The following is a 106055-nucleotide window of genomic DNA, read 5'->3' as shown; positions in this document are numbered from 1 at the left end:
CTCACGCTCAGGAATCAGGGCAGGGCTCAGGCCCCCAGCACCCCTAGGACATCGGGGAGACCAGGTCCCCAGGGAGGTCCCGGCCCTGGGGGCAGGCGGGCCATGCTGGGCCCTGGGGGGCAGGCCCTTTGTTGACCTTGGCACCCCTAGGGAGTGGACCGTGGGGGGCAGAAGTCTGCTGGCCTGGTCCCTGTGTGTCCCCACGCCAGGCACCCCAGGTCAGGAGTGAAAGCCCCATGCCTCCCTCTGGATGGCCTGTTTTCCTTGGAAGGCGGGGAACATTCTCCCGTGCAGTGTGGCTGAGACACCAGAGGGCAACAGTGCCCACCCGGTGAACCCGGACCCCCACCCCAGCTGCGTCCCCAGCTTCAGAGAAGGCTCTTTCTGATGCCAGAAACACGTGGAGACTCTTCCAAGGACCAGATTCGAGCTCTTTGCGGGTGGGAGTCGGGCAGCCCAGAGTAGGAAGGGGGGTGCAGGCAGCTTGGAGCCCGGGCCCTGCCCCTGCCGCCTGCACTGCCCACGCGAGACATCTCAGCTCCTGGGGGAGGCGGCCGGGGCTGGACACGGTTCAGGAAGGTGCTGACCCGTCTCACGGATGGGACAGCGGCCCCGCTCATTAGTCCTGAGGGGAGCTGATGTTTCTTCCTTTCAAACCTAGGTTCTGTCAAATGTCTCCTCTGAAGGTGGGGATCCCTCGGAGGGTTCTAGAAGCGCTGGTGACCCCAGTTCCTCCCCAAGGGTGGGGGCCACCAGCAGGGCCTTGTGGTGACCCTGGCCCTGGGGTTGTGTGCCCAGAGACTTCCGTGCTTTTCCTCATGGGGGACACACCCCTTGTTGCTTTATGCCCAGGAAGCGCACACGGCAGGAAGAAAACAAGTCTCAGCGGCTAAGAACCCCCCTCCCCCTGCCTCCGCGCCCTGTCTGTGCTCCCAACCGCCCGCCCCTCCTCCCCACCACCTCCGCGCTCCGACCGTGCTCCCAAACCACCCGCCCCGGGTCCTGGCTCTGAAAAGTCCTGAGACAAATCGTTTTTCTGCCAAATTTCAGTGTGAGATGTAGAAAGGCAGAAACCAGAAGCAGTAAAAGTGAAAACAGAAAGAAAGGAGGCTTTCCTCAGAGGAGAAAGGTCTGGAAGGGGCGCGGGAGCTGGCCGCCTGCCTGGGGGACACAAAGTGGGGTCAAGAGGGCCTTGCCTGGCACATCCTGCTCACGCCCACCAGGGCCGAGGCCCCACATTAGGGCCAGTCACCCAGGGCCGGGGACACAGCCAGCAGCCCACGAAGGCCATGGCCCTCCGGGCCCGGCCCCAGGGCGGTGTCCCGTGTCCAGGAGCGGGAAGGGGTTTGCCGAGAGGGTCCTGAGGGTGCCAGCCGTACGTGTGGTGTGGCCGGCCCGTGTCCTGGAGGCCCGTGCCACGTCCGCACACGACGGCAATGGACAGCCTCACCCGGGAGGGCAGGCCAGGCAGGGAGCAGGGGCTCCGCCCTCACTGAACACGTGGTGAGGCTCGGAGCGGCTTTGTGCCTCAGTTTCCCCAGTTCTGCAGCCACGAGATTGCACTCACAATCCCCGCACTCTGCGGACTCCGATGCCCTTGGTCGTGTCTGGACCCTTCAAGGACACTGGCGTCCACGACGTCATATCACTCCTCACCCCTGGGTCAGCCCCTAGCCCCCAGCAGGGGCTCCGGTCACCCCCACGACGCAATACCTGTTTGGGCCACGCCCTGCCCGGTGCCTGCCGGGGAGAGCAGGGGGGGCGCTGGACGGGGGCCCTGTGTCCACTCCCTCCCAGCCTGGCTCTGCCCTGTCCCCCGGCTCCCGCCCTGTGTTCTGAGCCCCCCCCCCCCGCCACCGCCCCTACACGTGGCCCCAGCCCGAAGGGCAGGGGGCTTGCTGTCTGCGGGGTCCAGGCTGCATCTCAGTGTCTCTACAACGGTGAACTAACATTTCCTGAAGATGAATTTATGAGGTTCCTGAAGGTCTGTAACTCTAGTTACCGAATTCTTTCCTCCCTCCCGCGCTTCTGCAGCTGGCGATTTCCCTTCCTCGGGGAAAACGCTCCTCCTCCCCGCCCCCCCCGCCCCCCAGCTGTGCACGTGAGGCCCCACACCTGCCGCCAGAGGACACAGTCCGGCCGCAGTGGCCACAGTGACAAGTGAGGGGTCCGGGGTCAGGTGCAGAGCTCCCCCCGCAGTCCCAGGAGGCAGGAGGCCCTGCTTTCCAGCCGCACGTGAGGCCATGAAGCCTGAGGAGGGGCATCTGAGACCCCCAGCTGATGGGTCCCAGGTCCTCCGCTCAGGATGTGGCCACCGTCCTGCGCTGTGAGCCCTGGTGTGGCCGCCGGGCACACCCACCGCACAGACCACAGTGTCACTGAGTGTGTTCGGTGTCCCTGGGGTCAGGCTGGCTCTTCTAGAAGCAATTTTCCAAGTAACGTGGGTGCTGACTGTGACACACAATTACTTGCTGGAAAGATGTGGAAGCCCCCACCCCAGCGTCCTCCCGCTCTTGCAGGAATCTCCTACCGCACCTGGGATCTGCCAGTCCTGTCCAGAAGCTTCCGCCCACTCTGTGCACACCCTGAGCACGCCGGACCTGCAGCCACCCTCCCGCCAGGCTCCAGGAGGTGGCTGTGCCCGTCTCAGCCCGTCAACATCGGCTTCCTGGGCTGCGCCCAGCAGGCAGCGCGGTGAGTGCGAGACACAGGCCCTGCAGCCCCCTCCCCAGATCGCCTCCAAGGACACAGGCAGCTTCGCCCAGACTTCTAATCGCTCCGTGACAGGTTGGAAGTTTGAGAGTGAAAGTCCTCTGCCACAGCGATCCCAGGGCGTCCTTGGCCGGGGCTCACGGCGGCCCCGGTGTCTCCGCAGCCGGCAGGACAACAGGCCCTTGGGCGCCTCAGCCGCACGGGCTCCCTCCACCCTTCGCCGGGCCCGGATGCGAGTTGGTCACTCGGACTTTCTGAAGCAAGTATCTACACGGCAGTGCCCGGACGGCCACCCGAGTGTAGGTTTTCATCTGGAGCGCCTGCTTTGGCCACGAGGAAACGTCGGCTGAAGCCGGATGAGAATCCTTCCGCTTGCGGGATTGGCCCGTGTGCTTAGAACATGCCCGTGGTCGTGGCTCAGGGAGGCTCGTGTCGGTGTGAGCATGCCACGTGTGCGAGTGCCAGCCTGCGTGGCACCAGCAAGGAAGGGCGGCTGTGTGACTTTTCTGTGTGTATGGAAGTTGAGGTGCAGGGCTCAGCTCGGCCAGGGGAGCCCGAGGAGGCCCCCCGGGGGGGCGGTGGCCTGACATCGGAGCACCAAGCACCTGCCCCGGGGTGTGGTACCAGCCTTCTCACCAGGCAGCGGGGTGCCTCCCGTGACACAGAGTTCAAGGCTGTGTGGACATCTGCCGGTGTGGCCGTCCCTCCCGGGGCCTCTCCCTGCCCTGATAGCGGGAGGATCGAGGGTCCAAGATGGGGCGCAAACAGGGCGTCAGGGACGCCCGCCCCTCCTCCTGCCGTGTGAGTCCCGGCTCCACGGGTCCCTTAAGCACGACGCAAAATCGGTGCAGACTTGGATTTACCACCGAAGAATTTTAGGAATTTCCTCCCGTCTGAGAAGAAAACTCCCTCCATGTCACTGCTGCGGGGGCGTGGAAGGCCTCTGTGCCCCTGGGGGTGCGCTTTGAGCCTCTGGCTGCGCAGTTTAAGGTCCAGAGCACCAGGGCGTCCGGGCTGGGCCGGGGGCCTGGTGGCGGCAGAGCCCACACCCGCTCCCTCCACGCTCGCCCTCCCCGGGCTCAGGTCCTCCTGCCTTCCTGGCAGTCCCAGTTCTGCATCACTGTCCCCAGAAAACTCACTGCTGGCCACGGGCGGGGGTCCACGGCGGCCCGGTCTCCGCTGTCCCGGTGGCTGTAGCTGGGAAATAGTGCCGGTCGGACACCCTTTCTTTCACTTTGTAAACTAATATCCAATTTGACGCTTCATCCATGGACATTTTACAGCTAAAACCAAAGTTTCTGACAGACGGCGTCAGCTCGGTCTTAGAGGCCGGCGCCTGGAAGAGGACGGGGGCGCAACCTTCTGCAGGCTGCTGGCCTCCGAGGGGGGCGGGGGGCGGGGGAGGACGGTGAGCGCTTAGTGACCTGTCCTCCGCAAGGCAAGGTCGCGCCGGGTGCACGGGGCCACCGTGTCTGTGAGCTTGTGAGCACTGGTCCCAGATGCAGGACGTGAGAACGCAAGCCGGGGAAACCTTCTTATCTAGGGAAAAGGGACCAGAATATGTCCTTGCTTACATGAAAAAAGGAACCACGGGACTAGGGCTGTCCAGGGGAGCGGGGAGCCGGGGGCCAGGCGGTCCTCTTTAAAGGCCCTCCTTTTGGGTATGTTGGACTTCAGAACCAGGTAAACGTGTGCTGCAATGATAGAGAATTCGATGGAAAACAATCCCTAAAAATGAGGGGTCTGGAGAAACTGCACCAGCTGCAGGCGGGGATCCCCGGATGGTCCCTGTCACCTGAGTCCCCACGCAGCCCAGGGGCTCCAGAGCTGGCCTCAAGGCGCAGGTGAGGGAGCTTCTGCAACACCCAGCCAGGGATTCCCACCCCTGCCACCTGCCCTCCCCTCCCCTCCCCTCCAAGCTCCAACAGGCACCCTAGCCCTTCACCAGGCTTTCCCGGGCCAGGGGCTCTGGGGGCTTTGGGGTGCCCGTGACTCACAACCTGCTGTCCCTCCCCACCGGGCCTCCCTCCTGTCCTTTCCCAGCACCCAAGAGGAGCAAGGCTTCCAGGCCTACGTGGGAGGGGGAGGGCGAGCAGGGTGGGGTGAGTGCACTCCCCTCAACGTGCCTGTTACAGAAGCTGCTCCGGGGCCCAGTTTGGCTAAAACCAAAACAAATGGTCCCACAAGTCCGGCGTCCTCTGAAAGATGACAGTCTGGAAGGTCCTTTCTGGCCAAATGGCAGACTGAGCCCTTGGGGAGGGGGCAGGCAAGGAGGGAGGGGGATTGGGGGCCGGGGGGTGTGGGGAGGAGGGTGCAGGAGGGGGGCAGGGATTGGGGGTGGAACTGGGGGACGGAGAGGGAAGGGGATTGGGGCCAGGGTGGACGGGGGACTCTGCCCCAAAGCTAGGCTATTTCCAGGCATAAGTGTCATCTTGTAATTAAGACAAGATGAGGAGCAAACTGAACACATGGCAGATAAGCTGTCAAATATCTACTCCGCACGTATTGGGCGCACCGGGTCAAGGGGGTTGGGTACAACACGCAACCCTACTGGGCGCACCGGGTCGAGGGGGTTGGGTACAACACACAACCCTACTGGGCGCGCCGGGTCGAGGGGGTTGGGTACAACACGCAACCCTACTGGGCGCGCCGTGTCGAGGGGGTTGGGTACAACACGCAACCCTACTGGGCGCGCCGTGTCGAGGGGGTTGGGTACAACACGCAACCCTACTGGGCGCGCCGGGTCGAGGGGGTTGGGTACAACACGCGACCCTACTGGGCGCGCCGGGTCGAGGGGGTTGGGAACAACACGCAACCCTAACTGGGCACACCGGGTCGAGGGGGTTGGGAACAACACGCAACCCTACTGGGCGCGCCGGGTCGAGGGGGTTGGGAACAACACGCAACCCTACTGGGCGCGCCGGGTCGAGGGGGTTGGGAACAACACGCAACCCTACTGGGCGCGCCGGGTCGAGGGGGTTGGGTACAACACGCAACCCTACTGGGCGCACCGTGTCGAGGGGGTTGGGAATAACATGCAAATAGCCTTCACAGGCACATTTGAACAGAATACATTATAAAAGCGGGGCCGGTGCTGCCACCTGAGAGGCCTGCTCTCACGGTTTCACACCCACCCCTGCACGGAAGCCCTGAAGTGCATTGAAGAGGTTTGTCCCACCTGTAGAGGTAAGAGCTCAGTCCAGAGATGGGCCCGAGGCCCGGTCTGCACTTGCAAATACGCGGGTCTCTGGGCACCTTACTACCACTGGTGCTCAAGGACCTTCCCTGGGGGCCGAGTGCCAGCCCCCCCTCGCCCCCTCCCCACAGCACATCCTGGGTGGTGTCCCCTCAGACAGGTGACCAGGCCTCCGGTGGCCGTGAGGGGGCCGCTTCGCACTGCCGTCCCGCGTGACAGAGCCCCGTGGGGCAGATGGCCTCACGCTGGAGGCGCCCGGCGCTGCCCCCCAGGCCGCGTGTGCGGGGCACAGCTGCCGTCTTTGTTCGCGGCAGGGATGGCACTATTATTCAGATATCTCATTTAGTTTTGCCTTTCCAGTGAAAATTATTAAACAATTTTTTTTTATTATTAAGGTTTATTTATTTTTGAGAGAGAGACAGAGCGTGAGCGGGGGAGGGGCAGAGAGAGAGGGAGACACAGAATGCGAAGCAGGCTCCAGGCTCCGAGCGGTCAGCACAGAACCCGACGCGGGGCCCAAACCCGGACGGTGAGATCACGACCCGAGCCGAGGCCGGACGCTCAACCGACCGAGCCACCGATGTGCCCCGGAAGTTCTAAACACATCACACGACGCCATCCCAGGTCATCAGAAAAATGCTTTATTCAACGGCGTTATTTCATTCCACGCAGACGCACGCACGAGCACGTTTACTGCCTAACGCACACACGCCAGCGCCGAGGGGGCCCGGAGGGCCAGGCCGGGGACAGGAGCTCGTTCACCTTCCGTGCGGGACTCCCTCGAGGCCAGCAGACCCTGCGGGAGCATGGACAGCCGTGACCCAAGGTGGACACGCCCGGGACCGCCACTCACGTCTCAGCCACTCACCAAAGCGCCGCGGCACGACCGTCAGGAACGCGCAACGCGTCACGTCTGCTTCTGCCACACGCGCGCGCGTGCGGGAGAAGCAGCTGCCCTCAGAGCAGGGCACACTTGCCTGCGTGCTGTCTCTGCAGCAGTGCGGAGATGCTGATGGGCTGCCTGGGGGCCACTGCCTGGGAGCCCCCCAGGCTGGGCGAGCCCCCTCTTCCTGCTCGGCCTGGGGCCTGGGGCGCGGGCACCTGGGACAGCCCCTTGCCGGGGACAGGCAGCGGTGGGACCCTAGGAGTAAACCCGACAGACACAGAATCCTCAGCGACAGGGCCTCCCCGGCACCCCCGCCCCCCTCCCCCCCACCCCACCGCATCGACCACGCCCCCTCGGAGCTTCCCAGTTCTTTGGTTTTAAAAAGCAAAGCATGAAGGGGTCTACACGACATAACCCTGCTCGGAACACACGCAGAGGGGTTTAAGAAGCAGTACACAAAGGTCAGCGGCATGAACTGCAGTGAGTCAGGTGGTGGACACCTGAGGCGGGGACACTACCTGAGGGCCTGGGGCAGCTCCCTGTGACTTGGCGTCGGGCCGAGGGGCTGAGGGCCGCGGCGGGCAACACTGCCTGCGGTGGACAGGAGCAAAAGGTGAAGACAAACACAGAGGCCCGTCCCTCTGCCCTCGGCCGCCCCCTGCCACGTCCCCGACATCCCGCACCCACACCCTTCCCGACCGGGTGGACGCACCCACAGGACTGGAACGGAACTCCTGGGATCCAGTGCTGTGCCCCCCGTGCCTGGCAGCTGCCCAGGGCACACCCGGACCGGACCGCCAGCCCCACAGAGCCTCCACCCGACACCGAGCTCTGGGCCCAGGCTGGGCTGGGGAGGGAGGGCACCCGGGATGCAGACGGCTCAAGACATGTGCGGAGACCTGCTCTCGGTCCTACTCTGTCCCTGCTCCTGTCACTCAGAACCACTAGCAGGGAAAGGCACTTTCACCAGCTTCTGGCTCTGAGTCCCTTAGCCCCAGGACCGGCTCTGGTCTCCGCCCACACCGCCAGGCTCCCGAATTTCTGCTGACATCCTCCGTGCTAATAAGAAGCTTCTTTGAAAGACGCAAACACGTTGAAAAAAAAAAAAAAAAAAGAAAGACGCAAACAGCCCCTGGCACGCATTAGTCACAGCAGAGAGCAAATCTGAAGACTACTGGTGTTTAACACCCGAATTCCTTTGCATCCAAATCTTGGAGAATTTGAACAGAAGAATGGCAGGGAGAGCAGGGAAGACAGCATTTAGGCTCCCCGTGTTTCCTTTCACATTGAAGAACCCGGATCAGAGAGGGGCAGCGCCTTTCCCAGGGCCGCACGGCACCCGGTGGCCAACAGGGACCTCGTGTCTCTGCCCACCGGCCGTGCCGCAGCACAATGGCTGAGACCAGAGACGCAAAATGACTCGTTACTTATCTCCTGTGTTTTAGGATGGTTTGACACCACGGGGCCTTGCTTATTCTGGGAAGACCACCCCTCCCGGGGCTAGCTGACTCCCAAAGAGTAACGATTCGTCTGTGAGCTGGCCTGTGACATGAAATCTGAGTGCCCAGAGGTGCTCCCCATCACCTCCCCGCTCTGCCCTACCCCCACCCCCAAAACTGCTGAAATGATCCCAGGTAGCCAATCCCAAGGCGTCCTCACCGCCCACCACTCCTTCCCGTGAAGACCAGCCTCCCTGCTCCCTCTGCCCGAGGGCCCCTGTGGGGCGTGCTCGCCTCTGGCTGCCGGGGCTGTGAGGAAAACCTTGTCTCCTGGTGGGCTGGCCACACATCTCATCAGACAAGTCCCGGGACATTTTAACCCCGGCGCAACACAAACGGTAATGGCAGGTTACGTGCTCAACGCGCTACAGCCCACGGAGACGGAGTCTTAGTTACTCTTTGCGGGACTCGTGGCGATGACGGTTATCAACAGAGATGAGGGAACCGAGGCCCCCGGAGGTGAACTCACGGGGGTTTGGGGTTGACGCCCCGCACGCGGCAGGTGGGAACCTTGTGACACACGGGGTCTGAGCGGGAACCCCGGCCACGCGGGAACTCCAGAGCAGGGCACGACCGAGCACTCGGGCGCTGGGGGGTATCCCCTGCTTCAGCCCCGCTGGGACCGGGCGCTCAGACCGAGGATCCCCGACCGACAAGACGGGCAGCAAGTCAAGGCCCGTAGCTCCTGTTCCAGAAAGCCATGCCGTTCAATGAGGTTAGAAAGATTTCCGTTGGCAAACGAGAAATTGGCCGTTTAGAGAGGACAAGTTCCCTTATCCAGAATACGGAAAACCTCATCGGCCTGTGGCGGCAGACGGACGAGCCCGCGCTGTTTCCTGAACGAGGCACCAACGTGCCACCGAGGCAGGTGCCGGCGGGCGGTCGCTGGCGGGGAGGGGTCCCGGGCGGCGGGGAGCAGGGCGGCTGTGCCCGGGGCAGGGGGGAGCTCCCCGCTCCGTCAAGCGCGCTCGTGGGGAAGGGGCCCAGGCCGCACAGGAGCCGGGACCAACTGGACACAGACGTGAACCCCGGCACGGCCAGCCCACGGGGGCAGCCGGCAGCCACACGTGGACCGGGTGGTGGCACAGCGAGGTGGGGACAGCCAGGGGCGGGCGGTGCCGAGCCGGCTCCCGCACGAGAGACGAGATCGTCTTAAGACGACAAGGCCGGCATGACTCAGGGCCGACTTCTCACCGGGCGGCAGCAGGAACCTCCACGGGCTGGAAGCAGTGGCCCACGGAGCCACGGCCAGGGAAGCGACCCTCCGAGATGCACACGAAGCGAAGCCACTCAGACGTGGACAGAGACCGGGAGAACCCACCGCCAGCTGCCCTGCCCTACGACGACAGCGCGCTTCAGGCCGAAGGGAAAGGAGAGCGGCCGGTAACGAAGCCCCGGAGGTGGTCAAGTAGAGGGTGTGTCTGTGTGCCTTTGTCTCAAGACCTTCAAGAAATGGGAGCTTAAAATCATTCGCGTGCCGTGTTCCCGGGTAACACCTGTGGATGCCGTACGCGTCCCCACAGCACACGTGGTTATACGTCAACGAGACGGCACGCAGCGGGGGAGGGGTGTCGGGGGACAGCGTTGCTGAATCTCACCACAGGTAAGTCAGCTTTCACGTCAAGTACGTTGCGATGGGTGCGCGGCCTAATTCCTAGGCAATCACGGAAAATAACAACACGTTGCCGGGATATCAGCCGCAGAATCGAACGTGTGTCGATTCAGTGGGCTCGGCCACCCTGACACAGCACCCCAGGCCGGGGCCGGGCTTTACCGGCGGACACGGTCCTGGAGGCTGGCTGGCGTCCAGGAGGGCCTGTCCCCGGTTCCCCGCTGGCACCTTCTCTGTGTGCCCTCGCCGACCTCTGGGGTGGGGAGCCAGTGAGCTCCCCGCTGTCTCCTTTCTTTGTTGCTGTTTTACGGTTTTGTTGACGTAAATACAACGTGCTTTTCCCCCCTTCTTCTGGTGTCTCTTCTTGTAAAGACACCAACCATATCAGACTGGGGTCCCACCCAAGGACCTCATTTACCTCTTAGAGGCTCAGTCTCCAAATAGAGTCATGTGGCAGGGGTTGGGGCTTTAACGTGAATTTTGAGGGGAAACGATCCAGCCTATAGCAAAATCATACACTAAAAATATTTAGCGCGAAAAAGGCAGTTAAGGGGATACAGACAACAAATCCCAAGACATACATGAAATAATAGCAAAATGGCAGACATACATCCAGACATACGAACAACGGTGTTAACTATCAGCGGACCAAGCAGTCCAGTCAAGAGGCAGGGATTTTAAGAATGAAACCAGGCAAGAAGGAAAACATCTCATACTGTCTGCAACAGGCACACTTTGCATTCAGGCACAAATAGGCTGAACGTTTTAAAATGGGAAAAGATACGCTATGCAAACCGTCAGCAACCTAAAAATTAAATGAAGAAAATCCCACCATCAAACATAATTACTGAGGCGGGAACATATCAGTAGAAATGAGACCTGTACGCCGACAACCGCAAAGGATCCCTTGGGTAAATCAGAGATGCGAGAAGCGAGGAGACGTCACCAACGGATCCCGAGACTCAAAACTCTTAAGATATCAGTTCTCCCCCAAACTGATTTGCAGATGCAATGTAACTGCTATCAAAATTTTAGCAGGATTTTTTGGTAGAATTTGACAAATGGATCTTACGATTAATGTAAAAACGCAAAGGACCTAGAACAGCCAAGACTATTTGGGTAAATTAAGAACAAAGTCAGACGGCTCCCACTGATTTCAAAATTTACGGTAAAGCAAGACTAAGTAGATGGTATTTTGGGGGCGCCTGAGTCGGTTGAGCATCCGACTTTGGCTCGGGTCATGATCTTGCGGTCCATGAGTCCGAGCCCCGCGTCGGGCTCTGTGCTGACAGCTGGGAGACTGGAGCCTGTTGCAGATCCTGTGTCTCCCTCTCTCTGCCCCTCCTCCGTTCACGCTCTGTCTCTCTCAAAAATAAACATTAAAAAAAACTTAAAAAAGATGGCATTTTTGAAATTTTTATTTATTTTTAAGTAATCTCTATACCCAACGTGGGGTGAAACTCATGACCGTGAGATCATGAGTCACATGCTCCACCAACTAAGCCAGCCAGGCATCTCCAGGAACACAGTATTTTGATTAGCGGAAGAGAATACAAAGTGCAGAAGAATACTTTGACAGGACTGACCAATTAACTTCAATTTTGGACTTTTTATATGCAGGATGACAACTGACTCTTACGTATGGATCTTGTATCCTACAATCTTACCAACCTTGTTTATGATTCCTAGTATTCTTAAAGATCCCTCATGATCTTCTGCACACAAGGGCACACCGTCTACAATAAAGACACTCTACTCAGTCTCACCCAATCGATGTGCCTTTCACTTCCTTCTCTGGCTTCCCTGCACCGGCTGGAGCCCTCAGTGGATGTCGGACAGGAGAGGGGCTGTGGGCTGGAGGTATCTCACCATGTCCCCGGTCTCAGAGTACAGCATGATCCCTCTCAACAGTACCTGGTCAGCTCTGGGCTTTCTGCAGATGCCCTTTACCTGGCGAAGAGGTTGCCTTTTATTACATGTTTCTTGAGAGTTTCTACAGTGAATGATTGTAGAATTTTGTCAAATTATCTGTTGAAAAGCTCTAATGGTTTTTGGGTCCTTTATTTCTACTAGTATACTAATTAGTCGATCTTCAGATGTCAAATAACCTTGAATTCATAGGATAAATCCCACTTGGTGATGGCATACAATCCTTTTCCTAGGTTGCTAGATTTGATTGCCTCATATGTTTTTGAAGAATTTTGTATCCATATTCATAAGGAATACTGCTCAATTATTTTTCTTGTGCTGTCATTGGCTTTAAGATATTGCTGACCTTATGAAAACTGGAAAGTGTTCAGTCCCCTCCTACTTTCTAAAAGAACTCATATAGGACATTAGCTCATTAAATGTCACATAAAATTCACCCATAAAGCTATTGGGAAAAGGGCTTTTCTTTATGGAAAGATATTAAAATTACTAATTCAACTTCTTGATGGAGGTCTATCCAGATTTACTATTTCTTCTTGAGGTAGTTTTGATAATGTCTTGATAGGAATTTATTCATTTCACGTAAGTCATCTACTTTGGTAGTACAGAAGTATTCACAATATTCTTATAACCCTTTTAATATCTGTAGGGCGTATAGTGGTACTCCTGATACTGGTAATTTGTGCTTTCTTGGTCACTGTAGGTAAAAAGTTTACCAATTTTGCTCATCTTTTCAAAGGACAAGCTTTAAGCTCCACTGACTTTTCTCTGAGAGTTTTCTATTTTATACATTTCAAATTTATTTTGTTGTAGTTAACTCCCTAAGGTGGAAGCTCACTGGTTTTAGGTCTCCTTCCTTTCTCATGCATTTTTTTTTAATGTTTTTTTTTTTAAACTTATTTTTGAGAGAGACAGAGCAAGTGGGAGAGGGGCAGAGAGAGAGAGAGACACAGAATCTGAAACAGGCTCCAGGCTCTGAGCTGTCAGCACAGAGCCCGACACGGGGCTCAAACTCACGAACTGTGAGATCATGACCCAAGCCGAAGTCAGACGCTCAACTGACTGAGCCACCCAGGCGCCCCTCTCATACAAGCATTTAAAGCTATACATTTCCCTCTAAGCACTGCTTCACCTGCATCTCGTATATTTTGATATGTTGTATTTTCTTTCATTCATTTTCTGGTGTTACTAGAGATTTTTTCTCCTTGATCCATTAAAAGCTATAATTGTGTTAATACTTGTTTTATTATCAGATTTTCCTTCTGCTGACTTCCAATTTAATTCCACTGTAGTCTGAAAATACACTTTACGTGATCATGGTCCCTTTAAAGGTGTTGGGACTTGTTTTGTATCCTGGTATGTGGCCTACCCTGCAGAGTCCCCCTTTGCCCTGGCAAGGAACGCACGCCGTGCTGTTGTCAGGTGGGGGACAGTGCCGTTCACGTTACTGGAGCGGGGAACTGAAATACCCAAATCTCAACTGTTGAATTAACCATCTCCACTTTTGTCAGTTTTGACCTCATGTACTTTCCATTTTGGTGTGTCTACACTAACAATTATTACGTCTTCCTGGTGTGTTGACCCTTTAATCGTCATGAAATGCCCTTCCTGGTCTCTGGTAATATTTATCTTAAAAAACCTGCTTTGTCTGATGTGAAAATAGCCTCCCTAGCTCTGCACTTGCTATGCCTTTTCCCATAATTTTTCTATTTGTCTCCTTGAATCTACAAGTGTGCCTTCTGTCAGGGTAGCTCTTGTGCCGTCTGACAATCTCCGCTCTTCCACTGGGGTGTTTAGCGCGTTCACATTTAATGTCGGCCCCGATGGATCAGATCTGTGTGTGGCCACGATGCTATTTGTTTCCTTTTACCTTCCTGGTCTAGCTGCCCCGTCAACCTCTGAGAAGAGAGCACTGAGATCTCTAAGGGCGAGTCTATTCCTTTCCCTCTCGTCTGCTTTTGCTTCGTTAATCGCCTCTATTTTTGCGTGCGTACCGCTGAGGCGTCGCTCGTCTCCAGAAATGTCCTGTGTCCAAAACCACTTTGTTCGTTATTCACACCGCAGCTCCAGCTCATCTGCTTACTGTCCACACGGTGCTGTTTCCACCCTGTCCTCCGCTTCCTTGTGCTGCTGGATTACAGGCCTCCGGCGGACAGCGCGTGGCTGCAGCTTCTCCACCCGGTCTGACGAGCTCTGCCTTTTCATCGGTCTTTAGTGTTCGAGATGAAGGGAAGCATTGATAGGATCTGGTTTGTACCTATTCTGCTATTTATCATCTACGGTCTCATGTGTCTTTTCCCTTCTAGTCTGCCTCGCCTTCTTTTGTGGCAAACAAATGCCTTTTAATGCAATATTTGAATTCCTCTCGACTTAACTGTATCTTTGAAGTCATGTTTGTTTGTGTTTACTTGAAACAAATCGACTTCCAGGTAAGGCTGACTTCATTCTGCTGGGCTGTGTCACCTCTGCTCCGACGCGGCCCTGTCCCCCGCTCTGTGCGTACCACCCCAGGTGCTGGTTTGTTGTGTTACACTTGCCACTTCCACCAACTCAGGTCTGCAAAGTACCAGAGAACAAGACCCTGTTCCCTCCAGTCCCGTCAGTGTGTATCCTCCGCTCAGTGCCTCCCATTGGATTTCCTGTAGGGCAGGTCTGCTAGCGACCCTTGTTTGAGTTACTCTGTAATGTGTTTATTTTGTCTCAACTCGATTTTTTTAATGTTTATTTGAGAGAGAGTGAGCGTGGGGGAGGGGCACAGAGAGAGAGAGAATCCCAAGCAGGCTTCAAGCTGTCAGTGCAGAGCCCGATGTGGGCCTCAATCTCAGGAACCGTGAGATCACGACCTGAGCCGAAATCAACAGTCAGAAGTTTCACCAACTGGGCCACCAGGCACCCCTGTTTTGTGTAAACTTTTAAAGGAGAATTCTATTAGATACAGAATTCTTGGCTGACCCAGGCCTGGGGGGGGGGGGGGGGGCTCTCAGCCTCTGTTAGAATTGAAGGTCTATAACTCTTAAAACTGCTGAAGACAGAAAAGACAAGGAAAGTGACTGAGACACAGCGGCTGTATGAGATGCGGGGTATCCTCACAGGGGACTCTGAGCCCGAGAGCAAACAAGGCTTCTCAACGGTCAAGGGCAGAACCATGCTGACGCTGAGCTGCCTACAGGCTGGGCTGGTGCTGTGAGCACCCCTGTTCTTTGTGGGGGGGCTGGGGCACCATGCCTGCAACATGCTCTCAGTGGTTCAAAGAAACACGGACTATAAAGGGTAGGCAGCAAATGTGGCAAAATCTTAACAGTTGGGGAATCTGGGTAAGGGGAACAGGGAGTTTCTCATACTTTTCTTCCCATTTTTCTGTGTGTTATTTCGGAAATATTTTCAAAACAAATTATAAAAATAACAGGTTGGGACACTCACATTACAATATATCTCAAAATACACTGTAAAGATTTTGGAGAAAGATAAATACTAAGAACTAGAATAAAATGATATAGGTATGGAAAAAATCTGTCCAAACAGAAATCTGGAAACAAACAAAAATTAACAGATTTGAGAACATAAAAATGTTAAGCATTTATGGCACAAAAACAGACACTCAGATCAATGGAACAGAACAGAGAACCCAGAAATGGACCCACAAACGTATGGCAAGCTAATCTTGGACAAAGCAGGAAAGAATATCCAATGGAATAAAGACAGTGTCTTCAGCAAGTGGTGCTGGGAAAACTGGACAGCGACATGCAGAAGAATGAACCTGGACCACTTTCTTACACCAGACACAAAAAGAAACTCAAAATGGATGAAAGACCTAAATGTAAGACAGGAAGCCATCAAAACCCTCGAGGAGAAAGCAGGAAAAAGCCTCTTTGATCTTGGCTGCATCAACTTCTTACTCAACACATCTCCAGAGGCAAGGGAAACAAAAGCAAAAATGAACTACTGGGACCTCATCAAAATAAAAAGCTTCTGCACAGCGAAGGAAACAATCAGCAAAACTAAAAGGCAACTGACAGAATGGGAGAAGATATTTGCAAACAACATATGAGATAAATGGTTAGGATCCAAAATCTACAAAGAACTTATCAAACTCAACACCCCAAAACCAAATAATCCAGTGAAGAAATGGGCAAAAGACATGAACAGACACTTCTCCAAAGAAGACATCCAGATGGCCAACAGACGCATGAAAAGATGCTCAACATCACTCATCATCAGGGAAATACAAATCGAAACCACAATGAGATACCACCTCACACCCGTCAGAATGGCTAACATTAACAACTCAGGCAACAACAGATGTTGTGAGGATGCGGAAAGAGAGGATCTCTTTTGCACTGTTGGTGGGAATGCAAACCGGTGCAGCCACTCTGGAAAACGGTTTAGAGGTTCCTTAGAAAATTAAAAATACAACTACCCTACGACCCAGAAATTGCACTACTAGGCACTTATCCAAGGGATACAGGTGTGTGTTTCGAAGGGACACATGCACCCCCATGTTTATAGCAGCACTATCGACAACAGCCAAAGTATGGAAAGAGCCCAAATGTCCGTTGATGGATGAATGAATAAAGAAGATGTGGTATATACACACACACACACACACACACACACACACACACACACACAATGGAGTATTACTTGGCAATCAAAAAGAAGGAAATCTTGCCATTTGCAACTACGTGGATGGAACTGGAGGGTATTATGCTAAGTGAAATTAGCCAGAGAAAGACAAATATCCTAGGACTTCGCTCATGTGAGGAATTTAAGATACAGAACAGATGAACATAAGGGAAGGGAAGCAAAAATAATATAAAAACAGGGAGGGGACAAAACATGAGACTTAAATATAGAGAACAGAGTTGCTAGAGTTGCTAGAGGGGTTGTGGGAGGGGAGATGGGCTCACTGGGCAAGGGGCATTAAGAGGACACCTGCTGGGATGAGCACTGGGTGTCATATGTAGGGGATGAATCAGTGGAATCTACTGAACTCATTAGTGCACCGTATGCTAACTAACTTGGATGTAAATTTAAAAAAATAATAAAAAATGTTAACCATCTAAAATTAAAAAAAATCAAATATAAAATTAAACAGCAAATTGGATAAAAGATGGATATCCTTCATCTTGAGGATTTCATACACGTGAAGGACAAAAGGGAAAAAGAGATAATTCACAGTCAAAAACAAGAAATGACTAAAATGAGGACACTCAGGATCACAGTCACAGCATGAGGACCTGTCCCTTCCAGGCGCATGGGGCAGGACACGCACGAGGCAGGCCCCCCTCCCCCGTGTCACTTCTCGATTCTGATCGATACATCTGGAAGCATTTAGGATGTTCACTGTGTTCCCTTTGGAAACATGCGCCAGGGAGAGGACCCAGTGAGGTCCGGGGTCCCACAAGCCCCCGCCCGGACAGTGAGGGGCAAGAGGAGGGAAGGGCGCAGCCAGGCTGGGCGGGCAGACCCCAGGCTTCTGTACGGAAGGGAAGCGGGGCAGGAAGCTCCCATTCGTGCGGCCTCCACGCCTGAGTCCTGTGAAGGCAGATGTGACCCCCACAAGCACGTGGGAACAGCGCACATGCCGGGGCCTGCAGGCCCTGCCCTGCTCCCCACAAAGGTGCGTGGCGAGGCAAGAGCCGGCACCTAAGGGGACCGCGACCTCGGACACCACGGAAACACGGCATCAACGTGTGTCACGAGTTCTCACTGGGGTGTGACAAGGAGCTCCATCCGGGGGAACTGGCTCAACTGGGACACTCCATCCATGGCGGTGGGGGGTGGGGGGAGGGGGCGGGGAGCCGCATCGCGAGCCGGATTCTCTAGAAGCTGGCACAACAGGCCTGAGGGGGGCTAAGGGCAGGGAAGGGGGACAAGAGGCTGTGAGCAGGGTGGACGCCCAGGATGGGGTGCCGCTCAGGCGTGAAAGTGCCGCGGGGAGGCCCCCGGAGCAGGTGCTGGGGGCCCCAAGCCCACTCGGCTGCGTGGGTGGCGGCAAGAGGCTCCAGATGCGACCACGTAGCCTGCCTGCGGGCCCTCCTCCGAGGCAGTTGTTAGAATATCCCCTCCAGCAAGAAGCAAAGGTGAGGCGAGAGCAGAGAAGCAAACGGGGTCACACATCACGAATGTGAGGGTCTCCCTCACGGGCCTAAGCTCGGGGGCTTGCTGAGGGCATGAAGGCGACAGCAGAGGGGCCGGGCGGGGGGGGGGGGGGCACCCTGCTCCCGCCGGGAAGGGGCCTGAGCCTGCGGTGGGCACGGGCACTTGCTCTGGAAACCCACTCGTGACTCCCACACCCGCCAGGAAGGGACCATCTTGCTGGGACAAGAGTACTCGTCAAGGGTCCCCAACGGGCCCAGCAGCCACACCGTTTTGGGGAACAGGTCACTGCCCACGCTGACTTCGTGGCAGGACAGCGCTGCCCTGGGTGGGTTCCACTGGGTTCCCTTCTGTGGCAGGCAGTTCCGTGGCATGTCCGTTTGGGGCAGGGGACAGGGACCCCCGTCCATTTGGGGCAGGGGACAGGGACCCCCACTTACCCATGCGTCCATCATGAGGCGGGCTGATCAGAGAGATTCTTGCCGGGCCAGCCGTGACCTCAGGCTAAGTGTGTAGAAAGAAAACAAGTCAGTTCCTGGAGCTGCCCGTTCCGAGGGCCAGACCCACCCCACTTACCGCGAACCACCGGCTCCAGGCCCACAAGGGCAGGGCGCCCCCCTCCGCTCCCCGGCCCCAGGCGGCTCGCAGCAGCGGGGCGGGGGGGGGGGGGTGTTGCTGCACCAAGCGCTTCCAAGAATCTCAGAAGAGAGGAAACGTCAAGTCCTTGGCTGAGGTCAGGAATGTTGAAATCCCACACAGATCCTCATTTTGGGCTCATGATCTCGTCACCCTGCGCTCCGGTGTTGACGGGGTGTTCTCGCTCGCAGGGAGCCAGCTCTGGCAGCCCCGGTTGTGTTCCCCAGGGGCGGCCCCCCCCCCCCCCGATCCCCTGAGGATGGCACGCTGGCACTGTCACTAGTGATGGGGGGCCTCCTCCGACCACAGAGGCCATGCCGGGCGTGCAGGCCAAGCGCTCCCTTCGCTGCCATGGCCGTCCTGGTCTCACTCCCGTGGCCCCTGACAAGCCCGGCTCCCACCGGTCTGTCTCCAGACCCGGCCACCATCCCCTGTGCCCATCTTCCCAGTTCCCACCCCGGCACACCCACTCCTGTGGCCCCCTGCAGGGTCCCCTCTGCGACCCCAGCCCCTGGCTCACGCCCACCAGCAAGCCTCAACCAGGAAGGACCAGCGCGCTTAGGTGGAGACACTTCAGACAGCGCTGCCCCACCTGGAGGGCGTGTCCATCAACTGCCTGCTCACGCCCCCCGACAGCTTCCGGGTGAAGCGTCCCTCCCGGCCACGCGTCACGTGACAGTGGTGGGCTCGGCAGCTGCCCTCCCACGGGCTAGAGCTCTGGTCCCACCACATTTGGTCCTTCCCATCGGCCCGTCCCCTCCCCCCCACCCGGGGTGCCCCCTCCACAGCCACGGGCTGAGTCGGGGTGCGCAGATGTCCTGTGCGCTCCTGCCGCCGGCCCTTTGCACCTGCTCCTCTCGCGGTCCCGACCCGCACCTCCGTCCGGCCTGCTCTGCACATCGTTGCCACATGTGCCCCCTGCACGCCAGCTCTCAACAGCGGGCAGAGCGTTCGCAACTCCAACAGGAGAACTCGGCACGGCGCGACGGCGAAAGTCACTCCGCTGAGTTAGAATCGGGTAACTGGTCTCTTCTCACCTTGGCTTCTACCAGCAAGGGTTTCTATTTGCTGGGTCAGCTCTCGAGGCTCCTGTGTCAGGGAGGATCCAGTAACAGGTGAAGAAAAAGGACCTGGAGACCCGGCCGGCCGGCCGGGCTGTGCAGGCACAGGGCTGAGCACGGGCTGCGGCGGGCGCCCTGGGTCCCGGTGAGGACCCGTGCTCGGGAGCACGACCGGGAGCCGCGGCCTAGGATGGGTGTTCGCGAGGGCCCCACTGAGCAGAGCAGGGCAGACCCACCCCAGGCGGCACAAGGAAGCCGAGACGCCCCACGGAGGCGGACCACGCCAGGCTGCACTTCGCGGTGTGGACCACAGAGACCGCGAGCGGCAGATGTCTGCGAGGAGGGGTGTGTTCCACGTGCTGCAGGTGCTCCCACGGGGGCTCCCACGGGCACTTCCATAAGCGCTCCCACAGGGGCTCCCACGGGGGCTCCCACGGGGGCTCCCGTAGGTGCAGCTTCGAGGCTCTCCCTCTATTCACAACTTGCTCACGGAGAGTTCTTCCTGCCAGAGAGCAAATCCTCTAGAAAGATCTAGCACTTCCCAGGTGTCAGGAGAGTATGGAAAACTCTGAGTCCAAACCTCCCCTCCAGGGTGTCTGCGGTCCGTGTCCTGAGGCTGCCCCCCGTAGAGCAGCCCCGCGTCCTGCTGGTGGTTTCGGCGCATCCCGGGATGCCGCGTGGAGGCTGCCGGTTCCGCGTCTGTCAGCACAGTGTTTCTGCGTTCCCGATGGCTGACGTGTTTCTCTTTGGGCTCTCCCTCAAGTCGGTTCTCGCACTTTACCGGCCCCCCTCGTTAGCGCGTGCCGTAGAGCAGGCCTTCACTGGGTACCTGTGAGTTGTCATTTCCCTGTTCACACCGGCCGACCGTCCCGGGTAGGAAGCTGCGGGCCGGTGTCCGCGTCTGACACGCCATCGGCGCCCTGTGCACCTGCAGGCTGTGTGTCTCTCACCTGCTCTCCCAGGACCCCGGGGTTGGCCAGGGCAGCAGGTGGGAGGGGGACAAGGCCCTCTACGCCCCAGGCGGCTGACCCCAGGCTGCTTGCGCCAGGGGTCCTGTGGTGGGCGTGGCACCTTCTCGACCAGCCGGCCGCAGTGTCCTCACCCTGCTTCCCCTGCAGCCGCGGCCGCTCACCCTGGATGAGCCCGCAGGGGCGGGGACCTCTCCTAAACCACCAGACAATACCCCTCAGGGCAGCCCCACACCGGGGCCGGGGTCCCGTGCTCCCCTCCGCGCCCTGCCCCGGGCCGGCCGTGCCGCCCAGGGTCTCTGGGCCCGGGGTGGGGTTCCCAGGACGCAGCCGCCACCCTGCCCCCACTCCGGGGCTGATGGCGTCCGGGGGCCGGGCGCGGGGGTGGACAAGTTTCGGGGGCACTTGCGTCCTGCTCTGGTCCAAGGCGGGCAAACCGTGGCCCGGAGCCCGGTCCTGTTGATAAAGCCTTACTGCCGGGCAGCCGTGCCCGTTCGCCTCCACCTCCCGGAGGCCTGGGGGCAGAGCCTCAACTACTCCCAACCTGCCCTGGACGGCAGCAGGCGCTACCCCCGGTCCGGCACCTCACTGCAGCTTCGAGACTGTGGGCTGTGTTCCGGACCCTCAACTGTAACAGCCGGGACATGGGGGATCAACTCAGGATGTCAGTCCCTAATCTCCAAAACAAGGCCACACGTGGGTGAGGCTGAGTCCAGCCTCCGGGGCGCCAAGGCCAGCAGGTGGTGCGTGGGGGCCGGGATCCACAGGGCAGCGAGGAGGCGCACCCGCAGGCTCCGTCTCAGATGTGACGGGGGATGGTGAGACAGGAGGGTGGGGCGGAGAACCGGGCGCGGAGGGGAGGCGCACGCCGGCACAGCCACCAGGGACTAGGGCGTCCGTCCCCTCCACCCCAGCTCCGAACGGCTTTGCGTTCCTACCTGCTCATCCTGGAATCCAGATTCCTCCTTAATCTGCTTGCAGGACGGCCCCCGTGGAAATGAGCACTACTCCTCACTAACCAACCTGAACACCGGCGTGCATGTCCCGGGGCGACCGGGAGACCGAGCTCCCACGTACCGGGTGTTCGCGGACAGGCAGCACCAGGCGGTGTATGAGTCACCAACACCGAGTCCGTGTGCACCAGGTCGCTCCCTCTGGGGACCCGCTTCCCCATCCTCTATCCTGAGCCTCCTGGCGTCTGGCCTTGGGTGGGGGGTGGGGGAGTCCCAGGCCGCACTCCATCCGGGCCAGGCACCGACGGCCGGAACTTCCGGCCGTGTCTCCTCTGGCCTTGCCCCTCTCTCCAAGGGGGAGCCCTGCCTCTATTCAGGGGCCTCGGGGTCTCCAAGCCTCTGCCTTTCTTGGCCGGACTGGGTGTATCCTGACTTCACTCAGCCTCCCTTCCTTCTTCCCCACCTGCCGCTCACAGAAGGGAGTGTGCTCGAAACCGTCACCCAGGACCTGCTTCGCGAACCACGTCCCCGCCCAGCACAGGATGAAGAGACCCCGCTGCGATCCGTCCCTGGGGCCTTGAACACTTGTGCTTCCTGGAGCTGCGAAAACCACAGACACCGTATGCGGGACGAGGTGGGACCCAGGGAGTGGGCGTACTTACTTTTCTCGCTGGGGAAGGAGTGAGGTCGACCTGCATGGACTCCACCCTGTTAAATGACAAGGGGCCAGGGGCCAGGGGCTCGTCCGCGATGCAACACCACCAACCGAGACTCGCGCCGCGGGACCTACGCTCACCTCCAGGCCCGGCGCTGTCGGCCCGCCTGCCTCGCTGGCCAGCGCCCACGCCCACGGAAGCCTTGTCGCCTGGGCGCCGGCCCGCCCACCCCATAGCCCCCTCCCGGCCCTTGTGCTCGCTCCTCTAATCGGGCCTGAGCTCCTGCAAGGCGGCGACAGGAGTAAACATCCTTTTTCCTTTCCTTAACGCTTACTGCCCGACCCACACGCTTCACACAATGAACACTCAACAAGTGTTCGTTCTGACCGAGCCCGAGTCTGACAGGGACGCACCACTCGGGAAGCCTCGTAGGAGAAAGAGCAGAAGAGAGAGGACGAGAAAGGGCGGGAAAGTGAGCTACTGAGCTCCTGCAGGGCGGGCCTGCCGGACAAAGCCAAGGTGAGGGGCGCAGCTCCCCTCAGCCAGGGTGGGTCGGGGTCCGGGGGGAGCCACCCGCCCAGCTGCGGTCTCTCGTCCTAGTTTTGTCTGTGCTGGATTAGTCTCCGAGCCGCCTCCCCTGGCCTGGCCATCCCGGTCACGGGTCAGTCCCAGGGTTGACACCCGTTGGCGCGGTGTGGTCGCAGGATGCCCCCCAACCAATCGCTAGGACTGTGGGGACAGAGTTGTGACCGGCCAGCCGGGACCACACAGCTGATTGTGAGGCTGCGTCCCGCGGGGCAGGCAGGAGCCAGAGGGAGGGGCGAGGTGCCACGTCCTGCACTCGACTCAGGGTCCCTGCCTGTCCACTGCTGACTGGCGGGGTTGGGGTGGCGGTGAGGAGACGTGCAGGGTGGAGGGAGGAGGGGAGGGCCGGAGGCGCGTCAGAGGACGGGCTGTGCGACCCGCCGGAGCCGGCCAGTGACGGTCAGGGACACTGGGGCCGCCCCGCCGCACACGCACCTGTTGGAGGCTGACGAGTCAGGGGGCCGGAGGTGTCCGCCTGGCCGTGCCGAAGGAGCTGCAGCAGGGGTCTGAGCGTCAGGCCGCGTTCGCCGGCCCGGCTGCCTCTTCACATCCCTCCCAGCTCAGGCCCCGTGTCACTTACTCGAAACTGGAGTTTTTATTGTGCTGAAAGCTGTCTGCTGTGACAATCTCACACTACACAGATAGAGAGGGGGTGCTAATCAGCCGCAAACGTTTACTTCAACGTAACCCATCCCGGTTACAATCGTAAGCCGACAAACACAGCCAGATGCCCCACAGGTGCCCCGGCCCCCAACCCTCGCCAGCTTCCCCCCCCCAACACACGCAGCCCTGAGGAGCCCCCCGAGGACAGGCAAGTGGCCTGTGGCTTGCTCTATTGGCTGCGCCCGGTGCTGCGAACAAGCAGGTGCTTGACTACGGGTCGGGGGCAGGCAGCCATCCGCCTCTGCGGTGTGGGGACCTCGAACCTCTGAGGCCCTCGCTCCTGCCCGCGGCCTCCGTGAGACCAGTGTGCTGTGTGCCGCCCCCCCCCCGCCCCAGGACATGAAGGTAACAGAGAGCCACCGGTACCAGCGCCCCCCCCACCCCCCCGCGGGTGAGCGTGCACCATGCTGCCCCACCTGGGCTCCTCCTGCTCTGGCGGGGGGCGGGGGGACTGGCAGATGCCGTCTGGGAGGGGCGCCCTCCCCGGGGAACGTGTGCGGAGCCAGCCCGCGGGACGGGACGAACCCCCCTGGCCCAGGCCGGGCAGAACAGGCAGATCTGGACTCCGAGGAGTCAGGTGCGGGAGAAACACCACCTGGGACGCGCCTAAACAGAAGGTGGCGACAAAGATACGCTAACACCACGGTGGTGAAGATGACCAGGAACGTTCTAGAAACGGAAAGCTGAACAGCCAAAACGGACCCGAGATGGGAAAGGTGTGCCGCAGGCAGCTGAGCAGAGCACCGGGACTGGGGGCCCAGGAAAGCACAGGGGGGCTGCAGGGACAGAAGCCACCTGGGAGCAGCTCTGTGCACAGGCCTGCCAGGCTCAGAACAACGGGGCACGAGGACGCGGGAAAAGAGCAGGATGTGGAAAGGTGGCGGCTGTGAGTGGCCAGAACTCACGGAAGACACGATTCCCCAGAAAGAAAGCAAACTATTCACCCAGAGGGATGGATCGGAGGCCCCGCGCAGGCGCCTGGCACTCTCCGCCGTGCCGCTCCCCTCCCGTCCCCTCCCCTCCCCGAACTGAGCAGGGCCGCGCACCCCCACGTCCCTCAGGCTCTCCGAGTCTCCTGCTGTGATCTCTTGGGAATGGGGCAGGACCCCTGAGCACACCCTCACACTGGTGTCGGCTTGGGGGCCCCTTCACCCCAGACGGGGCCCCAAGGTGGCGGAGAGACTTCCAGAGGCCCAACGCGACAGGGCAGCAAGTGCCCACTTACAGCGCGTGGGTCATCCCTGCACACGTGACCAGCCGGATGGACGCCAGTCCCCAGGGCCGCTGGCTCTGCAACCTTTACCCTGACGTTCGGCCTACCAAGCTGGGAAGAGCCACCACATTAGCACAGCTCACAAGACCTCGCCCCGTCTCAGAACAGAAGGCACTGTGGACAGCGGGAGCCCCCCGTGGCCACTGCCCCAGGGCACGCCACGGCCTCCGCACGTGGGGCACACGCGCTGCGCGTGGTCACCTGTCACGGACCCCACGGTTCCTGGCAGATGCGCACGGGGCCCCGACAGGGCCTGGCCGTGGGGCGCCTCTGCCTCAGGGATCTCGGGGAGCCCCTGGGGGGGTTTCACATTTTCCCTTCCGTCTCCCTTGGCCTCCCTTCACCTCCTACCGAACTGCTGCTCTGACAGAAGCTTGTAGTAAAGGCAAGTGCTCTTTCTCCGGCCCCCTTCGTTACAACAAGGTCTCAGACAGATGGCCAAGGGCACAGCACGGTCGGCTGCCCTGTTCGCACTCTGGAGAGAACTCACCCCTGCAGCTGTTCCAACCGCAGCACTGACTTCCGAAGGGACTCTTCCAGCTTTGCGATCTAAACACAACCAGAGTTCTGGTCACCAGGCGGTGTAGGCCAACCTACAGTGTTGAGAGCACGTGCTGACCCTCTGAACGTCTTAAACCACAAATCAGAATGTGGGAGGCATGGGAGCTGTCCTCTTGCTGCTTGAGTGAATGTGCACTGACAGCAGGCCACCAGGGGCCCCGGGGACCAGCACTGGGACGCCAGCACGAGGCAGCCTCACCCAGGTGCTCCCGGACCCTCTGTCTACACTCGAGAAGGCACTGCTCTGAGTCAGAAGCTTGATTAACACTGCTCTCACTAAAGCTTTGCTTTCCTTTCGTTAAAGGCGAGTATTCACAAGGCTAGAGAAGAGTGCTCACAGGGCTAGAGGGGAGTGCTCACAGGGCTAGACGGGAGTGCTCACAGGGCTAGAGGGGAGTGCTCACAGGGCTAGACGGGAGTGCTCACATGGCTAGAGGGGAGTGCTCACAGGGCTAGACGGGAGTGCTCACAGGGCTAGAGGGGAGTGCTCATAGGGCTAGACATTAGTGTTCACAGGGCTAGACGGGAGTGCTCACAGGGCTAGATATTAGTGCTCACAGGGCTAGAGGAGTTGCTTGCAGGGCAAACGAACAGGCCCCTCGAATGTCCTTTACAAGGACTGGCCAGTGCAACTTCACAGTTGCTGTGGACGGAGAGGTGCCTCACGAGTTTGGGGATGTCAGCGGGTCAGTGTTGGCATTCCAAGGTGAAACTGTCCTGGCCACCACGGCTGGGGCCCCCAGGCAGCCACATGCTGTCCACAGGCGGGATCCCCGCACCAGGTTGAGGGTGGGCAGGACAGGCGCCAGCCCAGCGGCCCGCCGCCTTGAGACGCAGCCTCGGAAGGAGGCGGCATGTCACCGGACTTACCTTTTCTCTATAGAAGGCCAACAGTCTCCTTCTGTGCTTTTCTTGAAATTCTGAAACCTGAGAAGACGGTACGCGTCAGCTGCTGGCGCCGGCACAGGGCCGCCACCGCGCACGCTGTCCCGGCGGCCAGAGGTTGGGAGGAAGCGTCAGTGCGAGCACCGGCGTGCCCGTCTCCCTGCGCCCCGTCCCCCCGCCTGCCCGCTGGCCCAGGCGTGGGCTCCGCTGGTGCCACCCTGCGCCCGAAGCAGAGCTCAGGACCGCCGCGCAGGACGCGCGAGCAGTGGCGTGTGCCCGGCGCAAACGCGAGCCCAGGCCACGTGCTCCGTGGGAAGCTCGGGCTGCCTCCCTCGCTAGCGGCTTCAGCGGTGTTGAGGGCCCGGCCGCGGGACGGGACACGACCAGCGGGCCAATCACAGTGTTCCGCCCCTTTGGGAGCAGCAGCTGGGTCACAGGATGGCCTCCTGACCCAACAGCACCAACAGGGTTGGGGTGACCCCGGAAGTGCTGGGTGGCCGCGGCCGGCCTGGGAGGGGGGAGCCGACGCAGGCAACGGTGCCCAGCGGAGCGGAGAGAGCGTGAGAGCCCGCGGACCCTGTCTGGTCCCCCAGGGCCCACCGCACCTGGTCCGGCACCATCTCTGGTCTTCCATTTGCGGGAGCCCCGACGTCCACGTCTGTAGCGGGCTCCCGAGGGCACCAGCGTAAATCAGAAACCGTGACCTGTGATTTACTCAGGGGAGAAAAGAGCCAGCCCAGGAGAGAGGTCTCCAGACGTGATGCCTTCCCTCTTGAAACACTAGGCCGTGACTGCTAAAACCCAATTCTGCTGCCCCGGGGCAAGGCCTCCGCGTGGCTCGTGCAGGGCTGGGCGCAGGGCCAGGTGGGACGCAAGGTCAGCATCCCGTAGGTCCTTCCCCGGGACTCTGCCAAGTGCACGGACAGGAAGGGACGGCCAGCCCACAGCTGGTCCAAAGACCTCGTCTGCGGGCCAGGCCACCTCCAGAAGACGGGACCGCAGTCAGGAGTGACAGACACCCTCCTATTCTTCTGCCAAGCCCCCGCATCTTCCGAAGGGTTCCACGCCCTCGGGGTCCAGAGAACACACTGCCGGGGCCGTCACTCCGCAGGACGAGGGCTGACAGACACGGGCTCTGCCGGAAGCACTAGTCTGCGGTGGGGGCGCCACCAGGGGCCCGTCCCAGAAACCTCCTTGATGACAGCTCTCAGGCCTCATGGCTCCTCAGGTCTGGCTCCCAGGAGGCGGGCCTCACCTCCGGGCAAGGTAGCATGGGCGGCGAAGCAGGGCCGGCCCGGGTCTAGATGTGAGGTGGGGGCCCGTGCACAGCGGGGAGTGGTTTTGGCGGATCTGAAGCCACCCTCCACAGTCGTCTTCAGCAAGACAAGACTCCCCGTCTGTTTGCTTGGTCTCGTTCCTCAACGGGTTCTACGCGTGTGGCGGGAAGAGAACGTCACACCCTGACCCCTAGACCTCGTGTCTTGGTGTAGACCCTGAGAAACAGAGAGCAGGAGCGCCTGAGCACGACCACAGGACGGCCACGTGGCGTGTCGGGGAGCAGGACTGCGGGCACGCTGGCACGTGGGGCCTTCACCCCGGAGGTACCGGGCTTGGCAGGGCCTGTGGGCGGGCCCACGCCATCTTCACTCCGGCAGGCTGTTCTCAAACCAGAACGGGCAGGGCACACGCGCACAGGCCTCTGTGGCAGCACACGGCAAGGACGGGGCCACAGGCAGGGCTGAGCCTGGGAGACGGGCTTGTGGACAGAACGCCGAGCCCGGAGGGGCCTGATGCGAGTCCACGGCCACGCAGACCCCCGTCTGTGTGCCGCCCACCTGTACCAGGCAGGGGGCCAGCCTCCAGGTCCCCAGGGCGTCGGCCCGAGTGACCGCGTGCTGGGCCCCTCAGGCTGAGCCGCTGTGGACTTGATGGGGGTAGGCGACACCAACAAGGCAAGATCTAAAAGGCCGTGAGCCCTCATCCAGTAGAGAATGCCCTCCTGGACGGAGAGGGCACGGCCTCTTCAGTTTGTGACGCACCAGGCTGAGGAAGGCCAGGCCGGGAGCTGACCGCGCACGCCTCTCCTTTGCTGTTCCGTGACTGGCAGGAGGTGTGGGATGGCCCATTTGGGGGGCGGTCCCCTCGGGTAGAGCCCCAGCCTCTGCGCAGGGGGATCAGGTCTGCTGGCTCATTTCTGTCCCCCTCCCGGAGGAGCAGCCGGTGTCCACACTCCGGCCAGCACGGACCAGCCCTGGCTCAGGGGAGAGGAGGGGAGATGAGAAGGGGTCCCGGGGAGGGGACAGGAAAAGGAAGATTTTTCTATGTCTTCCCAACTGGATCAGGAAGGGTGACCTCCCGATGGCTTCGGTGGAAGGACCTGCCGTGACTCTGACAGTCTCACACGTGCCAGGGCCCGAGGGCTGGCTTCACGTTCTTCAACTTACTGGAGACCCTGAGGGTTCCGTTTGCGTGGGTTTTATCTGTCAGTGCTGACCCTACTAGAAACTGATATTGAGAGAAACGGATGACACATAGCAATTCATTTCAGAACAATAAACCCAGTTTGTTAACACGGGTAACAACGCGACATCCCGTCGTGTGGCCTCTGGAAACTCCACTCTGCGCCATGACAGATGGGCTCGTGACCGTGGGAGAGAAGACCCAGAGGCGAAAAGGATGTCACTTGGCAGCTGCCTCCGCAGCCTCTGTCCCCACCCCTGTGCGGGCGCATGGTCTGGGACAACGTGTCTGCAGAGCTGTCTGGGAACACCACGTCAGGGCACAGGACTGCCAGTGGTTCTGAACGTCATGGGTGGAAGGGTCGCCAAGCTTGAGAACGTGGACAGTTTCCGGGCCTCAGGGGACCTGGCCCATGAAAGCTCCCACTGTGGACATGGCGATGGAGACATCCGGGCCCCCGCTTGGCCCCTGCCTTGTGCCGCTGTTGTGTCCTGGGGCGCCACCCGGGCCTTCAGCGCTAAATGTAGATGGGACGGCCATGATACCGTGGTGGCTTCAGGCCGTGTCATAGCTAGAAAGGGCCTTGCAGAGAAGAGGAGGTCTCGGTGGGGCTGCTGGACCACAGCCTCCAGATGTGCAACGGGCCCAGAAGGTCAGGGTGGGATCGCTCTCCCTTGGCCCGCTGCCCCACGGGAAAGGTCTTGGCTAGAGGCGGCTCCTGGCTGCTGTCCCACTTGGCCCCTTTCCCCAGAGGGTAGGTGGGAGGTGGCCCACAGCAGGGGCTACACACTGACAGAAGGGGGAGAAGCAGGATGGCTGGGGGCCGGGGGGCTCCCTTCTCAGGCAGCTTCCCGGACAGAATGGTGGCCCGCACATGGTCCAGTGATGTCTGGGAAGTCAGACCTCTGGGGTGGGACGTGGGGTGAGCAGGGGTTCACAACCCTGGAGGGAGATGTGAGGCACACGTGGTGGGGGGGTGGGGGGGGGGGCGGGGGGAGGACAGCACAGCGTGGCCGAGTGCGCTGTGACCCTCAAAAAGGAGGCAGCCGCAGCCTGCCGGGGGTTATGCTGAGCAAGAAGTACCCCGTGCAGGACTCACCTGGAAGGTCTCCTTTGAGTACTTCCTACACAGGTCATCTATACCCACGAACAGTGCCCGGATATCCGCGTCCGTCTGAAAGAGAAGGAAAGCAGGGTCCCCGTTACCGCCTCTAACACGGGCGTGCGGCACTGGTGAGAAAACCGCACCTCCGTGTCTGGAGTCAGCCACACGTGACACAATCGATCGACACCTCACAAGCCATCTCCAGGGGCCCCGGGAGGGACACCCACGTCCCAGCTGCCGGTGGCTGTGGCAGACGAGGGGCAGCGCCACGCCTCCAGCGCTAAGGGGCTCCGGGCACCCACCGGGGCAGAGCGGCCAGCGGCCGGCTGAGCCCCCGGGCCGCGCGTCCTCCTCTGTGAGGCGTGAGACACCCCTACTTGGACGGGTTCCCCCAAAGGTTGAAGGAGGCGGGAGTGAAAGCCAAGCAGAGGAAACGCGTGGAGCTCGGGGGAAGGGAAAGCCGACGATCGCGGCCAAGTCGGCACAAGTACGTGCTGAGTTACCGAGAAAGCAAGCTCGAGAGACTCAGGAGAGCGAAGGCTGAAGAAACCGTCTCTGCCGACTTACGACGCTAGTGCAGACGTGCCCTGTCCCCCACCCCCCACCCCCCCACGTCAGCAACGGCCGTCCTGCGACAGGAGTCAGAGAGCGGCCGCCGCTAAACGGACAGGACAGCACGAAGCGTGCAGGGGCACCCGGATAAGGACACACACGCACCAGAGCGAAGAGGTGCAGGAGGGGCCTCGTGCGTCCTCCCCGTCTGGTCTTTGGTCTGGGCTGTGGGCAAGTCACGAGCTTCGGGATGTGCCCCCGAGCCCCAGCGAGACGACAGTGAAGCTGAACTCAGATGAGCAGCAGAAACGGGGAAATGCTCCCCAAAGGGCCAGGGCCTTCTGGGGGAGCCAGCAGCGGGGTGGGAGCAGGTCTGGCTCTGGAAGGTCAGGGGGCCGGTGTGGTGAAGCAGCCCCGGGATCCACTCCTGGGCGTCAGGGCGACAGCGGGGGGGCCCCGCACAGTGCTGCCTGGACGGACCACCGCAAGGCGGGGCAGCACGGCCCACGGGGCGGGGCCGGGGCCTTCAGGTACGTGCGAACCCTGCTCTGCACCAGCTGGACCCGCCGCCCTGGCACACGGCCCAACGTGTCCGAGCTTCCGTCCCCCGAGCGAGGTAAGCAGAAACGGTGCCCTCCCGAAGGTCACGTGGAGCGCGGGCAAACAAAAGGGGAGCGGCGCCCCCAACAGAGCGTGGCCGGGCCTGGTGCTCGGCAGGTGGGGACCACGCCTGTTATGTAAAGACACATACAGAGACGGCCCAGAACAAGATGAAGGGCTCCGTGGGCCAGAAGTGAAAGCACCTGGAAAGGCTGTCACTCATCTGTCAGGGCCTACTACCTTCTGTGACGGGAGTCAATCATTCTACACGTGACAGAGGCCCCGAGGGGCAGGGGAGGGTGTGGAGACAGAGCAGCCGAGGGCTCTCCAGGCTAAGGAACGACCTCACGGCACGGGCTGTGGAAACTCTGCAAAGACAGGCAGGACAACTACGCAGACAACCGCATCACACGCAGGAGAGCCGGGTGCGGAAAAAGACAAAAATGGAGGAGTACGGTCAAAGCGCCAAAAAACATGAATTTCCATTAAAGAATTCTAAGCCCAGTGAAAATATGCTTCCAAATGGAGACAAAAACAGAGGTCCTTTTCAGACAAACAAAAAACAGAGAATTTGTCACCAATAGAAGCCACGGCCTTCAGGTAGGAAAGGGGTCCTCGGTGGGAACAAGTGGGTTCAGGAACAAGTGAGGAGCACGAGGGAAGGGGACTGTGGGGTGACCCAAGATCAGAATGGTGACCGCACACCCGTCATCCCATGGGGCTCTGTGCAGACAGAACTGAACCACACACCGACAGCATGAGGGGAAGGTGGGACAAAGGTGACAGAAGTGTCTGAGACCCTTGCATTGGCAGGAAGCCTACTTCACGTTAGACTGCAGAAGGTCAAGGGCATACCGTAGTCTCTGGGGTCATGGAAACAAATGCTGTCTTGGTCTGACGCTCAGGTCACAAACAATTCCCACAGCCACATACCCATACGTGTGCATTCTTCTGTATTAAACTTGAATAAAAGTAAAAATAACAACTAAAAATCCCCAAATATTTCTAAACTAATCAATACAGTTTCAGAAAACACACAGCTCACAGGAGTAATCAGAAAAAATTTCAAAGTATTCTGAAGTGAAAGATAACAAAAACGTTAACACAGCCAATTGCAGAAACGCAGGCAAGGATGAACGGAAGGGTGCCACAACCCTGCAATGTAGATATCAGAAGGGAGAGGCTAGAGGTTCCTGTAAGCAATTATCTTAAAGAACAAATTTAATCCAAAGAGAAAAGAAAAAGGAAACGATAAAGAAAACTTTAAAAGTTGAGAAATGCAAAGTGACGACAAACAGAGTCAAAACACCTGAGAACACTAACTTACTAACAATAAAACCAGGTAAGACTGTTGAAGAAAAAAAAGAGACAAGGCAACAAAAAAGGACATCACTACAGATCTCACAGACGCTGAAAATACAGATGGCTACAGACATGTGGATGATGAGAAATTTCAAAATTCAGAGGAAGTGCACAAATTCCTAGAAGAAGACTTACTTAAGCTGACCCAAGAATGAGGAACTCTGAAAAGTTCCATGTCTAATTAAAAAATTAAACCCTAGTGGGGCACCTGGGTAGCTCAGTTAGCTGAGTGTCCAACTTTGGCTCAGGTCATGATCTCATGGTTCATGAGTTTGAGCCCCACGTAGGGCTTACTGCTGTCAGCGAGAAGCCTGCTTTGGATTCTCTGTCTCCCTCTGTCTCTCTCTACCCCTTCCCCGCACGTGCTCTGTCTCTAAAAAATAAACAAGCACTAAAAAAAAAAAAAAATTAAACCCTAGTTAAAAACCTCCTCAGCCTTCTAGGATCAGAGAGTGTCACACATGAATTTTACCATTCTCTGAATAACCCCAATCTTGAAAAAAAATCTTCCAGAAAAGAGGAAATGAAAGACTATCCAACTCCTTTTATGAAGCCAGCAAAACCCTGATTCACCAAAACTTGAAAAGGGCATGTAAGAAAGGAAAATCACAGGTCAGTTCTCACATGAACGCAGGTGCACAAAACCCAAATTCATCTACACATACAAGCTATACCGCATCACAACCAAGTTGCAGTATTTGAAATTCTACTGTGAGTTTAAAATTCTAAAAATAAATGCAATTCACCACATCACCAAAATAAAGAAGAAAAATAAAATGATAACCCCTTAGTAAGAAACCCAGAGCTCACATGAATACTCCATGGTGACCCACTGGAAGCTTGACCCTGAAATCAGAAAGAGACAAAGGACGCCTGCCATCACCACTGTGTCCCCTTGTTGCTTACACAGTAAGAAGGCACAAGGAAAGAAAGGGGGGAATGACACAGAAATTAAACATTTGGAGATGACACGATTGTGCACAGAGACAGTCTAGACGGATCTTCACATCGGGCAACAGCATTATCAAGTGAATTTAGCACGGTCACCAGATAAAGGTTAATAAACAAAACCAACCCATTTTTACACACCAACGAGAAGCACTTAGGAGATGAAATTATCCCAAATCATCAATACGCGAGGGTGACGCTAACGGCGGCACCAGCCTCTGTACAGAAAACCGCCACTGAAGCCGGAGAGCATCTAAACAAATGGAGGCGTGCCACACTTGTGGCCTAGAGGCCCCACTGTAGGGATGTCAGTTTACCTGTGTCATCAGTGAAGTGCAAACCCAACAGGGCTTTGTGTGGAAATTAACAAGCTGGTTCCAAAATTACATGAAGGCGCTAACTTAAGAGGGACACCTATCTCTTGCCTGCGCATTAGTGGAGGCCTGTGCTCAGTGGACAGCCTTCCGCTCGGAAACCAGCAGCGCTCCTCTGCTGGGTCACCAGCATCCACTTAGCAGAATGTGTGTGTGTGTGTGGGGGGGGGGGGGCTGTCCAAGAGACTGCTTTGGGGGCCAGGCCTGGGGAGGCATTGTTCACGGGAGGCAGGCGGGGAGACTGAGTCTAGCTGGGGGCCCCGCAAGGAGAGCAGGGCCAGAGACAGCCCCCAGCCAGGCCAGCGTGCTCCTCCAGTGGCTGCTGTCCACTTCTCTCTTCCGCCATACAGGAAGGTCATCCCCCGAAACCCTGTGGGACACCCCCAAATGCCCTAAACCCAGGTCCTTGCCGGCACGTAGTCATGTCCTCCAAGTCCCGATTTGGGCTGCGGCCCAGGAACCAGGCTCATCCTCACCACGAGCAGCCTCCGACCTGGGGCCTGGGGCAGGACGGCTGAATCCACCCCTCAGAGGTCAGGGGAAGGCAAGAGGGCACAGCCATCACGGAGACCCTGTGGGTGGGTGTCCTGGGGTTCCTGCCCTGGGGCCACACATGCATCTTCCTTAGCCAGGCCTCTGCTGTCTAGGGGAGCCTCTGGTCTAGCCACCTCCAGCCCCCGACTCTGCCCACTTCTCCCCAGCGCCTTAAGTGGGCATGTGGAAGAGTGCCCTGCACACTCATGGCCCCAGGTCCCACGTCCTCACACTTGGAGTCCAGACGCCGCTGGCTTCTCCAGGGCTCGGGGCCTCCCCATCTCCACTGGAGAACCAGCCAATTCCAGCCCAAGTGCAACCCCTTCCGGCCCATATATCCTTCTGCTGTGCGTTCATCACAGGCTCTGTCCTGCGGGCCCGGCTGCCTCTCCCAGGTCCCCGCGGGCTCCCCAGCTTCAGTCTCCCTGCCACCTGACAGATAAGGCCCTTTCCGGTGACAAACAAGTCAACAAATACAAAGCAGGTGGTGTCCTGTGTGTGAAGCCAAAGGAGCAGGTGCGGGCAGAGTAAGAGGCGTGGGCAGCTTTCACACAGCAGGTCGCAGAAGATCAGCTTGGCCTGGTCCATGCACTGTGTCTGGCTCTGACAAAAGAAAGCCAGTCAGAGCAGAAACCACCAGGGGCACTGCGTTTACAAGGGTTCGTGTTGTCCTGTGAAACGTCGTTCACGTACGAGCACACACATGGATTCACGCGCACCCAAATGCACACACACTGTGCCATGATTCTAAGTGTCCTTCCTGCCACAGGTCAAAGAAACCACAGTCACACAGAACCATAGGCAGAGACCTAAAGGCAGTGGGGGAAGGAGGAGGTGGAAGCAGCCTGGCCCCAGGAGCAGTGGCAGGTTGGAGTCACCGGCCAGGGGACCAGGTGTCCACCAGAGGTCAGGTCCCAGGGAGCCGCGGGCATGAGGGGACTTGGGTTTCACTCCAAGAAGGCCGGGACACGTGACCCATGTGCGCAGACCCCTCTGGCTGTGGGGGGAGAAAAGATTCCAGGAAGCAGGAGGGAGGGCAGGAAGAATGGCTCTTAGGCGTCATGGTGGCAGAGGAGAAAGGAGGGCCCCCGAGAGACTGCTGGAAGCGGCCCCAGAATGCAACGCGGGCGTGCGGGAGAGAGTGGCCAGGAGCAGCACCGGTGCCGCGAACAACTTCACTCACGCGTGTGCACAGAGAATAAACAAATACGTACATCTTCAAGCATCTGTAGAACATTAACAACTGCCACGTACGAAGACACAGTGAAAATCTTGACAATTAAAAAAAGAAACCACATGGCCATATTCTCTGATCACAAAGGCATAAAATTAAAAGTTTTCTACAAAAACGGTAGAGGAAATAAGACCTAATCTCTCAGAAATTAAGGAATATTCTCCCAAGTAATTCTTGAGTTGAAAAAGAAGTTAAGAGAAGTAAGACTATTTAGAAATGATAAAACCAATGCTCAAAGTGATGCAGAACAGCAGTCAACAGAAGGAAATGGACAGCCTGAAATACATTTGTTAGAAAACAAGACAGAGCACACATAAACTGAGCGTGCAAACCAAGAAAGCAGAGGAAGGCGGGGGCGTCCCTCCCTCGGCCGCAGGCCCGACCAGCTGCACCAGTCAGCAGAGCCTGGAAGCACAGCTGGGGCCTAAAGCCATACATTTCTTTCCCCCTCCCCCCATGTTTTACTTTAAAAACATTTTTTTAAATGTTTGTTTATTTTTGAGAGAGATAGAATGAGCGGGGGAGGGGCAGAGAGAGGGAGACACAGAATCCGAAGCAGGCTCCGGGCGTCGAGCTGCCGGCACAGAACCCGTCGCGGGGCTCGAACTGAAGGACCGCCAGATGGTGACCCGAGCTGAAGTCAGACATTTAACCGACTGAGCCACCAGGCGCCCCTTCGTGTTCTTACTTTTAATTGTTCATTTTAATAATCATTTGTTTATATGCTTATCTCCTTTACAAAGTTCCTTGAAAGCCTCTTTTGTCTCTTTTTTTCCTTTTTTTTAAAAGATAATAACTTATTGTCACGTTAGCTAACATACAGTGTATACAGTGTGCTCTTGGCTTCAGGAGCGGATTCCTGTGATTCATCGCTTCCATACAACACATAGTGCTCAACCCAACAGGTGCCCTCCTCAATGCCCATCATCATTTTCCCCTCTCCTCCGCCCCTCATCAACCCTCAGTTTGTTCTCTGTATTTAAGAGTCTGTTACAGTTTGCTTCCCTCTCTGTCTGTAGCTATTTTTTTCCCTTCCCTTCCCCCATGGTCCCCTGTTAAGTTACTCAAATTCCACATATGAAGGAAAACGTATGATGTGTCTTTCTCTGACTTACTCCACTTAGCATAATACTCTCTAGTTCCATCCACGTTGTTGCAAATGGCAAGAGTTCATTTCATTCTTTCTCATTGCCAGGTAGTATTCTGTTGTATATATATACGTATATATACATATGTATACATGTATATGTATATGTATACGTATATGTGTATATACATATATGCATTATATGTAATATTTTTTCTTTTTTACTTGTTTTTTTATTTTACATCCAAGTTAGTTAGCATATGGTGCAACAATGATTTCAGGCACATCTTCTTTATCTATGCATCCGTCGAGGGACATTTGGGCTCTTTCCAAAATTTGGCTATTGTTGAAAGGGTTGCTATAAACATTGGGGTACATGTGCCCCTATGAACCAGCACTCCTGCACCCTCTGGATAAATTCCTAGTAGTGCAAGTGCTGGGTCGTAGGGTAGTTCTATTTTTAAATTTTTGAGGAACCTCCAGACTGTTTTCCAGAGCGGCTGCACCGGTTTGCATTCCCACCAGCAGCGCAAAAGAGATCCTCTTTCTCCACATCTTCACCAACATCTGTTGTTGCCTGAGTTGTTAGTTTTAGCCACTCTGACCGATATTAAAAAAACCAGAACTGGACCCACAAATGTGTGGCCAACTTATCTTTGACAGAGCAGAAAAAATTATCCAATGGAAAAAAAGACAGTGTCTTCGGCAAATGCTGCTGGTAGAACTGGACAGCGACATGCAGAGCAATGAACCTGGACCACTTTCTTACACCAGACACAAAAAGAAACTCAAAATGGATGAGAGGCCTAAATGTAAGACAGGAGGCCATCAAAATCCTCGAGGAGAAAGCAGGCAACAACCTCTTTGACCTCGGCTGCAGCAACTTCTCACTCAACACATCTCCGGAGGCAAGGGAAACAGAAGCAAAAATGAACTACTGGGACCTCATCAAGATAAAAAGCTCCTGCACAGCGAAGGAAACAATCAGCAAAACTAAAAGGCAACCGACAGAATGGGAGAAGATATTTGCAAACAACATATCAGATAAAGGGTTAGGATCCAAAATCTATAAAGAACTTATCAAGCTCAACACCCGAAAAACAAATAATCCACTGAAGAAATGGGCCAAAGACATGAACAGACACTTCTCCAAAGAAGACATCCAGATGGCCAACAGACACATGAAAAGATGTTCAACATCACTTGGCATCAGGGAAACACAGATCAAAACCACGTTGAGGCAACATTTCTTAAAGGAAATAAGGCACTTTCTACCAAACACTTAAATCTTTGACCTTATTTTTCCACTTCTAGGAATTTATGCTACAGAAATATTCCTACAGATATGCAGAGACATGGTAAAAAATGTTGGCTGTAAGACTGCAACAGTGAAAAACTAAAACCCCCCACTAGGAAACTGCTGAAATAGTTTTGCCAATAGGAAAATACTGAAACAGTATGCAGTGTTTTTGGAGAGGGTGGGCGTGCCAGAAGTGTGAAGTCAACTGAGCAGACACCATTATGTAAGAAGATAAATCCCAGTAACACACAGCAGGAACTATGTTCCCACTTGTTGACATCTGTGGGAAACAGGATTTGGGGGACTTGTACTTCTCCATTATGATTTACTGTATCATTTCAGTTTTTTGTGACATCGTATTATATTTATAATCAGAAAAAAACCAATTTTGTTATAGATTAAAACATCCGATCACACACATATCTTAGAACCTAAGTATAAAGAAAATAATTATTTACAACTAAATTCAAACCAAACAAGTTAAACTGATGTATTTTCAAGAGAAAACAAAAGTCATTGTTTCAAGCCTACGGTGACAGTCATCAACTCTGAACTGACGTTCCGCCAACCCTCTTCATTAGGTATGAGCCCCAGGGAAAGCCAGACTCTGTCGCCTTCTTCAGGGGTCTGTACTGTACCGGAGACCCTATTCACCTCATCTTCACCTTCCAGAACACAGCACGGCAAGCTACAAACAGGGCCAGTCTACAAAAGAAGGTTATCCGAGGCATTCAAAACCAAACCCTGATTGTACCTTACTCAGAAATCCTGGAAGATCTTCTAATTAACCTAGCAAAATGAAAAAATTTTTCAGACACCCCAAATGACTAAATATTGAATCTCAATATTAAAAAAAAAAATACTGATCGGGGCGCCTGGGTGGCTCCGTCGGTTAAGCGGCCAACTTCAGCTCAGGTCATGATCTCGTGGTCTGTGAGTTCGAGCCCCGCATCGGGCTCTGTGCTGACAGCTCAGAGCCTGGAGCCTGTTTCAGATTCTGTGCCTCCCTCTCTCTGACCCTCCCCCGTTCATGCTCTGTCTCTGTCTCAAAAGTAAATAAACGTTAAAAAAAAAATAATAGCACAATACTCTAAAAAAAAAAAATACTGATCAACATTCAGATAATACATATTTGAACTTACGTGTTCTGAAAGTAAAAGTGTGCGACAAGGCACTTTACAAATCAAGCACTCGCCCTTTCTACCTGTAAAAGAAAAGCAAACTTTACTATATCATAGTGAGTATTGCTTCTGAACGCGTGGAGATGCAGATTCAAATTACAGTTTTCTTCACAACGTAGCATCCACACTTCCACACTCCATCATGACACTGCACGTGGCCAGAGTTGGGACACCGTTTATGCCGCGAACGATCCACCTCTTCCTGTCTTGTAGAACTGCCCCAAATTAGTGACTGTGAAGGTCAACAATACTGAAACTAAATGTGTCTCAGAACTCTCTTACAGTTAGGTTTTGCAGCGATATCTTAATTAACAATGGTCAGTACTCAAAATGAAAGTAGCTCCTTGCACCCCACCCAACACATGAAGTCCGAGTTTTGCTCTGCTCCCGCAGCCTCACCTCTGCGACACCAGGGACCGCTCACCGGGAAAGGACTCTGCGTTTGCCGAGCTCCTGCCACCTGCACGGCGGCGCCTGGACGGAGGCCTCGTACCTCCCACCTGCTGGCGTCGGCTGACTCACCTGCTCCTGTCCGGGGGCCCCAGTGACCCGCACCTGCCGCAGCATGCTGGTTTCCGCCACGCTCGTCCTCACTGGGAAGCCCGCACTAAGTCCAGCACTTTCTGGCCTGCCCCCACAGGGGCCCCTTCTCCCGTGACTACGCCCTGGGCCCCCGGAGCGGCCGCTGTCGTGGGCAAACTCAGACTCCTTCCTGCGCCTGTACCCGCGTCACTGGCGGCAGCAGGGCCCCTCGTCCCGGGCTCGGCCCCGACCCCACATGTCAGAGTCTCACTTTCCCAGAGCAGCCTGGAGCCCGGAGCCGGCCAGTCAGTACCGCGCTCCTCACCCTTCCAAGCAGCACACGCAGCCCAAACCCGGCCTCTCTTTCTCCCCCGCTTCTGGTCCAGCGTAGCTAAGAACCGGGCAAAAAATCACTTAACTGGGAAGTGGATTCAGAGACGTGGGTTCCAACCTGGATGAACCTGCAACACTGCCGGCGCCCATCCATTCTTCTTGAGTGTCCCCCCAACTCCCTGTGGGGGGGTGTTCGGACCAGCCCCAGACCGCGTGCTGACCTCCCTCACTCCCCTGCCTCCCCTCCAGTTACCCACCACAGAACAACCCAGCTCACTCTGCCTTCTTCCTCTGTCCCGTCCCACCCCCAGCACGTGGGACGACGGTCCTGGTACAGAAAGAGCGGGCTCCCTTCCGGTGGCCTCCAGAGCTACCCCCTTCCTCTATCCCTACAAACACGTTCAAGTCCCCCTCTCCTGAAAACATCCACGCCTGGCGGTACGTTCCCGCCCCCCCTCCCCCCCCCCCACGTCTCTACTGCGGATTCCGGAGCACAAAACTTCCCCTTGAGCATCGCTGCAGCCTGAAGCCGTGGAGTCAAAGATTAACAGAACTGACTCCGAAAGCTCTGCGAGTTGTGTTGAGGGCGGGGGCAGTAACAGACCGGACACAGAGAGGAACTTGTCTGCAGCTAATGGACAGGAAAACTGACATTCATACTTAATATGCAAACAGAGCTCACTAACCCATTAAGCACTCCAGCAAAAGGTGTGAGGGCCGCTGGCCAAAGCACAGACCACCAGTAATGTATGAAAAGAAAATCCAGGCCATCGGTGCTGGGGACGTGGCGCAGCCACACCTTCTGGGCGGGTTGGTCCTAGGTGTCGGCTGTGACGGGCACGGCCCAGTGAGGCACTTCCACGCTTACACACACACAAAGGAGAAAACCACACAAGTGAACAAGTGCTGTTTACCAGCAAAACATTAGAAAAAACACACGTCGGGGTGCCTGGGTGGCTCAGTCGGTTGAGGGTCCGACTTCAGCCAGGTCACGATCTCGCGGTCCGTGAGTTGGAGCCCCGCGTCGGGCTCTGGGCTGATGGCTCAGAGCCTGGAGCCTGCTTCCAATTCTGTGTCTCCCTCTCTCTCTGCCCCTCCCCCGTTCATGCTTTGTCTCTCTCTGTCTCAAAAATAAATAAACGTTAAAAAAAAAAATTAAAAAAAAAAAAAAAGAAAGAAAAAACACACGTCTTTTACCAGGGAATCAGTTAAATAGCTCTTGGTATGGCAACTAAAAGATATACTAAGCAACCTTAAAAGGATGATACAGACCTAGTTGAACATGAAAAAATATCCATGTCCTGTTCATAAATGCAGGTAACTAAACGGTATACACGCAATACCATTAAATTTTTTTTAATATTTATTTTTGAGAGGTGGGGGGACAGAGAAGAGAATCTGCAGCGGGCTCCAGGATGACAGCAGAGAGCCCGATGTGGGGCTCAAATTCGCAAGCCGAGAGATCATGACCTAAGCCGAAGTCTGACGCTTAACCCGCTGAACCACTCAGGCACCTCCCATTTTTGTGTTAAAAACCCGTATCCATAGGAAAGAGTCTGGGAGGATATACACCAAAGCTTAAGGAGGGCTTATCTCTGAGTAACGGTCACCGAACAGCTGGGAAGCTATGGTCAGTGCTCCACCCAGAGCCCTCAAGCCTTTCTGCTGTCTTTTTTGTTTTGTTCTACGTCCCGGCACCTGTGGCTTTTTGGAGGAATGACCGAGGGCTACTGGAATGTGCTTTGGCCTTAGGCTTCAAGAGCTAGAGGTCCGCTGGGAATCGCCCTGCCCGAGGCCCCGAACCAGTCCCCCAAGGCTGAGAGCATGCACTGGTCTCCACTGTTTTCACCCAAGTTCACCCACGCCACTAAATCCAGGGGGAGGTTCCACTCTGCCCTGGGGCGCCAGGTCCCAAATACTCTGCTTCCTTTTCTTCCACAGCCTCCTCCTACCTTCACCCATCTTCTTCAAGAAATGCTCCTCCCAGGTGATACCATGCCCTGGTTCCCTCTGCCCTCCACACTCTCACTCTCCTCACTCCAGTATCTTCGATGACTATATACATGCTAATTCCCCGACGTGTTCCTGGCTGTCCTGACCCCGAGCCCCAAATACTCAATCTCTCCCAGTCTCCCCGCCTCGGATGGCTCTCACCGGAATCTCAGCGTCCAACGTGAGCCCCCGAACCTCACTCTGGGAGCTGCTGTTTTCTCTCTGTGCTCGGTGCTGCTAACCCAACCCCCAATCCTCCAGTCAGAGGCCAGGCCACTCCCCAGACTCCACTGTGCTACATCTCTCTGTGCCCACGGCCCCATCATCGCTCAACCGCACAGCCTCTTGCCCAGTTCCTGTCTCCCGCCAAACTACCTTTTCACCCAGCTGCCAGAGACTTTTCAAACACACACGTGAGACTCAGCAACCCCACTGCAGATATACACCCAAGGCGGTCCACAAGATAGACATCGGGTTAGTGGTTCTCTCTGATGTGGCTTCTGAGAGGGTGGTGATGTTCTCTCAATCTGGGAGCTGGTTTCACAGGTAAATTCACCCCGTAAAAATTCTTGTGCTTTGCATTCGTGACTTTTTCTTTGTACTTCAATTTAAATATTTTTAATGTTTATTTATTTTTGAGAGACAGAGAGAAACCACGCGAGTGGAGGAGGAACAGAGAACGAGGGAGACGCAGAATCGGAAGCGGGCTCCAGGCTCTGAGCTGTCAGCACAGAGCCTGACGCGGGGCTTGAACCCACAAACCGGGAGATCATGACCTGAGCCGAAGTCGGACGGTCAACCGACTGAGCCACCCAGGCGCCCCTATTTGTCTTTCTCTCCTGTGAATTATCAGTTTATATTACTGGCTAACTTTTTTATTGGGACGATATTTTTCTTAATCATTTATACTGAGCTCTTTACATAGGGAGACAATTAACTTGGTCATTAATAAGATAGTTATTTTCATGAGTGTGCAATTTGCCTTTTAACTTTGTGTATTTTTTGACATGTAGGGCATACAGAGGTTTCACATTTTTTTTTTCTTTTAGGTCAAATCTATCTTTTCCTTTGTGATTTCTTCTCTTTTTTTTAATGTTTATTCATTTTTTAATTTTTAAAATTTTTAAATTTATTTTTGAGAGAGAGACAGAGTGAGTGGGGGAGGGGCAGAGAACGAGGGAGACACTGAATCCGAAGTGGGCTCCAGGCTCCGAGCTGTCAGCACAGAGCCCGACGCAAGGCTCGAACCCACAGACTGCGAGATCATGACCTGAGCCAAAGTCGGACGCTTAACCGACTGAACCACCCAGGCGCCACTCTTTGTCTTCAACCTAAAATTTTCATAGAAAGAGATACCTGGGTGGTTCAGTCGGTTGAGCGTCAGACCCTTGAAGTCGGCTCAGGTCACGATCTCTTGGCTCTGTGCAGACAGCACGGAGCCTGCTTGGGATTCTCTCTCTCCCTCTCTCCCTGTCCCCTCTGCCCCTGCCCCGCTTGCTTTCTATCTCAAAATAGATAAACTTAAAAAAATCTCATGGAAAGAAAGATACCTCTGATCACATCACCACCCTGCTTAAAACCAGTGGTTTCCTACTGCCCGGAGAACAGGGGGGATCCCCTGCGGCATGCTTCAGCCGACTTCACCAGCACCCTCAGCTCCTCCAGCGAGCGCCCAAGCTTCCGGGCTGTCTCTCACCTTCCCGCCCCCTGCCCCGCAGGCTCTGGCTCCACCCTCGCTTGATGCCAGGTGAGCACGCGCCTTCTGGGCCCCTGCGCTGGTGTTTAAAGGCATCCTGGACACAGGGCCTAGTTTAACCCGCCTTCCGAAAGGGCAGGGAGAGCCATACTCCCGGGGCTGACACCTGCGATCTCGGCCAGCACGTTTTCCACCATCCCTCCGGCCGCCCACCCAGCAGGACGTCCTGCTGCCTCTGCACCCGAGGTTCGGGAAGGAACCCGGCGCCCTCGGCCCCGCCCTGCCGCCCGGGTACTGCCCGACCCCAGGGCCAGCCCGCCTCACCTTTGTCCAGGCAGACGTCGCAGTACACGTGGCCGCAGTTGGTCAGGCTGAAGCACGACGTCCGGTGCGGCGGCTGGAAGCAGCGATTACAGAACACCCAGCTGGCCATGTCGAACCCGGCGTCCGCGCCGCCGCCGCGCAGAAGCCCGGGGCCCGCAAGAGGCCCACACGCCGCCTCCCGCCGCGGGCAGAGGGTGGCGACTCTGCACCTGCGCAAACGCGAACTTGTAACCCGGCGCCTGCGCACCAGAGAGCGGTGTGGCTCCCGCCAAAACCCGTGCTGGAACATACCAACCCGGGGAAGGGAGGGAGGTGGGGTTAGATAGATTCTTCTCCTCGCAGGCTGTCTTGGCTGGACGTGGAGAGGAGGAACGTGCACACCGGGGCCTGGCCTCCCTCATCCCATCACTGCACTCCTTGCCAAGTCTTCTGTGGAGCCGTGTGTCCTAGTCCAGGCCCGGAGACGGTGCCGGTGTCCCCGGTTGGCGCCCACATGGGCGTGCCTGGAAGGCGCAGGCGCAGAGCGCGGGCAGGGGAGGCCAAGGCGGGGAGGGGAGTGGGACCGGCGGGAACGGCAGTGATGGCTGGGAGACCGTGTGCGCACGCGGCACCCTGCCTGGTGCGGGGAGGGGGCCGGGGGCGGAGGGTGGGCGGGTTAGGGACAGCGGGCTGAGCAGAGGGACCAGGGGTCCTGGGCAGACGGAGGTGCGGGGCCACAGGCGGGCCGAGTGAACCAGGACGGGGTGTGACTGCGGCCGGGGCCCAGGTTGGGACCATTTGGTGGGGTTGGCGTCGCGGCCGCTGCTGCCCTCCTGGGGCAGGTTATTGCTTTTGAAAGAGCATAGATGGTGGAGCTGGGGGAAGGGGCTCCTTGTACTATTTTTGCAGCTTCCGGTGAGCTTATGATTATTTCAGAGTTAAAAGCTAAAGAAAATAGTTCTGTATCACGGTTGAACTCCCCGGATGATGCCGCATCTCCTCCACGGCTCGGAAGAGCAGAGCTTACATCCACGTGTGGAGGTGGACCGACTGGGGACCAGGGACGAGAACTCGGTTCAGAGAACTCTGGGCCATTTGCTTGTGTGGAGGGAAGTTGCCATCTTTCAGGGAACTAGAAAAAAGCAGAGGTTCAGGGCGGCTTTCGGAGTGGAATGCAGTAATCGGGGAAGGATGGACTCCCCTGTCCAGCGCTGTAGCTATGAATGTCATGTGACCGTTGAGCCCCTGAAAGTGAGTGGTCCAGACTGAGACGTGCTTGGAGTGTAAAATACACTTGGGTCGCCAAGAGTTCATTTCAAAAAAGGAACATGGGGCGCCAGTGGTTGAGCGTCCAGCTTCAGTTCAGGTCGCGATCTCGTGGTCGGTGAGTTCAAGCCCCCCACCGGGTTCTGTGCTGACAGCTCAGAGCCTGGAACCTGCTTCAGATTCTGTGTCTCCTCTTTCTGTCCCTCCCCTGCTCACACTCTGTCTCTGCCTCCCTTAAAAGAAATAAATGTTAAAAAAATTAAAATAAATTAAAAAATAAATTTAAAAAAAGAAACGTGAACTACCTCAATAATTCTGTACTGTTTACATATTAAAATGGTAATATTTTTGATATTTGGGTTAAATATGTGTCACGGGTTAATTTTACCTTTCAAAAAAACCCCATTTTTTTTTAATGTGGGAACCAGAAGACTTAAAATTTACATATGTAGCTCACATTTTCTTTCTATTGGACAGTGCTGATCTGTACCAAGTTAAAATAACTGGGTGGTGTGCTTATTCTATCAAACTCAGAAGCTACATTGTTCAAGTAATATTTTATCATTGCTACAATGCTGTAACATGAATTTCAATCTCTGATAATCTTTGAAATCATAAAGGCAATACTCGGTTATGAATACATACTGATTTATTAACCAAACATTATGCAAATTAGCAAGTAGTTGTCTTTGTTAACATCTTAAACAAGTTTCTTAGCTATAAAGAAGTCTTTAAGGTGTTTCATTTGGAAAATTCCAATTGCGATAAAGATTAATGTTTGTGCAAAAGCCCACCATAACACATTGCTATTTGTATCTTCGCTGGTCATTCGAAAATTTTCTTCACGGTCCTATGTAGAAGAGAAATAGGCAGGTTTAGTTTCTTAAAGTATTTAATGTATGAATTTGAGGGGAAGGTGCTATATGCTTTGAAGACGTTTAATATTTCCCAGTTAGTATCTCATACCAGAGTGCAGTATCTGATTAAGCTGGGGCATGTTGTTAGCTTAACACAAGGACTAAGAATCAACCTTATAAAGCATGTTTTTGTATTTTGATGTAGAGTGTCTGCTATTTGATCCATTATCTTTTACATTTATTTCCCAGCATTGAGCAAAGTGACAGATTTTCATCATCCGCGTCCTTGCTTCACGTTAAGCTGGGCACTCTGTCAAGCACGCCTGTCCTCCTCTTATTTTCCAGGCAAGGAAACTGGTGTCTGGAGACGACACGAGGTGAGCAGGGGGCAGATCTGGCCCCACGTGTGAGCAGAGTCCACTGAGCACAGTGACCCGGAAACACACAGTGTCACAAGAACAGAACTGTCATTTGCAGAGCAGGCACACCGCGCCTCTCCATGTACGTGAGGGATGTTGGGGAGCATTTATTTATTCGCTCTGTCGGCTCACACCCCAAGAGCGGATGGGCCGCAGTCCCCCTTCCTAGAGGAGCTCACCGTCCAGCAGACAGTGAAAAGGTAGTGACAGCTCACTCTTGCCCTTCACCCTGAGTGTCCCCACCGTGCTAGCTCGGAGAGAGAGAGACGGGGAGCAGGCAGTCTATTCTCTCTGCAGTTTGGGGGCTTTGTCTCCAGAGCTGCGTTCCTGGCAGGAAGAGAGAGAGTAAGTCGAATGGGCAGACTGACCCTTTGATAGTTTTGTTCTTTGACTATTTGCTCAATTTGCTCAATTAGACGTTCCAGCTTGAAGCTAACTTCATTAACTTTGTCCTTCGCTTGAGCAGCGGCTGCATCAAGGTCGTGTTGTCCAACTCGGATCTCTAAGTGAATCCGCTGTACAAACAGTGACAAGGAAGAAACGTGCTTAAAACGGCTCCCCTCCACGTCTGCCTTGTGTCCCCTCGACTCCTCTCCTAGCTCTCTCCACCCCCACCCCCCCGCCCCTTCTAGAGCAGGCCCCGCTTCTTTCTAGTCTCTCACTGGCTCTCAATCCCCTGCCGTACTTAGTAGTCTTTCTTGGTGATATTAACGCATTAGATGGTGACCCACGACCCAGAGAGAGTACTCACACCCTCCTGAACGTCAGATTTACCATTAGGCAAACGCCTTTGGTGCCGAGGGAATTTGATGACTTTCAGGAAATTTTTCTTTACGTGAAGCTTAATTTCTGATGCTAACATACAGATTCTCTTCATCTGCACTCAGCACCTTTAGAAAGTAACCAGTCACCATCTGCCATGTAAGAGTTGTATTTATTGCAATTGCGTTGTTAATTTACCATCCAGCCTTCGCTTGTTTTCAGGCCTGAATGATCACAGTTCTTTTAACCGTCCCTCACAGTTCTTGTTTTTCAAGCCCTTTAATCAACACCGTGCCTCTCCTTTGAACCCCTTCCAAGCTGTGCAGCCCCTTCTGTGGTTGCTGCACTGAGATGTGGTCCCAGGACTTTCATAAGGCTCTAGCCAGTCGGGAGTGATGGTTCTGCATACCAGTGTCACGCCTGAGTAGCACTGACGCCCTGTTCATCAGCACGGACACGGGAGGCATGTACTCACCAGCTTACTCCCTCCAAATGACACAAGCCTTGTAGAGTTAGATTCCAAGCAAATGATGTGTTCGCCAGGTGAATGTGAAGTAAAATAGAATGTTCCTTGTGGGCCATATAACTTGGACAATAACACCTAGGATTGAGGATATCCATAGTTTAAGTTTATTATTCTCTACTTTCCCTTCTTAAAAATAAATCTCCCCTCTATCGTGTAGCAAAAATTGTGCTATTCCTAAAGAAGAAATGAAGTGGTTGATGAATGTGAAAATTATTTAGCCTTGTTGGGAAAAACAACACACACAAACACACAGTAAGATATCCCTTATTCGCTATCCGATTGTCAAAGATTTAAATAAAAGTATCCGGGGATAGTATTGAGAAATACTGTCTCTAAACACTGATTTGGGAATGTGAGTTGAACAGCCATTTTGTAGAGCAGGTCAGCAATATGTATTAAAACTTAAAATGTATATAACCATCAACTCAGTGGTTTTACCTATGGAAACTTATTCTATGGAAATGAACAAGTGGAAAAAATTATATGTAAAAGGATATTCAGTGTGGTGTTATTTGCAATGGTAACCTTGCTTTCTTAAAATTACTTTAATACTTTTTAGTAGGGGATTGATTAAATTCAGACAAAGCCAAATAAAGGCATATTTCATGGCCAAAAAAGAGAGTACTATACCCATACCTGTACTAAAGGTGTCCATGATATCCTGTGGTAGAGCAGTTTGTATAGGATCCTATTTTTTATTTAAAAAATCATTTGTGGGGGCCCCTGGGTGGCTCAGTCAGTTAAGTGTCCAAATCTTGATTTTGGCTCAGGTTATGATCTCACGGTTCGTTGGTTAAAGCCCCGCATCAGGCTCTGTGCTGACAGCACGGAGCCTGCCTGAGATTCCCTGTCTCCCTCCCTCTCTGCCCCTCCCCGACTCGCACTCTATCTCACTCTTTCTCTGTCAAAATCAGTAAATTAATTAAAAAAGCATTTGTAAGCTGTAATCATCAAGACAGTATGGTATTGGCACAAAGACACACAGACCAACGGAATAGAATATGAGAACCCAGCAATGGGCCCACAAATGTATGGCCAACTAACCTTTGACAAAGCAGGAAAGAGTATCCAATGGAAAAAAGACAGTCTCTTTAGCAAATGGTACTGGGAGAACCGGACAGCAACATGTAGGAGAATGAAACTTGACCACTTTCTTACAACGTACACAGAAATAAACTCAAAATGGATGAAAGACCTGAATGTGAGACAGGAAACCATCAAAACCCCAGAGAAGAAAACAGGCAACAACCTCTCTGACCTCAGCCACAGCAATTTCTTATTTGACACATCTCCAAAGGCAAGGAAATTAAAAGCAAAAGTGAACTATTGGGACCTCATGAAGATAAAAACTTCTGCACTGCAAAGGAAACAATCAACAAACCTAAAAGGCAACCGATGGAATGGGAAAAGATATTTGCAAATGACATGTCGGACTAGTATCCAAAATCCATAAAGAACTCACCAAACTCCACACCGAAAAACAAATAATCCAGTGAAGAAATGGGCAGAAGACATGAATAGACACCTTTCCAGAGAAGACATCCAGATGGCCAACAGACACATGAAACAATGCTCAACGTCACTCATCATCAGGGAAATACAAGTCAAAGCCACACTGGTGCAGCCACTCTGGAAAACAGTGTGGAGGTTCCTCAAAAAATTAAAAATAGAACTACCCTATGACCCAGCAATAGTATTGCTAGGAATTTACCCAAGGATATAGGAGTGCTGATGCATAGGGGCATGTGTACCCCAATGTTTATAGCAGCACTTTCAACAATAGCCAAATTATGGAAGGAGCATAAATGTACATAAACTGACAAATGGATAAAGAAGATGCGGTTTATATACACAATGGAATACTACTTGGCAATGAGAAAGAATGGAATCCTGCCATTTGCGGCAACGTGGATGGAACTGGAGGATATTATGCTCAGTGAAATAAGTCAGAGAAAGACATACCATATGTTTTCACTCATATGTGGATCCTGAGAAACTTAACAGAAGACCATGGGGGAAGGGAAGGGGAAAAAATAGTTACAAACAGAGAGGGAGGGAAGCAAACCATAAGAGACTCTTAACTACAGAGAACAAACTGAGGGTTGATGGTGGGTGAGGGAAGGGGAAGGGGGAAAGTGGGTGATCGGCACGGAGGAGGGCACTTGATGAGATGAGCACTGGGTGCTGTATGTAAGCCAATTTGACAATATATTTTTTAAAAAGAGCATTTGCAAAACGCATGTATGTATGTTTCCAGAAGCTTAGAAGAAGACTGTATTCTTAGAAGAATACACACCGACCTGTTAGTTGGTTATTTTTGTTGGGCAAATTTGATTTACTGTTTAGCTAATTTCTATATTGTTTGCCATTTTATAAGAACAGGTGTAGGACTTCTAGTCTGTCATCAAGGAGCTTGGAAGTTGCCACTCTGTCCTAACAAGTAAAAAGATGAACAAAAAGAAAAGCAGTTCTTTTTAGATCTGTCAGAGAATTGAGGTCACAGGGTAAACCACGGCCCCCAACACTGGAGAGACCAGTAAATACAAAGAATCACAACTTACCAGAGCAGAAACCGTGGGCACCAGTACTGGGTTCCTTTTACCTGGTACGTGATGTCCAGTTTTCATCAACCACAAATTTCAAGGACTACTACTAGATGGCAAAAAACATAGTTTGAAGAGACAGAGCAGGCATCTGAACCAGACTCAGACATTTCAGGGATACTGGAATGAGTAGACACCAGGCATTTGGAAAAACTGTGGTTAATATGCAAAGGGCTCTCACGGAGGGAGCAGGCAGTATGCCAAGAACAAAAGGGTAATGTAAGCAGAGAGGTGGAAGTTCTAAGAAACTTTTTAGATGCTGTAACAGAAAGTAAGGATGCTTTTGATGGCCTTATTAGACTGGACACAGCTGAGGAAAGAATCTCCCAGCATAAGGATATGTCCATGGGAATTTCTAAAACTGAAAAAGCAAAGAGAAAAAAGACTGAAAAAAAAATGGAACATAATATCCCAGAACTGTGGGACGATTGTTAAAGGTGTAACATTCACGTAATGGCCATACTGGAAGGAGAAGAAAGAGGAGGAAATGGAAGAAATCCCTAAAACAATAATGACAGAATTTCCCCCTGGTTAGTGTCGGACACCAAGCCACAGAGCCAGAAAACTCGGAGAACACCAAACAGGATCAATGCCAAACAAACCAAACCAGAGAAAGACCCTACACCCAGGCATATCATAAAACTGCCGATATCAATGATAAAAATATCTTGAAGCCAGAGGAGAAAAACACCTTCACTGTAAAGGAGCAAAGGTAAGAGTTACATCCGACGTCTCCAGAAACCACACAAGCAAGAAAAGCATGGAACGAAATGTTTAACGTATTGAGCGAAGAAACCCACCAGCCTAGAATTCTGTATCCTGCACAATTCGCTTTCAACAGTGAAGTAGAAATAAAGATTTCCTCAAAGAAAATCTGAGGGAGTTTGTCATTGCTAGACCTACCTTGCAAGAACTGGTAAGTTCTCAAAGGAGAAGGAAAATGATATGGTTCAGAAACTCAGATCTCCATAAAGGAAGACATCAGAGAAGGGCTAAGTTAAGGTAAAGTAAAAACTTATTTTCCTTAACTGATCTAATAGATACTAGTTTGTTCAAATAATGACAACAATGCATTTGGTTATAGTTCACGTGTAAGTGAAATGGAGGACGGCATGACGGAAAGGGACAGGAGGGAGGAATCCGGAATGCTTGATTACTCTAAGGCATGTGCACCCCCCATGAAGAGGTATGGTGGTACTTGAAAGTGGACTTGTGTTGGCTGCAAATACATATTGCAAATTCTAGGGCAACCATTTAAAAAAAAAAAAGTTCAAAAAGTATAATTGATATGCTAAGAAAAGAGACAAAATGGAATCACATAAAATACTCAAAGTCGTGAAAGATTGGAGCTCCTGGGTAGTTCAGTCACTTGAGCATCTGACTCCTGATTTCAACTCAGGTCATGATCCCAGGACCTGGGATAGAGCCCCATGGAGGTCTCTATGCTGAGCGAGGAGGCTGCTTGAGATTCTCTCTCTCCCCCTCTGTCCCTCTGCCCTGTGTTCTCTCTCTCTTTCTCTCAAATAAAACCCACAAAAGATAGAAAAAGTGGGAGACAAAAATAGGAACAAAGAACAGGGCAGTGAATAGGAAATGGGAACAAACATGGTGGACGTTCATCCAGTGATACCAGTAATCACTTTGAATGTCAGTGGTCTACATGTACCAATACAAAGACAGGGATTGTCAGAGTGGATCAAAACCAAAACTGTATGTTGTGTATAAGAAACCTGCTTTAAATATAAAGACACATGTAGATTAAAAGTTACAGGATGGAGGGGGCACCTGGGTGGCTCAGTCAGTTAAGTGTCCGACTCTTGGTTTCAGCTCAGGTCTTGATCTCATGGTTTGTGAGTCTGAGTCCCATATCCGGCTGTGTGGCGATGGTGTGGAGCCTGCTTGGGATTCTCTCTCCATCTCTCTCCGCCCCTTCCCCACTTGTTCTCTCTGTCTCTCTCTCTCAAAATAAATAACGTTTTAAAAAAGTTAAGGGATGGAGAAAGATGTATATGCTAACTTTAAGCTAACCTTACAAAAAAGCTGGAGTACTCATATTTGGATACAGCAGACTTCAGATCAAGGAAGGTTATCGGGGATAATTACATAACAGAGCTTTACATAATGACAAAGAGGTCAATTATCCAAGAAGACAAAACAGTCCTTAAAGGGTGAGCACCTAACAACACAGCGCCCAGCTACGCAAGACAAAAACCGACAGGACGGCAGGAGGAAGAGGAGAACCCGCCCGTAGTCGGGAGGCTCTGACACCCACCCCTCTGTCAGGAGCGGGCAGATCCAGCAGCAGGTCAGGAAGGACATCGTTGAACTCAACAGCACCATCAGTCAACGGCACCTAACGGATGTCTGTAGCCGACTTCATCCACCAACTGCAGAATATGCAAATTCTCAAGGCCACACTCACCAAGACAGCCCACATTCTGGGCCACAAAACACACCTGAATCCATTTAAAATAGTAGAGATCATCAACTACATTTCAATAAATAATAATGATAATAGAAACCATACAAAGTCTACCCTCAAAGCACAATGGAGTTAAAGTAGAAATCAGTGACAAAGATAGTTGGAAGATGCTAAAATATTCAGAAATTAAACACACATTTAGAGATTAAGCACATTTTAAATTAACACATGGGGCAAGGAAGAAATCCTAAAAGAAATTTCAAAATACTTTGAACCAGAAGAGGATTGTGGGAAGATGGTGGAGTAGGCAGCACCAGGAGTCTGTCTTGCCATCTAGACAACAATCACACTGTTGGAATCTGCCTGATGTAACTATTTTGGAACTATGGAGTCTATGGAAAGCTTGCAGCTTCCAGGGGAAGCCTTGGGTGGTGGACTGTGGTTAATTTTGGTCAGTGTCAGCTCTTAGCACAGTAGTAGCTACCCATCCCATCCCCGTGCGCGCCCTCATCCGCATCTGCAGCCCAGCCACATGGCAGGCAGCTGTGCGTGTGTCGCTAGAACAGCTTGCACGTAGCGTGTGGAAGGAAGCCAGGGTGGCCGAATGACCTTGTCCCCCCAAGATCAGGGATCTGCATAATGGTCATTGAAGGGATCTTCAAGAAGATTATCAGCAGACTTAAAAAAAAAAAAAAAAAAAAGATTATCAGCAGACTTCTCATCAGAAACTTTGGAGACCAGAAGGCAGTGGATTGATAAACTCAAAGTGCTAAAAGAAAAAAAGTCCAAAAAGCGCATGAAAAGATGCTCAACATCACCAACTGTTAGGGAAATAATGGACAATGGGATACAAAATGCATGTGTTTGTATGGGACACAGATGTTGTTACTGCCTACCCTACCAGCCGTGTTATTCCCTTGGGCTGTCAATCACACGCCGTAGGAACGGGGAGATGACCAAGGGGGGCAACTTAGAGTGCCCTGTGCTCCTAGACACACTGATCAGGTAACAATGGTCAGAAGCTTTGTGAAGGTGCTGATAAGGACCTTAAAAGGGGGTCTTGTAAGAAATGTTGAAACTAGGGCTGTTTCTTCTTCCTTCAAATAGAGTTTTCTTGAAAATCAGGCCTATGGGGTGAGAACTTGGTCTCTTTTAGGCCAAGAAGAGGGCGGGGTATGTATTAGGACCATGATAAATATTTGTCAAATGCAGAATGAATGAAAATATTTTTCATCCCTTCTAGAAGGATGTATTGTTTCAGGGGGTGCTTGGGTGGCTCAGTCAGTTAAGTCACTGACTCTCAGTTTCTGCTCAGGTCATGACCTTGTGGTTTGTGGGTTCAAGCCCCAAGTTGGGCTCTGTGCTGACAGTGTGGAGCCTGCTTGGGATTCTCTCTCTCCCTCTATCTGCCCCTCCCCACTCACACTGTCTCTCTCAAAATAAATAAAATTTAAAAAATTTAGAAGGGGGTATTGTTTCAGGCAACTATGCTTTTGAAGAATGAATCTTCTCGGTCTTAGAAACAGTAATTGGGATTTCTGTGACAGTTTTTAGCTCAACTAAAATTTCAATTCCGCATTTAATAAGCCATAGAGACATTTCCAGACAGTTCATAAAAGGACAAAGAAGAATTGGGTCTCAGCATAAGGGTAGGGAGGGGAGGTAGCTATGCAGACAGGAGTCAGGAAAGTGACTCCGGCAGAACCACCATTAGGCCGGTGCCAGGCGCACCAGGAGAAGGTGCTGTACCAGGCCAGGTTCAAGTGTGCCCACAGTCCAGCTGGAGTGGAATCTCCACAGGAGCAGGGATGTCAAAATATCTCCTGCGCTGGGACCAGGCAACCATCCAGTGTAATGAGAACAGGAACTTTCTGTCCTCTCCCCCCCAGAGGAAATGCCTGTTCTGCTCTGTGAGGCTTTGCTCCACCACGAGCACATCCCAGGGCAGCTCCACGTCCAAAGGGAAGTAGTTCTTGCAACTGCGTTTGAATTCGTGGACCGAGCAAGTCAGAGTGTCTTGAGCTGGTGTGGTGGGGACTGGAGGTCTCCGTTACATCCAACGTACAGACGACAAGACAGGATTGGAGCAGTCAACCTGCTGAAGATTCAGCTTGACGGTCTATACTTGAACTTGGCTCTGACTCCAAAATCCGCATCCTTCCCACTCGACCATGGTGCCTTTTCTACTCCCCTTAACCCCAAGGGGACCAAACAGACCAGAGGCTGCCACGTAACTAAAGAAAGTGCCTGCCAGGGAGGAGGGCGGAGGCGCCTCTGTGGCCCTCCTGCGTGGGTGAGGCTGTGGTCCTGACAAAACCACAGGGATGCCTCGGCCCTGGGGGTCCCGTCTTCCCAGCACGACCGGCAGACCTCAAGATGATGCGCACGAGGCCTAGCATTTCTATTATTTTAAAATGTTTCGCGTTAAGGTCTCTGCCCTTCAGCCAGACTACAGGCTCCCCGGAGGCGGCACTCGCCACGTCTTTGTGCATCGCCTCTCTTCGGGGCTGTACACATGAAAAACTGTAAACTCTGGTTGATGAGTGCCTATGCGGACGCGTTTCAAGTTTGTGGGGATACATGGCATGAGAGTTTTTCGCAAATGGAAACTTTTAGTGACAAAACACCAAAGAATGCTTTACCTCATCATTGTAGGTTGTAACAGTCACAAACATTCCCAGACCCGGAGCCGACTCCAGGAAGTCGTGTCTGCGTGTGTCCCATTGCTGGATCCTGAAAGTCCCTGTTTCACAAACGCGAGATGTTCATTACAAGATAGGGGTAAGAGATATTTACGTAACGTTAACTGATAAATGAATTTTCTTTTCAGTTGATCTGAATAGAAAACACCGTTAGCGTAAAGAGCTGAGGTCCTGGTGATTAGGTCCCGTGGCCGAGCGGCAAGGCCCCGGAGGAGAGAGGAAGGCGTGGGCTCGTGTTCACACGTGACTTCACCGCTCTGCACTCGGCTCCCTCGGAAAAAGGGGATAAGCTAAGTCCCTCCTAAGTCTCAGAGCTGCGAGGGCTGTTGAAAAAATAAAGAGCCGTGACAAATTTCTGCCTCGAGTCCCAGTAGCTGTGTCTGTCACCCAGCACAATTCCTTTGCTGAGGCCTAGGCGTGTCCTGTCGAGTCCTTCCTTCCCCTGCTGTCAAGGCTCCCGCTCGGGTCTGCGTCCCTGAGAGAGCCTCCCACTTTCTCCTTTGGGGCACGAAAGCGTCGTATGGCTTACCTTTCCCCTTCAGCCCTTGCCAGGTACGATGCCAATGAAAGGAGTTCACGTTTATTGAAAAACATTGAAAAATAGCTAATAGTCCTTGTGTGTGCCAGGCACTGTGCTGAGCACTTAATGTGCCGCCCCATCGATTCTTGAAATGTGCTTCGAGGAGGCATTTCTATTCCTTCAACCAAGGTCAACTGATAACTATACAATGAGCCCCTTCCCCAGTGACAGCACCGTTCCGGAGTGAGGACAGACGTGAACAAAATAGACACTATCTTTGTTTCCACGGAGCTCTCGTACAGAGAGAAACAGACAACAGGGAATAAGTATACAATACACAAGGACGCTGTAAGAAAAAGCAGGTGACAGGGAGAGGGGACTTGGAGAATTCGACAGGGCAGTCGGGGTGCCCCTGAAGTTTGAGTGAAGAACCAAAAGATTAGGGGAGTAAACGATGTATATAATTTCGTACTGAGCATCCTTATAAACATGTTTCTGTCTCTACATCACATTCAGTTCTAAGTATTTGCCAAGCATTCTAGAGAATTTACACATGTAGTCTGAATTTTCATGACAACAGGCGACTATTTTTTATGACAAGTTTACATATGATGAAACCAAAACAAAAAGTAATTTGCCTAAGGCCACACACCTAGCAAGTGGCAGAGTCAGGACTGAAACCCAGGCCATGCAGTGTCTCTCCCCTACTGCCACACGATGCTGCCTCCATCTGGGGAAAGACTGTTCCTTGCAGGAGTGTATGCAGAGGTCCTGGGTGGGAGCATGCCTGGGGTAACCAAGGAAACAGCAGGGCTGCTGGGGTGAGGACGGCAGGCAGAGAACGCTAGGAGATGAGGTTGAGAGTATGGCAGGGGCAGGATCACAGAGAGCCTGCACATCCGTTGTTGGGATCGGGGAAGTAGTTATCTGGAGGCGTGAAATCAAGTGGCTTTCACTTTAAACTATTTGTCGCGTGGGGGCGCCTGGGTGGCTCAGTCGGTTAAGCATCCGACTTCGGCTCAGGTCATGATCTCCCGATTCGTGGGTCCGAGTCCCGCGTCGGGCTGTGTGCTGACAGCTCGGAGCCTGGAGCCTGCTTCGGACTCTGTGCCTGCCTCTCTCTCTCTGCCCCTCCCCTGCTCACACTCAGTCTCTCTCTGTCTCTCTCAAAAATAAACATAAAAAAAATTAAATATTTGTCATGTGGAGAAAAGACTGAAGGATCCAGAGTGGAAGCAGGAATCGGGGGGTGACTTGGACCAGGTGTGAGTGGGTGATTCTGCATACTGTCCCTAGCCTACAGTTGGAAGCTGAATCTCCAAGACAGAAAGTCGTGCAGCTAGTGAGTTGTAGGGGCAGAATTAGAGTCAAGGTAGTGTGATTCCAAAGCCCAGAACTACAGGCGCAGGGCCACGTGGCCTCCCTGGATGGCGAGGAGACAGGTCCCCGATGGGCACGTCGCCTGACGGAACGTCGACTGTAGGGAGCAGCCCCTGCAAAGTGGGGCACTCTGGGGGGAACACCGGAAGAGACCACCTCCTGGCACGGGAAGGTCCACAGCAAAGTCTCAAGCCCTGCCTGCGCTTGGTCCTAGGCGCCTTTTAACCGTACTGGCCCTTTGTCCCTCCAGACATTTAAGAAACTGTACCAAACGCACATTGTATGCCGATTCAAGGGCCCATCTCCAGGAGATCTTTTTAAAAGTATCATTGATGGGGACGCCTGGGTGGCTCAGTCAGCTAAGCAGCTGACTTCAGCTCAGGTCATGATCTCATGGTCCATGGGTTCGAGCCCTGCATCAGGCTCTGTGCGGACAGCTCAGAGCCTGGAGCCTGCTTCGGAATCTGTCTCCCTCTCTCTCTGCCCCTCCCTGCTCATGCTTTGTCTCTCTTTCTCTCTCTCTCAAAAATAAATCAACATTAAAAAAGAGTTGTTAAGGATCACTGATGATTCTAGAAAAGATGGAGTAAGCCCATTCCACCCTATTCCTTCTGCTAATGACAACCAAAAACGTTGGGCAAAATGTGTAAAACAACAATCAGAAGACTCCGAAAGGTAGGAGAAAGGTGCCTGGTTGAGAGCCTCAAGACTCAAAGCGCAACTCAGCAGCGAGTGTCCTCCAGCTGGCCTGCCCTGGCCTGGGTGCTAACAGCAATCTGCAACTGCAGACCAAACTCAAAGGGAGGGAAAGAGAGAGAGGGGAAAGAGAAAGCTTGCTCAAGAAAAACCTGGTTTCTTTAGCCAGAGGATCTGGACGGGCCTGCAGGATGGAGCCCCTTCGGGTACACCTGCCCTGCCCCAGAGGAGTACCACGAAGGAAGCTGCACCCCTCCCCACTGGATGCTTCACGCGAGGGCTGGGGTGGGGTCCTGGGGAGATGCCCACCCTGTCTGAGGGTTGCAGGGAGGCGTGAGATGCACAGACGGATCTTTTCATCTGCCTATGAGGTTCCGCGGGGCGCACGACAGAATCAACGCGGCAAAAGGCGCAGTGGGAGAACAAAGCAGAGGATGCTCTCTCATAGAGGAAAGGGGGGTAGGAGGGCTGTTGTAAAACAGAAAGTCCTTGGGAGGAAATGGGAGCTGGCAGTGTAGTGCTTTTCATTGGCTGACCCCTGGCAGTCTCTCATTGGCGGGGCTGTAATTGTCTCTCATGGTTGGGCTGCGGAGTCTCTCATTGGCCTGGAACTGTTGCTGGGTGGGAGGAGGGAAACCTCCTTCCTCCTGATGGGCTGGGCGAGTAGTAGCTACGGTGGAAATCCAGCCGCAAGGTGCGTCGTTTCCTGTTGGTCTGCAATGACCCGGAGTGGTAGGGCTGAGAGCTCCCTGGGGCCACCCGACTCCATTCCAATGAGGCTTCCTTTTACTCATTTTCACAAGACAAAATAGATATGGAAATAGAACCAGCATGACTGATAACGGAACAACAGTTTGAATGACAGTAAACTTCACATCAGAAACATGGAGGCCGGAAGGATAGTAGCACATTTTCAAGCGTTGAAAGAAAACAATTGTCAAACCACACTCTATATCCAGCGGAATACCCTTCAGAATGAAGGCGAAATATTCTTAGGTCAAGGAAAACTAAGAGAATTTTTCACCAGAAACCTGCCTTAAAATAATTTCTAGGGGCGCTGGGTGGTTCAGTCGGTTAAGCGTCCAACTTCGGCTCAGGTCATGATCTCACAGTTCGTGGGTTTGAGCCCCGCATCGGGCTCTGTGCTGACAGCTCAGAGCCTGGAGCCTGCTTCAGATTCTGGGTCTCTCTCTCTCTCTGCCTTTCCTCTGTTTGCTCTCTGTCTCTTTCTCTCTCTCAAAATAAATACACATTAAAAAGTTAAAAAAAAAAACTCGCTAAAGGAAGTTCTTCAAACAGAAAGAGAATAATAAGGAAATTTGGAACACCAGGAGGGAAGAAGAGAATGACAGAGTAGGGAAATGATGACAGAGCATTCTCTATTTTTAAAATTGTTTGACAGTTGAAAGCAACAGTATACAATAATATTGTCTGATGCGATTCTCAAAGTATGTAGAGGTTACATTTAAGAACAACTATATTATAAAGGGTGGGGAGGGCAAAGGCACTTCCATGGTCATTAAGGTTTGTACGTTCCTCTTGAAAAAAATGCCAAAATATCGATCCTCATGGGACTGTGATAAGTATGTGCGTTGCAATCCCTAGAGCAAACACTACTAAAACTGTACAAAGAGGTATAGTGAAAAATACTATAGATAAAGCAAAAACGGGTTATTATAAAACACTGAAGTGACCCGCAGAAAGGTAGCAAATGGAAAACAGGAACAAAAAGCAAAGGGAGCAAACAGCAAAACAGTAAAATAGCAGACCGGAATCCAGACAGTATACATTGCAGTAATAATTACGTGTAGAGATAGGTGGTCTAAACAGATTAGACCAAGATAGGCAGAATAGGGGTTCTCTAATGACCCAATAGTACGCAGCGTATGAGGAAATCACTTTGATTGTAACGCTGTATGTAGGTTAAAGGTAAGCGGATAAAAAGGGTAAATCATTCTGATGTTAATAAAAGAGCGTGGGTGGCTCTGTAAGTATCCAGTAAAGTGGACTTCAGAGCAATGAAAATTACCACGGGCAAAGAGGGACATTACATAATGAGAAGGGGTCAAGTCACTAAGAAGACGTCACCCTTAAGGCATAGGCGGAGTGTGAGAGCCCACGAAGGAAAACAGCCGAAAGGAGACCACACAGGCACTGCTGGAGTTGGACCACGCTGGTCAGTAATGGAGAGAAACCTGCAAGGAGGTGGAAGCTGGAAGGACCGCCAGCCGCCAGGACCCGCCGGACACCCAGTGCACGCCCCCCGGCAAGGGCACGGTAGGCCCTTCTCTTCAAGAACTTACGGAACTTTCACCAACTGGAGCAAGAAAGCCCAGAGCCCGATCAGGCAGGCACCTCTGCGGAAGCAGCTGAGTGTTCTTGGGGGGGCGGGGGGCGGGGGGGGGGGCACACGGCCAGGCAGACGGATCACTTTCCAAATGTGTGACCACCTGGAAATCTGTTTCACGAGCTTCCCATTCTGTGAGATGAGCCTCGTCTTCCGCCCGGCCCGCCTCCGGCACGCCCGCCCCCGCCTCTCCGATGGGAATAGTCAGCGTCTCCGTCTGGCCGCCACCAAGTGTCTTAACCCCTCCGGAACTCACCCTTGCTGCCTGTGTCTCGGAGCGGTTGGGGTGTCCCCGCTTAGTCAAGCCCCCCCCCCCACTTTCTCTGGGAGTTTGCTCCTGTTGCCATTCCTACCCTTGCCCATACTGGGCCATTCCGGTCAGCCTGCCAACTGGTCTAGCGGTCAGGCGTACGTTCTGTAAGGTGCTAGAACTCGGGGAACATGCTGTGTTCGTCTTGCGTGGGCCTCTTGGGCCCGGCCATTAGCCGAGAGCAGTGTTCGGCTCTATGGTAGAGGCTCCATGAGGTTCTGTGACACGTTCAATGAAGATTTTGAACGAATGAGTGGGGCTCAGCGTCACGACGCCAGTGATCCTGGAGGCCGCCTGAGTTGTCTGAATGAGTGGGAGTGGTTTCCGTCGCTTCGCCTCGATCTGCGGCCCCCAAGGTGGGAGGAGGGCAGGCGGGAGGTGTCATGCCCCTGGGATGCCACCAGATGGCAGTGGAGAAGCATTGTTCAGGGGCCGGCGGAGGTGGAGGGAGGTCACCACCGCGGGATGGAACATGGGACAAAGGCAAAAGTGTGGACAGGGACAGGCTGCCCCGTCACGCTTCTCACCGCACGTCGATTGAGCGGCGGGGAGTCCTGGCTAGGAGCTGGGACACGGGCAGGGCACTGCCCCGCTCTATGCCTCAGTCTACCCTTGAGCGAAACCGCATAATAACGGGTGTATCCCGAAGGGGGTGAGGAGTTAAGTGAGTTGGCATTTGCAAGTTGCTCGGTGCAGAATTTAGCCCGCGTGAGCGCTGTGTAAGCACTTGATGACTTATTTCTGCCGTTGTTATTGGGCTTCGTGGGCACTGACTTCTCTCGCCTCCCGCTGAACCCTCCGACCCTGCAGTGTTGGTAATGACACGCACTTGCACAGGTGCGGAGCCTGAGGCTGAAGAGGCGAATGGCTCATCTGAAACCATCCAGATGATAACAGGCCAAGCCAGGATGAAAACTCAGCTTGAGTTCCAAATCGAGGGCCTTGGCCCCCTCGCTTCAAACCACACCACTCACTCCGCGGCCTTGGTCTCTGTGTGCGCGCGTGTGGTGTGTGTGCACGTGTGTGCGTGGCAAGTGTGGTGTGTGTGCGTGCGTGTGCGTGTGCATGTGCGTGCGTGTTAAAGCTCAGGTGTGGTTCACACAGAGCTCCCGGCCGACCTCGCTTCCTAGGTGCCCTTCCAGGGTGTTCCCTCCAGGGAGCCCTGGTTGGGAGCCGCTGGGTGCCCGGCAGGCAGAGTCCCTTCCCGGGCCGTGTACACGCAGCACTCCAGTCCCCCGGGGACCCGTGCACACCCTGTCCAGGCACTCGGCCCCGCCCTGTGACCCCTGATGTGGCTGTGCCTTCCACCCCAGACCGTGCGTCTTCCTCGGCTGCGACCGAGGGCCATTGGATTGGTACGAGACTAGTCAGGTGCATTCACTGTAGGAAGTTTAAAAAGCAAAAGTCCCCTCGAGAAGGTTTTGGTGATCAGTATTGCCCTTCTGGTCTCTCTGCTGTAAATGTGTGTTGCATATTTTGTAAGAAGTGAAGGCAACCTGTAGATACTACCTGTGACCTGATTTTCCCACCCAGTTATGTGACCGTCTTCCGGTAGACCTAACTATTCTGCTGTTACCTAAAGTGAAGTCTACACAGAGAGCTGAAGAAAGGCCCAGTGTTGTTTGTCAGTGCTGAGCATGAGCGGAAGAATGGAAGCACAGGAGGCCCCGCGGCGCGGTGGTCAGCGGCCCGGTCGTCTGGTCGACCCCTGGTGCGACCTGGCACAGAGAGCCAGCGCCCTCAGGAGTAGCTTTGAACACGGAGCGATGTCTTCCAGAACGTTCCGGGTTCCCCGAGGACTCTCTGTTTCCCTACACACCGGTCAGCCGCATGCAGACTCCATGTAGGGGGAGCGCGGTGAGGTGGGTGCGGCCGACGGAGGTCCTCGTGACACGCACACCGTCAGCGGGCAGCTCACACCTGCATCACCCTGGTCAGAAACCGTCCGCTTCCCAAACGCCCCCGCTCACTACCTAACTCCTAAGGGCGGCCGCATTCTGACTGGTACAGACGCACGGGCTGCGGACGCGCTCTGGTGTCCACACGCGTCAGCGGGTCCGTCTGCGCCGTCGTGGGCAGGACGGACCGTCCGGCGTTGCTGCCCCGCGAAGCGGCCACGTGGCACCTGTCTGTCGGCGGGCACGTGAGCAGGGTCCGGCTTGGGGCCCTTACGAGCGGCGCCGCGTAAGTTTGGCGGCACGTGGACACGGGTGTGCAGCCCTGTGGGGAGCGGTCCCGTGGCCTCGGCGGTGGCGAAGCTCGTGCCCCGTTGTGAGGCCCTGCGCCTGCCGGACACGTGAACACTCGGCCGCTTGCTGGGGGTTGGTTGCATCTCGCTGGGCTTTGCTCTTGTTTTTCCCACCGACGGCAGGGCGAGCGCCTGTCCGCCACTTGCCGGCTCTTTGGGTTCTCCCCTGTCACGAAGTGTCTGCTGGGCTCTCGCCTGCTCTCTGTCCCGCTAACGTGAGCCCGTTGTCCACGGCGGTTTGCCAGGTGGTGGACACCTCCTCCTCCCGTGTATCCTCGGGAATCGGCGTGTTTCAACTCGGAGAAGTGATTGGAAGCATCACAGACGTTTCTCCCAAACCGGCGGCGGGTTCGCAAAGGGCTTGCGGCACGGTCTCAGGTGGCATTAGTGACATCTGGGGCCGGAAGCGCGGGTCCTCGCCGGTGGGGGGGAGGGGGGACAGCTGCCCTGACTCGCAGGCGCACGTACGTGGACCACATGTTGGGGCCGCTCCGGCCCCCTCACCCCCCTCTCCCGGCTCGGGTCAGCTTCGGGGGGGGGGGACCTGACCTGACCCAGCCCTGCGGTGGGCGCGGCCTCCACGAAAATGCGAACGCAGCTGCCCCAGGGGAGGGCGAACAAAAGCACTCGCGGAACTTGGTCGCTTGTCCTGTGTCCCACCTCTAACGCCCCGAAGAAAATGCAAAAACCCTGGGTATTTGGGCAAACTGAATCCTATCCAGGGACCTTTTTTTTTAGAGAGAGAATACGAGTGTGCCCAAGCAGGGGAAGGGCAGAGAGAGAGGAGAATCGCAAGCAGGCCCTGCACGGTCAGTGCAAGCCCGCAGGGGGGCTCCGTCTCACAAACTATGAGACCAGGACCTCAGCCAGCCAGATGCCCCATCTAGGGACCTTTTGAACGGGAGCGACCAGGAGCAAAATTTCTATTGGTTCTGAATTCTAATTGTTTTCTTTTTAGGGAACAGTCTCTGGGGCGCCTGGCTGGCTCTGTCGGTTGAGTGTCTGACTCTTAATTTCAGCCCAGGTCATGATCTCACGGTTTGTGGATTCGAGCCCCATGTCACGCTCTGTGCTGACGGTGTGGAGCCTGGAGCCTGCTTCAGATTTTCTCTCTCCCTCTCTCAGCCCATCCCTGTCTCTCTTAAAAAAAGAAAAGAAAAAAAACGGTCTCCCACACTATGATCACTGTGCTCCAAGGTGCATCTCTCTCTCTCTCAGGGCCTGCTTTTCACGAGGGACTAACAGCCTTGTTTGAAAAATGTCTCCAAGGACCAGCAAGTAAAACTCATCAGGTCAGCAGCGGTAACACACAGCTTCCCCCCCCCCCCCCCCAAGCCCCTGCCTCTGCCAGAGCTCCCTCCCTCTCCTCTGCTTCTCAGGCAGTGTCCTTCCTTTCGGGGGCGGGGGCTGGGCGGGGGGATGCGGAGCCAGAGTCAGGGCCGCACCTGTTCTGGTAGTTTAGGACAGAGCCCGGGAGGCCAAGTTGATAAGGTCGGAGCCAGAGCCCGGAAGGGTGGGGGCTAACACTGGTGAACACCTGCGTCTGGTCACGGGCCACGCCAGGTGCTTCGCTGCTCCGGGGCAGGTGTGAGCTCTGGTTTACAGATAAGGACACAGAGCTCCAAGTCACCAAGCTATTGGGCCACGAAGGTGGTTGCAAAGCATACCTCTTTGACACCAGAGGCCGGGCTCTGCCTTAAGAGGCGCCCCGAGCTGCCTCCACCCGGGGAAGGTCGATTCCTCAGACCCACCGCAGGCTATTTATTTGTAGTCCCGACAAGCAAAAACACTCCTTCCGGTGGATTTGGATGACCGGCCCCGAGGTCGTCTCTCTCAGGCTTTCTAGATGGGCGTGTTTCGTTGGATCCCATCGTACCTCAGAGGTGAAGACAGAAGGAGACGTCACTGGTGTGTGCTCTCCCGGACCGGGGATCTCAGACGTGGCCTCAGAGCCCCACAGACCCTGGAAAGCCTTAACATGTTTGTTTTCATTTTAATGGTCGCCTAAAAATGAAATATAAGCACATTCTGGGTTGGCACCTCTTAACCAAGCAGCGTTTGGCACGTGCACTCGCAACCATGGACGCCCTGAGTGAGCGTCAGGGACTCACTTCGCGGACACCGGAGACTAGGTAGCAGTTCAGTGAGGCAGGCAGTGGAAACAGAGTCGTTTTGTGGCTCAGGAAGCACAGGCACCCGGAACCCAGAGAACCCGGCCCACAGCGGTCAGCGAGGGATTCACGCTGTAAGCAGGTGACCTGAGCCAAGGTCCTGGCTGTACATATAGGGGCTGCAACACACAAGGAACAAGGAAACACAGAGGGTGCGATGAGATTTCCTCATAAAAGGGATTTTTGGAAGTTTATTTCTTTATTTTGAGAGAGAGAGAGAGCGCACGCACGAGCAGGGAAGAGGGGCAGAGAGAGAGGGAGAGACCCAAGCAGGCTCTGCACTGACAGCATGAGCCCAATGCAGGGCTCGATCTCACAAACCGAGATCCTGACCTGAGCCAAAATCAAGAGTCATATGCTTAACTGACTGAGCCACCCAGGTGCCCCATAAAAAGGAATTAAAAAAATTTTATTTATTTATTTATTTATTTATTTTAAATTTTTTTTTCAACGTTTATTTATTTTGGGACAGATAGAGACGAGCATGAACGGGGGAGGGGCAGAGAGAGAGGGAGACACAGAATCGTAACCAGGCTCCAGGCTCCGGCCATCAGCCCAGAGCCTGACGCGGGGCTCGAACTCACGGACCGCGAGATCGTGACCTGGCTGAAGTCGGACGCTTAACCGACTGCGCCACCCAGGCGCCCCTAAAAAAATTTTTTTAATGTTTATTTATTTTGGGGAGACAGAGAGGCAGAGTGGGGGAGGGGCAGAGAGAGAGGGAGACACAGAATCCGAAGCAGGCTCCAGGCTCTGAGCTGTCAGCATAGAGCCCGACGCGGGGCTCGAACCCATGAAGCACAGGATCGTGACCTGGGCAGAAGTCAGATGCTCCACTGACTGAGCCACCCAGGTGCTCCCCAAAAAAAGGAATTTTTAATGAAATGTTTAGGAATTGTATTTTGGGATATGCTATTACATTATTTGGCACATCAAAGTAATGGGCTGATGATTACACATACAATCATAGTTAAAGGAAATTTTTTTTTAAATAAAGGAAAAACAATGACAAGAATAGAGACTTAACTGATGGCTCATCATGCTCAAAATTCTTTTAGAAGAAACTCAGAACAGTCAAGTAGGAAACCTGCAAAATATCTTTCTGTTATCAAACCCAATATTGTTGATTTGTATGTCTCTTTGATTCCAGTAATACTTGGTTTCTTAAAGTCTACTTTGCACTTTCTTTTGGTTCATACTTACATATATGTCTTTTTTCCATTCTTTTACTTTCAAGCTCTCCTTATACTTAAAGTATTTCATTTTGGGGGAGCCTGCGTGGCTCAGTCAGTTGAGCGTCTGACTCTTGATTTCAGCTTAGGTCATGATCTCACAGTTTGTGAGTTAGAGCCCCGTATCGGGCTTACCCTGACAGTGTGGAGCCTGCTTGGGATTCTCTCTCTCTCCCTCTCTCTCTGCCCTTTTCATGCTGGCTCTCTCTCTGTCTCAAAATAAATACATAAACTTTTAAAAAAAAAGAAAAAAATTAAAGTGTTTCATTTGGGAACAGTATATAGTTGTTTTGTTTTTAAATCCAGCCTGATGACCTTTGTCTTTTAGGTGGAGAGTTTTGTCCATTTGCACTGAATGTAATATAAAATGTAGTTGGGTTTATGCCTACTATGTTGCTAATTGTTTTCCATTTATCCTATTTGTTCCTTGTTCCTCATCCTTTCCTTCTTGCCTTTTTTTAGGTGGGGGATTAATCAAGTATTTTTTTCTCCATTAGCATATTATGGGACTTAAGGACTACATTCTCTCTCTCTCTCTCTCTCTCTCTCTCTCGGGGATTAATCAAGTATTTTTTTCTCCATTAGCATATTATGGGACTTAAGGACTACATTCTCTCTCTCTCTCTCTCTCTCTCTCTCTTTTAATGTTTTATTTATTTTTTGAGAGCGAGACACAGAGTGTGAGTGGAGGAGGGGCAGAGAGAGAAGGAGACACAGAATCCAAAGCAGGATCCAGGCTCTGAGCTGTCAGCACAGAGCCCGACACGGGGCTCGAACCCACAAACTGTGAGATGGTGGACCTGAGCCGAAGTCTGACGCTTAACCGACGAGCCACCCATGCGCCCCCTCTCTCTTTTTTAATAATGGGGTTTTATAATTGGTGGCATTTAACATTTTTTTAATTTTTTGATTTATTAAGTAATCTACACCCCCCACGTGGGGCATGAACTCACGACCCCAAGATCAAGATTCGCACACTCTACCAACTGAGCCAGCCAGGCTCCTCAAGGCATATCCTCTTTTTAAAATATTTAAAAACATGTGTCCCGACGCATTTCCACAATTTCCCTGTAGTTAGAACTGTAGGTGGCTGAGCTCTGGCCCTAAATAACTGCACGGGGGCGATGGCTTAGGAAGACCACAGAGGAGGCAGAACACAGATGGAGGCTTGGGGAGGCAGGCGAGGGGCAGTCAGAATTGGAAAGGACCAGAGCAGGACAGTTTGGACGGGGAGCCAAAGAGGCTCCTGACTCAGGCCTCCGGGGGGCCGGCACGAGACCCTCCACGTGTACACCACCCTCTGGCTGCATTTGCCTTCCCGCCTCGGACCCCTCCGGCGGGTCAGGTGATTCTCAGGCTCCCCCACGGTGTGCCCGGGACACGTCCATCCAGCTGGTGGGCCGCAAGGTAGCAGGCAGGGTGGGCGGGCTGCTCCCGTCCCTCTTACTCCTCCTCTGCCCCCTTCATTGCAGGTTGAAATTCACAGATTACTAGGAAAATGGCCGCCGGCCACGGAGCTCGGCACCTCCGAGTCACGTGTCCCCAGGGAGGCGAGCCGGGTCGGGGGCGTGCGCAGGCAACCGTGTGTTCTGTGTGCCTGGCTGCATTCTAAGCGCAGCTACAAATATTAATTCAGTCGCCATCACAGGAAGAAACAGGTGACATTATTAGTTTTATCCCTTTGACAAATGGGAGCAGAACAGCTTCCGTAGCTTGGCCAAGGGCACACGGCCTTGGATCTGGGCGGCCCTGCTCACGCCGCACGTCCCAAACGCCACTCCTCGGAGTTGCCACAGCAGCGGGGCTCCCCCATCAGGGGGTGAGTGGAGAGGAGCATTTGACACTATTCAGCGTGAGACGGGAATCGTGGTCTGCACTTACGGAGATTCTGCTGTGTTCTCCCTTTTGGCGTGAAAATCAGGGAACCTGATGCCAATCTTACCTGAACGTTGGAGGTACTGTATTTACCATGGCGATTCTGCGGCCCTGGGCACCTGTTTTCTTCCTCAGCAGGCCAGGGCAGCTCAGCTGAACGGAGACAGCTTGGAGGCGGTGCGGGGAACGTGCAGAAATCTCCGTGCCCGTGGCCGGCTTTATGGACGCTTGCTTGGAAAGCGTCTCAGATCTGCGTACCCCTGCCCCCCCTCCAGCACCACTCCCCGCGGGACACCGTGAGCCTCCGGGGCCTGAGGCTCAGAGACATATTAACGTGTGCTGTTTCCTGCTATTTTCGCTGCACCAAGCCGGAGACATCACTTACCTTTGAGAATTCGGACCACGATTAGCATGATTAATGGGACCAGAAATTCTTTTCCTTCACGAAACCCGACGACCGGAAAGACCAATCAGGCTTGGATTCTGTGGTGCTATGTCTTTGTTTCCCGGTCTATGGATTATGCGGTTCACTCCCAAGGCTACTTTCGGGTCAGGTTCGTCAACCTCGATACACTCTCTCGAGAGGAAACCACACAGCGGGCTACTCCCCGCCAGACAGCTCAGCACCAAGAAACCAGCACGGTCCCGTAAGGCGACACGCTGAGTGGAGCTACCCACCTGTCAGCAGGGTGTCACTGGGAATGTCTTCTATTATGCACTTCTCCTCTCGTTCCCCCGCGTGGAAATAAAAAGCCGTCGAGAGTGAAAAGCACAAACCGAAAATAAACGTTAACGTCGCATCTCTGGGTAGCGCTCTCCTTGAAACGGCTCGATCACAAGTGCGCTGCTCAGTGGGCGCTCGTCTTCCATTGGACAGTTCTGTCAATTGATTTCCGTGAGAAGTAACATGTGGCGGCTGCCCTGGGGCGGGTGACGGCAGCAATTCCCAGGGAACAAGATAAAATGATGTCTGAACCTGGGGCCTTTCCAGGCACGGTGGCCTCACAACTCCTTCTGATCTCTTTTTAAGGACTTTGAAATGTGACGAGGGGACGAAAGACAACGCAGGGCCAAGGGACCAGCACGGTCGAAACCCTGAAGCACCACCAGCAACAGCCCCGCCCTCGCGGTCCTGTCCCTCGTCCCTGGTTGTCCCGCGGGGGAGGGGGATGTGAGCTTTGTGCCAGGGGGTGAGAACCGAGGGCAGGGGTGCAGGGGAGGGGCGGTGCGTGTGGACGAGGAGGAGGTGAGAGCCCGGTTTAACTGAGGCCTGGCTGTGAGTCTGAGCTGCGATCACCCCATGTGGCCCCTCAGGTCCTTCCAGCTCTGGTAAACAAGGATTTCTTCTTAAACCTTTTATTTTGAAATAAATCTGTCCCGTCACCCAGCTCCCCCCAGTGGTGACACTCTGCGAGCTCAGAGAGCTCGGAGCCGCTATGGACACCGGCAATTTGACACCCGTGGGGGGACAGGTAACTGGCCCACAGAGCTGACGGGGGTTTCACGGGTTTTGTACACCCTCTTTGAAAAAAAACAGGGGTACCTCGGTGGCTCGGTCGGTTAGACGTCTGACTTCGGCTCAGGTCACGACCTCGCGTTTCGTGGGTTCGAGCCCCGCATCGGGCTCTGTGCCGACAGCTCGGAGCCTGGAGCCTTCTTCGGATTCTGTGTCTCCCTCTCTCTCTGCCCCTCCCCTGCTCGCACTCTGTCTGTCTGTCTTAAAAATAAGTAAATATTAAAAGAAAAAAAGTTGGGTGCCTGGGTGGCTCATCGGTTAAGCAGCCGACTTCGGCTCAGGTCGTGATCTCACGGTTCATGAGTTCAAGCCCCGCGTCGGGGGCTGTGCTGACAGTTCAGATGCTGGAGCCTGCTTCCATTTCTGTCTCCCTCTCTCTCCGCCCCTGCCCTGCTCACGCTCTGTCTCTCTCTCTCTTTCAAAAATAAATAAACATTTAAAAATTTTTTTTAAAGAAAGAAGTTAAAAAATAACAATAACGAGTGTGTGCGGGGGAGGGGCAGAGAGAGGGAGACACAGAACCCGAAGCAGGCTCCAGGCTCCGAGCTGTCAGCACAGAGCCCGATGCGGGCCTGAACTCACAAACCGCGAGATCGTGACCTGAGCCGAAGTCAGACACCTAACCGACTGAGCCACCCAGTCGTCCCTGAACTTTTTCTTTTTAAGCTTATCTATTTATTTTGACAGAGAGACAGCACGAGTGGGGGAGGAACAGAGAGAGAGGGAGACTCCCAGGCAGGCTCCACATGGCATTGCAGGGGCGCAGAGCCCGATGCGGGGCTCAAGCCCACGGACTGTGAGATCATGACCTGAGCCAAAGTCGAGAGTTGGATGCTTAACCGACTGAGCCACCTGGGTGCCCCATTTCCTGGACTATTTTAAAGCACATTCTTGACCAGACGTCATTTTTACCCATCAGGACTTCGATGCACCTCTGACCTGTAAAGACTGAAAAACAAGCCATAAAGCACCACGCTGTTGTGAGCACAGTTGTGATGACCTAACAAAATTAATACGAGTCCTTCCTGCCATCCAACACCCAGATCATAGTCCGTTCCCCCGATTGGGAGGGTCTCTTTGCCGTTGATCTGTTTGAACCAGCATCTAAACAGGATCCACGCATCGTACTTGATCATGTCTCTTAAATCTTTTGCTCTCTTGGGCCCCCCTTCCTCTCAGCCAGCCATTTTTCTCCCAATAATTCACTAGAAACAAGGTTGCATGGCTCAGAGCGACCTACATGCCGGGTGTAGGATTGACTCGGCACAGCACACACCCCACACGCACATGAATCTCCCAGGGCCGCTGGGACGGGCGCCTCTGGGTTCTGGATTCTGGGCCCCACACTGCCGCTGTGGGGCCTCGTCTGCATGGTGAGGCTTTTTTTTTTTTTTTTTAATGTTTATTCATCTTTGAGAGACAGAGCATGAGCAGGGAAGGGGCAGAGAGAGGGAGACGCAGAATCCGAAGCAGGCTCCAGGCTCCGAGCTGTCGGCACAGAGCCCGACACTGGGCTTGAACTCACGGACCGTGAGATCGTGACCTGAGCCGAAGTCGGACGCTCAACCGACTGAGCCACCCAGGCGCCCCCTCACTTGTCTTCTTGAATCCTCTCGCCGCACCCTTCGTAGCCTTCACCGTGTGAGTGCTTCACTGCCGGGGCTGAGGTAATTCCCAGGCACGTTCTTCCCTTTGATGCTACTGTAAATGAAACTGCTTCTGTGATTTCCTTTCAGATCGTCCATTGTTCACGTGCAGAAACGCAGCTGATTTTTGCGTGTTGACTCTGCGTCCCGCCCGTTTGCTGCAGTCATACTTACTCCTGAACGTTGTGCGTGTGTGTCATCTTTGGGACTCGCACATAGAAAATTATACGACAGGTGACTTCACTTCTGCCTTCCCAGTGTGGATGACGGCTTTCTTCTTGCCTAACTGCTCTGACCGGAGCTCCCGGGACCGTGTTGAACGGAAGCGGTAAAAGCAGGCATCCCTACCTTATTCCTGATCTTAGAGGAAAAGCTTTAACTCTCACCATGAGCAGGATGCTTCCTGTGGGTTTTGATATATGGCCCCAATGATGTGGGACAGTTTACTTCTATTCCTAGTTTTCTGAGTGTTTTTATCATGGACTCTCGTCAAATGCTTTGTCTACATCAGCTGAGATGATCACGTGGTTACCCCCTCCACTCTGTTGAGGTGACGTATCAACACTGATCAATTTTCACATGTTGACCCTCCTCCCGTCCCAGGAATAAATCCCACTTGGTCATGGTGTGAAGTCCTTTCCATATATTGCCGAATTCTGTTTGCTTGTATTTTGTTGAGGATTTTGCATCAATGTTCATAAGGGATGTTGGTCTGTAGTTTTCTCACAGTGTTCCTGTCTGGCTTTGGTAACAGGGTAATTCTGGCCTCGTAGGATGAGTTGGAAAGTGTTCCAAATTTTTTTGGAAAAGTTTGGGAAGGACTGGTGTTAATTCTTCTTTAAATATTTGACAGAATTCACCTGCGAAGCCGACAGGTCCTGGGCTTTCCTCTGCTGGGAGATTTTTGATTAGTGATTCAGTCTCCATACCAGCCGTAGGTCTATTCAGACCTCCTGTGTCCCTGTGACTTAGTCTCAGCAGGTTCTGTGTTTCCAGGAATTTGTCCGTTTCATCTAAAGGGATCTGATTTGTTGGTGGACGACTGTCCACAATACTTTCTTACCATCCTTCTTATTTCTGTAGAATCGGTAATAATGTTCCTGCTTCGTTTCTGGTTTTGGTAATCTGAGACTTCTCTCTTTGTCTCTCAGTCCATGTATATAGCCAGAGGTTTGTCAACTTTGTTGGTCTTGTCAAAGAGGCAGCTTTTGGTTTCATGGATTTTCCCTGTTGTTTTTCCATTGTCTGTTTTGTTTATGTACGCTCTCACCTTTATTATTTCCTTCCTTCTGATGGCTTTGGGTGTAGTCTGCTCTTCTCCTCCTAGTCCATTAGGTAGTAAACTTCGGTTCCTGATTTGAAATCTTCTCTGTTTTAAGTGTGTTTGTAGCTGTACATCTCCCCTAACTTCAGCATCACCTCCACTGTCTTCCCTAAGTTTTGTTTTGTTGTGTTTTCATCTTCACTTGTTCCTAAGTATTTTCTAATTTTCTTGTGATTTCTTCTTTGATCAATTGATTTAAGAGTGTTATTACTTAATTTCCACAAATTTGTGAATGTTCCCGTTTTCCTTCTTATGGACTCCTAACTCCATCCTGTTGCAGTCACAGAAGACACATCTTTTTTTTTTTTTTTTTTTCCAACGTTTTTTTTTTTTTTTGGGGACAGAGAGAGACAGAGCATGAACGGGGGAGGGGCAGAGAGAGAGGGAGACACAGAATCGGAAACAGGCTCCAGGCTCCGAGCCATCAGCCCAGAGCCTGACGCGGGGCTCGAACTCACGGACCGCGAGATCGTGACCTGGCTGAAGTCGGACGCTTAACCGACTGCGCCACCCAGGCGCCCCGAAGACACATCTTTTAAAACCTACTGAGATTCACCACGCACTCTGACACACAGTCTGTCCTGGAAGACGGCCGTGTGCGTGTGAGGAGAACATGTGCGCTCGTGGCTGGGCGGGCTCTGTGTGTCTGTTGCGTCTGGCTGGCGGCTTGGGTTGCGTCCTCTTTCCCGGACTCCTCTTCGGTCTGTTGTTTATCCACCAGTGACAGTGGGGGGTTCAGGTCACCACCACTGCCGGACTGTCTATTTCTCCCTCCGTTCCGTCAGTTTTCGCTCCATATATTTTGATGGTCTGTCGTTAGGTGTGTACGTGTTTGTAATCGTTATGTTTTCTTGTGTCGGGATTTCATCAACATGCACCGTCCTTTGTCTCTTGTAACCATTTTGAATTTAAGTCTGTTTTGTCTGGTATTTCCCTGCTCTCCTTCGGTGACCATTTGCCTGGACTGTGTTTTCCTTTCTTTTACTTTCAACCTGTTTGTGCCGTTGGATCTCAAGTGAGTCTCCTGTAGACAACCTGTGTTTGGATCTTGTGTTTTTATCCATTCTTCCAGTCTCTGTCTTTTAACCGGAGATTTTAACCCACTTACATTTAAGTAATTACGGATAAGGAGGAGGTCCTACCTAGTTCTCTGAGCAACTTTAAAGTCGTTTTTTTAAAGTCTGTGTCTACCGTATCTGCTGTCACACCTTTATCAAGAGGCAGTTCTCGTTGATTTACTTTTTTCCTTTGAATGGGCCATGCTTTCCTGCATCTTTGTATGCCTTGGGATTTTTAGTTGAACACTGGACATTTGCATCTGATAATGTGGTAACTCTGAAATCAGATCTCCCCCTTCGCCAAGATTTACGTTTTTACTTGGATTGCTGTAGGCCGTCTCTGTGCTGAGGACCAGCCTGAGGGTAACTTGAGGTCTTCCTGGGTCTTTTTGAGACTTTCCCTGGACATGCAGGGTAACTTCCTAATTTCCCTTATACGTGCATTTGCTTTTGAATGTACTTACCTTTAATATTTAGCTCCCCAAACAGGAAAAAGTGAAAAATAAAAGGGGACTTGGGAGACATGGGTGCTCACCTTTTACATCCCCTGAAAGTTCCTCGGCTGGACGGGAGGGTCTTGCGACACGGGGGGTAGGGGGCGGGGGCGTCAACAGTGGTCCCCGCCTCTGTGTCTGCCTCTCTGTTATTAGAAGCAGCTGTCAGCCATCAGAGAACAAGTCCCCAGTATTTCAAGGACACGGTCTGTTTGCCCGTCTCAGTTGGGGGTGGGTATAGGTAGCTGCTACTGTGCTAAGAGCTGAAAATGGCCACAATTAGCCACAGTTTCCCATCCCAGCCTTCTCCCCTGCAGCCTGTGCCACGCTGCCATCCTCCCTTGTCTCGTGGTGCCTGTGCCCCGGGCAGGACAACACTAGTCCTTTGACGCGAGGGCACGAGGTCCAGGGCACGTGTCCTCCGGACGGCACCGCGCCCACGCGGCCTCAGAGGGGCGGGAGATACTTCTGTGGGGAAGCATCGGGGAGGCCCCTTCAGCGCTGTTCCCTTGGGATCCCACGTCTTGTTAATTTGAGGACGCACAAAAGCCTTCATCCTTCAAGGGGGTGTTGAGCTCCCAACTCTGGGGTTCCTCTTTCGTGTTTCTCTCAACAGGCTGCAAGTATTATTTGACTGCCTTCTGACTCCCTTTGCTGCTGTTCAGAAGTTTCTGTCATTTCTACCAGATGCTTCTTTCCAGGTGCACCGTCCTCTCGTGCTGGGCCTGCATCTGGGGCTCAGCGGTTTCGTGTGACACGAACTTGGGCTGCTTTCGTTTGTCCCTTTGGGGATATATTGTGCTTTCTGGCTCTGAAGACACTTTTTTAGTGACTTCTGAAACTTTTGCCTGACTTTCTCTTTGACCACGATCTCTTCTCCAGAATCCCTGTTACATCCTTCAGAGCGTCTCATGTAAAACATTTAGAGCCTCTCGTTGTATCTTCCGTATCTTTTTGCAATTTTCCGTCTCTTTGACTGTGTGCTGCACGCTGGGTGACGTCTGGGGCCGCACCCCCAGCTCGCGAGATCTTTCGTGCCTGGAGTAGCTCTTGCACCTGTGTCCCGCGCTGGGCTTTTTTCCAGATGGATGTTTGTGCCTAATCATCCCTCGCTGGTGGGTCATTTCTCTTGGCCGTTTCTGGCACTTTCATGATCTAGGACCTTGGGCGAATGGGCCCCTTGGGGCCTTTTTTCTGTTTTCAATAGTGAAAAGTGTTGCCCTCACGGCTTGATTTGATTTGTGGGAGGCCTGAGACCCTCCGGGGAGCTGGGAAGCTTCCTGCAGAGAGATCTGCTTCTGTGCTCCCTCATGCGGAGGGAGGAGGGACGCGCTGAACTTGAGGGCCCGCTCTGCACTTCCGTTCTGCACTTCCGGGGCGGCCGGCTGTCTCCTGACTCTGCCCCGGGCCCTGCCTTTCCCAGCTCTTCACGCCCTCCCTTGGCCAGCTCCTCTTGGTCCCAGGACCAGTTCGATTGTTTCGATTGTTTGATTGTTTCGTTTGCTTCTTTGTGGCAGCGGGAGGAGGGAGGGGGAGCCGTGTCTCAGATGGAGGTCACGGGGGATTCAGGGTGCGGCCAGGGTGCAGTAGTATGTGTGGGAGGACAACCCCCCCCCCCCCCCGCCCCGGAGTGTCTGGGCAGACACGGAGCTGAGTTGGACTTCAGTTCTCAGCCCACCCTCTCTGCGGGAAGACCCCTCCTGGCCCTTCTCAGGGCCTTACCCTCTTGAGTGCTCAGCCCCAGCCCCATCGCCGGCCTGTGGTTGCCGAGCACAGTGGACCGTTCTCGTGGTCCTCCCCTCTCCTGGACGTGCGGGCTCTGCGCCCTGACTCCCCGGGGCCCCGCGCCAGCCGTCCCCTGGGAGCCCAGAGTGCACGCTTCCGGCCACCTCATCTTCCGGCACGAGACAGCAGTGCAGACGCCACAGGAGCCTCAGCAGAGGACCCTCCCTCCCTCGGCCCCTCCCCTCCCTGGGCTGACCCAGCAGGACCACGGGCCACGAAGGGGTCCACGTGGACAGTCCCGGGAGCACCATTAGGTGCTGTCTGCTGAGCATCTGCTGCCTTTACATCAAAATGAACCTGGACTTCATCCCCCTCTTACCACTTTGACCACGTCCCTGCGGCCCCGGCCTCGCTCTCCTCAGGGTTAGTGCGGCGGTCTCTCACTCTTCCTTATCCTGCCCCTGCCCCTACGCGCTGCTCTCGGAACAACCGGACGACCCCACGCAACGTACGCCGATGAGCTATTTTCTGCTCAGAGCCCTCCCGCGATGGATGCTCCCTCCTCTCTTCACCTCACGAGGAGCAGAAGTCACCCGCTGCCCGGCCGACCGGGCCCTCCTGCGGGACTGCCACTCCCCGTGCGGGCCACACATGCCTCCCGGCTGCCTCCCCGACACAGCAGGGCCGTGGCCTGTAGTCCCTGCTCGGGACACCGCGAGCCTTCCTCCTGCGTCAGGGCTCTGCTCAGAGGGGGGCTCGTGAGTGAGGGCGCCTCTGAACACCTTCCTGGAAGGGCACCCCACCACCAGCAGCAGTGTTCTTTCTGGGCCACGGCCTCCTTGCACAGGCACCTTCTAACGTAGGATTTATTTACCGGCTTATTTTCCGTCATCTGCCCGCCTCGAGTCCCCGGGGTGGCTGTCCGCGGTGTGCCGGCAGGGGGCTTCTGCAGAGGCTTCTCCATGCTGACTTGTGCGCGAGAATCTGGAGCATCTCGGGGCAGCAGATGTTCGGACCCCAAAGAACGACACGCATCACCCCAGGGGCCCCGGCCAGCCCCCCGCCCCAGGGCGCCACGGGGAACTCTAGCAGCGTCTGCCCCCCTTTAGTGTCCCGGCGGGGCCTTCCGCCTCCTGCAAATGGCACGTGGCTTTGTCATTTAGCTGCAGCGTTCAGTCCACCGTTGCAGGCTTAAGTCTGTAATCGTGCGAGGTGCTCGGGTCTACGGTATACTTTTGAGTTTTGAGTGCGGGTCTGGAGAACACGGTCAGCATGCTTAATCACGTCCCGTTCATGATAATCCCATCAACGGCTTTGTGGTTCTGATTTTGTAGTTTGCGGTTTCCTCTGATTTAGGGGTCATGCTGGTTTTTCTCAGGTGATTGGTGAGTTTTGACTGTGAGTTCATGTTACTGTGGGAATTCTCTGAGTCCTGAGTCCACAGTGAGGCGTCCAGGGAAGATTTATGCTGCCGCCTTCCGAGTGCCCCAGGGTGTCCCCAAGGCCAGGACTCTTGAAGCAAAACTTGTGATTGTGGGTTTTTCAGATTTCCACTGAAATCTCAGACCTCATGCCGGTGTGAGTTTGGGCTTATATTTAGGAATTGTCAGAGGTAACTTTTTTCTTCTCCGTCAGCAGTCAAGTGCAAAGGAGGCTGTGCCCTCGTGAGGTTGCCTGTTTGCTCGTGCCTGCTCTGGGCAGGTGACCGGGAGAGCCTCCGACGCCCCGGCCTAAAGGGGCAGAGGGCCAGCCGCGTTGTCCCAGGTGCGGCCTGGCTCCTGCCACTCCTTACCTCAGCCTCCGAGAGACCCCCTGCTTTCCACCACCTCGTCAGCCCGTTATGCACACGTGTCGCCTACATCTAAGAGGTGTCCCATTTGCTCTAGTATTTTTAGGTGCTCAGTATCGGGACTCTTGTCAAACAGACAAAGTGAATTGAGTTCTTCGTTCATCCAGCAGGTATTGGCCATCTGTGCTGTGTGCCCGAGCTGTGCGGGCTGCCACCGTGGGCCTGCCCTCTACCGCAGCCTATTTCAGGGAGCCCTAGTGCCAGCTCCTGCCCAAGGGCAGACGCTCGGCTGAGACGCAGGGAGCCGAGCACGTGAGCGGCTCCGGCGCAGCCCCCAGAAGGTCGGACCTCCTTGCGCGGTCCAGGTCCTTCCCGGGCTCTCGGTGGGGCGCGCAGGCTGGTACCCCACCCCTGGAAAGCGCTGGATCATGAAGTATCTCGGTTGTGCCCCAAGATCACGTGTCCAGAGGTCCACGGAGAACGTCTGCTGAGAACATTTCACAGGCAAGTCTCCCCTCTTAGCGGATGCCCCCAGTCTATTCAGCAGGACACTGAGGCATCAGCAAGCGTCTGAGGTATTGGCTGAGAATCTACACCCCGCTGGGGGAGAAATGGGTCACGGGCAACTGCTTTCACTGCTTCCTCCCCTAGGTCAAGGGTCAAGGTGACCGTTTGGATCTAAATCTGTTCTGGAGAGAAGGATGGGTCCAAGGAGGGAAGCAACAGTAGAGGGTGGAGGAGTCTGGGGTCAAGCTCACAGACAGGGGTGTCAGGGAGTAGAGGACAGCCATCAGAGAGAAGGGGACGGGGCATTGCCGGCCGGGGGGGGGGAGGGGCTGGGGGGGCCATCAGACCTCCTGTCAGTTAAAGGGCAAGGACAGAGAGCATGGAGCATGGACCCCGGGTGCCACAGCACGGTAGACATGGAGCCCACGCCAGCAGCGGAGGGGGTCTCCCATGCGGAAGGAACGCTGGGAACAGGAAACGGGGAGAATCCTTTCTAGGCATGTGGCTACACAGGGCACACAGGAGCAGGAGGTCTCAGTGAGGAAGTGGAGGCCACGAGAAACACCCTCGGGATGGGAGAGAGACCTCGGCTACCAAGCGTGACCGAGTAGGGGACAAGAGGAGAGTGTTTACAGGGTTGGCACCGAGTGAGTGCAAGGCTGGGTGTGGTGTCCCACACTAGGTACTTCTATGGGGTGTGGGTGGCTCGTCAGCGGGAGGTCTGGGCATGTGGGGGTCCAAGACTGCCACTGAGACAGAGTGGACAGGGGAGGTGGCCGACAGCCAGAAGGTGTGATCTTGATAAAATGGAGAGACAGAGGTGAGAAGGGTTTCTACATGGAAGTGTAGTGACCAAGAACTGGCAGGAGCATTGAGGGGGCAGTGGACAAGAGTGGGGAGGTGGGAGGAGGGGAGGGAGGTGGACGGGAGGGGGGAGGGGGGAGGAGGGGGGAGGGCGATGGACAGACAGGATGGTGGGAAGGGAGGGGGAGGAGGGGGGTGTGGGCAGGAGGTAGGAGGAAGGGAGGGAGAGTGATGGATAGACAGGAGGGGGGAAGAAGAGAGGAGGTGGGTGGTTATTGGATCCGATTCCGCCTGTGTCCAAGCAAGAGGAAAAATGTTCCGGTCCCAAGGAATGGAGAGCCGGCCTTCCCCATCTCCTGGCTGTTCCTTGAGGGACTAGCCCAGCCCCAGGGCTCAGGGACCCACCGAGGATCCATGCCAGTAGGATGAGGTTGGGACGTGCGACCTCAGTCAAGGGTTCAGGAGGGTGCCCAGTGAGCCCTGAGGGCATCTCCGGGAGGCCATGGGCCTTGGTGGTGAGTGTCCGGGGCAGGGACAAGCTGCCGGCAGGGGCACACAGTGCTGCCCTTGTGAAGTCTCGGGGAGTGGGGGGGCCCTACTCTGGGGGCGGGAGCATGGCCCGTACCTGCTCACGGTGCCCTTCCCAGGGCCCTTCCCGGAAATGTGAGACGAGGGCCCCTGCGGTCATGAAACAGTCTTTATTCAAGTGCAGGGAGATCGGTCATACGACAACGCCAAGGTGAGGGGTCAGCGCCTGCTCTCCTTTATGCACCTGACCTGCGTGGCCTGCCGAGGCAGCCTGGCTGAGAGGGGCAGGCAGGGGTGTGGGCGCCTGGGAGGGCAGGTCCGAGGTATGTCATGCACGTGTGGCTTGGGGCTCTGGGCCTGGGGTGCGTGGCTCTCCTGCAGGTGGCCCAGCGGGCACCATGTACAAGTCGTCTGCGAGCAAGATGGCCTTGAACTATGGTGAACAGGGCAGGACACGGTTTACAGCAGAGACTCACCCACGAGAGGGGACCTCAGGACCGGGCGCCCGAGAGGAAAGCTTGCGGAAAGGAGGCGCCTCTCCCGCAGTCCTGCTCCAGCAGCCCGAGGCACGTGTGTCAGCGGTGGAGCTCAGAGGGGTGGTGGACGAAGCCCCGCCTGGCCCGCTGCACAACCAGGCTGGGCCACCACGTGGGGTCGAGGGGCCCGGGGCTCTGGTCTCAGACGCAGTTGTCGGGGACACACTCCGCCTCCTCCTCCAGCTCGGGGCAGGGCGTCCCGTGGTTGGCAGGCTGCACGCGGACGTAGCGAGTCCTGCTCTTGGCCCCCAGCTTCCCGCAGGGACCCCCACACAGCCCCCAGGACGACCACAAGGAGACTTCGCAGTCCAGCGGCGTTTCTGGACCTGGACCGAGCACAGGAGAGGCCGTGAGCATGCGTGCGAGGTGCCTTGTGGCAGAAGGGGACCCCTGGGCGTGTGCTCGGTGCACAAGACCAGCTCCCACCTTCAGAGTCGTGAGGGGTGCTCGATTTTATCGACGTGGTTTAGAGCAGGTTACAAACCCACCGATCGCACCACCCAGGGAAAACCACTAAGATGCCTCGAGGGAGCATTTCTGCGTCCACTGTCCGGGACTCTGGGAGGCCAACTCTGGCCCCTGGGGGCAGGGGGGACCCCGTGTTGAGAGATGTTCTGAAGGCAGCACAGGCTGGCCGGGGTCTCCGCTGCCCGCGGTGCTGGCTTTCAGAAGGCGACCACGGTGGGGGCTCCCCTTCACCACCCACACCATCCCCTTCGCCAGGGAGGGCGCAGAGAGATCCATTTAGTGGAATGTCCTGCCCTGTCAGCTGTGACATGGGCCACACACAGGCACACCACTGACAGGGGTCTCGGTCACGAGTGTCCAAGGCTTTCCCTTGCAAATGTTGTGCAAGTGTTAAATCTTCAGTCTAGAGTTTGAATCAACTAAGTCCCAAATCTCTCAGAACCCCCACTGTCCTGCACCAAATGCGCAGAACCCCCAGAACCCCATCTGTCATCTTGTACTGAATGCTCTGACCCCCTGTAATCTCGTACTGGACACTCTGAGCCCCCAGAACCACGTCATCTTGTGCTCGATGCACGGAACCCCTGGGACCCACGTCGTCCTACACTGAGTGCTCAAACCCTGGTGTTTGAGTTTGCTCACAGACAGTGGCTCATATGACTCAGAATGGGGCACCCTAAGCCCATCTGAGCAGTGACCTGGTCTGACTCCACCCCCTGCACCCCTGTGCACCCCATGGGTGGCCTGGCCCCACCTGGCTAAGGGCACATCACCCCCAGGAGCCCGGCTTCCAATTCAGCACCTTTCTCCATCCTGCCGCCTCATCTCAAGTTGGGACTTCCGGGGTGTGTCCTGTGCGCTGGGCACACAGCGGGGCCTAGTCCCTGGATTACCGGCCCTGAGGGGTTGCGTGCGGGTGACCGGCGTGGCCTTGGGAAGTAGCTCGTGTTGAGGTGTTGTCGCTGCCGAGTCACAGATGGTGACTCTTGGGCAGTTTCTAGCCCCTTAGGACCCTTTGCTGTTTGTACCCGGTGGCCACTCGCCATTAAGGGTTATTCTGCAGCTGAGACCTAAGGGCCTCACGCATGGGGCTCCATATTGGCGGCTGCCTGGTCACGGTCCCTGCGTGACCCGCACACCTGAATGGTGCTTCCGCCCTGTGCAGCCAGTGGGACGTCAGGGCCCCCCCGGAGTCGGAGCACTCGCACCCGGGATCACGGGCGTGCCGGCCGGGCACCTGCAGGCTCACCTGAGAGGCTGTCCGTGATCTCATTGCCCCCGCCCAGCGGGCCTGGGGGGGGCAGCACGAAGGTCCTGGGGTTCTGCCGGAGTCGCACCAGGGTCACTCTGGCGATGGGGGGCAGGGACTTCAGCCGGGGGTAGTAGAAGGAGTTTGCCGGGTGGCTGGGAGAGGAGGAGGTTATCTGTGGGGAGAGCAGGGGTCTCAGCACAGGAGAACCCGCAGCACACGCTTGCAGTGGGCGGGCCCAGGCTCTGGAGCTTCGGGTGGGGCGGGGTCAGGAAACCCCGCCCCCTCCGAAGGCCGCTAGCTCCTGGGGGCGGGGCGCGTGGCCTCAGGCTGCGTAGGCTCCGAGGGGTGGCGCAGGCTGCGTGGACCGGGGGCGGGGCACAGGCTCTGGGGGTGCGAGGCCGCAGGCTGTGTGGAGGGGGGGAGGGGGGTGGGAGGCCGTAGGCTGGGAATCAACCAGGAAGGGTTGGGCCCTCCTCCCCGACCTGCGGGCCCCCTGCAGACGGGCCGTCTTCTAGTGGGGGTGGGGGGGGTGTCCAGGGCCAGCAGGGCTCTCGTCCCGTCCCTCACCTCCTCACCTCCGTCACCGTGTCCTGCGGGATGGTGGCGAAGTTGGGGGAGGAGAAGGTGAAGCCGCTGTCCGTGCCAGCGTCGTAGGGGTACAGGTCGACCTCGACCTGCTCCCTCCAGCGGTCCCCGTCACACAGGTCCAGACTGTCCACGCCCACGAACCAGTCGGGGCTGGGCACGATTCGGACCACGAAGGAAACCTGCAGGGGCGGGGTGGGGGGGGGCGGGGCGGGCGCTCAGCGAGCCCCCACCGCCACGAAGGACACCCTGGGGGGCGGGGCGGGCGCTCAGCGAGCCCCCCCCCCCCCTTCCCCGCGGCCGCCGGCTCACCAGCGAGTGCCTGGCGTGGGCCTCCAGCTCGGCGGACGTGTGCCCGGTGCCGCTGGGCACGGCGGGCGCCGAGAACACCTCGTGCACGCTCTGCAGCTTCTCTCCCGCCGCCTCCAGCTCCCGCATCAGCGCCCAGGCCTCGCCCCGCTCGGCGAAGTCCCTCAGCCCGTCGCTCACGTACTGGTTCTTTCTCCACATGCTGTAGTCCGAGCTGTGCGCCGCCCCTGCGCGTGCGGCCGGCGGGGTGAGCCGACGCCGGGCCACCGGGGCACCGCGCAGGGGCCACTCCGGCCGCCCCCCCTGCCGCCCCCCCTGGGCCCCGCCGTCCAGCAGTCGGCCCGGCGCTGAAGGCAATGGGATGGGAGCGTCCCCCCCCCCCCCAGCTGCGAAGTGTGGTGTAGCTGTCGTGTGACCGGCCCCTCCAGGAGGGGGGCCGCTGCTGGACAGGCAGGAACGGGCGGCGGGGGCTGCGCTTACCCAGCAGGGACGACCACTGTGCGGGGGGCCGGAACAGGGGGTACTGCTTGGGGAAGGCCGTCTGGCTCCACTTGCCCGTGAAGGTGAGGCTGTACTTGGCCAGCGGTCGGGCTGTGCAGACAGACTCCGCCCCCAGCGGCTGGCTCGCCGCGGACCCCAGTGTGGCCAGGAGGAGAGCCCAGAGGGCCCTGCCCCAGGTGGTGGCCTGACTTGGGGCTCCCATGACCTAGGAGCGGAGGGAGAACCCGGCACGCCGGTCCCGCTGGTCCCGGGAGCAGGGACCTCCGGAGTGCAGCGCCCCCCCCCCCCCCCAGTATCCCTGCCCGCTGCCCCACCCCGGGCTCGGCTCGGGCTCAGGCTCAGACCCCATCCCCGAAAGCAGCTGTGTCCGGTTACAGGCGGATTCCGGGCGCCCCTACGGGAGGCCGGGCGCCTGGCAGGTTTGGAGCCCGGGCTGGGTTGCGCCAGCAGCCCGCTCTGCAGCCGCGGGGATCCCCGAGCGCCACTCCTCAGGGCTGCCGTCAGAGGGAGTCCCGGGAGCCGGGAGGGGAAACTTTGGGCTCGCTGCGCCCAGAACTGTATACAGCAAACTCACGCCTCCGTCTTGGGGTGCTGCTAGCCGCTGCACCCGGGGAGGAGCCCGGAGGCCCGGCGTCTCCGGATGGGGACAGAGGCGCACGCACACGCAGTACTCACCCAGCAGGCGCGGCCGGAGGGCGGGTGGCGGGGGTGCGGGCAGCGGATGGTCGCGGCAGGAGCTGCAGTTGACACGCAGGACAGCGCCCGGCTGGCCAGTGAGGCCCGGGCCCTGCACCGCAGCCGCGGAGCCGCGGAGAGATCTGCCGCGGAGAGGGGAGAGGGGAGAGGGGGCGCCTCGACCTCGGCCCGCCCTCGCTCTGAGGCTGAGCAGATGCTTCTCTGGCGCTGAGGTCACTCTCCTCCCGCGGGCGCCTGCCACTTGCCGCACCCCTTTCTTTGTCTTTCCCTCCCGCCTCCCCGCCCTCCTCTCCTCTCCCTCCCGCTCCCCCTTCCCAACAAACCCTTCTTAGTGTCTCCCTGGAGGTGGAGGTGGGGGGGCGGGGGTGGCCAGCGTGTTACACCCTCAGGGCAGGGTGGGGACCTGAGGGGCCGCATTCCTGGCCCCACATTAGTCCACGTGCCTGCGGAGAGGGGCTGGAGAAGTGGGGGCTCCCAGCTCGGGGATCCCTGGCCTTGGGGCCCTGCGTTTTGGTGAACACAGCCCGTCAGAGTACACGGCCGCTGTCCACACCGCTGGCGGGGGGCCTCCTGATGCCCTCCCTCCAGAGGGGAGTCAACCCCGTGGGAACGGTGGTCCCACTTCCAGAAAGGCTGGCTGGGGCAGGGAGGCGGCCCACGGGGGTGCCTGGCTAACAGACTCTGAAGGTGGTCACTGCCCACTGTCAGGAAAGTAGAGCCCTCGTCAGGTGCCTGGGAGCAGAAGGGGAGCCAGCATTGTGGGGACGCCCAGGGGGCGTCTGAGCTCCAACAGAAAGCTTTTTGGAACCTTGTTAATATTTCACACATGTGGGGAGGGATGGAATAAATAGTATCAACCAGAATAGAATGCAAACAAAAACGAATGACCTAACCTGTATTTCAAGTAAACAACACAGCCACAGAGAGGCAGCCCGATGCCCACGGAAAATGGAGGTCCTCAGGCCAAAGACAGATTCTAATTCTGGTTTTCAAACTGTTTGGTCTCGGGACCCCCTCCGCCCTTAAAAATGCTGAGAACCCAGAGAGCTGCCCTCTGCGTGGGTTGTATCTGTCCGTGCTGTCCGTGCTTACCACATTTGAACTCATCCAAAAGGCTCACAATCTGCATTAATTCGAGTACAGGTGAAATACATTAACGTAAACGGCATGATGTTTCCTGGAAGACAACTCTACTTTCCAGAAGGAGAACCTGCTTGAGAACAGCAGCCCGGTTCTCCGTTGGCACAGACCCTCCTGCGCCTGGCTCTCCTGCAGAACAGCTGGCCTGCTGCCCGTGTCCCCGCTCCGCCGACCGGACGCGCGGTGTTGGGTGGCTCTGTGCAGAGCCCGGCTGGGCGAGGACAGGCCCTGCAGCCTCGGGAGGGTCCTGCACCTGTGGGACGGAACCGAACCCCAGGTCGGGTTGAGAAGCAGCGGCCTGTTCCAGGAGAGGAAGCCACAGACAGCGCAGGGTCGCGTCTCTCCTGCTGTGGTTTGCTCACGCGCTGTCCAGCGGTGGCGGTGGCCTCGGGCTTGCCCTCCTGTCCCAGCACCCCCGCGCCACGTGGAAGGCCTCTGCGACCCAGGGATCCCCCCGCCCCACCCCGGGGATGTGCAGCGGGGAGACCCGACCCGAGGGCTCCGGGGCCCCGGCTGGCTCGCTGGGAGGGCCTCCCTCCCTCTGCAGTGGCCTGCCTCCCAAGAGCACGATGGGACACGTGGGAAGGGGCATAGAAGAAGGCTGAGGATAGATGACCTGCGGCCCCTTGGCCTCCGTGGGGCCTGGGGGGGAGCCCGGCCTGTAGGGAGCAGCTGCAGGGCCCTCTGCTGCCAGACTCTTCCTCTGAAAACCGGGCACCCTGTGTCCCTCTTCTCCGGAGACGCCCCTACAGACCCCTCGACGGATACCCCCGCTGAGGCAGCCCCACCCCACCCTTACCAAGGAAGAGTCATCTATTCACGAGAGCGCTGGCAGGGCACCTCCACCGTCACAGTGCTGGGGGCACAGAAACGACTCTGATGACGAAGCCCAACTCCCCAAGGATGCGGGGGCGGGGCAGACAGGAGGTCTCTGTAGATCAGATTCTGTTACTAGGTGAGGGACTGGTTAATTGGTTGACACTAATGCAGGGTCCTTCCCGGTCAGTCGCTCCTTAGCTGGTTCAGGGCAGTGGGGCTCAGGACTAGGGCTATTGGTCAGGTCTCCACACTCTGACCCTCCCTGTCTGCACTCCCCCCCTTCTTGTCTGCACCCCTCCCCTCCCTGTCGGCACCCCCCACCCTCCTTGTCTGCACCCCTCCCCTCCCTGTCTGCACCCCTCCCCTCCTTGCCTGCACCTCCCACCCTCCTTGTCTGCACCCCTCTCCCTCCTTGTCTGCACCCCTCCCCTCCCTGTCTGCACCTTCCCTTCTCTGTCTGCACCCCTCCCCTCCTTGTCTGCACCTCCCACCCTCCTTGTCTGCACCCCTCACCCTCCTTGTCTGCACCCCTCCCCTCCTTGTCTGCACCCTTCCCCTCCCTGTCGGCACCCCTCTCCTCCTTGTCTGCACCCCCATCCTCCCTGTCTCCACCCCTCCCCTCCCTGTCTGCACACCTCCCCCTCCTTGTTTGCAACCCCCCTCCTTGTTTGCATCTCCCACCCTCCTTGTCTGCACCCCTCCCCTCTGTGTCTGCACCCCCCTCCCCTCCCTGTCTACACCTTCCCTTCTCTGTCTGCACCCCTCCCCTCCTTGTCTGCACCCCTCCCCCTCCCTGTCTACACCTTCCCTTCTCTGTCTGCACCCCTCCCCTCCTTGTCTGCACCCCTCCCCTCCCTGTCTGCACCTTCCCTTCCCGTCTGCACCCCCCACCCTCCTTGTCTGCACCCCTCCCCTCCTTGTCTGCATCCCTCCTCCTCCTTGTCTGTACCCCTCCTCCTCCTTGTCTGCACCCCTCCCCCTCTTTGTCTGCACACCCAATCCTCCTTGTCTGCACTCCCCTCCTTATCTGCACCCCTCCCCTCCCTGTCTGCACCCCTCCCCTCCCTGTCTGCACCCCTCCCCTCCTTGTCTGCACCACCCTTCCCCTCCTTGTCTGCACCCCCCACCCTCCTTGTCTGCACCGCTCCCCTCCCTGTCTGCACCCCTCCCCTCCATGTCTGCACCCCTCCCCTCCGTGTCTGCACCCCTCCCTTCCGTATCTGCACCCTTCCCCTCCCTGTCTGCACCCCTCCCCTCCTTGTCTGCACCTCCCACCCTCCTTGTCTGCACCCCTCTCCCTCCTTGTCTGCACCCCTCCCCTCCCTGTCTGCACCCCCCACCCTCCTTGTCTGCACCCCTCCCCTCCTTGTCTGCACCCTTCCCCTCCCTGTCTGCACCCCTCCCCTCCTTGTGTGCACCCCTCCCCCTCCTTGTCTGCACCCCCACCCTCCCTGTCTCCACACCCCCCTCCCTGTCTGCACACCTCCTCCTCCTTGTTTGCACCCCCCCTCCTTGTTTGCATCTCCCACCCTCCTTGTCTGCACCCCTCTCCCTCCTTGTCTGCACCGCTCCCCTCCCTGTCTGCACCCCTCCCCTCCATGTCTGCACCCCTCCCCTCCTTGTCTGCAACCCTCCCCTCCCTGTCTGCACCCCTCCCCTCCATGTCTGCACCCCTCCCCTCCATGTCTGCACCCCTCCCCTCCCTGTCTGCACCCCTCCCCCTCCTTGTCTGCACTGCTCAACCCCTCCCAGTCCTTGTGTGCACCTCCTGTGCTCTCTGTGGCCGCCCTCACTTGCCCCAGGGGCAGGGTGGTCTTCTGTGCACCTGACTCCCCAGGCCTGTCTGTCCTCCACTCTAAATGGCTGCAGCAGGCTCACCTTTTCCCCTGACCCCCACCTCAGGTGCCTGTTGTAGCTCAAGCTGGCCTAAAGCACGGGACGGACAGTCCAGGGGGACCTCCCTGCTGAGGGTTGACTTGGGGCAGATGTGAAGCCCTTTGCAGCCGGGGTGGGGGCCGTGGTTTGCGCAGCTCACACTGGCCCTCGAGGGATGTGAGGGGCTCCCAGAGGTCTGTGTTTGCGCGAGGACGGGCCTGGCTGGCAGCGGAGGGCTGGGCAAGCTCGGTGTCCTCATCATCCTCTGTCCCCCCCCACAGGGTCCCAGAGCCCGGGATGCCCCCGCGGGCTTCGTCACCTTTCCATTTGGATTCTGGCTGAGGAGCTCTCGACGCCTGACGCAACAAGGACTCTTTCAGGGCCTTTGCCGGGTGTGGCGCAGGCCCGCCTGGAACCCCACCCGGGGACGGGCTGTCTCCACCCGAGCACACAGACCAGGCGCTGGTGTCTGGCTCCCCAGGGGGATCCCGCCAGCCACACAGGCACACATTTGTTTGCTCGTTTGCCCACTCACCAGGCAGTTACCAAGGGCCTCGTTCCGGCCAGACACCACAGACTCTGAACACACATCCTTTCCGATGGCTGCCTCAGTCCTGGATGGCCGAATATTCCGGCAACAGCCCGGGAGTCCAGGGGTTCTCCCCACCGTGCTGGACGCTCCCAGCTTGTTCCGCCTCAGGGCCTTTGCACTGGCAGCTCCCACTGCCTGAAAGACTCCTCCCTGTGTGTAAGTCCCAGGGAACACCTCCTGGCTTCCCGGCCCAGTGGAGCTCTGTCTCCCCCCATCACATCCCGGCTTTGTGTTTAATCAGGGCCCCTGCAGGGCAAGTCTGACTAATGCAAGCAGGCGGGGATGCACCACAGGGCCCGGCTTCCAGAGCAGCGAGGAAGGCAGTCGCTGAGCTTCGAGGAGTGACTTCCAGGGCCGCGTGCTGGGGCGCCGCCCACCCGTGGCCCGTCCCACGCCCCGCCCGCCTGGGGACCTGAGCCCACCTGCCTCCCTCCTCCCGCCGAGCTCCGTTCTGGATCCGGATTTCTCCAAGCGCTTCCGCTTCCTGTACGCGCAGCCTGAATCTCTCTGGGAATCCTGGGTCCTGGGTTGAGCTTTGCAGAAGGCCCCGGAAGGGGTAGGTGCTCGGCAGCTGAGCCCCACACCCACAGCCCCCGGGCCTGCCCTTCCCTCTCGCGGAGCCAGAGGGGGCCTTGTCTGGCGGGGGCCCTGCAAACCAGACCCCTGGTGACCAAGCCTGACTTGCGGGAGGCCGGCGTGCCCAGGGGTCCCTGGGGACTTCACGGTGACACCTGCAGGCCCGCTTTCTTGAGGGGCCGGGGCCGTGGCTGCTGACCCGACCGTGGGGTGCAGACACCTCTTCGAGACCCTGCTCTCGGTTCTGTTGGGTGCGGTGTGCCCGGAAACGGAATCGCTGGGTCATACGGCGATTCTGTGTTTAATATTTTGAGGAGCCTCATGCTGTTTTCCACGGCGGCTGCACCAGTTTCCATCCCCACCGACGGTGCACAGGCTCCCAGTTTCCTGTGTCTTCACCAGCCTGAGGTGTTTGAACTCGCCCGCCCCCCACTTCAGCTCGAGTAGCCTGAAAATGAACAGTCCACGCTCGTGGTGAAACCCAGCCCCCCGGGTGGAGCCCTTTCAAGGCAGCGTTCCTAGAAAAGTGTCATCGCACCTGCCTGTTGGTTTCCGGGGAGACCCCACAGGGCTGTCTGCATCTGACTAGACTCAGAGCTGACCCAGTAAGAAAAGTCTTTTCCCCAGAGGTGAAGGTTGAAGACAAGTCCAGGCAATTAAAGAACTTTGCATGTGCCTGGGGGCGGTGGATAACAGGACACTAAGCAACACGCGGAAGAGGAACATCTGAGAGATGGGATGTCCCCAGGGAGCTACGGAAACGCCAGTGCATTCCCGGGAATCCAGAAGGCCACACAGATTCCTAGGGTGGGACATGATCAGGAAGGGCCTGAGAAGGCCCCAGACCTGTGAGCAGCCTCGAGGGTCCGCACAAGCAGTCACCCGTCGCACGGAGGGCCACCACGGCCAGCACCGCACGGAACAGGATGCAACACGACAGCACGGTCCCGGACAGTTAACGGAGTCTCTGTCCAGTTATTACCTGGCCGCTAAGCTAATGAAGCAGCGGCTTAGCGGCCACGTGTGGCAAAAATACAGATTTTACAGAATTAATTCAGAAAAGTCACTAAACAGGCAACAAAAGCAACAACTCTGAGGAGCGGCTAGAGTTCGACTTCACGATCGCCACATTATATTATTTGAAATGTTCAGCTTTCATCAAAAATTTATGAGACATGGGAAGACACATGAAACCATGGCCCGTACGCTGGGGGGAAGGCGGTTAATGGGAAGCGTCCCTGACGAATCCCAGGGCTGGAATTGCCAGACACGAGCGTAGACAGCCTTCGGTGCGTTCAAAGAACTGAATGATGCCCGGAGAAGTCGAGTTTGAGAACGCTGTCTCACCAAACGGAGATTCCCGGGAACGAACAGAACTTAGAACCGAATCCACGTTCTGGAGCCGAGAAGGGCACGAACCGAACCGAGAATTTGCCGGAGCTGGTCCACGGCGGGTGAGCAGGCGGCATAAAGAATCAGCAAGAAGAGGGGCGCCTGGGTGGCTCGGTCGGTTAAGCGTCCGACTTCGGCTCAGGTCACGATCTCGCGGTCCGCGAGTTCGAGCCCCGCGTCGGGCTCTGGGCTGATGGCTCAGAGCCTGGATCCTGCTTCCGATTCTGTGTCTCCCTCTCTCTCTGCCCCTCCCCCGTTCATGCTCTGTCTCTCTCTGTCTCAAAAATAAATAAACGTTAAAAAAAAAAAAAAAGAATCAGCAAGAAGAAATAGGTCGATCGGGATTGCCCAACCTGAGAAACAGTGAAGAAAGCTGAACAGAGGCTCAGAGACCCAGCAAACATGCCCGCTGTGCACGACCCAAGTCCCGGGAGAGAAGGGAGACGCGGGCAGAAGCAGGACTGGAGGAAATAACAGCCAGACTTCCCCACGCTGATGAAGACAGCGACGTGGGCAGCCAAGAAGCTGCTGACTCTGGGGGGAGGGGTGCGGCCAAGAAGCCGCTGACTCTGGGGGGAGGGGGGAAAGGCGCAGCCAAGAGCTCTCTGACTCGGGGGGGGGGGGGTGAGCCCACTGACCCTGGGGGGGGTGTTGAGAGCTGCACACCCAGGTGCGTCCTAATCAAACCGCCGCCGTGAGCCAGAGACAGGGAACCTCGAAGGCAGCAAGAGAGAAGCGCGTTCCACCTAGGAGGGGTCCCCAGGCGGGTTCCCAGCTGACTCCTTTCCAAACAGCAACTGCAGAGATCAGAGGCAGCAGGATGGCCCGCTCAAGGTGCTGAAAGAAAACGGTGGCAACCAAGGGGTCTACGCGTGAAGACTGCATTTCAAACATCAAGGAGAGGGGCGCCTGGGCGGCTCAGTGGGTCAAGCGTCCGACCTCGGATCAGGTCATGATCTCCGTGGTCCGTGAGTTTGAGCCCTGCGTCGGGCTCCGTGCTGACGGCTCAGAGCCCGGAGCCTGCTTTGGATTCTGTGTCTCCCTCTCTCTCTGCCCCTCCCCTGCTCGTGCTCTGTCTCTCTCTGTCACTCAAAAATAAATAAATGTTAATTTTTTTTTTTTTAAATGAGGGAGAAATGAAGACATTCCTGGGTAAACAAAACCAGAATTCGTCACCAGGAAACCTGGCCTACAGAAATACTAGAGGAGTCAGACCAAAACGAAAGGGGTGCGGACTGTGGCTCATACGCGCGCCTGGACGGACGGCGGCCGAGGGCAGGACAGAAGACGGTATAATTACAGTCTATAGGGCTTCCCTTCCTCCTATCTGATTTCGCGGACAACTGCAGAGGGCAACGGTTAAAACAGCTACATACCTTGATGGGCAAATGATGTGTACGCGTGTGATTTATACGACGATGATATCACTAAGGGAGGAGGGAACAGCGCCGTGTACAAGCACAGTTTCTGGTGCACTATTGAGATTAAAGTGGTCAGGAATGGGTTTGTTATAAATTAAGATATCCATGATAGTTCCTAGGGAAACCACTAAGAAAATAAATTTTAAAAACACAGTGAAAGAGGGGCGCCTGAGGTTCAGTCGGTTGAGCATCCAACTTTTGATATCGGCTCAGGTCACGACCTCGGGACGGTGGGGTCAAGCCCCACTTTGGGCTCAGCGCAGAGCATGGCACCCGCTTGGGGTTCTCTCTCTCCCTCTTCTCCGCCCCTCCCTCGCTCACGTGCACGCACTCTCTCTCAAATAAAAAAAAAATGAAATAAAATAAAAACTCAGTAAAAGAAATGATGAACTAAAATGGGCCCCTAAAAGACACCTGTTTAGTACAAAAGAAGTCCATATGAAAGGACGGCGGAACAAAAAAGATCTCATACGTATAGAAAACGGGTAAAACGCAGAGCAAGTCCTACCCTATGAGTTAAAGATTCAATACAAACTGAGTGTCGACTAAACCCTCCGGTGGAAAGGCGGCCGGTGGCGGAGTGCACGAGAGTGAGGCGCGGTCTCCCCGCCCGCGGCCTGCGGGACACAGGCGTCAGGCGCAGAGACGAGAACGGGTTGAAGCGTGAGGGTGGAAGGCCCCGTGCGAACGGCAAACACAAGGGCTGCAGAGACCTTAGGACGAAACTGCGACTGGGGACAGGGGACATTTTGGAACGACGAAGGGCAAATCCAAAGGGAGATAGACCCCTCACGAGCACACAGACGCAGCACTGAAAATCCACATATGGTTCTGCACCCCCCTCCCCGCCGGAACTTAACGACCAACGGCCTGCCGTTGACATAACAGGCGAGAAGCACACGTTTTGCGTGTCGTTAAACGTGCGACGCGCTGTTTTCTTACAACAACGTGAGCTCGAGAAAACGGGTTACGAGGAAAACCGCAAGGAGAAGAAAATACGCGGACAGTGCCGTCCCGTATTTGTAAAAAGAATCCACGTAGAAGTGGCCGTACAGCGTGCGAACCTGTGTTGCTCGAGGGTCAAACGTAGTCGGAGACTTTCTGTTTCAATAGCTCGTTTTAATAATGGGCAGGGTAGCAAGACAGGAAACAGAAGAAGGAGAACAGTCAGAAGGAAAGAGAATGCTGGAATGACGCTGCGAACCGGCAGGATCTCGCGGATGTCTGTGGAACACGCCGCCCGCTCTTAGGGGCCCAGGGGAGGGACGTCGCCACGATGGACTGTGTGATAAAACTAGTCTAACAAATTTCAAGCGATGGAAACCACGCACGTAGGTCCTCCCAGCAAAGTGGAATGAATCTGAAATCAGTAACAGGAAGAAAGTTGGCCTGAGCCTCTGTCCCGGAGCTCCCTGGGACGCGGTGCGACCGGGGACGTGGGTGCCGGAAGGAGCCCCAGCCGCCAGCCGGCAGGCAGCACCCGGGACCCTGTGTGGATTCCACTGAGGTTACCTTTCGGCACCTGACCCGGCACCCGAGACCCGGTGCCTCAGAAGCCAGAGAAGCCGCACCAGGGGCAGGCCCGGGAGACAGCCGGTCCCGGGTCCCCCCGGTGCCACTGGGTGGCTGGCAGGCTGTGCCCAGAGTCACCGGAGGCCCCTTCACTCAGTGCCAGGGGTTCGCGCGGGGCGGGGCCCCTGCGCGTGGCCTGCACTTGCTCCCGGCGTGGCGGCGGGTCCCCCGGGCCGCACCCAGAGGGCGAGCCAGTGAGGCTGCCTGGTTGTTCCTGACCTGCCTCGCCAGTCACGGGGCCGCCCAGGTTCCCGGGAAGGTGACCAGACCCCACCTGCTCAGGGGAGTGGCGTGGCTCCACAGGACGTGGGGCCGGACGGCGGGGGGCGGGTACCCTCGGGCCTTCGCAGCAGCTCACGGGGCAGGTGTGGGTGCCGAGCTCACACCCTGGGGCCGGGCGAGCCACGCCGGTGCCCCACAGGAGCCCCCGGGTCCCTGCAGGGACGTGCCGGCCCCGGGGGCTGCTGCGCCCACACCCAGGGGCTCAAGCGCCCCCGTTTGTTCACAGCCCCCGGTCCCCACGCAAGCCACCGATCAGCTGGGCTTCGAGTGACCTTGCCTTGTAACTAGCTGACGGGGCCCATGTTCGCCTGCTTCTGGGGAAACCACTCCAGATTCGCCCCGGGTTGGGGGGCTGAGAGAGCAAGTGAAGGTTTGTCGGCAAGTTTTCCCAGAGGGCTGGGGCTGCCCCTCCGTGTCGGGTCCCCGTGCACGTGTGCCCCCCACAGCCCCGGCCTGGCTATGGGCGCAGGCCGCGCTGAGGGGTCTCCTCGCCGAAAGATCCCACACTGGGGGCAGGGGGGGGTTGTCCTGGGCCCTCGCCTGACACCCACCCAGGGCGCCTCTTCCCAGGGGCACACGGGCCACCTCTCCCACACTCGGCGGGACCCTGTCCCACACGCTGGGCTTCGGGGACTGGCTCTGAAATCCTCAGGGAAGGCCCGGAGGGTGGCAGGATGTCCCGTCCCGCCGGCCGAGGCCAAGCAGGGTGAGAGGCGTGTGCTGTGTGAGCTGCCCAGAGGGGCTGCCGAGGCCCCGTGCGCCCACCTGCCCAGCTCACATTCCCAGTGGAGGTTAGGAGGGTGCAGGGGCCCCCGAGACAGCGGCCCCTTCCCTCTGGGCCCGTGGGCCTCGCACCGCACGGTCCCCTTTCCAGGTTTCCCGGGCTCCGATGGGGCAGCGGGAGCCCGGCACCAGGGAGGAGGCCCGGGGCCGTGGTGGGTGGGCAGGGGAGGAGGCACAGGGTGCGCAGGGGGGCGGGGGGCGGGGGGAGGCGGGCAGGCGGGCTGAGGAAGCCCGGAGCCGGAGTCTGGGCAAAGCTGTGTACCGGGCCCTCCCGTGGCTCCCCGTGTCCTGACCCCGTGCGGGCCACACCTCCTTGGGGCCTCAGTTTCTCCCTCTGCGGGGTGTGGGATGGGACCAGGCTCACCAGATGGCCCTCCGGCCCCCACATGCCTTAGCACTGAGGTCACCCCTCTCCTCATGACCCCACAGGCCAGCCAGGCCGCGGTGCTGCGAACGCAGCCCTGTCCAAGCTCTGAGTCAGGCCTCGCCGGTGGCCAGGCTGGCTGTGGACCCGGGGAGTGGGTTCGGACTTGGGGACGTCTGCCTTAGCCTTCAGTTTTCTTCTTCCCAGTGGGTTTGTGTTCTCTCTTCACAGCGCTGGGGACGCCGTTCGCTGACCCCGGACGGGAGGCCACACTCTGATAGGCTATAAGGCGAGGATCCACTTCCTCAGGAAAAGCACCTTCCAAGGACGCCCCTGGGGTCACTCAGCAGACGGTGCACAGCAAAAGGGGTGTCCAACAAAGGGGTGCACCCAGGCAAAGCAAGAGGCCCCGTGAGGTCCCGCACCCCTGGAGCAGAGAGAGTGCCCTCACCTGGCCCTTTCCCCAGGACCCCCCCGGTCCCTGTGGCCCCATCTTGGGTCTGGTGAACGGGACCGCGAGGCCCTGGTGGCCCAGCCGCGGTTCTGGGCCCTCACCTGCCACGGTGCTGAGCACCACAGGGGGTCTAGCACAGCCTCCCGAGCGGAGCTCTAGGGGCCAAAGAGTCGGGGCTCCAGGCAGCCTGGGCTTTGAGCATGGGGGGCAGGGCCCACGGAAGGACAAGGCCCGTCCCAAGTCCTGCCCCTCTCGCCTGCCTCCGCCGTCCCCCCAAGACAGGGACTGGCTCTTTCTGGGGTCTGTGGTGTTGTGTCCGATTAGGAAGGTGGTGCAGCTTTGCCCCCGCCAGGGTGGTAGGGAGTGAAGGGGTCCCAGGGAGGGGGCCCCTTACAGAGGCACAGCCAGCCCCCGTGGGAAGGGGCTGTGTCACCCAGTCCGGCAGCTCTGTCTCTGTCCCCTGCCCAGGCTGTCCCCCGCCCTGGGAGCGTGGGAGGTGCAGGCCGAGGGTCAGACTCCTCGACAGAGCCGGTGAACCAGGGCTCTGCCCGCCCCCCAGCCCGGTGAGGCCAGCAGTCCCCACGGACCAGGGGAAGGCCTTCCTCTCCGTCTTCCAGGCCTGGAAATTCTGAGCAGGCGCTGGCGGCCCTGAGCCTTGCGGCTGGCCGCCCCGGCTCCAGCCTCGCTGGTGGCCTACTTTCCGCCCGGGCTCAGTGGAAATGTGGGTCAGCGTTTGCTCAGCTGGCCTGGGACCAGGACCAATGGAAGGAAATCACAGACTGGGGGCTGCTTGGCAGGGCCAGCCCCATAGCCACCGCCCCCCCCCCCAGGCGGCACCCCTACCCCCTCACCACCTTCATGCTGCTCGGCAGGCGGGGGCGGAGGGGGCCGGGCCGTCCAGCCCCTCATCCGCACGCCTTCACTCCTGGGTCGGACCGGCGTGTGGGAGTTGGATGGCCTGTCAGGAAAGGAAGACCCTGCACTGTCCTGGGTCTGCTTCTCCCCCAGAGGCAGCTGGACTGAGCCCACCCCCTGGCGGACGCCCCTATAGACTGCACCCAGCGAGCTGACCTACAGGCCCCCCCCCCCCCCCCCCCCCGCCCACCAGTGTCCGGAGCCTGGCGCCTTCACCCCGCCCCCGCTGTCCGTACCACCTCCCAGAGTCTGCAGCACCCCGGAGCTGCCCGTGGGTGGCCCTGATACTCCACAACACTCCAGGGGCCCTGCTCGCGAGGGGCCAGGTACCCCCAATTCAGGGGGGCACCCTGCAGTTGTGCCTGCCGCAGCCCCCACGTCAGGACCCTCCCTCCTGTGCAGACCATGGACAGCGCACCTGGCGGTGGGCCGGGCGACGTGCAGAGGTGGAGGCGTGCAGGGGTGGGCCGGGAGGTGTGCAGGGGAGAGCCCAGGATCCCCCGTGGTTACTGGGCGCTGCATTCCGCGAGCTGCCTGCCTCCCTGCCTCCTGGGATTCCCAAAGATCTTAAACCCCTAGAAAACCCCGGAGCCCCTGATCTCAACTACTCAAAGAAAGGATCAGCCCTCCCTTTCCCCCCCACCTGAAAGTGGGAGGGAGAGCAGGGGCGGGTGCGGTTGGAGGGCACTGCTCCGTGTACGGTGCCCCACGTGGTGCCCCACGTGTGGGTGTGTCTGCTGACCCTCTTCCCGGGGCTGATCTGGGCGGGAATCCCGCAGGAGGAGGGTGTGTGTCCTCAGGGTCACGTCAGGGGTCGTGCGTGTTGACCGTACATCGAGCCCCGGGCCACGAGTCCCCCGAGCCAGCCACCTGCAGGAGACGCCCAGCGGGGCACAGGCCCCTCGGGGGCAAGCCCTGGTCACCGTCTGAAATGAGGGAGGCCACGGCCTCGCTTCCGTGGCTTCTCGGCCGGCAACCCGGTCCTGCCTCCCTTCTCCCATCTCTGGGCCCTTCCCGCCTCCAAGAGGAGGCGCTGGCCATCAGAACACCTGAGGCCCCAGATGTCGTGACCCCAGCCACCGGTCAGGGCCCACGGGTCTGGGAGCGTGACAGGTGGTGAGTGTTCCAGCTCAGCCCCTGAGTCAGGTGTCCAAGGGGGCAGCCCACCCTGGGGAAGCAGTGCCCGGACGGGAATACCCACCCTTGGGTTCAGCAGGGCCGGGCACCGTGTGGGTCCTCGGGAGGCTGGAGGGCCCCCAGCTAACCCACTCCCCTCCACCCAGACGGGCCCTCCACCTTCTCCTCCCTGGTACCAGCCATGGAAGGAGGCCAGTGCTCTGGGCTCCGAGGGGCCGGGGGGATTCCAGCTCCTTTTCCCGCCTGCTGAGTGACCTCAGGGATGTCCTTTGGCCTCGTGGGGCCTGGTAGCACAGGGTCTGCCGGTCTGTAAAGCGGCGTGGGGGGTCCGGCTTACCTCTCACCACTGCTGTTACACCGGGGAAGTGTGCATGGCTGTGTTCTAGTAAAACGCTCCTGACCAAGACCTCAGGAGTGCATGGGGAGCACACCAGGGGGGTCTAAGGCCTCCGGTCACCCACGCAGTCCGCTGAGGCCCCTGCCCGTCCTTACCCCTCACCCTCACAAACCCGTGAGGCCCTGAAACCTTGTGGGCGGATGGGACAGGCGGGGTGGGGAGAGTTGCATGTTTACTGACACGAAGAACATGTTACTTCAAGAGAGAAAATATTAACAAGGCCTGGTGTTCTCATCTGCGATGTTGGAAGCAGAGGACAGTGAAATGTCATCCATGGGTCACGGAGAGAGAAGGACTCCACCCCCGGCCTCTCATACTAGCCCAGAAGCAGTCACTGTGAGCGTGAAAGTGTCAGTGCGTATGTCGTCCATATACCCTATTCAAGGAGAACACCAGGAAAAGACCAGAAAACTGACCTCGACTGAGAACAGAGGATACAAGACTGATGTCAAGACAGAGCTAAGAGGACAAGATCCTGAGTGCAAACGCTGGCACACGGTGACATATGCATTAAGTAAGCGAGCACGTATCGGGAAGGATCGAAGTTCAAGTCATCAACTGTGTGTGCCAACCAATAGGATCTAAACCCCTAAAGCCGAACCGAAGGGTGAAAGGAGGATCGAGGGTGCAGACACAGCAACTCTCCCTGGCTCCCTTCATCATCGCATTTAGTAACGGCTGAAAGATGCAAACAGAGGTGGACGTGGGTAATGATCTCCTCCTTCCTCGGAGGGAAAACATAGTAAGTACTTGCCATGACACTATGTCCTCACACACACAGAAAACCCTGATGAATGAAAAAGTAGACCAACGAAAACGATCTTATGATAATCTAACAAAATTTAAAGTGAATAACAAAAAGTCACGTACGTACTCCCAATTTCAACCACGCAGAAACCAAGAAACACATTCCCAGGGAACCCTCAGATAAAACAGGAAATCGAATCTGAACATGCAACGTCTCGGGAAAGCTATGAAAATGTAAACACATCTCAGCAGAGCCCAGAGGCCCAGCGGACACATCACTCAGATGCTCAGAGGAAAGAATACAAGTGAGGGATCTTGTGCCCATTTTAGGAAATCACAACGAAAACAACAAAGTACATCTTAAAAAGTCAAAAGAGGCAATTAACGGGGAGAAAAACAAATTAATTAAGTAGAACACAAATCAGTAAAAAGGAGAGATGATAAAGTGCTTTTTCTTCCCCCAATAGAAAATAAGCTAGAACCCGCTAGTGCTGCCTAAAAGCCTGATTGAGGATGACAGTCTCTGACTAGAATGTTCGTGTACGTTGAGATGTAGAAACCCACGTGCAACTGGGAGTGGGAAGGAGAGCCGGGGAGGGAGGCGGGAAGGACGGTGGAGGGGCGTGGCTAGAGCAAACAGGTGATTTTCTAGTGAATACCAATTATCAAAGTAACTTAGAATAGGGGGAAACACGGATAGACGAATGTAAGACAGTGGAGAGGTGGTTTAAAAATGAAGAATGAGGGGCGCCTGGGTGGCACAGTCGGTTAAGCGTCCGACCTCAGCCAGGTCACGATCTCGCGGTCCGTGAGTTCGAGCCCCGCATCAGGCTCTGGGGTGATGGCTCGGAGCCTGGAGCCTGCTTCCGATTCTGTGTCTCCCTCTCTCTCTGCCCCTCCCCCGTTCATGCTCTGTCTCTCTCTGTCCCAAAAATAAATAAACATTGAAAAAAAAAATTAAAAAAAAAATAATTATAAAAAAAAAAATGAAGAATGAAGGAAAGCACCAGGGACAGACGTTCACGGCTGAGTATGCGCTAACCGTAAGTCAGAGGAAAAGTCATTCCAGTGTTATTTTAACTTTTCCAAGACACATAAAAGGATGGAAAACTCTGTAATTCATCTCATAAAACCAGTATAATTTAATACAAAAACCTGATGTTAAAAAAAAAGAAAACTACAGACACATATCACTTATAAATAATGAGAAAAAAAAATCTAAATAAGAGAATAACAAAAAGAATCCAATAAATTATCTGCAGAATTATATACTGTAACTTAGCAGATCTAGGCCAGGCTTCTAAGGGTGGCTCAATGATTGAGTTAAATAATTTTACTGACAAAATAGCACAGAAAATTCATAGAACCAGATCGATAAGTACTGAAAGGAAATATGACAAAATTCAGCAATCATTAATACTATAGGGTATCAATCTATATAATAATCTATCATGATACTATTTAGAAACAAATTTTTTAATGTTTATTTACTTTTGAGGGAGAGACAGAGACAGAGAGAGTGTGAGCAGGGGAGGGGCAGAGAGAGAGGGAGACAGAATCCGAAACAGGCTCCAGGCTCCGAGGTGTCAGCACAGAGCCCGACGTGGGGCTCGAACTCACAGACCACAAGATTATGACCAGAGCCAAAGTCAGATGCTTAACTGACTGAGTCACCCAGGTGCCCTATCGTGATATTATTAAATCTGTATAATTCACTATAATATCATGATAATAATAATTATTATTCATAATAGAAAATAGAAAAAGACTTTGGGGGCACCTGGGGGGCTCAGTCGGTTAAGCGTCCAACTTCGGCTCAGGTCACGCTCTCACGGTTTGTGAGTTCGAGCCCCGCGTGGGGCTCTGTGCTGACTGGTCAGAGCCTGGAGCCTGCTTCGGATTCTGTGTCTCCCCCTCTCTCTGCCCCTGCCCTACTCACGCTCTGTCTCTCTCTCTCTCTCAAAATAAAGAAAAAACATTAAAAAAGAAAACGAAAAAGGCTTTGCACACGATAGTGGCTGAGATCAATCTGCATGGAAAACACAAAACTTTGAACAAATGCAGGTATGAACAGTGACTCTTGCCCCTGCCGTCACTATTCAACATTTTCTCGGAGGTTCTAGCAACTGCAGTGAGATAAGAAAATCAAATAAATGATGTAAGCATCAGAAAAAAATAGATGAGATACGACTGAGGGACGGCCCCTATTGTACCGTAGTTCAAAAACTTAAAAATCAATAAGAAAATCTGATACGAGATAAACATACGAAAGCAAGTGACTTCTCGCTTCTCGGCAATGAGCACCTAAGAACGGAAGCACGGGGACACTTGGTCCCAGCAGGAACTGTGGCCGAGGTGAAGGGTTGGAGCGAGGCCTGCGTTGGGCGGTGGGCCACCCGCGGCTTCCACCTCCAGGCCGGGCGGCCCGGGCCCGCAGAGGCAGGAAGCGTGGGCCTGTGGCCGCCACCTTTCACAAGGCAGCATCTTGGGAGCCACCCACGTCTCCCCGCGTGCACGCTCGTGGTCCCCGCGTGGCGGGCTGTGGCCCAGGCACAGCAGGGAGGCGCTCTCGCCGCACGGCGGGGGGGGGGGGGCACCCTGTCGCACACAGGGCCAGCCTGGTGGGCAGCGGCGATCTGGGCCCGACGGAAAGTGTCCAGGAGCTGACGGGAGCAGAACCGCGCACTCTCAGTGCAGAGCGAGCCGTGAGCGGCGGGGTAGACGCGGCGAACCCCAGCGGCTCCGGGCTAACAGCCGGAGACACGTGGGATGAAGCCACCTTGAAGTTTCCCCGGGAGGGTATGTGCGTGGGCCGAAAGAAGGACCCTGGTCCCCATCCTGGCTCTGCCTGTTGCCAGCCCTGTGGTTTCGGTGGTGACTTAGCCCCCGCCGTGCCTCGGGTTCCACATCCGTTACTTGAGAGTTGTTATGGCGAGGGATTTGACGTGTGGCAAGTGTCTGCTCAGCTGAGTGGCATTTGCAGGTATCAGAACATCCCCGAAAACCGCCAAAACCCAACCTGTGTGCTATCGACACGGACAGTAAATCATCCGTGCCCCCAAACAGAGCCCAGAACTGGATTCCGGAGCACGTGAGGAGGTCCCGAGTGACAGAGCGGGCTTAACGTCACTGGGGACTGGGGACAACGGCGGCGTAAGTCATCAAGGAACGATGCCGGGAGCAGCAGGGCGAGGAGCGGCCTCCGGGACCCGGGGTGGGGCTCCTGGGGGCGGAGAGGGGGGTCCCAGGAGGGCCGGGGCCACGAGCCGCGGGACCCCGCCCGGGAGGAGGGGCCGGGCCTGAGAGGAAGCGGCCGGGCCACGCAGGCCGGGACCCCCGGGCCCGAACGGGAGGTTCTGGGCGGCCAGCTGGCCCCGCACCAGCATCCGTCCGGCTCCCATGACATATCACCCGCCTGCCGAGAATGTAAACCATGAGCTAACGGCTTGGGGAATGTGGTTTCCGCTGGCGGCCCCGCAGCTGACAGCTGTTCCCCATCAGGGCAGCGCCGGCCGCCTGGCGCTCGCTGCCCTTGTTTTCCAGCGGGAAGCCCGAGGCCGCCCAACTGCAGGCCAGGTGCGGACACCCCCTGTTGCCACCGCGCCACCCCTGCTTGAGACGGGCTCCGGCTCCAGACCCGCGGGGAAGGCGGGCAGGGCCGGGGCTGGGAGGGGGCCTTCTACCTGCGTGGACGTCACACCCCCGGGCCCGGGCTGGCACCTGCTGTGGAGGGGTGTGGGGACCCGCCCACTGGGGACCCTCGGCACAGCCCCCCCCCCCCCCCGGGCAGGATGCAGCTCGAGTCCTTACCCATGACCGGGCCCCCCGGGGTGCTGCTTCACCCCCAGCCCAAGCATCCCAGCTTCCTGGTGGGTTGCAGCAGCCCATCTACAGGCCAGAACGTTCTGGATGATTCAGAGGTTCCTGTGTGGCCCGGCCCCTCCCTGGTTCTCCATTTCCTTCTGTGCAAGCCCGGGGCTGAGCCCCCACCCCCGAGAGATCTGCCCCGGGAGGCTTCGTGGCTGCACCCTGCCCAGGGCCCCCCTGCCTCCCGTCCAGCTGGGACCCAGTCCCCGCTGGTGATTCCCCCGTTCCCCCAGCCCCCCCCTTCACTTGGGGTGCGGTCTAGGCGCAAAGGGTGGGGCTCCCGCCGGGTGAGGGGCAGCACCGACTCAAGCCGGGGTGAGCAGGGGTCCCTGACTACCCCACCGGACGTCCTGGCTTGGCCCTCTCCAGCCCAAAGCGGCCCCTCCACGGGCCCCAGCGAAGGCCCGGGCGGGGCTGTGTTCTTCCAACGGTGCTCAGCAGTCCAGGGGGCGTGCAGGGACAGGGCGTTTTGGGGGTCAGCCCTGCAAAGCCGCATGGGAGCTCGCGTCCCTTATAGGAGAGGTCGGAGGAAGGTCAGACCTCGTATTCCCGGGGGAGCTGCCCTGCCCTGTGACACCAGGGGAGGGTCTGCCACACGTGAGACCCACACATCTTCCATTCTGCCGGTGCTGCCCTCTCCATACAGGCCCCCACGGATGGAGCAAGGACATTTCTTGAAAAAAGGCCTTATCGAGATACAATTCACGTGACATGAAATTCACCTTTTCGAGTGTATAATTCGGTGGTTTTTAGTTTATTCACGAGGTTGTGCAACCATCGTGTCTACTTCCAGAACATTCCACCACTCCCAAAGAGGTCCTGCCCCCGTTAGCGGCCCCTCCTGTCCCACGTGTCCCCCTCCCAGCCCCTGGCCACCACTCGGCTGCCTCCTGTGCCTGGGACTCTCCGGTTCCAGACGCGTCACGTAGACAGAGTCACGTGCTAGGTGGCCTGTGGTTCTGTCCTTTTACTTCACGTGTTTTCAAGCTTCATCCACGTTCACGAACATGCCGGTGCCGAGTTCCTTCCACGGCGGGACTGGAGCCCGTCGCACGAGCGGATGCCGTGTGTTTATCGGTCGTCGGGTGACGCCATCCAGGCCGTTGTGGGAGTAGCGGCCACGCCACATGGCTATGGTGGCCCGGAGGCCAGGAGGCGCCCCTCGCTGGGGTTTACCCCTCCCCGAGCGCTCGTGATGTTGGCGCACGTCACGGGCCCGTTGCCCTTTGTGTGAATTATTCGGAAAAGCGTCTGTTCAGCTGCTTTGCTCGTTCTTCAACTCAGCCGTGGTTTTTTGTGGAACCGTTCTTGCTCTCGCGCGTGCCACCGCCCGGCCCTGCTCCTGCCCCTGGCCAGCCGCCATCTCATGCCCTGCCTCCCGCTGACCGAGACGTGGCCACGGCCATGAACTTCGGTTAGCTTCGGGAACACGTGGCTTCCTTGGTGCTCTTTTACTCCGGAACTTTCTTAGTTGTTTGTCCACGTTTGTTCAATAGTAACCTTATAATCAACTGACCTGGTTGCAGAGAAATTCTCAGGTGCTTTCCCGGGACTGTCTCGCTCAGATTAGCTCAGGACGAGGTGACATCACTGTGAGGCTCACTCCTCTTCCGGAAAGTGCCTTTCTGGAAGGTGCTAGAAGATGTCCCTCAGGAGCTTCTCAGGATGGTTCCAGGTACACAGGAAGTAGGCGAAGTTTGTGCCTAGATAATTTATAACTTTTACTTCTGTTATAAACACTGCCTTCTCTTTATCATCTCTTCTTGGAAACGGCTTGAATTTGAAAGATGTTGGTTTCTGAACGTAAATTTTGTGCACAGCTGCCTCCCTGCACTCACCTGTGGCTTCTGACTCTTTCTTTCTTTCTTTTAAAAATATATTTTTTGGGGGCGCCTGGGTGGCGCAGTCGGTTAAGCGTCCGACTTCAGCCAGGTCACGATCTCGCGGTCCGGGAGTTCGAGCCCCGTGTCGGGCTCTGGGCTGATGGCTCGGAGCCTGGAGCCTGTTTCCGATTCTGTGTCTCCCTCTCTCTCTGCCCCTCCCCCGTTCATGCTCTGTCTCTCTCTGTCCCAAAAATAAATAAATGTTGAAAAAAAAAATTAAAAAAATATATATATATATTTTTATGTTTGTTCATTTTTGAGAGAGAGAGAGAGAGAGCAAGCGAGCATGAGCCCAAGCTGGGGAGGGGCAGAGAGAGAGGGAGACACAGAACCCGAAGTGTCTGAGTCGTCAGCACAGAGCCCGACGCGGGCCCCGAACCCACAAACCGCGAGATCGTGATCCGGGCCGAAGTCGGACGCTCAACCGACGGAGCCCCCCAGGCGCCCCCCTTTCTGGCTGTTTCTAGGCACAAAGTCACAGCTCAGCATGTGTCCTGGGCTCTCTCTGGGGCTCCTGGCCGGGTGAGGCCTGGCCCGATCCTGTGGCCGAGGCGGGTCCCCTGTCCCTGAGGAGACGCGGCCGGGCGCCCCCGTGCCCTCCAGTGCTGCCAGGCCGGGCTCTGGGCCTGGTCCCGGGGGGACACACAGACACGCCTCCGTACGTGGGGGACTGGGGCACCAAGCGCAGCTGTGGCCACAGGAGGCCTGGGGCCTGTGCTGGCATCACCTGGGAGGTGCCCCCAAATTGGCCCTCCTCGGAGCCGCACCCCAGGGCGCACCTCCCTGTCTTTACGAAATGTGCCCACGGGTGGGGAGGCTCCGGGCTCGGTGGCCAGCAGGGATTGGGGGTCTCCTAGGTTCCAGGCCCCAGGGGCCAGGACCTGGTCCGCGACCTCCTACCTTGAGCTCTCCCGGGGACACCCCAGCCAAGGAAGGTCTGGGAGCAAAGAGAGTGGGGGCCGGGGCCAGGCCCTGCCCTGCTGACCAGCCCAGGCCCCCGGCATGCGGTTCTCGTTTGGGTGTGGTGGTTCTTCCTCCTGGATCCCCTGAGCCGGGGGTCAGCAGGGTGACCCTGGCCTGCCCACGGCCATCACAGGGCCCTGAGGACGCCTCGCTCCCACGTCCCCGTGCCCCTCCACGTGAGCTGGGCAGCAGCCCAGGCTCGGCCGCCTCGCAGGGTGTGTTGGGCTGGGGGCTGGTCTGGCCAGGCCTCTGGAGCCAGAAAGAGCCCAGCCCGGGCGGGGACCAGCACTGGCCACCCACTTTCCCGTGGAGGGTCCTGGCTGCAGACCCCCCAGCGTATCCACGCCACCCAGGCCCTTGCACCCCTGGTCGGACCACCAGCCCCGTGCAGGGCTGCCACTTGGCCGGTGTGTGGCCCGTGGGTCAGGTGGCCGCCCCCGCCCCCACCGACTGCCGGCCACACTCACCCACCCATTCACTTTCGCCACCAAGAGTGACCACAGCAGTGACCACAGAGACCCGAGTGCCACCCCCGCCGACCCCGACACGGGGACCACAGCCGCTGTGCAGGGAGGTGGGTGGGGTGACAGAGCACAGGGGCTGACCCATAGCAGACACCCCAGCCCCGGGGTAGCCTCCACACCCCTCTGCACAGGGCGCTGGGCTCAGCCAGGACATGGGGACCCAGCGAGCCTCCTCGGGGAGAGGGTACCCTAGTGCCAGCAGGGCAGCAGGCCCCCCGAGCAGGAGAGGTCTTGCCCCTCCGGACCCCCAGTAGTGGCAATGAGGCCAGCACGCATTCACGGCGCCCTCGGAATAGGAGCCCCTCGGGGCTCGGCGCTTGGCCCAGCTCTGGGAGAGACGAGGGGGACGGGTCCTCTGGGGGGAGTGGGCCTGCCTAGGGGGTCTCCGTCAGGGGGCAGGAGAGCCCCCCCCCCCCCCCCCCGCATCCTGCCAAGCCCGACCTCGGGTACGTGTGTATGAGGGGCTGGAATCACTGCTGGGCGGGGGAGGGCAGGTGAAGTTGAAGGGTGCCAGGAGAGGC

The 106055-nt window shown here is 56.2% G+C and overlaps 3 protein-coding genes across 3 annotated transcripts; all 3 read right to left on the bottom strand.

Annotated features, from left to right (window-relative positions):
• Positions 1 to 6865: 6865 nt before the first annotated feature.
• On the bottom strand, positions 6866 to 44067 carry RNF212 (ring finger protein 212). The gene is made up of 12 exons (XM_032593086.1): positions 43668 to 44067; positions 39336 to 39504; positions 38873 to 38957; positions 29734 to 29808; positions 26160 to 26216; positions 25219 to 25277; positions 23373 to 23425; positions 23228 to 23285; positions 22214 to 22259; positions 18374 to 18437; positions 7313 to 7385; positions 6866 to 7049 (listed from the first exon to the last, which is right to left on the bottom strand). The coding sequence occupies exons 1-12, from the start codon at positions 44065 to 44067 to the stop codon at positions 6866 to 6868; spliced, it is 1323 nt and encodes a 440-aa protein (XP_032448977.1).
• A 1583-nt stretch (positions 44068 to 45650) lies between these two features.
• LOC115512901 (transmembrane emp24 domain-containing protein 11-like) lies at positions 45651 to 69034 on the bottom strand. The gene is given in 6 exon segments (XM_030314405.1): positions 45651 to 45873; positions 46668 to 46814; positions 47537 to 47662; positions 55255 to 55355; positions 68772 to 68891; positions 68894 to 69034. Coding segments are annotated over 6 exon segments (714 nt in total). The 5' UTR covers positions 68964 to 69034; the 3' UTR covers positions 45651 to 45723.
• A 10601-nt stretch (positions 69035 to 79635) lies between these two features.
• SPON2 (spondin 2) lies at positions 79636 to 83389 on the bottom strand. The gene is made up of 5 exons (XM_032593051.1): positions 83115 to 83389; positions 82638 to 82861; positions 82316 to 82507; positions 81738 to 81912; positions 79636 to 80346 (listed from the first exon to the last, which is right to left on the bottom strand). The coding sequence occupies exons 1-5, from the start codon at positions 83335 to 83337 to the stop codon at positions 80162 to 80164; spliced, it is 999 nt and encodes a 332-aa protein (XP_032448942.1). The 5' UTR covers positions 83338 to 83389; the 3' UTR covers positions 79636 to 80161.
• Between the last annotated feature and the right edge of the window lie 22666 nt (positions 83390 to 106055).

The sequence above is a fragment of the Lynx canadensis genome, chromosome B1 (genome assembly GCF_007474595.2).
Source record: "Lynx canadensis isolate LIC74 chromosome B1, mLynCan4.pri.v2, whole genome shotgun sequence".
NCBI lineage: Eukaryota > Metazoa > Chordata > Mammalia > Carnivora > Felidae > Lynx > Lynx canadensis.
Note: the sequence above shows the minus strand (reverse complement) of the source record. Positions and strands in the feature narration are given on the sequence as shown.

What these genes read in the sequence shown, in the direction of transcription:
- RNF212 (XM_032593086.1), bottom strand. Translation starts at nt 44,067, where the DNA reads ATGTTCCAGCACGGGTTTTGGCGGGAGCCACACCGCTCTCTGGTGCGC. An exon ending in ACTCAAAGGAGACCTTCCAG is followed by an intron (nt 26,217 to 29,733) that starts GTGAGTCCTGCA and finishes CCGTCTTCTCAG; the next exon opens with GTTTCAGAATTTCAAGAAAA. An exon ending in GACTCGTCAGCCTCCAACAG is followed by an intron (nt 22,260 to 23,227) that starts GTGCGTGTGCGG and finishes GTCATTTAACAG; the next exon opens with GGTGGAGTCCATGCAGGTCG.
- SPON2 (XM_032593051.1), bottom strand. Translation starts at nt 83,337, where the DNA reads ATGGGAGCCCCAAGTCAGGCCACCACCTGGGGCAGGGCCCTCTGGGCT. An exon ending in CGCAGGACACGGTGACGGAG is followed by an intron (nt 81,913 to 82,315) that starts GTGAGGAGGTGA and finishes CTCTCCCCACAG; the next exon opens with ATAACCTCCTCCTCTCCCAG. An exon ending in GATCACGGACAGCCTCTCAG is followed by an intron (nt 80,347 to 81,737) that starts GTGAGCCTGCAG and finishes TGCTCGGTCCAG; the next exon opens with GTCCAGAAACGCCGCTGGAC.